At 40.3% G+C, this 144,179-nt stretch overlaps 5 protein-coding genes and 1 long non-coding RNA gene across 10 annotated transcripts; 2 read left to right on the forward strand and 4 right to left on the reverse strand.

Annotated features, from left to right (window-relative positions):
• Nucleotides 1–5,051: 5,051 nt before the first annotated feature.
• On the reverse strand, nucleotides 5,052–15,692 carry PSMA6 (proteasome 20S subunit alpha 6). The gene is made up of 7 exons (XM_040558849.1): nucleotides 15,488–15,692; nucleotides 12,254–12,348; nucleotides 11,123–11,204; nucleotides 10,710–10,865; nucleotides 8,788–8,966; nucleotides 6,851–6,945; nucleotides 5,052–5,258 (listed from the first exon to the last, which is right to left on the reverse strand). Exons 1-7 carry the CDS (start codon nucleotides 15,561–15,563, stop codon nucleotides 5,201–5,203), a joined length of 741 nt encoding a protein of 246 aa, XP_040414783.1. The 5' UTR covers nucleotides 15,564–15,692; the 3' UTR covers nucleotides 5,052–5,200.
• A 4,425-nt stretch (nucleotides 15,693–20,117) lies between these two features.
• Nucleotides 20,118–66,301, reverse strand: LOC121071615 (protein only RNase P catalytic subunit). Of its 2 annotated transcripts, none has more exons than XM_040560015.1 (8): nucleotides 66,174–66,301; nucleotides 64,389–65,771; nucleotides 63,220–63,267; nucleotides 59,639–59,771; nucleotides 46,985–47,092; nucleotides 23,090–23,238; nucleotides 22,022–22,217; nucleotides 20,118–20,543 (listed from the first exon to the last, which is right to left on the reverse strand). In XM_040560015.1, the coding sequence occupies exons 2-8, from the start codon at nucleotides 65,384–65,386 to the stop codon at nucleotides 20,403–20,405; spliced, it is 1,773 nt and encodes a 590-aa protein (XP_040415949.1). In that variant the 5' UTR covers nucleotides 65,387–65,771; nucleotides 66,174–66,301; the 3' UTR covers nucleotides 20,118–20,402. The 2 variants fall into 2 exon arrangements, with proteins under 2 accessions (XP_040415949.1, XP_040415950.1); XM_040560016.1 differs by having other exon boundaries at nucleotides 66,156–66,284.
• An 88-nt stretch (nucleotides 66,302–66,389) lies between these two features.
• Nucleotides 66,390–80,899, forward strand: PPP2R3C (protein phosphatase 2 regulatory subunit B''gamma). Of its 3 annotated transcripts, none has more exons than XM_040560019.1 (13): nucleotides 66,390–66,539; nucleotides 66,809–66,936; nucleotides 68,065–68,169; nucleotides 68,748–68,860; nucleotides 69,706–69,803; nucleotides 72,647–72,717; nucleotides 73,404–73,536; nucleotides 74,653–74,708; nucleotides 74,781–74,856; nucleotides 75,484–75,620; nucleotides 77,195–77,332; nucleotides 79,680–79,739; nucleotides 80,437–80,899. In XM_040560019.1, exons 1-13 carry the CDS (start codon nucleotides 66,491–66,493, stop codon nucleotides 80,623–80,625), a joined length of 1,353 nt encoding a protein of 450 aa, XP_040415953.1. In that variant the 5' UTR covers nucleotides 66,390–66,490; the 3' UTR covers nucleotides 80,626–80,899. The 3 variants fall into 3 exon arrangements, with proteins under 3 accessions (XP_040415953.1, XP_040415952.1, XP_040415951.1); XM_040560018.1 differs by having other exon boundaries at nucleotides 66,401–66,539; nucleotides 66,806–66,936; XM_040560017.1 differs by having other exon boundaries at nucleotides 66,413–66,663.
• A 789-nt stretch (nucleotides 80,900–81,688) lies between these two features.
• FAM177A1 (family with sequence similarity 177 member A1) lies at nucleotides 81,689–98,808 on the reverse strand. The gene is given in 6 exon segments (XM_040560020.1): nucleotides 81,689–83,898; nucleotides 84,757–84,836; nucleotides 84,839–84,853; nucleotides 86,521–86,587; nucleotides 94,385–94,561; nucleotides 98,625–98,808. Coding segments are annotated over 6 exon segments (639 nt in total). The 5' UTR covers nucleotides 98,712–98,808; the 3' UTR covers nucleotides 81,689–83,685.
• Nucleotides 98,809–102,595: 3,787 nt separating this feature from the next.
• Nucleotides 102,596–115,015, reverse strand: SRP54 (signal recognition particle 54). The gene is given in 20 exon segments (XM_040560022.1): nucleotides 102,596–103,053; nucleotides 103,583–103,666; nucleotides 103,669–103,677; nucleotides 104,142–104,312; nucleotides 105,063–105,171; nucleotides 105,411–105,441; nucleotides 105,443–105,482; nucleotides 105,892–105,978; nucleotides 106,084–106,184; nucleotides 107,506–107,654; nucleotides 108,508–108,658; nucleotides 109,355–109,409; nucleotides 109,494–109,563; nucleotides 110,851–110,912; nucleotides 110,915–110,954; nucleotides 111,890–111,939; nucleotides 111,942–111,973; nucleotides 112,598–112,689; nucleotides 114,127–114,240; nucleotides 114,861–115,015. Coding segments are annotated over 19 exon segments (1,503 nt in total). The 5' UTR covers nucleotides 114,205–114,240; nucleotides 114,861–115,015; the 3' UTR covers nucleotides 102,596–102,961.
• A 10,044-nt stretch (nucleotides 115,016–125,059) lies between these two features.
• Nucleotides 125,060–134,058, forward strand: LOC121071468. Of its 2 annotated transcripts, XR_005820620.1 has the most exons (5): nucleotides 125,060–125,199; nucleotides 128,013–128,119; nucleotides 131,713–131,773; nucleotides 132,333–132,443; nucleotides 133,798–134,058. It is a non-coding gene; the product is annotated as an uncharacterized LOC121071468 (long non-coding RNA). The 2 variants fall into 2 exon arrangements; XR_005820621.1 differs by lacking the exon at nucleotides 131,713–131,773.
• The last annotated feature ends 10,121 nt before the right edge of the window (nucleotides 134,059–144,179 follow it).

Consider the following 144,179-nt stretch of genomic DNA (forward strand, 5'->3'; position numbering starts at 1 on the left):
AATTCACTTCACTCTCTTTTCCTCTACTGGTAACTAAATCCCCCTCTTACAGCTGAAGGGCAGAGACATCTTTGCTACTTCTTTCTTGTATAATAGACTGCTTGTACCACTACTTTTATTTTTTTGTTTAAATCTTCGTTTTCTGGACCACCTTACGCTCTTTATCATATCAGCAAACTGGATGCCACGACATTCACAGCATCTGTTTTTTTGTTGTTGTTGTTTTTCTTTTTTTTTTTTTCCTACAGCCAGGCTTATTTTGTAGTCCATCTCTACTCTTGCCTTTGAATTTATGGACCATTGCTCCACATCAAGCAGCTGTCCCCCACTCAACTACCTACACAGGTGCACAGGTCTGTTTCCTGTGCCAGAGAGAGAAAGGTGTAGGTGTCCATGGAAAGTGCTCAAGGAGAAAAAAGTTTAAGAAACTTAAGTATTTCCTGATAAGCGCTACTGTCGCCCAAAGGATACAACTATTATTGTACATACAGAGCTAATTTTATAATTTTTTATACTGTATTTACCTGGTTTGTTACTAGGTAAGAGAGATAGGTAATGGAAACTTCTGGAGATAAGAACAGGGACTATTGTCACAATAGTCTAACGAGTATTTAACAAACATTTTGCGTGGCAGACACCCAGGCAGGGCAGAGCAACCTGGAACCACAGACCGAAAAATCCACCAGAAGAGGTTCAGGCACACTGCCCGCTACCTCGCTGCAAACCTCCCTGGCTGTCACTGAAAATGCTTCTTTTCCTCCTGTACCTTCTGCTGACAGCCTTGAAACTGACCCTCCAGCTTTCTCACAGGCACATCCTGTCACCTTCAGATACCAGAGGCTACGCTGAAGGCAGCAGGCAACTAAGCTACCCTGGTAGCCTATTTTCAAGGTTCACCACATCCTTAGGGTGAGACATGTTTTTCTCTCAGCCAGGCATTTCCAAATACTGCTAGCTGAAACTAGGCTAGCATTAACCGTAACTAAATTCCTTCACAATGCCCAAAAGGTATGCACAGGCACAGGACACAGTTGGAAACGTGAACAACAGAAACGTCGTCTGTTCCACTCGTGCTAAAAAACACTCCAGGGCAGCTGTTCCCTTGGCATCCAACTTGCTGTAGGTTTTCTCAGCACCTCGTTGGAAGCCCTACCTGCCTCGAGGCCCTAAGGCTGCGCTGACCTGAGAGGCCCTCTTCTTGGCTGGCCATGCCAGGCTTCTCTTGGATCCCAGAAAGGAGGCCTCAACAGATCCAGAGAATCGATAGCCCTCCCCTTCCCAAGGAAAATATTTGCTGATGAGGATTTCGACTACCCCCCCTACCAGATGCACCACTAGTTTAACCGGGCCCTGCTCGTGGTTCCTGTCCTGCACTGCCCCCTACGCTGGTATAACTGCTGCGGGCCCAGGATCAAAGCTAAGCTGGGAGCCACACATCTCGGAATGGATTTTTTAATTAATTTATTTTTAAACATAAACCTGCCTCTGAATCACGTTCCCTGGTAGCCCTGGAAGTTGCTGGGCCACGCTACAGGTGTAGGAGCAGAGGAACTGGGGAGAAGGTACTGAACAGCACCATCCCCAGAGAAGCCTCCTTCAGCCTGGTACCTGCCTACTGAGGGGGCAGTCCTGATGCTGCTCGAGGTAAGACTTGTGTCACCTGCTCACAGATGCACGTTCTACTCCAGTGGACCAAGTGCCATTATATAGGTTTATGCCAAAGAGCAGTTGGGGGCACGATGGGCTACAGATTCTCCTGTTCCTTCCCTCTGGTGATGTAGGTTGTCCTTTCCGCGGGGGCTTAAATCAGAGACTGTGATCCCATTTCCCTCTCCCTTCCTTTACTCCAGCTTTCCTGCTACTTTGAAGCATACACTTCATTGTCGACTACTCAATTCTGCCAAATTTGGTTAGCTGGATTTTGACTTAGTGATATTGCTGAGTATTTATTCACCGGGTTAACAGTCATACACTACAGTTCCCATATTTAGCATTGCAGCACAGAATTTTCATAGATTGTGGTGACACAGGAAAGAATAATACTAAAGAAAAAGTTCCTATGCTAAGTATGCTAAGAAGAACTTGAACAGCAGCTGTCAAAAAAGATTTCAGTCATTTAAAAAATGCAAGTATACCTGTACAGATATTGAGCAGGAGAAAATGATTTATTTTTTAAAACGTGATAATCGTAAGAAACAAAATCCAGACACCAGTTTCTTTAGGCAGCGATGCATAAGCATGTGACTATCCTTGTTTTACTTTGGGCATGAGAGACTTAAGCTTACTGTTCCAACTGATCCTGAACTACAGGATGTCTCACATTGTTTCCAAATAGCTTGGGTTACAGCAAAACAAGAGGGCAGAACAACTCGTTACCAGCAAGAACTGGCTGGAACACGCTATGACAATTATGAACTTCCCATATGAAAAAAAAAACACAACCTGATTACAAAACGAAAAACAGCGTGCCTTACCATTATCACCCCCAGTAGTGTAAGGCTTTTCTTAAAAGAAAACAAGAGTATTCTCATGGATACGCTTCAAAACCTTGATCACATGAGCCAACAAGTTTTGAAGAATTCAAAATAGCAGGCTTTGCTTTGTGTCAAGTGAAAAATTGAAGGCTTTTTTTTTTTCTCTTCAGCTCAGCAAGCTATAGATCTAGTTCTTTCATGTTACTTCCAACAACGTACACTGAACCAAATTATTTCTTCTTTGGTACTTTTGGTCAAGTTTAATGAGGAACAGGACAGAAAAGGTAGAAGAGAATACAGTGTATTATTTCACATTGCCAAAATTACTGTTTATGTATCCACATGTATGCACACCACATGAATTCCCAAACTATCTCAAGCCCAGTATCTCTTGCGATATGCTCTGCTGAAGCCAGAATTGTTAGGATCATACCACGCATACCCAAGTTTCTCTCCAAGTGCCAGGCCTGGACCAGCAGGTGACACCAGGTACAGTTCAACACCGCTCATGGCTGATGCACTTTGGCTGCAGATGCTATCTGCTCCAGGGTGTGAGGAATGTGATACACGCGTATCTGTAACACACGGGGTTTTCCCCATTAGGTCAGGTATCTATCTACCTTTTGTGTAGCCTTCTTACCTTAAGCAATAAAAAGCTTTGACTGAAAAAGGAAAATCCCCATCATTATGTAAGTGAGAATTGTGAATTTTCATTACAGGACAAGACACCAGGAAAAACAGTATTTCACTTGCTGTAATTTTAACTTTGCTTATAAAAGAGGATGGAACATTCCCAGTGAATATACTGTAGACAGCCTACTTCATCATCTCTGAAAACAAGGTGTGATGTTCTGCATGCAAAAGCATAAGGTATGAGCAAACACTGCTATCAGAAAAAACATGCAAGTTACACAATCACATATAAGCCCCCAAAAATTTAGAATTAAAGGCATTGTAGGGAGCTTTAATACTCTATGCAAATATGCTCTATCTAGTCATATGGTTCTCTGATTGTCATATTCCTTTTAATCAGCTTTGTTTGTGAAGTCATTAGTGAAGTTTTTATACACAAGCAAAGCCAATTAAGTACACAGTGTGAGTGGAATATATTTTATGGCAAAGTAAATGATGATTTCAGTATACTCAACATTCCAGGTTGTTTTACAAGTGTATTATTAGGAGGAAAGATTCAGGGAAGTTTTGTTCAGGGAAGTTTCTGAAACTCATCCGTCACTCGGAAAGATACAAACCTTTCCAAATGTGCCACTAGCCTATGTTTAGCCAACCATTACACATAATGCACAATTCTCAGATAACCAACACCCTCCTCCCCCCTCCCCCCCAAAAAAAGCAAGGATGGCTTCTGACATGATGGAAGCTGAAATTTAGAGATGCCCTTGGAAATTCTGGAAACATTGAAAAGTCAGCAATTCACACTACTTTGGAGGCATAAGAAAAACATGTGAGTATCAGAATTTCCTCAACTCAGTTATGCAGTTAGCATTATCTTTTATTAAAACCAAACACTGAATTGTATCTCCTTTACTACATTGAACTTGAAAAATTCACATTTAAGGGGCTTAAAGTGTAAAGTAAAGCAAAAAATATTAAGCAATCCCAGTTCCTGATAACTTACTAGGCCTTCCCCAAAGGTCCTGGAAACTGAAGAGAATTTTGGAGTAATGAAAGCCAGCATACAAATAGCACGACAGAAGAATTGAAGAGCTAAGTCATATTAGCTTGGCATTCTTCCAGGAAGACTCTCACATCTACCCAACAGCTAAAAGTATCTGGTAGTCTTCACTTTCTCCTCAGTATCTCCTTCCTTGCAACTTTATCACCTCCCTTTTTGCTGTGGAGACTGAAACCTCTTAAATTCCAGCAAAACAAAAAAGCAGTTTCCTTTACCTTGACTCAAGTTTTTGCAGTCTTATCTTTCCTCCTAACTTGGAACCTTTAAATGCACAAGTGGAATTGCTTCCCAGAGACATTCTTGCTGATGGACTTTGTTGGCTCCATCATTGATTGCTTTTGGCACTGCCCAAGGCCTCAGACCAGGTAGGTGACAACTCCCAACATAGACTGCATATAGAATCTGTTCCCCTAAGTGTTAGCTTCAGAGCTGTTTGATTGCAGCTGACATCTGTTAAGCTTAACATTCCTCCCCATTCCCCAGATAAATCTGTTGAATGCACTGGGAATCACAGCTCAGTTTTTTTTTTTCTTCAGCTTTTGTCCTACTTCCTCATAGAAACCGGAGCAAATCCTGAGGTTTGAAATCAACTTCTTAATTTTCCCACGGGTAAAACAGTACTGTTATAAGCCTTTAAATATTTGGGCAAGAGAATACATGGAAATGTAAGATTTATCTCAAGAGACACACACCACAACCTGATATGAAACTTTACAATAGGAGTCATATAGCTCAGATGAAAAATACAGAACCAAGTATAAAATTGCTCATAAAATACAACTAACAGATATAATAATCACAGAAACATTCAAAGTCATCCAGCATTTTGATGAGAACTTCATTGAACTGAAAGTTAAGAAAAATACTTTAGAAGACAACAAGTATTTCAAAAACCTCTGTTTTATTTGTACAGAGTAAAATACATCATACAGTGAACATTGTTTTAATTCCATAATCTAAATCCGTTAATAAGTGTTTTCTTTTCACCAAATATCCTGGTGAGAAGCACAGACAACAGAACTGGGAAAGCTAATTAGTCTCTCTCTGCCAGAGCTACAAGGTGCACATCAATCTCTGCTTCTGTAAGGATCCTGAAAGAACAAAAAGAAATCCTAAATAGCTTCAATGATTCTTCCCCTTAAACTCCAACCTAGTATCTACACAAATCAGTATTACACATCGCATCTTTCAAACTTTAATGCCCTGCTACCTGGGCCACAAAACAACATTTAAAATATTCTTAGAAAATAAAGGAGGAATCAAAGGCACAGAGAGCAAAGAGGTAGCAAATGGCAGAAAAAGAACAGGTAATTCTTCGTGAGTAATATATTATTAGCAAGCTGGCACCTTGTTTAAAAGAATGGGTATGGTAATTAGTACCACTAATTACTCCAAGGAAGACACAGGCTTCTATAGCCTTCTAGTTCTGCATGTCACCTGTCCTTTTTGAAAAGGACATAAGACAGGTACATGAAGTTTGGCAGAAAGCTAGCACTAGATCCTTGAGCAGCAAAAGAAAAGGGTTAATGTAGCTCTTGTATGCTTCTTCAAAAACGCTGTGCTATTCTGTTGTCCTGAACATCCACTACCAAATGCAAAATCACCCAACATCACCATGTCAACTTAATACACATTAGAAAGCATTCGAAAGTCTGCACTTGTAGGACCCAAAAGTTTGAAGTCTCTCTCCAATCCCCACCTACTAAGTAGTTAGACTAAAGCAGCAGAGGACTTCTTCCTTTGTTTATTTTAATAAAAAAGAAAACCAAAACACAATGAAAAACTAAGGCAGAATTAACTGAACTCCTCTGCAACAAGTCTGACTCAGCCAAATTTTACGTAACATATACCTAGAAGGTCCTGCTGCATTAACTAAAAGACCCCAAAAGTTTTTTTTTCCCATTCTTTCATGTCTAATTCCACAGCTGTACACTGTGTTGTGGGAAGACTGTTCAGCACATTGTATCTGATGTGAGATATAGCCCGCAGCAGGAAGATTTCCAGGTATTGTCTGTGTAATCATGCTGCACGCAGCAGGCTGCACTCAGATTCAGACAATAGTAGAGGCAGAGGGGAGGGGAGGGGAGGAAATGGCAGGTCTCGCTTTCGCAGTAGGCTGGAACACAGTGTACTTGGAAAGTAAAAGTTCAGCGAGTTCTGAATCAGCACAGTGGTTTTAAACCCAGAATCTTTTAATCTTGTCAAATTTAAATAGATTATTTCAAATCATACAAATGCATAACCTATTAACTACATACTAGAGCTCCTAAACACTATGACGAGATGAGCAAGAGTCATTTCTCATTTAGAAAAGGATAAAAAAAATTCAAGGACTTTCAGAATGAACTCTAATATAAAATAGACTTTAATGAGTTAGCTGTCACGACTGCGATTTGAAAGTGAACTCCAGATACTAGTATAAACAAAACTGCTTAATCTTTTAAGCATGAAAGAAACATCTAGAACACACAAACACGTTTTAACCATGTTAAAAAACACACTTTTACAAACACAACACTTTTCTCCACTGGATCCCCTAAGCAGGTAAAAAATTTAAAACCATGTTAAGATTAATTTCAATTTCTGACATTTCTCTTTCTGAATTTATTATTACACAGCAAGTTAAAACTAATCACGCATAACCAGAGAAATACACCACGTTTTATCAACACTGATCACTTACCTGAACTTAGGATTTTCCACTGTGACTACACCAACTTCTATTTCTGAAGGTTTGAAATCAATGGATAGTACAGTAGACAGGCATGTTATTGCCGTCTGAAAGATGACCCAAAAAAATGTCATTAAACAGAAAGCACTTAAGCGTTGTTTAGTAGACCTAGCATTAACAACTATCCTCTCTTCTAGTTTTATTTCCTTCCACCTCAAAACCTTAGCTGTAAAGCTTCAAATAGTTTTCCTTTGTTACAAAATATATTTCCTCTCACCTTCTCTCTCTAGTAAACTCAATCTACAAAAATCAAATTTTCTTAGCAGAAAAAAAAAGACAAAACCAAAACCTTTTATCAGGTGAAGACTAAAACCCCAGGTCCCAAGGACAGAACGTGTTTCCTAAGTGGCAAACAAGACAGACATCATCATTACAATCCAGGATTACTCAAAGCATGTCACTTAGGTAGCTTCCATTTCGGCTTTTCTTCTGCTAACTAAAATTACACTGGCTGTTTTTAGAAACTGCGTTTAATTACAACTTAACTTGCTTTTTTTTTTTGTCTTAATCATCACCTGTTTTAAAAGGTGTTCTTTGCATCCTCACTCATACTTTGTAGTCAAGTCATAATAATGCTGAAGATGTATTCCTAAAATGATGATTGAGCACAAAAACGAGTTCTGTAAAACAGCTATTTAGCCAGATGCTTACCAAATCAATTATTCTGACATCCTGGCATTTAATTCTTATCAGTATTGCTTTAGGAAGCATAGAACACCAGACAAGACTTTCCTAAAGTTTATTTCCAGTATGCTGACAATACACTGATTCTGCAGTAATTGTACGAGACTATGTAGACATCTTATCGGAAGACTGCATGGAAGCCAAGTTGTTAAAAAAAAAAAAAAAAACAAAACAACACCACAACTTATCCATGGAGAATTACCTTTAAAGCATTGCAAGCTTTTTAAGAAAAAGTTGTGTGAACTTTCTGATGATGAAGAACATCTCAACAGTATAATCAAGCAGTATCAGAAAAATACGTTTAATTTGAAGATTATTTAACCAGGGTAAAATAGGGTCTCTGACAGAATTTCAAATACATTCAACTTCAGTCTGCTGCAAGTACGTATCCTCTCAGGATCTTTTATTTAAAAAAAAACATATTAAGAAATCAGTATATTACACCTTTTGGACAGACATTTTAAACTGGTGCGTTTATACTGAAGAACTTTCCATTTAAATGGTCCTTTCACAGTAATGTAGACTTCAGAAGCTGGAGCTCTGAATTTGCATAGCATTCGCATATATGTTAATACAATAGTCTGTTTCATCTTACAGTGGGGTCAGTTGCTTAGGTTATTATACTTCATTTCCACTGATCTTGTGATGCAAGAAACCTAACATTATGGGAGATGAACAAGACCAGGCAGGAGAAACAGGTGCGCCATGGAAGAGGTCTGTTTAGACAGGTCTCTACAGTGTAAGTGAAAGAGTAAGGGTTATTATACGGTTCATTAATCTGTTGTATAAATAGGGTATGTTTTTATAATGGGCCTTGAACAACAGTTTTCACAACAGGCACAGCAATTGTTGTTGTATTTACTGAACTGACAGATAGGTACTAGCCCCCATCTTGTTTGAAATGCTGTTTAACATGACGATTGTTTTAACAGCCACTTAAAAAAAAAATACACTGATATGCCCAGAATCCTACGGATTCCACTGCAGCTAATACAATGCAGAAAAGGCAGACTAGATGACTCTAAACACTTGCCAAATACCTTCAAAAGATTTTCTGGTTGGAATAGCTATAATTGCTCTGGCAGCAATACAGAGCTGTAACAAAACAGGAAACGTGTAACTGCACTCCCCTGTATCACAAACCTGCACGGACGATAATCATTAAAAATACTTCGATAAATCTTTATTACCCTCCACCAGCCTACCTCTACTGTTTGTTCGTATGTCCAATCAAATTTCTTCTTTACTTTCTTTTCAAGAAAACTGGTCGACTCTGTCTGCTTAACTCCTGCAGCCGTGGCCTTGAATCCACAATAGTAACCTGCTGGATCACACTTGTACACCTGAGGGCCATGTTCTTCATCAATACCAATCAAAATCATACCTTGAAGGGAAAATTTGTTAATAACTATTTTTTTCTGATTTTTTCAGTTCCATTGAACTGAAGACCACTAAAGATACTCTTCTCCTAAGAGACGTGTGCATGCTGCAGTTCATTTTTAGAAACCAGTCCAATACCTAGACCTGTGACTCTTTCATCTCTAATTCACCATTTCTTACCAGTGTCTCATACCAGGCACGCAGCTCATTTTAGAGCAGACTAGATTTCTGTCACCCCCAAGAAAGCTGCTTGTTAAACATAGCAATGTTCTGGCCAGACTCGATAGTAAAGAACCACAAAGTCAGGAAATACAAGTTTAATCCTGACACAAGGCTCACCCAGCCACAATTCACATCCTGTGTATTATGTGACAGTGACACTTCGAAAGCATAAACAGACATTCGGTTAAGATGTCTTTTACCAGAAAGCATCTTTACAATATGCTGAAGTGAAATATTAAAATAGCAAATTTGAGTTCTTGACTATAATCTTGACAATCACTGCATTACATCTAGACATAAACTGGTCAAATCCCTGAAGCGCAGCTATATTCAGCTACACTTTTACATTTACAGTTCTATAGTCTCAGTATGCATATTAAAAATAACTGAAAAATAACAATTGCAAAAAAAAAAGCATCTTATTACTTTTAGCTTTATACTTGTGCAACTTTTAAATAGCAGTTATAGCTATCAGCTTCTGAACAGCTACTGCTGCAACAAAAAAAGTTTCATCTTTTTAAAAAACAAAGTTAGGAAAAACACATTTTTCTTCTTGCATTGAAAAAAGTTCACTTTCCAGCAGTATCAGGGCATGGAAAATGCCAAGCAACGAAAGAAATGGTCGTTCCCGAACATTACAAGCATACAAGCCTACAAAAATTGCCCCATCATGGAAACTGTGGTGCAACCCTGAATGTTAATTCTTTTGTAAGAAGTGCTAGTGCCTAGTACGATTACCAGAAGTGATTCATCACTTCTGAAAATATTTTCATTAAAAAAGAAAACCAACGACACAAAAAGAAATCTAGGCAGAACGTCTAACGAACGAGCAATTGAGGAAACATTAAGTCTGTTACCCCAGTTCCCAGGCAGTCTAATGCTACGGTTATACATTACTCATGGCCAAGTATAAGGAAAAAAAAAAGAAGTCAGAACCAAACTCAGAATACAAGGACAACCAAGTATATGCAGAAAAATTTACACACTTTTTTTTTTTTAATTAAGCTGGGTTTGCTATTATATAGCCAGATTGGTGCAGAAATCTTTGCAAGTGAAATATTAAGTGCGTCTCCCCTACATTACACAGGTAATGGTAAAGTTAAAAGCACCAATTTAGCTTACTTTTAGACAATATACAAAACTTAGATTAAAAAAAAAAGTCAAACATCTTCACAATCTGCATTCTTCATGTGTCTGTGATATTTACCCAGACGCAGACACTGGTAAACAGAGCATCTTCCATTCACAGCCATCACCGTGCAAACAGATTAGGCTCATAAAACTAAGGTGAAATAGCAACATGATTTAAAGCAGTTAAATCATTTAATTAAATCCAAATGCTAAGTCAATGGTAAAATCATGGCTCCAGTTCAAGACTTCCAACACTATTCTCTACCTGCCTCTTCACCCCTCTTACTCCTTTGGTTACATTCATATCATTTTGCACAATTTAAAAATGGGTAATTGCTTATACTTGAAGTTGCAAGCTTAGACATGAAACAGAGATTTCATACGCTATACTTACAGCAACCGAGAGGTCTCATTTCAGCATTTTGCGTATAGACCTGAGAAATATCTGCAATCCGCTTACACAGCATGTCCACAGGGATGTCATAGCCATACTTGTACTTCCAGTTAGCAGCCTCATAGCGGGCTCTCTGCACCTGGGATCTGCTGTCAGCTAGAGGGAAAGAGCTAATTATTAATTTCACTGAATGCATACCACATTTAATCCTAGCGTTGGTTGAGAATGCAAATTCCATGTCCAAGTCTAAATTTTAAAAAATAACATCAGATCTAGACAAGTTCTCTAAGACCAGATTGAGTGTAACAAGTTTCCTAGAGCACAGGTTCAGTTTTATGCAATACACAGTTGGCCAACCAAATAAAAAAAAACACAGGCATTTCAGATACTTAAAAAGATACTGAATTAAATACCTGTCATTCCTGTCATCACACAGCCAATATTTTCAGTAATGCTGAATAAATGAGTCACTGTGTTGGAATCCAGTAACTTGTCCTAAAGAGGAAGAAGAAATAATCTGCTATCATAGATATGATACGCTATCATAGACTGGTTTGGGTTGGAAGGCACCTTAAAGACCATCCAGTTCCACCACCCACCTTCCATGGGCAGGGCACCTCCCACCAGGCCAGGCTGCCCAAAGCCCCATCCAGCCTGGCCTCGAACGCCTCCAGGGATGGGGCATCCACAGCTCCTCTGGGCAACCTGCTCCAGTGCCTCACCACCCTCATAGCTAAGAATTTCTTCCTTATATCTAATCTAAATCTAGTCCCTTTTAGTTTAAGGCTGTTACCCTTGTCCTGTTGCTACACACGCCGGTAAAGCGCCTCTCCCCATCTTTTTATAGGCCCCTTTTAAGTATTGGAAGGCTGCAGTAAGGCCTTCGAGTACAATAAAGATAGACTGGTAGCTACAGAAGAGCCCAGAAGAATCAACAGCTAAAACTTGTCTTTTGGGTTCTCCGCTACTTACTGCTGTACACACGCAAAGGAACAAATACGATAATGAGGAAGATAAAAACTGCAGTATCTGGAAAATGCTGACAGCTAAAGCATGACCAACACAAAGGCCTCTTCCCTCTGAAGAAACTTTGAGGGCAAGATATATAAACACTGGAGTTCCTCTTGCATGCTGCCCTTCAAATGCAAGCGTTCCTCCCCTTCGTCAACAGTACATCACCTCTGTGCTGAAACACTCACGTGAAAGCTGCTGTTGTGCTACTGGTATTATGTTTTCTTAGTGGGAATTAAGGAAGAGAAATCAGAAAACTGACTTTGGACAGCCCAACCCTTACGAGCCAGAACACTGTAGATATACCAAAGTACACCAGAGCCTAGCCTGTAGTTTAGCTTTATCCCTTCAACAGCTGCAGAGAAAATCACAGTACGTGGGGATGAAATGTACAACTGAGCACTGAACAGAGCTAAAACTCACAGTAAGCAGAGTGACAAGAAATTCAGTTCAAACATCTATTTGTGTCAATGCTAATACGTGTAACATTAATGTTATATTTAATGTTATATTTATATAAAGAGCAGACTTACAGGTACTTTCTTCTGTGTTACGATTACTGCAGAATCTTTCCCACGGACAGCTACGGATGTAAGTCCGCCCTGGTTTATGGCCTTAAAAGCATATTCTAGAAAAATATGTAAGAGTTATTTAAAAACACTATTAGATATATTAGTACAAGCAACTCTGAGACCCTCCCCCCATAGAAATCTCACCAAGTTCTGGCCTTTTTAATTCTAGGCACTTCTGCACCACTTTGTCTTTAAGCTCTTTAGCACAAAGCACAAGGCTTTCTGATGCAAGTTACGCCGGTCTTTCTTCACAGAACTGCTATTATCGCTTCCTTCAAATATTACTAATAATTGGCCTTTTCGTTCAATTAGAGCACTTAACAGAATTTGTTCTACACTTGGCCAACACAGGCCAACATTAACCTACAGTAACTGTAATCCTTACATAAAATTTTTACCATGGAAGAATCTAGTATTTCAAGTATTATTACCATTGTAAGGTCGTAATTTTCTTTTAGAGACTTTAATGAATACAGGTGAGAATTGAAATAACAGGCAAGGCAGAGAAGCTGAGTTTCCAGCTCATCGTCACATTTTGTGTCTTGATGCTCAAATGCTTCAATGCTTTTATTTGCTTTTTAAAACAAAATCTATCCACGTGCTTACCAAAGCGCATTAATCAGACAACGATGAAGATTTACTAGATATGTTCCAAGAAATAAACTTCCCTTCATTAATGATTTCAAAAGCCTCAAGAGCCTTTAAAAACCTTTATCTGGCAATACGTGATAAACATTCAGAACTTTCTAATATCTGGTCAGGAAAAGCAAGTTTCAGGCACTAGTTAGATGCAGACCAATTTTTTTGTTAGCTACGTGAATGAGGCTGGAACCCAGAACACATTGCTACCGCTATTGTCAAAAAACTACAGTAGGGGCAGGAAATAAAGTTGTTTCAAAAGCTGTGTTCAAATTTGTGGGAGAAACTGCACGACAGGAGAGGAATCACCTGAAAATGAAAAAACGTATCTTGCAAAAAGCCGACGTTTGATACCCTGAGTTGGCATCGTGGAAGGGGTAACTGTCACGTACTGAGAGTGCTGTATTTACTGCTCTCAGACTTCCCAGCATTTACTGGTTACCTAAACATACCGTAAGGAACATTGCCCTTCTCCCTCCACCAGATGCACCATCTTGCTCACCCCTTCCACCTGCCTTCCCAAGGCATACCCGTGCTAGCCTGCAGCGAAGCACGGAGCCCTAGCGCTGCCCGCAGAGCGCCCATGTTTGAAGCCCCAGGCCAGGGGCGTGCGGCGCTTGCTCACTTGTGTGTCTAAATACCTGAAGGGAAGGCGCAAAGAGGACAGAGCCAGGCCCTTTTCAGTGGTGCCCAGTGCCAGGACAAGAGGCAACGGACACAAACTGGAACACCAGAGGTCCCATCTAAACATGAGGCAGCACTTCTGGACGTGGTCCTGGGCACCCCGCCCTAGGTGGCCCTGCCTGAGCTGTCCCCCCCTTGTCTGTTCCTATTGCTACCTGCGACGCTGTGCTCAAAGAGACAAGCCAAAAGGTGAAGTGGCTGTTCCAGTGCAGCAAGTCCAAATAAATATTGCTGCTGGCAATGAAGCCTGTTTTCTGCTATTCGAGTATATCATCAGAAATTCCACCATTTCCTTCACCTCCCAGAAGTCCCCTAGGAAGAAACATCAGTTCTGATAACTGGAACTAACAGATGGCAAGACAACACTGATTCTCTGAAGGCTTTTAATCACAGCAACAAGAAATTCATATGAAGTAACTGCTATTTTTTATTTTGAGAACACTTTGAAGGCACATAAGCTTTTTGTGCTTCAGAAGACAGATGTAAGGCAAAGTGCTGGCACTTCAGGCCAGTATCACTACACTGGAAATCTCTGTTCAGGTAAGAACTTCTGGGGAGGAAAAAACAAAACAAATTTTGAGACAGCCTTAAAGCACGAGATGTGTCCATACTCAATAGCACTTAAATAGTCTGTATCTAGCACACAGACAAGGATGTATAGAATTCATAAAGAAAGAAAGATTCACACATTTGACCGCAAGCAAACGTGTTTTGTGCCCATGCTGTGGCTAGGTGCTAGCCAACAGAGACTCATGTGGCACCATGCCCAAGTTATCAGCCTGGCTGCAGGCAGAGCGAGCTCACGCTTACCTGAAGGCAAGTATGCACACCTAAGTACTTTCCTCCTTACATTCCCCTAACAGATGGGTACTCAAAACACCTTCAGACTGTGTGCAGATGGTCTCAAATAGGCATGTAGAAACTTGCTTCTCAGACATGGGCAAAAGATATGGAAGTGCTGCACTCTTCTCATATATTATCTTAATGGTGAATAACAGTCCATGCATATATCCAGGGGGCAGAAAATGTAGGCTCATTCCCTCGTTGCTACAGGACGCTAGTAGCACTGCAACAGAGAAGGAGCCAGAAAGGCGATGCAGGCCGACCAGCATGTTTTAATGGCAACAGAAGGCCGTACTCCATGCCTCTTCCATCATGCCCCCACTGACACCCTGTGCAAGGAAGCGTTCTTACTACCCGCATGTATAAGGCTTACCAGCATGCTGTATCCAAGCCTTACGGAAACTACGGGTATTAAGAAGGCACCTGTATGTAGGCAGCTAGTGACTTTCTGCTGATGCATTGCCACCCAAACATGGACATGCTTGTAGGCGTGCCTTGCTGTAAGGGCCGTCCAAGACTGCGCTGCCTGCCCAGAAGCCTGCTCCATGCATCCTTCTAGCTGAGCAAAGCTTAAGGGCAGACACAGAAGAAAGCGCTGGCTGCTGCTGACAATCCGTGCAGCCTGGTCCCAGCAGCCTCCTTTCCCGGGGAGCAGATGGCCGTCCCGACACTGCACACAGACGGTGAGGCCCCTGCAGCCGGGGCAGAGCCCCCAAGCCCCGGGGGATGATGGCAGCAGGATGATGCGGCCAAAACGCTTCGTGGGGCCCAACTGCGGGGCTCCCTGGGCCGCGCTGCGGATGAACTCTGCCAGCCTGCCGCGTTGCTACGGAGGGCCCTGCAGAAGCGCACCACGAGGCCCCTCGCACCCCCCGGCGCCCCGCACCACCCCCGGCCGAACCCCTCCGCCCCGCGCCCCCCTCACGGCCACCGCGGCCGCCCCCCCCCCCAAGGCGGTGGCGGCGGGGCCTGCCCCGGCCGGGCCCGTGACGGGGCAGTTCCGGGGACGGGCGGGCCGCGGGCACGCACCGACTTGGTAGAGGCGGCCCTCGGGCGAGAAGATGGTGATGTGCCGGTCGAAGCCGGCGCTGGAGCCGCGGGACATGGCGGCCGGGGGGCGCGGGGGCGCGCAGCGTGCAGGGCCCCGCCGCTACCGGACGGGCGGCCGACGGAGCGCTTCCGGGTTACGCGCTCGGCGCACGCGCGCCCCGCCGCAGCCCCGGCTCCACGCCCCGCCGCGCTCCACGCGTGCCCGCCCGCCGCCGCGCGTGCCCGCGCCGCTCGGCCGCGCGCCTCCGGCGAGCATGCGCAGCGCGGCGGGAGCCTCACGGGGCCGGCCCGGCGGGAAACCCCCGCCTGTGGGTGAGGCGCGCGGGCGCCGCGCCCTCAGCGCTTCGGAGTTCCCCGGCTCTGTGTGGGAAGGGCTGTTTTTATTTTATTATTTTCCCTCAGAGTTCACTAAAAAAGCTGGGAAAGCTCTGTTTTGATGTCCAAGCCTCCATTTGAAAATATAATTGCACGAACTTTCCTGTTGAAATAGCAGCTTGCAGGTGCACGTCGTGTGTGCCACGCACTGAAAGTCTGCTTTAATTATTTCCAGATGGTTTTCCTTGCTTGTTAATACAATGCGAGAATAAAACGCCTCACCACATGTTACAAGAGACAGATTTTGTCCCCCTCATTAGGGAGAGGCCCCGTGGGTGGACACGAGATGTTTAAAGCTCTGATGCAAAAGTCCCCAGCCTGGTGCCCTGTCTCCAGCTGTGGCCAAAAGCAGCCCAAGGAGAAGCTATGAAGGCTGCAGAGAGCCTTTCATGATGCATTCCCTGAATGCTCTCCCGGTCTCCAGCCGTCTGGAGGGACTTCCCAGGGCAGAGATAGCGTCTAGTTATTTAATAACCCCTGCTGGATTTCTCTTTCATGAACTTGCTGGTCTCCTCTTGAACTCATGTGAACCTCTCGCATCCACAACATGCCATGGCAAAGGGTTGCTCAGCATAGTGACGCGCTGTGTGGTTTCATCTGAAACTTCACCTTTTGTATGAACCTTCTATTCGCCAGCACCATTTGATGCCACTTTTGTACTGGGAGAGACAGCAAGCACTCCATCCCCGTGCACTCCCTCCGCAACACTCACGATTCTTACAACCTGCTTCCCTTAAGACCTCTCCTTCCCCATGCTAAGGATGCCTAGCTTCCCATTCCTACCACACATGAAACTATTCCATACTATAACACTAGAATTTAATGTCACGTTCTTTGTTTTTATTCTCAATGAGAAAAAAGGGATGGAGAAATGGAAAGAATTCAGCCCAATTGCCAGAAAAGTAACTAAGTGAGAAAATCCATTACTTTTAAGTGTTTGGAATCAGAGACTCAATATTTGAGTTAGACCCAAGACTAAGATTAAACAGTTACTCAACACCATGGACATGACAGGGTGGAAGTCATACTACTCTCAGGATACAGTTTCTAGAAGCTTTCTCCATCTATATAACAATTGCATCAGCTTCCAAATGATGGTTTTGTTTCAGAAGAGTAATCAAATATTTTTGGTGTAATATTCATCATTTCTTACCCACCATATTAAAGTCTGTGATGCAAGATTCTGAGAAAGACTATTCTCACATCTTTTTAACATAATAAACAGTAAATGGGCAATCCTGGAGATGAAACTTTTCACAAAACAACTACAGCAATGGCTGAATCAGTCCACTCTTCCTCAAGTCTGTCTTCCCAGCATGTCTCCGTCCCCATGGCACGTGGCAGGCCAAGTTAAGTGTTATTCTGTCTGACTCTTCTCACTCAGCGTGCTTGCAAAGGGCACCAGAGCCACTTGCCATGGTTACGGTGGCACTGACTCCTGTGACATTTGGAGGACTTACCTGAACTTGCCTTCCTGGCTTTCAATGTGGACCCATCAATCTGATAAACTAATGCAAGGAAGACATTAAAAATCCTTAGTTTTTCACTGTACAACAGTACTAATAAGTACTAGATGTCAAGTAAATCTGGTAGATGTCAGTAGATTTGCTGGCAGAGTACTTTGGTTTGTCTCTCAGGTTGCCAATAAAACACCTCAGAATTCTTTATATATATCCAGAAACTGGGGGCATGAAATTGAAAATGCCTGTAGTTAGGTCACTTGTCCTCATTCATCCCAGAGAGGAGGCTGTTCATCCCTTATAAGGAGCTACAACAAAGTGCATTAGCAGCAAACATAATTAAAAATGAAATCATAAGAATTCTCACACTAATCCTGCGACAGCTTCCTTTTGCAAATTTCCAGATTGTGTTCCCTCTGGCTGGTTTGTTCAGTATCTGCTCTGAGATAACTTACTGCTTTAATGGTTGCTGGCATCAGTACTGTATTATTGTACTATTTCAGCTCATTCTAATACTCACATATTGGGAAAAAAAATAAATAAAGGTTTGAGGTTTTCAACCAATTTCTAACATTCTCTCAAAATTTTTCATATGCAATAACTAAACCCAATTACTTATTATGGCACTTCATTTACATGGGATAACTGTAAGCCTCCCTGCCTTTTGACACGTTAGGCAGCATACTAAATTACACAACTAGTAGGATACTCTTCTGGTTGACTGGTTTTAAATAACTGGCACATTCCCCAAGGTGAACATGGTCCCAGTCAAAATGATCTGCCCAGCTCTACAACTGCAATGGCACCGTGGGCTTCAGGATAAATTCCCTGCATGGGGGAATTCATTTGTATGGGGAATAACCGCAGTGACACCCCACCTGATAATGTTTCACAGGCTCTCAAAAGCTGTCAAATGATTCAATCAACTCCTACACCAAAACACGTTCTGAAGCATGCAACTCCATGCTCCCTTTCATCCTGCCAGTGATTAACAAACTCTTTCCATCCCCTGCAGTACAAATAAAAAGGAAGAAAAGAGCACTGAAAAAGTAACTGAAAAAGCTTCGTAGCTTGACCATGAATTAAAATTGTTGCAGAACCTCCACATGATAGACAGCAACACGAAAAGCACACATACTAGCATTCAGTATTAACTACTCACACTAAGACTGTGTACTCAAGAAGTGTTATTATTTAGAAAGTATTACACTATCTCTCTAAGAACAGTTTTTGAGATCAACCCTGGGCGATTAAGGACATGTCTGGTTTCAGTCAAAAGGAAGCGCGGGATGCAGTTATTCTGGTTAGATGTTGGTATTATGTGTGTCTGTTAATGACCAGGGTGAGAGAAAATACAAACCCCAGTGAATGTGTCTCACAACATTTATAGCGTTTGCATTCAGCTGACTTAGCTCTGAATTGCTTAGGACTGCAAGACAACTAAAGCTAGCACCAAACTGGGACCGTAACAACACTCACTCAGATCAGCTTCTGCTGTCGTGGAACTACATCAGAGGGTAACCCTCACACAGAGCAATGGTCACTAATGAAGCAGTCCTGTGCAGGAGCAAACACTTGCTTTAACAATGCAGTATTTGCATTTTCAAGGAGATGTGGCAGTTGCTGGACTTGGAGAATTGTAAGGACAATCTTCTGACAAATTAGAAGTAAATCAGTTTGAGGAGCAAGAGAAGACCCAACCTCTCTGCATTCCCGGAGGACTCCAGAAAGCGGATGACCTACCAGAGCTGGCACATTCTGCCAGAACAGGGGGTTGTAATGAATGCTACCAGCAACATGATGAATTTAAAACCAAGGTTCTAGGTTAGCTTAAGAGGTACCCATCTCCTCTACATTTTCTGCACATTACTTGAAGGACATGAGTACGTGCAAAAGAAACCTGCTGCTTTACAAACGGACAGCAGGAGCAGAACAAGTGTCAGGACAGCTCCCTGTTGTGAAAAAAATAGCAGGGAACATGCTTGAATGCTAAGAGTCATGAGGGAGCTTGTCACTAACCATAGCAAAAACTCAGAACTGCAAGTAATGTGCAAAGAGATCTGCATGATTCAGCTCAGTTTCAAGCAGAGGACTTCTTAGTGTGCGAGATAAATGTGACAAAATGTGATCCTTTAGCTGAGATTAATGTGTTTCCATGTTTTGGGGGGAGAGAGGTGTGCATAAAAGTGGTAAATGGAATAAACACATTTACTACAGAAACACAAATAACAACTTAGAACACAATCACTGTAATAGATACTACTTTTCTTGCTTTGGGAGAGGTTTCATTAAAATCTCTGTACAAAATTTAATTGTTGTATTATTGAATGGCTAGTTTTTGCCAATTTTTGTTTAGAAAAAACAAGTATTTCCATAAGCAAATTATTCCAGTGATATAAAATCCTGTCAGAAGCAGCAAATTTAAGACTGAAAGAACCAGACAATATTCCACTGGTTATTTTTTCATTCTTACAGACAAAAACTTAATATATGTTGCTACAACAAATCTTTCACATTCTATATAATCAAATTAATTCTAATTAATGTGAGGAAGTATTAAAGAGCTATGAGTGCCTGATGAATAGTAAACATGCCATTTGGCCCATTTACCTCTATTTATTGGACAGTGTGCAATACTGTTGCATGGTCAGCATGCCAATTTTGAAGGCGCTCTGGAAGTCTTGCTGATTTTTTTAAAGTTCATGAATTTCAGTGTAGATGAAAAGCTTGAGCAAAAACAGGTAAATAAAAAACCAAAAACACACAACCTGAAATTCCAGGAGGGAAAAACAAGTTTTAATTCAAAATCACATTGAGGCTACAGAAATTGCCAGTAAAGATGGAAATCGTGGACCTAATTTATCCCTGCTGGACCCCCACTGACATTAACAGATTTACTTCAAGAATGATTTTGACAAAATGCAGTTAATGAATTTTCTTTAGTTACATGCCTCACACATTAATCCCGTAATTGTACTGCTGGTCTAGGTGTATTCTGTTCTCTTAGTTGGCAGCAGGGATTTAAAAAAAAAAAAAAAAAGAAATTTCAGCTTGTGCAATTACACTCTTCTGTACTTCCGATGAAGGCAGAGCCATTTTCTTGGCACTCGATACGAATATTTTTCCTCATAAGCGTCTTTATAGGGGATATGCCATGTATCCCCTGTAGTCTGTACCACACAGTCATAACTGAAAGCAGGCTGTAGGATAAAAAAGAATAAAAACTTTTTTTTAGACTTTACATGATATGCTACTAAAATACCGCTTATAGCTAGTTATAAGTTCCAACATTTTCCTTACAAATCTCCATGGATTCATCTCTTTAACAACTCTCATTTATTTCCCCACAACAAACAAATTATAAATTTTAGGATTGAAGGAAAAACTAAAACATGTTTTAGTATTTTGTGGTCTAGGGGTCATTATAAATGGTTCAAAAAATCTGTCTTTGATCTCCGCCAGATAATAATGACTTGAACATAATGCACTGAATTTGCAGAAAAGGCAAAGTTTTTCTGTTCAGTTAAATGAAATCATATGGAAATTAGCTTAGGGTGTGGAGTTTACCAGCTTGAACTGATAGAGTACATTAATGACATCCTGTGTTTGTTCTCCCACATTTCTTTGCAGAAATGATTTGCTCTGTGCCGAGGAGGATATAAGAAAAGGGGTTCTCGATAGCACTTTCAAGAGCAGCCAGTCAGACAAATATAAACTATTCTTCTGGTTTACCGTGTTACAGATATACTAACTCAGCACATGTAACCCAAATAGAGAAGATTACTGGTTTGCAATTATGGCTCTCAGAACACATTATAACTGTGTATCTATAGTCTTGGAAGTCTACAACTGCGAACGTGCGATACACAAAACCTGCATGTGAATTAAGATGTGAAAATTGTAGATGTGAAAGATGTGAAATTGTAGCCCTGCTACAACAAAAGAAAGAAACAAAATGCAGCTAAAGCTGTGTTACTCAGGTAACCCTGCATCCAGTTTTTTTGCTTCCACAGAAAGAAATGTATATGGCAGCACTGAATGAAAGGCTGTCAGTCTTACATGCTTATAAGCCTGTATCTCTGCAGTCTGATTGAAGTGATGAACATTAATTTACAGTTTTAACTTGAGCAGCAAGGAAATGAATCTGCGTATGTGCAGTATTCCTTTAAGCCAGCGATAACAACAGAGAGAGATCAGACAGCAAGAAACTGCAGGATATGGAATGGCACGTGATGAATTTTTCCCTAGAAAAATCTTAGAACAGCTGCACTCTTGTTAATATACTTTTCATGTCTCATGAGGACTTTTGTCTCCTAAACAAAAGCAGTACAGCATTCTGCTATATGATGATATTATGCTTGGTATGCTGTGATTTCAGTAGCTAAATATCAACTACAAACATGACTATTCTGGGCTCTCTTTCATGAAACTTTACAGATATGTTAGGATAATATTACAGTGAATACTGAAATGCCTGTATTTTCCAAGGGCTGCTTCTTTAACGTTAACAAGTCTGTGCCATGCCTTATGAATATAGTGAATTTTCAGTAAAAATGGAAGTTTTGAGCCAAATTCACCTCTTATATTCCAACAAAAATCTTTTTGCCTACTGAGTTTGAAATTATATATATTTAACAAACATGCTTTGTGTGCTTTCTGAACGTAGAAGAAAACTTACCAAAAATTTCATAGGATTTCCTCCTACAGAAGGAAAAAGGACTATTTGGTGTCCACGCTGCCACTTACGGAACAGATGACGTGTCAGACTGTCGGAAAGACAGGCTTTGTGATCCCGGAGGAAGTCTCTCGTAACGAACTTGCAGTGTTTGCCGGATTGAAGAGTGGCATATAACAAGAAGGCATCATCTTCAGAACTTCACAAAACAAATGGAAAAGAGAGACATCATTCACAAGGCAGTAATTGTCTGCAGGAAATGAATCAAATGCTGATCTGAGATTTATTCATCAGCATCACTGAAAATTCCCACCGCTACTCAAGGTCCATGATAAAATAAGTAACTTCTGCTTGCCACGAGGCATCAGAAGTCAGAGAATACAATAAAAATTGCATGCTACACAAAACACTCTTCCCTCTCATCACTGTCTGGTAATATAATGATATCATCTTTTGCTATAAAACTTAACAGTACAGTGATATTGTGGAACAGAACTACTAAAACTGGTAAGGGTAGCCCCAAAACTTTGTTGCAATACAAACAATAATCACCCATCAACAGCACAAATCTGTGAGTCTTTGTCACATGGGCGAATGAACTTCCAAAAAGGCCTGATGATTATTTGCAAAAATTTATTCAATATTAGCTGCTATTAAACTGAAATAGTTTTAGGGAAAAACCTCTAAAAATACATTTATAATGGGCAGGAGTTACCCCATGACTTAAGAAGGTTCTGAAGCAGAACTTTGCTTGAAACCAGTTTAGTGATGCTATCAGGTATGCTGTAAGTTCAGGCCACTGTGATCTTTGGCAGTGCTTTGAACAATTATAAATCATAGCAAACCATACTGATGTCAGCACAGTTCTAAGTGATGAAATTTTACATAATGCATCTTTTAATATGTATAGTTTTTTTGAAGCGAGTACAGCAAGGGATATGCTTTTTTTTTTACATATAAAACTGGAGATACTAGTAACAGTACTAAAACCTATAGCTATTAATACTGATTTAAAAGGCACATAAATCAGCTGTTGATCTCTGTTAAGTATAGCCTCTTTCTTCAACTTACATATTTTCAGCAAAGAAGAAGTCTGCCTTATTCTGCATCTCCTTCATAATCTCTCTTTTCCAGTTTGAAGAGTTGACCAGCATGTGTTTGCGGCCCAGCACAAGCAAGCGGGCATTGTTTTTTGCCAGGCAGTTGACAGCCTCAAATAGCTGCAGAAAACAAAAGCAAAACCAACAATTTCCTTAGCTGTAGAACAAGAATGGCAGGAAACACTTTCATATCCGCATGTCAGGTAGAGGGACTTCTCACATACCCTCGTTTCCTACAGTTCTTACCTGCAACACAAGTTAGGTAGATAAGTAACTTGAGTCCATAATAACAAAGGAAAAAAAAAAAAAAGATTGTAGGAAGCTGTTCTCAAAACACAGAAAATGCATTGCTATTTTCAGCCTTTCCAACTCTTGCAGTTTAGCAAGTCTTGCAGTTTGATATGCCTGAATTCAGTAAGAGATTTCAGAAACCCAGAGCTAGCTGAGGGACCTGAATCACTCTGGGATTCAAGTAATATTTTGCCCTGGGAATGATTCAGCAGAGAAGCCTTTGTTGGTATTGGAGAGGAGGACTGAGCCCTAACCATGCAGCCGTTCCAGCCCCACCTGTTGTCGAAATTATAGAACTACATTTGATCTGGGCTGTCCTGTGGGGAAGCAGCAAGCTACAGTAAAAGGAAATTCATGACCTCAGGAATAAGAGCTTGTGAAAGCCACATCCAGGCCAGCCTCCCACTTACGAACCAACATCCTGAGGTGACAAATTCACTGCGATGCTGGCATCTCTTCAGAGGGACTTTTCGCCTGCCTCTGAGCTGTGCCAGTTCAGCAATACATGCTGCTCTGGACGGGCATCGGGGCCACGACTGCTGCCTTGGCTTTCCTTCCCTGCTTCACCCAGAGGTGAAGGCACAGACTCTGATGTTCAGCCTGCAGACCGGTACCGCGGGTTGGTCACAAAGCAATGCCGTTTGAATACTGCCCAGAAAGAGGAAAACTCTTTCTTGAGACTGAAGCATCGTGTTTGAAGGCCAAGGACTGTATGCTCAGCCTCCAGGGAAAGGTGTTTCCTAATGTGCAACTCTGTTTGCTGCCACTATTTGTAGTGTAGTTTGTATTTGTACAATCTCCTGATTTTACTCTAATCCCTCTTCATAGCTTTTCTAGTTACTTCCCTCTTCCCTGTTATCTCTTCTCCCTGCTATACCCCCAACTATCTTTCTCTTTCTCTTGTTCTTTCCTCTCCTTTTACGATCATTACAATTATTTGTTATCATCACCCTTTGTTCCAGGATATAGAAAGATTTTTTTCTTGTAACCCTAGAGTACAACTTTACAATGCATTTGGTTTGACCTACCTGGAAGTAGCAGTGGAAGGGGTGCTCCCACTCATTTCTGTCTCAAGCTGCACATTCCCACCACTTCAGTGGCACGGGATCTAACAATGTCCCAGCTACCTGTGAGCTCACCGATCCAACAAGAGATTTTTTTATTTTTTGCAGGGCTGAGCTTGCAGCCACACAACTGAAAGACCTGATGCAAGGAGAAATGATGGGAAGACATCACTGGAGGTAGTGAGGCCAGCAAGTGTGTGAGTGCCCCTTTTGGCAGAGGACCTGCAGTCAGCTCAAACTAAGTGTGCCATGTATCTGGCAGTCAGATGGACTTTCGTCTCCTACATTTTATTAGGATATGTGGTTCTCTAGTATGAAGGGCTTCTGGGAAAAAAATGAGGTGTGGGTATAAATTAGCTACAGTTTTGCAATGGACAAACTCAAAACAGGCTTAAATCTTAATAAAGTTAACTGGACTCGCCTTAAAAAAATAGAATCTCCTGCCTGTATAACAGCATGTTGTCCCTCCTCTAGTTGCCACAAAGATTAAACTTTACTTACACAAATAAAACATAGAAGATAGAAATTGTTTTTGATTTCACAAGATACAAATAATTTTGTTCTGCACACCCCCTTGCCTGATACAACTTTACGAAGCAGCATTTTATCTCATTTTAGGCTTGGGCACTTAACAAGGGTGGTCTACAGAGAGTCACAGAACTTATGTGGGGGGTTTCCCTGAGTGTGTCTACTCCCACGCCTGGCTGCTTCTCAAGAAAGGAAAACATGAGACACACAATAATAACACTTGCTTTAGTCATAGAGGAAAATCAACATAGTACTGTTAACAAAGAAGCAGAAGTAGTGATATCTCCCTTAAAGAGTATTTTATTAATCTCGTATTTCCAAAAGTTAAAGTTATTGTTTTCTGCCACTACATAATGCATATTTGCTATAGGCAACAGCTGATATGTTGAGCTCTATGAGCAACAGCTCTGTGCTGAGGCACCCTTTGAATGTTCCCACACTAGTTAGGCAGCAAACCTCAGATGTTCAGCTGGATAATCTGTTCAAAAGGCAGTGTGTGGAAAACATTTAAAAATGTGCAGCACACACATTCCCCACGTTATTCATTTTCTCAAGAATGAGGATTACAAAATTAGTGAAAGAATGACCTTTTATAAATATCTATCTATAACAGATATTATAATAGCATATATAATAGTAATACCTATTGTTATTACTATTTACAATTATCTTTTAAATTTGGTCAGCAGAGCACATAAAAAACTCATTTTTCTCTGAAAACTAGAATTGTAAACTGCCATTTTGCAGGGAAGAGAAAATAAGCATGGTTAGGCTGACTCCTTCAATTCACATGGCTAGATGCGGCTGAGCCAGAGAAGCACCAAGAAGCTGTGAACTGCTGCTGTGCTGCACACATCACTGCCACGCCAACAAGGTACTGGAAGTACTGCTGGATTATACAAATAGCTATCACTGCACTGAGTCTTACTTTCTTTTCCTCTGACAGGGCACATCAGGGTCCATGCTTCTTTCTGAACCAGATACATTTTAATCAACTGTTTGTGGAGATCACTAGATCCTTCCCCATGAAATTCATGCTCATTAGAACCTGCAGAATAGGATCTGTTTGCTATTCCTTTCAATTATCAGCTACATTTAAATAATCACTGTGCTGTCCCAGTCTTCATTTAATGAGATCTATCTCAAGCTTCTCCTAAACATCTCACCGACAACGTAAACAATTTTGTGTTCACAGCAGGTTAGTAAACTGGACTCGGATGGACCCAGGGTGCAGCCACAAGGAAGTATGAAACTGCACACAGATCAGTGCAAGAGTGCAGACCACTGCTCACACATGTATGTTATCTCCCAATGTGGATCTTTGAAGCATTTTGCTATTAATTAATTTTTAAAGGAGAAGCATAAAATGGATGCATGTGTACAGTGTGCATGCTCTGATTCTTATTTCTGCACCCTAAGCTGTGGATCAGTGGAAGAACAGCACGCTCGTACAGCACCCTGGCTGAGTGCATACATTTATCTTTCCTTGGGACAGTCCCAGAGATAAAGGCATGCAGCTATTTCCCCACAAGTAAATGAATATTTGTTTTGTATCTGCAGCAATGTGATTTCATGGAATTTCCCCTTCACCACCACACTCCTGCCCTCATAGCGCAATGCACCTTTTTTTTTTTAATTTTCAGTTGTGCTGATACCATCTATTCGTGGGGCCATGCTGCGCTCACACTCAAGGGCAGGAACTTCTGGATCAGAGGAACCAGAGAGCACAGACCCCACAGCAACCTGCTGGGGTTCAGCCACGTTATACGATCCCACATTACAAAAGCCTAAGCTTTGCCAACGTGAAATAGAGCAACTGAAAATGCTGTAGCTGGTAATTTTATATTTTAAAAATCAGCAAGTTATACCTTGAAAGAATCACTTTTCAGGTGAAGATTAACTATTAACAGATTCTCATTGGAAGGGAATGCTTCAATACTAATTCCTGGGAAGAGTTCTGCAGCAACCCACATGCACAATTCTGCACAACTGAACAAGGATAAAACAAGGGAGTTAAGTTGAGGGGGCAGACAGTCCTTGTCACATTGCAAAACATATCCTCATTCTTTCAGCTGTACAACAGCCTTATGAAGTAAATGTATACTTGAATCTCCCTTTTACACTAGTGCATAATGTAATTTAATAATAATAAAAACAAGGAAGATGGGCGAATTACTCCACCTCGTACAAGGAACTATGAGGAGAGCAGGTATGGATTTCCTACAGCCAGTCATTCACTCTGATCGCTAGATCACCCAGCGCCACGCGTCCCTTTTCCAAAGGTTAGCTTTCTGTAACACAACCTTTCTCCTTGGACACTGCCAGTGTTTTCCCATTTGTCGGACGGGAAATCCCTAAATGCTGTGCTCAGAGGCACACCCTTTGGCCCTCAGCAAAAGGTGGTGGCTCACCTGCATACAGCTATAGCAGGAAGAAGTACTCGACCAAAAAGTTTAAATCAGTTTAAATTTGTTGTTAATAAATCATGTTAGACATTTTCTGAACATTTGGTTTTACTAGTTGCCATTTAAAAGCAGAACACACCGACAGTCTGGTATCTGCTAATAACAGCAACTAACTGCTGAGTGTTATTGCTATTTATTTTCACCTGCTGTCAGTGCTGCTTCCCACCCAGTCCTGGAGCTGTGCAAGTGCAGAGGAAACCTAAAACCACCCTGCTGACCACAGGTACAGAGCTGGCCTGAGCACACCATCAAGCAGGGCTGAGCAGGAGAGCTCTCACCAGGGTTATGCAAGGGAACACTTCCCACCATCAATACATTTATTTGACTTCGTTTGATCATTTTTAGTTCCCTTTTTACGTATTGCAGACAAAGAAGCTCAAAAAACCTGTGCACTTAAGTGCCACATGGGAGAGCGAGCCGTGCCGGGACACGGGAGGTATTCCCCCAGCATGAGCAGTTAGGCAGGGAAGGCAGGGTGCTGCCTCCCAGAAATTTAACAACCAAACAAACCTAATCTGTCACTTTTCCAGTGAGCCCAGTCATTTCGCTGAAGCAGATTCAACACCATTATCAAAGCAACAAACATAATGGAAGCTGCTTCTTATATTCCCTACATTATTACTGATGGCATAGGGTAAATTAGTCTCAAAGTCCTCAGTGTAAATTAGTCTCAAAGTCCTCTTCACTCAAATGCAGAGGCTGCATACACGTTTATTGGTTTCCTGCAGATTTCCTTCCCCTGAATAGAATAGAAGGGGGCAGCTACTTAGAAGAGAAAGCGGTAATGGATTAATAAATAACGGCCAGAAGCTCGAGCAGCCTGGTTTACTGTACTGCTCAAGACAGCCAGTAGCTAACTCTTGGGAATTATCCTCTACAATACTGAGGGTTTCTGTAGTGCTGCAGTTACAATGTTGTTGGGAATATTTGTATGCCGCGTTACAGCAGGACTGTGCAGATTGATGCAAGACACATCATCATGCAAAACTCTACCAATGACTCCACTTTACACATCATGACAGCAATCACGCAATGTTTAACATGTTTTTACCTGTCTATGTTGACTCCACGCCTAGAATTGCCACATCCTCTCTTGAGCACACACACACACATATGCCTTAACTTCCACGACTCATTAGAATTTGCAGTTCACTTTTAGGTGCCAGCTTTTGCTCTTGACTTCACAGCGAACTCTAGTAACCAAAGGCAGAGTATGGATTGAACAGGAAAACTAAAGCACGGAAGCAAATATATCCAAGTTGATTTCACATAGATTGAGGACAGTACAGCAGCCTCAGTCTGCCCACAGGAGACAATGCCAGAGGAGAGCCCAAATACAGCTCTGCTGTTTGCAGAGAAATTGGTATTCAGAGGCATCCAAGGGATGCTTCTGCAGCGAAGTGCAACCTGACAGTGTACCAAGACCCTTGGTGTTTCAGCACATGCTGGTGTTCCCGTTGACAGCAAGTGCATCCTGACTCATGTGCCTTCTTGATTCCCAAGTAGCGTGGAGAGTAAAGCAGAGTTATAAGGAGTGACCTTAAACAGGTTCAATTTAGGCACAGAAGCAATAGCATGTTTTATATTTTCCTGTATTCACGGTACCCTGGGTATTATCCCAGTAACAGAGATACCTTTAATTACTACTATACTTGACTTCAACTGAAGGTGGAACCTGCTCAAAATAATCTCTGAAACAGTCCTGAATGCAGAAGTAGTATGTTCGTAATTAAGACTCTGGTATTAAATTCTGCTGTATTATAGACTACAGGTAAATTTTCCAATTCCAAACAATCTTGAAGAGACACCTCTACAAAACAAACTTCTGTAAATTACCTTTACGTTTTGGAAAACTGTTGCAGATTTCTTCTATGCAACGTGAAGTCAGGGATAGGTCCCCATCCTTCCTAGCAGAGATGCAAGTAAAAAAAAAGGTTCTGAAATAGATATTTTCTAATATATAATCTAATTACAGCCATATCTTGCTATTATACCCAAAAGGCATGACAAGTAGTCATTGGATGAATAGCAAACCAGTATTTTCTACAAGAATTAACAGAATCAAGTGGGATGCATGCAGGGACCAAAGACATGCATATATACAAATTATACAAATCACTTTATTTGTGTGTGTGACATGAAGGATAGGGAGCCAGGTGCAGAACCATCAGCTGGAAGAAACACCAGATTTTTGGAGTCTGTTTTTTCAGAACGGATTACTGATTTGAAGATCTCCAGCCCTTCTTCTCAGACCTTACACCTCACAAATCTTTTAGTGTCACCATTCTTGAACACACTTATGTTACTCTTTTTGAATGGTGATATTTTCAAGATCATAGAATCTTAGAATCATCAAGGTTGGAAAAGACCTCCAAGATCACCCAGTCCAACCATCCCCCTACCACCAATGTCACCCACTAAACCATGTCCCTTAAACACCCCCAGGGATGGTGACTCCACCACCTCCCTGGGCAACCCGTTCCAATGCCTGACTGCTCTTTCTGAGAAGAAATGTCTTCTCATTTCCAAGCTAAACCTTCCCTGGCACAACTTGAGGCCATTCCCTCTAGTCTTATCACTGGTTACCTGTGAGAAGAGGCCGACCCCCAGCTCCCCACACCTTCCTTTCAGGTAGTTGTAGAGAGCAATAAGGTCTCCCCAAGCATCCTCTTCTCCAGACTAAACAACCCCAGTTCCCTCATGATCTTCAGATGAGTAAAGGTCAACCATGGATAAATAAAAGAGAAATGGGTAATGATAACGGTTAGCAAAGCATGTTATTAAATGAACAATGCCAAGAACTTTGAAATGATGGCTAAAGAAGTGATGTGAAGCTGGAGAACTGCTGATTTTCACAGTATTAATTTGTAAGAGAAAAACAGCTTCGTTCTTTGACTCTTACAACAATTCAAGAAATATGTGGACACAAACATTCCTTAGTTGCATAACTGAATCTTTGAAAGTTGAGTTTTGAAAGTCACTGCAGTGCCAGTTAAGTTTCTCAATCTACAAAAAAATATGTTATGCAGCAACAGGTTTAGAATTGCATGGAGACAAAGAAACAGTAATTTTTTGTTAACCTTCTACAACAGCATTTTTTTCCCAATCACTTAAAAAATATACCATTGATGTAAACATGCAAACTGACCCATTGATGTTGGCTCAGTAATTATGAAGTAGGCATAAAGATCATGAGAAAGTGTGAGTCTGAAATCCAAAGTAGCATTTTGAAAATGCAACAGCTAAAACTGGGAAATGTTCATATTCGCAAGGAAAATTTAGTAACACATTCATTTTCTGCTTTTGTCACAAGTGTAGCAACGTAAAACTTCTTTAAGACTTCAGGAATTCAGAAACACACAACCCACATCAGCAGTCACAATCAATAATCTGAAATCCCCTCCTAGGCTGTTTGACCTAAGTGATCTCAGATGCTGCACCTCCCTACCACAGCCTGCATCTTGTACCACCCAAAGCATGTTGAAAAAAGGAGAGAGCATGGGTGAGAACTACAAAACTAGGCCATCTCACATGGCTGCTGTTGTTTTGGCTCCATGGTCTCTACTTGGCTGCACGACTCTGAGGGGCAAAAAGATTAGCCACGTGGCTCCCAATACTATCTTCCCGTCTACCTGACTTCCTGACATTGTGTTTGTGGTAAAGAACATGGAGACTTCTGCTGGGAGGGAAGCAGGGGGAAGCAGAATTGCTCTCTCTATAAGCAATCAAATTCAGCTATATACACATCAGAGGTTTATTCTTATGGACAGTTACATTTTTAATATAAAATGTTAATCTGAGACAAAACTGGGCAATAAAAAGATGTAGGTATGATACAAAACATGGCTGATAAGCTTGGTTCATCTATTCTAAATGCAAACTGTTTTAGACTTCGTTTGTTCTCCCTGAAAATTACACCCTGAGGTACTTCCACAGAAAGTAAGATCAAGCACCTGTGTCACTCAAGTCTTTTCAGGAATGAAAGCATGATTTGTTGGAATGCAATTCTTTAAATATTAAGGATAAAAAGTCTCTCTTGCATATGTTAAAGCTTTAAAATATACTCTTACCCAAGAGATTAATTCTCCAGAAATAATGACAAGTTTACAAGATTCTTCCTGTCCTAGATAACTTCTTCCTCAGAGTTAAGTATCAATACCATAAATTAAATAGATATTTTTTTTCCTCAAACTGCAACTGAAAAAAAAGGAAATTCTAATGATAAAAGAATGACAGATTTTAATCACCTTGTTCTCTTCATAAGGTTTATTATGAAATCCAGAAAGTCAATTTTCACAAGTAGATCTGCTAAAACATGGCACAACACCCCTTCCAAATTTCAATAAATTCTGTTTGGCAGACTGTCTCTTAATCCTCTTCTCAAGCCATGTTACTTAGGTTATGGCTCAAGACATAAAAGAAAGAAATACATCTAGGTTACCAGTTGTTGAATGACTGAAACTAGTAATTGATGTTCTGGATCAAAACTTAAGTTCGTGCAAACCCGTAACCTCTCTCTTAAAAAACTAGTACCAAATGATTCCATTACCCTTATTGTAATCCTTTAACCTCACCTGTCTTCTCAAATTTTAATATGCATCTGATTTGTTGCATACTTCCATCTCTCCTCTTACTCATCTCCTTTCTTGCAACAAAGAAAAAATACCAAGATCTTCACAAAACTCATGGGGCATTTTACATGGATTTTTTTTAATACAGACTTCTCCTGAGAACTCACTATTTTGTATCAAAACCTGAGGATTTGCAAAGTATGAAAGATTTATCAGTATCAACCCTTGATACCCAGGAAATGAGCTAGGTGATTCTCTCCATCAGTGATTTTACAACAGTAGGAAAATAAGCATATAAAAGTTCAAAGGACACAAAGTCTTGTCTATGTGTTTCCACATCTCAGTACTATCCTTTGTTCTCATTCTTAAATTCTTCCTGCTTGTGCTGCTGTTTCCTCAACAGTACCTTCTTACTGTTCACTACACATAGTTTTATTGCACTAAGTACTGCATATACATCACCACTATTTTCATGAGCAAGTAAGTTATATAAAAATGAAAAGGTATAAGGTTTTACTTATTTTTGTATAGGCTACAGAAGTGAAACTTCATCTATCAGTGATACAGACTGTAAATGGAAAAATTGTCCCAGCTGAAGTCTCAACTTCAGGGGTCAGCCATCTTTCACTGGAAATCCAGTCTGACATTACACTGGTATTTTTGCATTTCTACTATTTCTATAGCAGTTATATACAACAAACTTATACAGAAAACTATCATTTCTCATTTTAGAAAGAATGTAAAAAGCTAGCTATTAGAAAGGAATATTTGTGAACTATATGCAGCTGTGACAGTCTTTGATCTTGACAGGTTGAGTCAGAAGCTATGTTTAAGCACTGAAAATCCAAAATGTGAGCAGGACCTCTGGGTGTTGGTGGCAATGGTGGTGGGTCGTTATGAAAATGAAAACACAAGATCAACTGATCTTTTCCACAGATAGGAAATAACTTAGTGCAGGACTGAAATCAGCTTTGTAAGATTGAAACTGACAGTTTAAAAGATACCAATGTTGTAGCTCTCACCACTGTCCCATGCAGATGTCTGAACAGCGTCACTGACCTAGTCTGATGCTGTGTTTTCCCCCTCTCCCATCTGTGGTTCAAAAAGTCCCAGACGGTACTTTTATTCTTTCAGGAAAGGTGCTGCACCAGCTGGGGAGATCAATGTTATGGCAGGCACAGGCTTGATGCTGTTTAAGACACAGTAAACCTGTGCTTCTGCAGTGACAACCTACCTTTTGATAAACTAGAGACTTACAGAAAAACTTTAAAATATAGACTATTTCTGTGCTCACAGGTAAACAGGCTTATGGTCCAGGTAGGACGGCACGATAACCAATGAAACTCATCCATAAATCAACTGCTTGCAATCAAAAAAAAAAACAGAATTAGACTACAGTATGAAGCAAATATTAATGACACAATTTTCACACAATTTTTGTTCTGTTTCTTATTCCTGCTATTTTGCAGTTGCCTGCTACAGATTACTGTTTAGAGCTAAAGAGGATACCTCCAAAAACAGTTGCTCCAATAAAAGCCATTTTCCAGTCCTTAACACAAATGAATACATTAACCAACACTACTGGTGATTTCTCTTTGAAGTCTGGTGATTTCTCTTTGAAAGATGAAAAAATTGTTTAATATGTCAAAGAACATATGAAATGTTTTTCTTCAGCAGGACAAAAATGAGCAGAAATAAACTAAAGCACAAAGTTCTAAGGTGAAGGGGCAGCAATAAGGCCCGAGCCAGGCCCACCTACCCTGCACGCATACCTAGGGACAAGGGATTTCAGCAGAGAGGGACTAAGGCAGGAATCTGCTTAATACTGGTATAAGCATAATTGGTATTTACCAGAAAACTTAGGGGGCTTTAATATTTCAGCATTATTCTTCTTGACACAGTTATTAACTCGGATTGTACAACACTGGAGACTCATGCTATTTTACTGCTAGTATCGCTGCTGCCAACATCTGGGCCTGGAGATCCTTGGCAGTGAAGGTCTGAAAGCCCCTCACAATGGCTATGATTCACAAGATCTAATTTACTTTAATGCTTTTAATATAAGTTTATTGGTAACAATCTGCAGTACTCAGTATCTAAACACTGGCCAGGTCAGTGTTTATCTTAAGTATTTTTCTTTAACTCAGGAGATAAGATAGAGTATCTGACAAACAGATAATATTGTCAGCTCTCACAAATTAATTATAGATGATATTTGGCATTTATCTGAAAGCGCCACCTCATGGGAACAAAAGGGTTATATGAAAATCTTTGTCAACTTTGTCATTTTTTGCCCTTGTAGTCAGAGAAATAAGCTTGTGAATATGCTCACCACAAAGGCTCAGATAATAGAAGCCAAATAAGAACATCCCACTCCCTGTTTCATAAAAGGATCTACCTTTTTAAGCGAATTTCATTTTGGGGACTAAGCATTATGGTTTCCAGCTGTCTGTATGTGACTACACCAGCCAGCCATTTGAGGAATTCTGCTGCATCTTTCCCTCCTTCGCCCATTTCCGTGGAAAGAACACACACACCCACAAACACCCCCTACAGCACCCAGGTCCAAACATCTGTGCTCAAGTGTAAGGGACAGCTGTAGTTTCAAAAGTGTTTTGTATACAGACAATAAGCCAAATGTATCAGGTAATTCAATGTTAAAACTGTTTCATATTAGTGGTTATGATGGCTAGGCTGGCAGAGTGATGGGGCTTGTGGAAATGAGAGTGAGTGGGGCAAGAAAAAAAATTTATATTCTTTAGCATTAGTATTTCTGAAAGCCCATTTGGGGATGCCCATTCAGTGGAAAGACAGAACTCTTTACTCTGCAAGACATGAAAATATGAAGTATGACATATGTATCACTGAGAAGTGAAGATGTCAAAACCTCCACGTCTTTTATTTTAAACCACTTCCTTTAACTGTTGAGTCTTAGGGCCAGCATGCATAAATGGATTTAGACAATCAATACAAACTATCACATGTAAACACAAATGGATTTAGATGCCAAAAGCAGTGTAGCAAAATTAACATTAGACAAGCCCAGGATGATGACTCTTAGTAAGGATCAGGGTAAATCAACATCATTAAGACTGTCTGGTTCTGCTCTGTGACTACCCTGTTGCATCTCTCTTACTGCCACTTTATTTATTTATTCAAATATGTACCAACTTAGGACTGCAGTGGAAGAAAATTCCTATCAATTGATCAATCAATCAATCAGGTAGTAGTATAGGTAATACTAGCACTTAATGAATACCCATCTTCCATTTATAGAAACATAAACTGTAATTGAATGTAGAAGCTCAAATTCCAATGAACCACAAATCTAATACGCACCATCATACTACTATTTTTTCTTCCACCACAAAGCGTAAGCAATATCTAGTTTACCCCAACATCACATAATTAGGAATAAACAAGGAGAGAAGGCATTAGCAAAGAGGATTCTTCCACACAAGTACACCACCTAAGTCAGGAATAACTCCACTGAACCAGTGGAACTGAACTGGCTTTTAACTTCTGTTAGAGAGCTTAAGCCACACAATGTGCACAACTTGCTCAAGGAGCCATGTCAACATGAATCCTGGAAAGTTCATGATTCAAAAAGATTAAAAATATCACAAACGGAAGAAATATTATTGCCAACTCACTGTTTCTTTTTATAATGACCATAAAAGTGAGCAGATAAATACACGAATGCAGGAAAATGATAAGGACAGATATAAGCATAACTAGTATTTCCTTATTTATGTTGAAGGTATATTGGTTTCATCACAAACTTGACAGACGCACGGGTCCACTTTTAACAGTCACTACAGGAAAAATTGTTCAAGGATAGGACAACATAGCAGTTGGAAATAATATAAATGATTTGGAAAAATTAAACAGAAGCCAGTAAGTAGCAGTTAATACTGATAAAATTGGTTGGAAAATACAGTATATTATGTTTAATAACTTTGAAAACATCTTTAGCTTCTGACTCACCTGACTCATTATAACTTGAATGCATGTTTCCAGATAGAACTGTGTAAAGAACTGTTCAGTTTATTAAAGAATTATCTAGTGAATAACAGATCAGAAGAAAACAGCAACACAAGTTAGTATCTCTGTGCAGAAAGGAAAAACCAGTAGACTTGTAAATATTAGTATGAAATATGTAAATGATTGGAAATAGAGAATTTCCTAAGAAGAGGTAGGTTTCCTAAAAATATGTGGCAGGTCAGTAAGTACGATGCCAAAGACTAAGTATTTAAAGTGATTTACATTGTAGTTTTGGGGATCATATTTAGGGAAAAATATTTATAGAATAGAAAATACAGATTTTTATTTGATGGATACACATAAAAAGGAGAAGTCTATGAAGCATCTAAATGATGCTTCATAGGGGTATTTCTTCATCGAATGTTTTTCAAAGTCTAATTTTTAAGACCTTGAGGTAGGTGTCTTTCTCGGAGGTCAGCTAGTGAAGAATTCTATTGATGTACAGTGGTTAGTACCACGGGGCCGTAGAACCATGGCTACTAATACGTAAATACACATACACAGTTTAAGCTTCTAGTTCATTCTCTATCATTTAGAAAAATGCACATGGGAAGATCTAAAACGTCGTAAAACCATGTAAACAGCATGAAATATCATGCTAAGAAGCAAATATGGAAAGCGTTTGGAGAGCTTCTGCAAGTACCAAAGAATATTCTGTTGCTTTACACAAAGAAATAGGGATGACCTTATACACAGGACTGACCTCCGCAGCAGTAAGCCATTGACTTGCTAACACTATCACTACATGCCCATGAGGAGACCCAGCAGATAAGAGGCTCATTTTCAGGAGATCCTGCAACTCAGGGACGATTTTGGAGTTTATTTCAGCTTGGGACTTTTCTCCTAGAAGCAGTCTCAAGAAATCGCCATTCTTCAGAGTTCATTCTATATGACAAAAGAAGAACCCATGCAGATTAACACTGCTTGTGTTAGAAATTAGCCTCTGGTAATTTTTTTAATGAAAATTTGAATAGCAGTAGCAAAGGTAGCCATAGCTTTCTTATTATGTTCCTGGTACTGGTATTCTTACCATATCACTACTGCTCCTCACATGACACCTAGCAACAAAATCATTTACAACTCCCAGCATGTGTGATAATACCTTAATTATGTTTTGTATGAATAAATCAGGTCTGATTAGAACCATTAATAGACACACTTGCAAGGCTTCCAGGTATTTCATGTTTTATACTATTCTAGACTACGTTTTGATTGCATTGGTGTTGGGGAATTAGATGGAAGATGCCAAAACACTGTTCCCTTCTCCTGCTATCTATGTTTAACCACATATTTAACCACAGCTGAGGTGTACCACAAATGATCCACAGAAGATTGCAATGGTTTGCTGTAGTGTCACAGACTCCAACTGCCTTTCTGAGGCGCAATTAATTTTGAATTTTATTTAAAATTTTATATTAATCTCTTACAATTAAGTAAGAAAAGATATTAAGAATTTTCATTCTATGAGATACAAGAATTTACTTTAAAAATAGTGAAAAAATCACAAAAAGCTTTGGTTTGTTACACTACCTACAAGAAATCTTCAAGACCTGAATACTTCAAACAGAGTTGCTCACAGTCAAACAAGACAAGCAATTATATAGTGAAGTGCTGCTCTCCCCAGTCCCATTTGAGGAGCTCTCTTTAGCCCAAGAGTAGCCCTTATTTTCATCATATGCACTCAGGTACGGTAAATACCCTATCAAGAAAGGAACAGAGTTAAAAAAAGAAAGATACAAAAATCCATGACACCTAACTTGTAGAACTGTATACAATTTTTTATTCCAGATGATTTATAAAGAGTATGTGCTACCTATTCTAGATGGCCTGAAAAATGACAAGTTAGCTGGGAAGTGCAAATGGGTAATACCCACTATTTCTCAGCACATAAAGTAGAGGCCATCATACAAAATTATCAGACAGAAGTTTTAAAATAAACAGAAGCACAGACTTTATCATATCTTTTGTAATTGTAGAACTCATTGCCACAGGATGCTTTGAAAACCAGAAGTATTTGGGGAAAGTAAATAAGTTTATCACAGAAAATTCTACCAGTGGCAATTAAATCCGTTATTCGGGAGGCAGTTTTTTCAAGCAGTAAAAAAATAAATAGATCTGGGAGACTATAACAACAGGAATCACCCCTCCAAACTTGGTAGAATTTGAAGAGTGAGAGCCTCTTTCCTGTCACCTCTGCATTTGATGCACAAAATCAGTACTAGAAAAAGGTATGTTTTTCACAGTAAATGTTTGATGCAGGAAGTCATCTGTAACGGGAATGGTATTTTGGATAAGGTTTAAGTGTTCTTACAATTTTTCAGTCTGAAATACGAATTCTTGTGAACTGTTTTTAAACAAGCATACTGCCAGTGCAATCATGTCTGCAGTATGGAATCTTATCTGATGAAATTGTTCTTCTAGATTCAAATAGGACTTCGTAAACTATTTTCTTGTACCAGACAACATGAAGCAATCAGTTTACAGAGAGATTTAGATTAAAATCCATAGAGAATTCTACTCAGTTTTTCTAGAATATTAAAAAAAAATAATAATTTACTTTAACTCTGGTTTTAAATTTCACTGCAGTTACAATCATTTTATAACTTCAATTTTATATATATTTAACTAGCTGTATAAACCTCTATCCCTATATACCTCTTTCACTCTAGCTCTACAAGTAGAATTCAACTAGAGAAAAAGCAATAAATGCAGCTTAATGGCTTGCTGAATCATTAATCAGCATGTCAATATACTGAGATCCCTAGAAATAACCCACTGTGCAAGAAAATCTAGGTTTTCATAACTTCATAAATAAATCCAAACAGAATTTAAGCTTCTGCTTCGTTGCACCTTTTCTCCCTGAGATAACACAGCTTCTAAACATGTGTACTTTCCTACTTCTACTAAAAATAGAATATCATCTATAAAAGCCAAGTGTGAATCAAAAATTTTTGCTTTTCAATGTACATAAATCCAGATGTACATAAATGAATCCAATCATTGTTCTAAGGATTTTATCTACGTTACCTTTAAGGTGACATACAAAGAAACAGCATTTCTCAGGCTCAAAGCAAATATTTATTCTGGCATAGAATTGGCCTATAATAAACCAACCATCACGTTTTCTGGCCTGCATCCCCTATGTTAATATCACTATTCAATAGGAGTTTCCACACAAGGATCACTTCCAAAGAAGCAGTTCCGTTCCCTAAAGACCAGGTTTCAGATCTGGAAGCACAGCATACCTCTTATTGCCATATGATAACATTTCCATAATTAGATGAATCAGTTGGGCTGCCCAAAGAAAGTTCACCTTTTGGTTTCTAAGGGAGAAGTGAAAACAGCATGACTGAAACTCACCCAGTTTGGAAGATACCCTCATTTGACTTCGTCACCCAGAGTTTAGAGGGACTTCTCCGCAACACAACAAACAACCTGTTGCTACAACTACAAAGTTCACCTGAACATGAATCATCAGGGCACGTTCATTCTGCTCTGTCGAATTTCAAGCTCATATACCTGGTGATGTACAAGAATTATTATTATGAAAGATATTATGCAGTTCCCCTTATAAAAAAAGGAGTGCTTGGGTGCTCCTGTACTTATCTTAACATTCGATTTGCTCCTATTGCCAAATGCAAAGGCGGAAATGATAAATACCAGACAGGAACCACAACAGGTCACTACGTTAATCACAAGCTTTTTTATTATTATTATATTTTTTTTAAATCAGCCTTATAGCCAGAGGCCAACAATAGTAAGGGGAGGCACCACCAGAAAGTATTGGACTTGGGCAGAAAACGACAGGGAGAGGTTATCAAAATGCCTGATAGTCAGATTTCTTAACCTGCTCAGTTTCTGCTGCTTTATTCTTCTCACCAGGAAATGCAAAATCAGATTGGGTAACTCTAAAATGAAAGTGGAAGCATACATGCCTACTACTTGAAGGAGCATTTCTAGAATCTCTGACACTTGTGTCAAATACGCCTTCAACTATCCTATATGTGTGTGAAGCTGAATACGTTAAATGCTCCTTTATTTCTCTTTTAGCCACAAATGGAAATTATCCGACTGTTCTGAAGAACTTCAAGGAGAAAAGATAGACTCTTGAGGCCTTTCCTCTAAGTTTGAAGCAAACGTCCCTTCACCTCTTTTTCCCCTTCACCTCTCCTGAGGAGCTTAACAGCCTTGCTCTTCTTCTTGATCTAGTGGACAAAAATTTACGAACTGGATCTATCCTATTTAGCATGGCACAAATATGAGGGGGGATAAATTTCAGCTTATCAGTCTCTTACATGTGACTTCAGGGAAGAGATTCACTCAGTCCACCTGCTGAGATATTCGAGGACCCTCAGAAATTAACAGAGGAGAGATGAATGCAATGCTGAGTGTGACAGTCACATACCTCTAACACTAAAAATAAGTGCAGTTGCAAGAGTACCTGTTAGTACTTGAGCTTCTTTCTATACTAAGACAGGGTCTGAATGTCAGGAGAGATATCCTGTGGCTAAACCAAGTGATGATCACATTACACACACTGTAGGTGATTTTCAGTGCATCCATCAAAGATCTTCAGCCTTATGATTCGAGCAATACTCAAAGGAAATGAAAGCACAGTTCTAAAGACTGCAACAGATGTTGCAAAGACAGAAATTTCTCCAACATTGAGTAACAGGGCAATGTTTAGTTATCATGGAAATGTAAACTTGGACTATTAACAGAAGACAGAAAATAGAAAGATGGAAAAGGCTGGGAGCAAATAGACAAACACGTCTGACGGCTTTGCTGAGTGGTAGGACAAGAGTTGGTAGGAGGAAGAATTGATGAACTGTCACAGTATGACAAATAAGACCTCTGTTGGATGTATTGATTCTGAACAGAGAATGACTCATGGATCTACTCAATTTTCGCTTCATTTAAAGACAGTAAAGTACTTGAACAAATCACAGATGCTGCCAAATGAGTCAAAGAAGAAGGAACATTCTTTTCCATGCATGACTTGATTTGGGGCAAATTTATTAATAAATGCTTGTTTTGCAGGACATCTCATACAGTAGATCTCAAGTTTTGTATCAAGTATCAGTGTCTCACTAATTGTGCAGTTGATCTCATATACATGTAGCATGGCTAAGAACAGACTTGAAGACTGGGAAAAATCACCACATGAAAACCTGAGTAATTAGTTTTTTGTCAACTATATATATGTATGTATGTGCAGGTGTTACTTTCTTTCTGGGTTTTTTAGCCTCAAAGTATTTTTTACTAAGTCAAGACATCGGAGCGAAAGTATTCTTTATTGTTTCCCCCAAACACCATAAGCTCCAATACATTTTTTTTTCTTTTTTAATGACAGAGGATTTATTGGTGCAGGAGACCTCAAAAAAAAAACAAAATTATACTTCAAAATTGATTGGGGTTACTAATCCAAGAGAATGATGGGTTATTGTGGCTGGTTTTTCCTTCCCCCTCATCCCCTCCTTTTTCAATTTCTTCATTTGAAGAGCTATTCCCTTTGTCTTGATATTTGGAGAAAGAATCTTGACACTCGGAATAAAGTTCATATCAAAAAATGGTTCCAAGCTAAATTTACAATGAATAATACTTCAAAGTTCTTCAATTCTGTGGTCGCTGTTAGGCTTTCTTTCAAAAATGTAATAAGACCAGTCATCATTTCCTTGTAGGCTACTATCTCACATCATGTTCTTCTCCCCTGGCCTGATGAAAGTCTTCTCACTGTCAGCTTTCCCTTCAAAGCTGCAACTTCTCTCTATCCTCTTCAATACTACTAAAGCAGTCACGGAGTCCAGGAATATCTAGCACAGAACCACTAGAACAGGTGAAATTATAGTATTAGTTTTAAACTCTGAATTTCCTTGATAAAAATTTGAAAAATATTTAATATGAAAAAAAGCAGCAATAACCTGTGTTTGCTATGCTACTTGTGACCACACAGTTCATTCAAACAGCCCTTCGGAGGGTTGTTTACTCAGAGAGCAACCTCCATTCAACAGATTTGCTGTTTTTCACCTGGATGAAAGAGGAAATATCTACCAGGCATGCCCTATACCCTCTGCCTGTCTCTCAGCACCCCAGCTACAGCAACCCCAGCCTGCCCTTTTGTGCAGGAAGGCAGCTCTGGTGGCTCAGCTGGCAGGGGCTGACGGCTGCTGCAGGCAGAAGGAGGTGAGGCAGGGGCGGCTGCCAACTGCTGCCACTGGGCTGGGATGGGAGGGGAACTGCAAGGCTCTGGCTTCGTCAGCTGTTGTACAGGCCCACTACAATTTGCATGGGAATTATATGAACTTGTGTAGTCCAGTTATAGAAATGCTGATTAAGTTTGGAAGTAACCACTTTGAACTCTCCGCCAAGAGCGAAAACTATTTCTTTGTGCAGTATCTGCCTTAACGAATTCAGTCTGGAAGCATTTTACCAATCTTTTAGATGTCTGAGTTTAATACAGAGATGAGGGAGTGAAAAGTTAGGGCTGAGCTGGCCCCAACTGCTGAACTGTTTGAAGAAGGGAATTGTGAGTTTGCTTTGATCTGTCCCAACACACATTTGAGATATATATACTCAGCTATGTCTAAGACCAGCTGGGTACAGCTATGAAAGGAGCCGGCTGCATAGCTCATTTACAATAGAGCAATCTCAATGTATATTTAAAATAGTGAAGTTCTCTCTAAATCATGCTTGCTGACCATGCTCCCCTGCCCATCTCGCTCTCACCCCTGCCCTGGCCCTTATAATCTAGGGGTAGCTGGGAAGAGCTCAGAGTTCCTTGACTCCTCTCCCACATCCCAAGAGGGATGCTTCAGAGCCTAGTTATCCTGCCTGCACTTAGATTCCCCTTGCTTCCAAGGAATACTTCTACTGAAAACAGTGATAAACAGGAAAAAATGCATTTGAGAGTTATGTAACAGTTTGTGTTTAAGAAGACAACTGGACGGCCAGAGTGTGGAAATTCCCTCTCTTGACCTTTACAAGGTGAAAGGCAGGAACACTACAGGGAGTTGGGGCAGCAGGGAACAGGGAGTTCCAAATGTCATTGTGCTAGCTGCAGATTGATGTAATTAGATACACCTGGAGGAAAGGATTAACTCTAAGTCACGACACAGCCAGAATGAACTTTGCTTAGTCAAACTGCAAGGATAGCTCAGTTTATAAACTACCAGCTTTGCAGTACAAACTGTGACTGACTCATCAAGGCAAATACACATCAGGTACAGTCTTAAATAGGAACAGAATGTAATGCCCAAAAAAGACATATGACTACTATTTTACACTTTATGGGAGTCTGTTTCTACTGTTCGGATTATATAGCAAAAATAACTTCCATTCCATGGTATCTTTTAATTAGGAATTAATTATAATGTCTAATTTAAAACGACACACTAAGTTGCAAAGTGTCAAAAAGAGGTACTTGCTAATAACCAGTGCTGCAGCTTTACAGCGACTGCCTTCAAAAGAGATGATCTCACCACTCCCTAGCCCTCAAAAATGCTTGTTCCCATCCTCATGCTACCTCCTCTTTTGTCAGTAATTGATGCAGCCGCTTGGTGATTTGTACCAGGAAGCAGCCCTAGTTTAAAATCAACCTGGCAAAAAAGTGGATTGTAATTACAAAGTGACTGTGTCATATAATAGAGAAATTACCACAGAATATTCCTGTAAATCTGCCAAGTCAATAAGATTCATGATGATCTGCTAAGTAAGTGCTGGCTGTGAAGACTAAAGGTGCCTGGGGCTACTGGAAGTCACATATCTAGTTTTCCAGAATGTCAGAATACTTTGGGGATTACACAAGTAAAAGTCATTCCTTTAACTTCTGCTGTTTTTCCTTTTCTTCTCATCCCATAAGGTACTTGTGCCTTGCCCCTACACCCAGCCACTTTCCAAGATGCCTAGAGAATGCCTAAAGGGAATTAGGAATATTAAGCTGTTTGAAAAAGAAAGTAGTATTTTATCAATGTTTTATTATATTTTTGTTAAATGTAAATAAAAATGAGACTGCATTAAAATTGCCACAAATCTTATGCCATCTCCTATGTTTAACTATGACTTTTATTCTGCTATTTACTCTAAATTGTATAAGAGGTGGTCCAACAAGCTAACAATTTGCAGCTTTTGACACAGGTTCTTGGAAATATACTCTAATATTGTTATTCCTCAAGAGGAGCAGACTAGGTCACTGAAGAATCACAACATGCCACTCTTCTAAATTGGCCAGTCATACTATCCTAGCCAGCCACCCTGACCTCAGCAACCTTCACTGTTAGCTTTCTCTATCCTTCAGACTCTGCCTCCAGCTTCTCTGGCATTTATTTCTCCTCTTCGTCCTCTCAGTTCTGCATTTTGTGCCCCAGACCTGCCACTTCCCATTCAGCTGCCTCTGCTGCAGGGACAGCGGCCTCCGGAGAGGAAGCGCTTTGTGGCAGAATTAGACCTCAAAGCTCAGACTACAGCTTGCAGAGGTCAGCAGTCACAGATGGGGGCTACTCCCCCAGCACCAACACTGATCAGGAAAGCTACACCAGCAGAGATTCCTGTGCCTTCCCTGCCATCATCTGGAGGAAACGTTTGGAGACAGAAGAAAGGGTTGCTCTGTTTTGCATTGCTGTTTCTGTTTCCTTTATTTTGTTTAGCTGCGTTTTGAAAAAAATAAATAAACCAGAATACATGCTTCTTGTCCAAAGCACCTAAAATAAGAATAAAGGCACAATCCTTTCCTGATATGCTACAGCGCAAGAATTCAGGCTCACAAAGAAAGAAAACACTCCTAATTAGCATCCTACATGCTCTCACATTTAAACTGTTCCACAGTTCAAGTGGGTAAGTGCAATGTTCCACATTTAAGTGGATAAAGGTACACTCATCAGTTAATAGAATAATCATGTATAAAGACATCTACCGTTAAAAAAAAAAGTATCTCAATGAATACAGGGGCTCAATAGAAGAAAAAAGTATCTAGTAGTTCATATGTCTAGAAGAGTATTTCTTCAGGATGGTTGGAGCAGTGAAGAAGCTATTTTGTTACTTAGAGCATGAATATACACTTCCTATAAAAAAATACATTCTATCCAGTCAGTAAATATCTACAGATGAAAGGCACAGAAAAACTAATGGGCATTTTCATCCTATCTCTTGTAATGACTTCACACTCTCAAAAACAGGACTGAGCTAACAGGAGCATCAAAAGACTACTTGGCAGAAACTCCAATGATTAACATTTCGGGTGCATGGCAAGATGCAGTAATAATTAACAGCACCATAGCTTGTAGAACAAGTAAATCTGAGAATCTTTCTCAGGAGGTAAGATGGGATGAGCCCAAGTTAGTGTTCTGTCATGCAGGAAGAAAAAGCAGACAATCTGTAAATACCATCTGTAAATACTCATGAAAGATCCAACCTGCATCTATATGGAATCATCTAAATGGAAGCTGATGCTGCCATACTGTCCTTCTGGAGCTGCTCAGCATCAAAGATCCTAAAATCCTTCCAGTAAACACAGCAGAATCTAAAAAGGAATTCAAAGGCAGCTTATGCTGCTCAACATGCTAATATCTCCTAGTAAGATTTCTGACCAGAAATCAGAAGTAATTATCCCGCAAAACCAGGCTTGCTCTTTGCTCCATTGCCTCCAACATTTAGTGAACATTCAAGACCCCGATCAGAGCTCCCACACTGGGACAGGCATGTACTGATGCAGGACATCAACAAAACAACACTTCGTTTCTCTTCTCCCTTTGGCAACATAAATCTGTCTATATAGGTCTTAAAACATTGTGCCACTGCACTGGGATTCTTCTCAGATAATCAACACTTCCTCCATGATCCCATGCAAACAACTTGTGAACTTCCTTTTCTACTTTCATTCTAAGGAAAGTACCCTCTTCGTAAGCCAATATCTCATGAAGCTTCATTGCAGCTCTTAAACATCTTTCAGCAGGTTTATCTCAGCTCCTTAGCTCAGCTGCTTTTATCTCCATATATAAAAGGATATCCTGCCTCTTCAGAATAGTTTTAAAGTAGTTCTAAGAACAAAAATGTATTTCTTGTAATTACTAGAAGTAAATTACTTCCTTTTTTTTTTTTTTTTTTAATCAAACTCATTTATAACTTAGTTTTAATTTCAAGAGCTTGAAAGTTTAAAGACTTGCTTTGGAAGACATGTGAGGAGCTACTTTGTCATTCCTAATTTAAAATAAATATTTCACTGGAACTACAACAACAACAAAACATTAAGCCATTTCTTAGGGAAATGCCAAAAAGGAGTGCCAAGAATTCTCAAAGATTGAGAAAGGTATTCTCAAAGGTATTAGCAAAAAAAAAAAAAAAGATTCTCAAAGGTATTGGCAAAGAAGCTGGATTATTCTTCTAAAAATCACTAAGTGGAAAAAACTGAAGCCAGTCTGAGTTGCCCTTGTAAGAACAGAACTCAAATGCTTAAGACAATAGGAAGTGAAATAAAGTTTAAACTTACAAAGGATGCAGTCTGAACAAGGGGGTTATTTCAAGAGAAAGATTTACCAGCATAACTGCATTAGACTGTATCTTCGGTACAGTAGGTTTATTCTGTTCCCCATTGTTAAGAAAACAGAGAAACACACAACGTATATCCTAGTAAAGTTACTATCAATAACTTATCTCTAACTATGAGCATTGCGTACAAGGGAAATTTATGTATCATTTTATATGACTAATACAGTTAAGTGTGTAAGAACCACCATCTCTCCACTGATTATTTTCATTTGTGAAGTCTAGATAAGACTTTGGACTGACTGTAACATGCTACAAAAATGTTTGACCAATTTCTCAAGAGGGTAAGTAATAATGAGTCACTAATTGTTCCACCATCAGCCTAGGCATACACAAAACTCTTAATTAATATTTAACCAGCACTTACATTTTCACACTGCAACTTTCTGGGTTTTATGTGGGAAACATTGAGTCCATCAATAACAATATCAAACGGAAGTCGATTTTCCACAAATGTTTGAAAGGCTTCAAATTCCTGAAATAAAGAAAGAAAGAAATTGAAAGGGTAGGGGGAAGAATATGTTTAGTTTAACACAAAGTTTTCATTCAGTTTTTATTAAAAACAAACAAAACAAAACACTAAATCTCTCATTTTTTCCTTTGTTGGTTATAATTCACATCTTGTATATTTGCTAAAACAAACATGCACAAAATTGTACCTTCTCTAGCCATAAATGTTACAGTGGATGCTTTCAACATAATTTTAAGTTACATTAGTGCTGAAAACCAAAACTTTGCAGTCATCTTGATTTTAAAAAATTATAAACCAAACCAAACATTTTTGTAAAGATACATGTCTATACTCGTTGTTATGGAACAGCTGAGGAATAAAGCAATACTGCTGGAGTATGACACTATTGCTAATATTTCCAATATGAAAGCATCATGCTTAGTTTCTCTGTAAGAATTCTGAAATCCTTGAATGCCAGTCTTTGGATAAGAGGATCTATGTTTAAATAAGCATTCATTTACAAACACAGCCCTCTGTTTGTGAGAAACGCACAGCCTTAAGCCCAGCAAAACAATGAATTTCTTACTAGGTCAGAAACATAATGCAGTGATTGAGCAAACAAAGAGCATCCATCCATTTTTTTCCTAACAGAAGGAAAACCACAATTGCTTTAGCCCTGAGAGCCCGAAGGAGAACAGAATACAAAGTCTTAATCAAGCCTTCAGGAATTCCTATTTTGATTTTTGAGTAAAGATTTAGTGTTTTCAGCAGATGCTTGCATTAGATTTCTACCTCCTGCTGATATTGTGCCAAGTGGTGTGCAGTGACCTTGTTTCATAACAGACCCTTCTACTAACAGGTACAACTTATTTATCAGGTAGTGGAGGTTTCACAGCCCCAGGCTCTCAGTGACACGACAATCGCAAATTTCATCCCTTGGGCTCAAAATTCCAGAACCACTCTTCTAATCTTACTTTCTCACATTTATCCATATAGCAATATGTAAAACTAAAGAATTACAAGCCCCACGCCCCACACCAAACCAAAAACCTTTATAGCATATACAACTCTTCCTCGGAGAAAGAAATGAAATAATTTATTTGTTCAGAAGATATATTGCTGTCAGGCAGTACCAAATGATCACCGACTTTAACAAATTTAGTTAGGATGCTTATGACAAATTACACTAGAACAAGGGTTACTTGTATGCAGAGTATAAACAAACCAAGCAAGATAAGAGTGCATCATTCAGGTGTTAAAATTTCAGTCATTAGCAGAGGCAGTGGGGACGAGAGAAGCAACTGCAGAAAACAACGAGGATTCCTGGCTGCCAGGCTCATTGGACTCCCCTGTGGTTCATCATCAGGTGAGCCATCGCTGTAACACTGGACGGCTGGCTGAAAGGAGGGGAAGGCAAGAAAGAGGAAAACACATGCATGCAGAATGAAGGTAAAATAGGAAAGTTTTGAGGCAAAAATGAGTAAGAATGGAAAAGACAAAATAAAGTGAAAGATGAAAACACATGGTACACACTCCAACAGAGTGCTATTTTCCCAATGCCAACATTGTTTGGCGCAACACTGACTACAGTCAGGTACACATTTCTAGAAAACATGGCATACGTATAACCTTGTCTTCAAGGGCTCAGTGCAATACAGAACAAACGTTTTGTGAAGAATCCTTAAAGAGGTATTTTATTTCAAGTGCCAGTAGTTACGGAGCAGTTCCTTGAGGGGGTGAGAGCTCCTTGAGTGCTCTGCCGAGGAAACACAGCAGCACCCAAGCAGGGTGGGCAGCAGAGGAGGCGGGCAGGGGGTGCTCCCCTCAGCACTTTGCTCTTTGCTCTGCTCCCTCTCCTCTCCCAGCAGAAGCTGCCAGCAGGGGCCTGCTAAGCGGGACAGGCTCAGTGCCTCTCAGCAGCCAGCTCCTGGCTCTCTCTGGTTTACTTTCGGAGCAGGGGAGAAGCTGCAGCCCTTACAGTGCTCCCTCACCCCCCCACCTTGCCCTGCCATCTCCTTCTGGCCACGTGTCTGGCCCCAGCCCCAGTCGAGGCCTGTCAGCATGTCCCGGTGGGCTCCCAGCTCTGCACGGCTCTTCTGCCTCACTACCAGGAAACGCCACAATACAGCAGGGAGAGAAAGAGAAAACACTCCCAGTACCAGTAAACGATGCGATTCTGGAGGAAGAGAAGGCTTGCTGCCACAGGAGACTGTTTTCCACACGGGGAGATGAGGAGTTAATGGCCATTTGTCTTTTGCACTTACTCTGCTAGGTTTAATTTATGTCATCAAATTCAGAAGACTCCTCAGTGACAAGCCCTAGAGAGATTAAAAATCCCCAAGGATCTCTTCATTTTCTCCTCTCCACCCATGTTTCCCCAGCAACACACAAGATTGCTCCTTTCCTTTTCCAGAAAAACAAAACAAAGCAAGAAAAAAACAACACACCTGAAAGAACCATAGAAGATCCAGGTCTCCTTCCCTGAGAGAGAGCTTTTGAGTTGTCAAATTTACCATCCTCTCCAGACACAGGGAAGGAAAAGGGCAAACCCTGGGAGTAAGCAGCAGGCTATGCCATCCAGGTGCAGTACAAAGAGTTATCCATTCATACACACTGACTTACACTAGAGGAGAGAAAGTATACAGTTTGAAGGATGCTAATCTTTCAAAGATCAGGATTTGTCTGTATTTTATCCAAATCTTACAGCTACAGTAATAAAGAGATGATTCATCTACAGTTCTTTAAAGATACTCCCCTCACTAGCCATCTGGAAAAAGAAATTGAAAATCTTCCTTATAAAGAAGAATTAAGCAGAGCACAGCTGCAGCCAGGATACAACTGATCAGGAGAAGCCAGACCCCAAAATCACCCATGCGGTACAACAGTGATGTGAAGGTTGATTTAGGCAAAAGGAATCCAAACAGGATTCCCCTTCCAAACTGAGGACGCGTTGCCTGATCTAAATACACCAGTGTGTTTGCCAGACAGGGAGATAATGGGTACAGGAAGCCCAAAAGGAACATTTAGATGAAAACTTCCTGCTGAACACAACAGGGAGTACTTCTGATGAACCCTTACAAGATGCCAACAAGTAGCGAGACATCTCTCTTTACACACAGGAGCACTCAAACAAACACAGCAAACACTACAGCAATTTCTAACTTGTTCCAACTGGGTTTGCCTCAAAAAGATGCTGAGGAGAAGTTTCTCTTAATGCAAAGGAGCTACAGAAAAGTGCTGCAACAAACTGTACAGCAATTCTGCTGTGTTTGCTGCCAGGTGTTGCGCAGGAGCCTGTGTGCCTGATGAACGTGCCTCGCTACAGCAGGAACATGGGCAGCCTGCAGAAAGGAGGTTGCTGTGGTACCCTGTTGTACACTGCGTGCAAAACAAAAGGGAATTGGGAAAAAAAAAAAAGCCTGATTTCATTCATTGCCTCGCTGGGAAAATAGGGAAATGCCAGCTACGCAATCATTAGAAGTGATTCACAGCCACTTTTACTAAGAGATCTTATGTTTGCAAATGGACACCACACTGACTAAATCGATTTATTACTAAGAGCCAGCCATAACAAACCCATTATGGAATTTATCCTGACATAAAGAAGTAAAGACATTTAAAATATTTTTTTGTTTAACCACTAGCATGTGGGTAGCTGAAGTCTATTCATATCTCAGCCAAAGCACGAAACGATTGCACATTTTTTTGGTACTCAACACCAGCTGGATGTCTCACGCTGTATTTCACCATCCTTTTTTACTGGTTTGTACTGGTGCTGCCACAGAAAGAGATGTTTCTGCCTTCTTCCTTCTCTTAGCCATTCAATCCTAACCTAACCCCACCTCTACCTATGCAAACACATCTGTTGGCACAACAAGGAAGGCTGGAGCAGATTAAGAACAGATCCAACATGAGCTGAGCCTACGGAACAGACTTCAGCCTGCACCAGTTCCCCTGATCAGGTCAGAGCACAGAAGTCTGTACTGGCACAACGTGCAGAAAGCACACAGTCTAGGAATGAGGCTGGGAGCAGGTGAGACTCCTGGGATCACCGGGTAGTGCTGACTGTGCTAACTCCCAGGATTGTGAAACTACAGAATTTTGTGAGAGTTTTGGTGATCTCTCAACCTGAGGTATTGGAGTGAAAGTTTAAGATCACTGAAAGGTTAGATCATAGCATTTTTTCTGCACAAATCTAAATAGGAAATGTGCTGGAAACTAGAAATAGAAATCATGGTCTTTCTCAAATTCTTCAACAACCCAAAATGTCCCCTAATCTAAATGCCAAAAAACAAAGTACAAAAGGCATACAAAGGAGATACATGAGCAAATCCATAGAGGACTTTAAATACAAGAAAGGCCATTATGCTCATGCAAACACATGGAATTTGGGAAGAAAAAAAAAAAAACAAAAACTACCAAAAGCTATTAAAATCACTGGAGAAGCAGCTGCTCGTCACTCCTTCCAAACAATAGAATCTGTGCTCACTCATCAGAAAGGGTGGAGACACGACAAGTTGATTATGAAGTACAAAGCCATAGTTACCAACATATATATTTTACAGAAGCATTCACCATATTCTAAGATTTGTACAACGGAAAAAGCAGTGCTTCCCCTCTCCACATTGAATGGCAATATACTCAAGTGCAAGGAAAGAGTAAACTCGAATTAACAGAATATGATATTGCACTTAAATATCACACAGCCCTACCCTAAGAATCAAACAGTGTGTTTTTCAACACTGAAAGCAGCTTTTAGGGAACTGAAAACATTCACTTTTTAGCAGCTTCATAAAACGTAAAGCGATGGGGGCTGCTTTGTTTTTGGCAGTGTTTCCTGATATCAGAAGAAAAACACAGGAATGAGCATTAGTGTGTGAGAAATAAAATTCAGCTGTCAAACTGAAATCCAGCCAATTTCTTTTAAGGCGCCTTGTGTTGCAACTACTGGAGCCCTCTTAAGTCTGTTTGTTGCTGTGCCTGAAGGGTTTAAATATTTCCCCCACAGTTTCAAAGCCTGGAAATCCCCTTCAAACCCGTATAAGCAGGAAGGCTTTTCTCAGTATTGTGTATGGTAACACTATGTACTCTGGATTGCATACGATTTGTTTGCCCTCTATTATTATGCCTGCAAAGTTAACAAACAATGCAAGAGTCTCCAATCGCTGCGTCCGTAACCTCCAGAGATACTGTCACAAACAAGAAGGACCTGGGATGGGAGGCAGAGAGCAGGCACGCTGGCAGCCCAGCAGCGCTGTTGCAGGACTTGGTGCTGGCTGATGTGGGTCCGTCACACCAACGGTGCAGAACTCAGGCCTCAGCAACCCAGGCAGTGCACTTCTGAGATGTCCTTCCTGAGCACACTTAACATGGAAGTTTGTGATGCTGCCCTCAGTGGAAAAATGCCCTCATCTTTGCACTGCTGCCTTTGGAGATGAACTTGAATGCCTAATAACACTGTAACTGGCATTAAAGACAGACAGTGGAACAAAAAAGCCATGCAGTGTGAACTGCACCAAAAAAAAAAAAAAAAGGAGCATCCAAGTAGACAAGGCAGACTAGCACTTACTTAGTGCTAGTCCATAATCTCCAAGTGGAAAGATGCCTCATGAAAATCAGAGAGCCAAATATACCTCCCTGCTGCCTTCTCCATTATGCTGGTACAAATGCTTGAAGTGAATCTAAGCAAGGAACAGATTTAGCTGAAAAACCACCCAAGAGAAAATAAAACATGATTTTGTCATCTAGGCTTGTCCATAGGGCTATGCTCACTTTTTTTCTGACACACTTTAAGGGGGCAAAGGGGGCAGGAATGAGCAGCTGGTAGGGTGGTAAGGCTAGTTATGCTTGTTTGAAAATCCCTCTGCCACCAAATGCTTATGCTGACTAATATTTGCAATCTCAATAGAAACAGCAACTGTTCTGGAGAACTGAATGGCACCAAATGTTCTAACCCTATTTTAATATTTCTGGAAACAATCCGGAGAATTATAAACCAGAATCTGTGCATTGTAGCATGATTGGTCAGATTATGGAAAAGTGTATAAAACCACTGAAACACCATGATCTGGAGGAGTTTCATGTGCACATCTTTTGCAAAAGAATATCTCAAAAAATTATTTCCATGTGTCAATGTAGGTAAAAGAGAACCACATGACATTAATTACATTTTCAAAAAAAACTGACATGACTTCATAAAAAGCTACTAAACCACTGAACAAGCCATAGCATTTTCGAAAAGAGAACAAAGGGTCATGCTAAAAAATTAGCATCTTCTTTCAAAGTTCTATACTAATTCCCATATGTACATGAAATATTTTATAGACATTGATGAAAGAGAATGGCACAGAAGAAGCCAGACCAATGATGAATACAAAACCAAATTAAATTTAACATCAAAAAGATGAAACAATGCATACTACGGAAAAAAGTATACTTACATTTTACAGATTTCTGGAGGAACTGTATCTACTTATAGGATCATCATGTGTAATGAAAACATCCACTCGCGTTGCTGCTGTTCTAAAACAAACCTTATCAAATCTTAAGAGATAAGGCATTTGATAGATAACATGAAATTATTATAACTTGTTAAGCCATTCTAGTTACCATAAATTACAATGAAGCCCTGTGTTAGAAATTCCACATAGGTCTCTGCAGCATCAGAAAAATCTGGGTTTGACCACAGCTAGAGACCAGCTCCTTGACTTAAAAGCAAGAATTTTTGGTGATGGACCAAAGGATGAAATGGTAAAGGACCATTTGATTATGCCCAAGTTCAAAGAGGTAACATTTCAAAGAGTGTATAAGAACATGAGCTCATACTAATTTTACTTTAGAAGTATTATCAAAGAACTTAGCAATATTCAAAGGCAGAGAACACTGTCTGAAGGAGTCTTAAGATCCTAATTAGTGGAATGAACGAGCTGCAACTACCAGACTGTGTATCCAAGGGGTTTCCAATAAAATAATCTCCTTGAAAATAAACTACTCAGATTAAGTCAGATTAGTTTAACTCTGAGGTGAAAATTTGCTATTCTGACTTCACATTTATGGCGCCTGTCTGCCTCTGTGATCAGCTAATGAACAGGAAAAAAAAAAGGAATATTTTATCAAGGTATGACATTCTAAAACCTTAGTGAATCTTTTCATTTCTTCTATTTCTCTCTATTTCTTTTTATATGTTCTAGCTAATGCAAGGAAGATACAGATCTAGAAAATCATTGCATCAGCAAAGGAAGTGTATTTTAACCAAGGAAATGGCATTCAAAAAGATTAGAAGATTAGAAACAGATTTTTCTTACTTGATTGCCCTAACTGGAGTATTGAGTATGTTAGGAGAATTTCCAAATACAGAGGTGACAAAGGAGCAGTTTGAAAAGACTGGGTGGGACAACAGAACAGTTTTAGACAATGGATTGGAAGAAAGGAACATTATTTTCTTATGTGGTGGCCTAATTTTGGAGCACAATGAGCTGATGGCATAGTAGACAGTGACCTCAATAAAATCTCAATTCATTCCTTGTTAAATGAATCAAGAAAAGGAAGACTGGACCACCCCAGAAGATCTGACCCAGCCCCAACAAAGGTTCTCTAACACTGAGGTAATCAAGGGAAAGAAATGCATGCTAAATTTATTTCTTGCTACTGAGGAAGCAGCTTAGTCTTTTTATTCTCTGCCAAAATAATCTCCGTGCTTCTGTTTGCTTCCATTATCAGGAGCCTCTGGGGTAAGAGAAGATGCAAGAGAAGCCTTAGAAAAATTCCAGCAGCCTTTGTATCTCACCACCCATTTCCCTGCACAGTCTTCCCTCTTCCCCTCCTCTTCCTTCCTTCCAGAAGTTCTCTCCTCTCTAGTAGATCATATCACAAGAGTGTAACATTCTCTCTGAATTAAATGGAGGCAGTAAGAAAGTATGCAGGATAAGTTAGTGCTCTTAGCCTGTCTGGATGATCCAGTACTGACATTATCCCAACATCCACCATAAACCATTACCCACCTTTATTCTACGCTTACTAAGATTCAGTACAAGCTTCAGTAGCGGATCGAGCTCTGAAGCTAGCCTTCTTTCTAAGCCCCAAACTAACCTAACCAAAACACTGCAACCAAAAGAAACCCACAGCTAATCCTGAGCCCCTCAAATCTCCCCTGTTCCTGTGGCATGTTACAAGACCTAGCAACAAACCTGGCTTGAGGCAATACAAGATTCTGCTGTACTGACTACTAACCTCATCCCAATTGAGTCCAGTGGCCCATATGTAGCAGAGAAAAAATAATAAAAATGTTCAGCCCTGTCTACAAATGTTGTGTCTTATCTTTGTAGGTTTTCCTAGACCTATGACAGGACTCTTCAAGATCCAGGAGTCAACAGGGCTAGTAGTGGTGTATTTAATTCTAATTGCAATGCTAACCCTATTCTTATCTACAGTCCAAGGACCATATTCAACCCATAACTAAAAATTAGCCACAAGGCAGTGATGGACTTGATCATCACTGTGTTATTCCGCAACACCTGTAAAATCATCTGTAGAATAAAAACTGTTCAGCACTGGTTGTCCTATAATGAAATGAGTTATAAGTCAGTTTTTTGATCCCTGTTGTTGCTGACTGTCATAACACATTTGTTCCTACCAATGTCACTTCTATTCTAATGCTGTGACCAAACCAGAGCCGTACTCAGTGAGCACTTCAAGTATTTTAACTCCCAAATATCAGCTCTTGCCTTAGTCTTGTCCATAGCCCAATACCAGCATGCACCCAAAAGGCTACCAGTAAGCTCTTCATCTCCACTGCTATTAGCTCTCATTTGATCCCAATGAACTTCTAAGATTCTACCAATAACTCAAGTTCTCCAGTGCCTGCTGTCCAAAACAGTAACCCCCAAACAACAGACTTCCAGGACTTTTGAGATTCAGCCATACCAAGTTCTTCCATCCTTGCTATCCTGAAACCCCATCCTACCTACAACCCAAAAGAACCACAAGAAGTGTCCCTGTCTAAAAAAGCCCCATCCCAGTACAAAGTGCAGCGTTCACCAACAGGCCACATTTTTGTACTCCTACTGTACATAAAAAACTTAACTGGGACTTTGAACCCTGTGATGCAGTATGGCACACACCTAGGAGGGAAGGGGGACACATGAAGCCACAGGAAAAATTCCACCCGGCCTTCTCCTTCCTTCTTCTCCTCACAAAGTCCTTTTGCTCGCTGGCACTGACAGGAAGAAGGTAACATATGGGAGCAGGGGTAGAGGAGGTAAATGGCCCACACAGCCTGGGTGTAGCACACACTGTGCACTGTGAAGAACTAGATGATCTTGCTAGAAGCTGAGACTGCGTCAGACAGTTTTGGAGTACATACATTTTTTGGAATTAGTAAACTACACCGTTTAGAACAGAACTCACATACAGCACAAAGGGCTTTGAGGCAAATTGTGCAGCTGGGACATGTCCACGTGAAAGGAGAACCAAAGCACTGTAGGAAAGGCATCAATCTAAAAGCTGACAGAGAGCTTTATTTTCCATGCTCCTTGGAAACAGCAAAGCCTCATTCAACTGCAAAAACAACAGCAATATGAATGGGTCACTTCCTCTTCTCCCTCCAGTCTCTTATACTGTAGAAGGATTTGTAAAACCCCTTTACTTTACACAATTAGCCCAGACCTAGTGTGGGGACTTTACATGCCCACAAACCCATCTCTTCCTGCCAGCACACACACACATCTGGCAAGTGCTTCCTTCCTCCTGCACAGCAGCCCTTACCAGGGGCATGAAGTAGCTGTGAAAGGAATGAAATCGCTGCATTCGTGTATTTGAGAGAAACAGCTGAGAGCAGCTGAGCATGAAAGTCTTCACAGCAAAAGACGCTGCTTCCTCCCAGGATACTGATTTTATCATCTCAGGTTCAATAGCAGAGCTCCCAATTAAATGCAGCCAAAGTAAACAGGCATCCAGCTGAAAGCATCGCACAGACACTGGTACAAATGTAACAGTCCTGTTACGATTGTGTTCTTCCTGGATCAGCTGCAAGGTTGCAGCTCGCTACATCTGACCAGCATCTGACATCCTTATTACACAACTTTTGGTAGTTGTGAACAAAAATCTGAATTGATGGCTATTTTTAATGTGTCATAGGTATTTTCTCAGCACAGATGACCATACATAGTCCAGGTAAGCCATCTTTTCAAAATATTTGAAAAGTATCGTACGCTGCCATTCTTATGGATAATCCTAAATTGTTTGATTTTCTTTTAGAAAAGTATCTAAAGCCAAAAATCTCATTTTTTTTTAAACACAGCACAACAGACTATTGTTGGAGGATCCTCAATAAACCCTACCTCTGCTCCTCACTTTCTACTCTGACTGCATGTATGCTTCATTGAGAGTGAATTAAAAAAAAGGCAATGACACTGCTGTAAGACAGCAGACTATTCCTTAGTGAAGAAAAAGGAAAATTCCAAATGCATTACAAATGCAATTTAAAGCATTATTGGAACAAAACTTTTTTAGAGCTCAGAACAACTCAAACTGTTTCCCTGATTAATCATTTTTTTGCAAGAAGCACTGATGCATTGAGGAAAATTAGTTAAATGAAAACAGGGAATAGAAAGTCAAAATACTTGCTATTGCAGCTACTAGAAAAACGTGACTGCCTGGAAAATGCAAAACCCCCTCTCTCATTTATTTGCCTACATCATGACTTCAGCCTCCTCACCTAGCTTCCTCTCTGGAAAATCCTGGCTGCAGGAGAAGTCGCAGAGTCTGGCATAGCAAAACTGGGCAGGATATTTTCTCCATCACGTCTGCTTTCACAGAACAAAGGCAACAAAAAGTCCCAAAGTTATTTCTGGAAACCTCCAACACATCACAATGCTGCTTGGCCTCTGCCACACCTCCACGCTCAGCTCTCAGAGCGGGAGCAGACTCGGAGCCATGCAGCCAGCAGCGAGCACACCGAGCTTACCCCCTCCCAGCCTCCTGCTGCCCACCTGGACCAAGGCTGACACGCAACTGCCCTAGAGAGGCAAATGACAGAAATTCAGCTACCGCACAAATTAGCGAAATCTATGGGCATCAAAACTTAACATGGATTCTTTGTTTCATTAGACTGCATTCACTAGATCGATCAGGTTCGTTTCCACTATTGCTCAACTGGGGCATGAATGACCCATTACAGAATTCCCTAGCTGAGCTTCCCCCCCCCCAGCTGGTGCTGCTAATCTAGCCCTGTACACTTCACACATTTGAAATTTTCAGGACAGCAGTCACCACACAGAATGTGAATGAAGCTTCATGGACTAGACAGTTAACTGTTTCAGACACTGAATTTTTGCTGTTGCTTTCTTTAATAAACCTACCTCAACTATAATTTTCCCAAAGGTGTTTGGAGAATGAGTAAAGTTAGTTCTACAGCATGCAATAAAACACTTCCTTTTGTTTATCTTGTAATATTACAGAACACCAGTACCCACTGAATACTTAAAATTATTGCTATATTTTTAAGGATAATTTCACTCCCCTTCACAGCCAGATCTGCCAAAAGTCCTGAACTGAGGAGAGTATCTGTGTAGAAATTAGATATCTGAACAACAGGCTTCATACACTACAAGCACCCTGACATTAACTGTTTCAGATTTCTTTCACTGTTATATATGTGCAAGGTCTGTGTCTGCAGAAAGCCTTAAAAACAAACCTGGCATCCTCTCCCATATTTTCAGAACTGGTGCAGAACAGAGGTACCAGCTGCTGCAAAATGACATCAATACTTACCGCGGTAAAGCAAAACCACCCCAAGATGTGGTGTGGGCTCCACCTAGTGGAGCTCAGCTTCATTCAGTATCACTATTGCTGGAACTCCACACAAACCGAGTAGGAAGTAGAACTGCAATATATAATAGTCTATGGGAATTACTCCCTCTTGTATGTATACAACATCCTTGGAAGAGCTTGACGCTCCTGATGTATACTGTAATTATAAATATGAAAGTGCATGTTTAAAATCAAGGGGTAATTGGTTGGTCGGTTGTAAAATCTGAGTAAACAAAAAGAAAAGTGGATCTTTATTGTTTCTGGCAAACAGCCACCGAACTGAAAAATCAAGTATTCGGCACATAAACACAAGCTTCATATATGATACTGAACTTATCAAGGACTTCTACTTTTTTTGCAGGCTCAAAATGCTACATCTTACTTTGTTCTAGTTACTAAACTTTATTCCATACTTAAAATGTAACTTTTGAAGGATTAAAAGATTTCCACAGCTTTTCATTTTTTATTTAAAAAAATATTTTTTCCAAGTTTCCTTTATATTTTAATTATTTCAGTATCCATTAATGACTGGTTGAAAATGTAAGAACAAAAACAATACTAAAGAGATCAAGGTTTAGACACGTTTTATCAACAGAACTGAATACATATACATATATAGAGAGGATACTTCAAGTAAGTATCTAATGACTTATTAATGTTTAAAGCAAAGAAAAAATAAGATTTGTAGTGTTTTCAAAGAAATTTAATATTAATTATATATCACCCTCCTAGCCAACGAGCCTGACAGCATGCAAGACCTACCTGTGGACTTGTCTTTCTGAAAGTGTCAGTTCCATGTATCACATCTCTTATTATTCTTTCACTGAGATTATTATACTCCTCTTTGCTGAGCTCACTATCCTCCAACTGATGGCTGCAAACTGGGCACTGTCCACTGTATCAAAAGTGAAACAAGAAGATAAAAATAAAAGACTTTTAAATAAGAAAAACTGCCTTAAATTTTATTAACTTGTCCGAGTATGAGCACATTTGGGGTCGGACCCGATGATCTCTTGAGGTCCCTTCCAACCCCTACAATTCTGTGATTCCTTCCAACAAATCCAACAGAGTAAAATTATGTGAAAATTAGTTGTACTCTTTCTGGGATGCATCCAAAACTCTGAAGTCACTAGAAATATTTTATGGGCTTCCATTGGATCAGGATCAAAGAGTGAACTCTAGAGACATTTGAGGATTTAGGACTAAAATTCTGCAGGAGCGTGTGAAAAAGCTGTGGCCGCTTCTGGATTTTTGTATAATCTTCCAGAACTATGCTGTTAGAAAGAGAATAATCTTTTTAAAAATCTAGCCTTTTTTCAGTTGTTGCATGTCCCACAGCCACAGCCTCTGCCCCAACACACAATCTGAAGAAAATCAAAGTGCCATTGCTTCCAAGTACTATTTGTTCACTCTTTTGACTCTTTCACAGTTGTCCCTCCCTTTAGCCTCTCCAAATTAAGCCTGTACAGCAAGACAATGCACAACTCCATACCCAGGTCAGAAATGTGTGAGTCATACACCATTGCCACGAACCTCTGGGCCTACCACAAAGCCATCAGTAAGGTGTGGGTAGCAGTGGAGGACTGAGACAAAACAACATGCGTCTCAGTGCTTCAGTTGTGAACTGCATGAACTCTTTTTTTTCCCCTAAAAAGCTTGCTTTGAACCTTCACAGATAAGCTTTCTAAAGACAAAAGAATGAGCTAAAAATATACATAGACTTCGTGGTATATATACTTCATGACGTGCATCAGTGAGTGTGGGTTAAAACTGGAAATGTTTCCAAGCTTAACTCTTTAATAGCTATGTGAAAAATGAAAAAAAAAAAAAAAGGGTCAGAAAGGACATTAAAGAGAGCTAAGACACAACTGACTGTGAATTTCTGTAGCGTATGTTAAAAGTTCTTAAGCACTTCTTCAAAGAGTATCAGACATGAGATCCACCTTGCCTCTTCATCACCAGACTGGAGACTCCAGCCACGGTACCAATAAAATAAGCAGAATCCAATGGTTTGTTCAACAGGCAATAAATTAAATAACACTTAGTCTGAATGGGTCTTTGATAATTCCTGGCTGCCAAACAATGAATTTTCCCTGCTCGCTCCCACTTAGGCTGCTCTTATATGCAGGATATGTTGTTGATGCTTCATTTTCTCTTTTCTATCATGCCCTGTTTAGAAGCTTATATTCACACAGCTGGACATACTTTGAAGTGAAGAAATAAACATTCTTCTCTAAATCCAACACAATAACTTATTTTCACAAGCACAATCTCAGAACTGAACCAAAGGCTTTGAGCTTCAAGTGTTAATACGGAACAAGTTGTTCTCCTCTGACTTTCTCCACAAAGATATCCTGGAGATACCAAGGGTAAGCCATTGTAATTTTCTAAACCATGGCAATCAGAAATGTGAAATTCTGCCAAAAACTGATGTCTGGTACACATTAATGCCTAGATCAGTACTTAAAAACAAACCAAGAGTGCATTAATTGCATTGCTGACCTCACTGACCATTTTATGATCGCATGCCGAGAAATTCCCAGACAGAAAGCTTTCACCTCTGTAAGATATGTACCTGTCCTTACAACTCATTGACTGTTAAACCACTTTTTTTGAGGGACAGAGCTAGAGTATCACGGCACCTATGTATAACATGAAATCAGATGTGATAATTGGCTCAAAAAAAAATAATCAAGCTGCAGCTTTCTATAGCTGATCTTGGAAAACCAACACTTTTGTAACTTTGCAGAGGGTTCAAGCTTCTGACTATGACTATCACAGATCAAAGAAACTAGAAGCTCAGAGAAAGAAGAAAATATCCTGGCTATAAGCATGTTAGATATAACTGACAATATTTATAAAAAAAAAACAGGACAACCTATAAACGAGCCTACTGAATTTTCAAGCTCAGCTTAGGAAATAATAGTTCCTTTGGACACCAGTTACACTGAGTGCAGAGACGAGTCTAGTAACAATCACCACATGCATTTCAAGTATACCTTAAAAGGACTTTGTCCTTTATGCTAAGGACAAAAAACAAAACAAAACAAAACAAACTTTATTACAACCTAAGGATTCTTTCTGGCAAAAGCCATTTAATTTAAACACAACAAAACTAACGTATCCTTTTTCTTTTCTTGAAACCATTTTAACTTTATTTGAATACTTATCCAGGCAGGTTACATGAAAGCTGTTTACTTCAAAATAAGAAGTATTCATACAGTTATCACGAAATAACTGCTACATAGCACCTTGCCACCGCTGCATTCACAGATTCGTAACCCATGAGAGCATGCGAGGTGATCTAAGTCCCTTTAAGTCTGTAACAGCTTATACAGTAAGAAAACAAGTTTCTGCAACTTTTGAATTTTAAAACTCCTTAGAGTTTTAAAGAGGCTGAAAAGGTTGTCTAGACTGTGTTGATTTATCATAATACAGTACAGTAACACACATTTGTACATAATAATAACCCATTATGTTACAGTGAACAACCCCTACGCTTAGGGCAGGAGTTTCACCATTCTTTCACGGGCTTCAGAAGCAGCAGTCTCTGTGTGCGCTTTTACTTAGGAGTAGCAGTGCATTATTAGGAACCACCACTTAGTGTACTACTGTGAATCACCAAAATAGCCTAATCTATTGGAAACATTCTTATAATTCATACATTTGCAGTTTCCAAATTGCTACAAAACCACAGAATTAGGTTTCAAATAGAATGGTAACCCTTACAATAGGAATTTACAGACATTAAGAAAACTGTGCTGTAATATAAACATGCATCCAAGTTACCCCTATGGAAAACCAACATAAGAATCATTTATTGCGTCTTCACTCAAATCAGGTGGGAAGGGAGAACCCTTGCATCTGTACAAATTACTGCAAGGTACGAATAGCAACAGAGAGCTTTCAAGGTGACATCAATTTACACCCCAAAGCCACTCTACTAAATATCCTGTTAAACCACAGTGTTGTAAAGCCAACCAAAAAGTTAGTCTTTAATTCCTAAACATTAAACAAATAAGCCATGCTGTAAAATAGCATTTTTTTAAATTATGTTTCTCTGTGTTTTTGTTTGTTTTTGGGTTTTTGGTTTTTTTTTTTGTCTCTGCTATGCTCAGCATAGCTCCTTTTCAACTCTACCTCTTGGGTCTTGTTTCATGCACAAGAATGAGTTGGAAATTGGAGTCTGGGAAGTCATACATACACAATGAAAATTCATATTCTCAAGGATTAAAATATTTTCGTATACAAAGATATAGAAAAAAAAAATTATAGCTATGAGAGAAAAGCTCAAGATTTATCAAAGGACAACAGCTCACTTTTAAATAAAATGTTGCATTTACCTGTTGGTGATGTTGGTCAGGTGTCCTCTCCAGTTCTCTCCCGGTATACTAACATGTACATAGGGAAAGATAAATGACAGTATTAGATCCTTATTTAACAATACCTAAATTACAGATAAAGAACAATTCTATTTTGGTCAACGTTTAGAAATAAAATAGACCAATCAGCCCTGCAAAGAAATTGTACAAAGATTCATATGTAATTTAGCAATGTCTAAAAATATTATGTAATGAATCAGCATTTAACAACATGCAGAGAACACCAAACTCTCCAGTTTACTTTGTCACCAAATATTAAGAACTGTATAAATAACCAGATTGCACATACAATTTCAAGCTGCTGCCTTACACATTCATAAAGCACTTCCGAAATCAAGATGGGAAAGCAGGACTCAAGAATTCTGTGCATGTCATCCTGAGAGATTCAGAAAGATACTCCACGAGTAACATTGCTTATCCCATAATCCTGCATTGAGGCTTTCTCACCACATCATCATCACCCCCACCACTAGTGGTGCCACCACACTCATGTGAAGTCCTTTTTGCCCACAAGATCCAAAACAGAATAATATACATGACAACATGAAATGGCAGACTTCTCTCCCTTTGCCACTGCGTTTATTATCTTAGGCTGCACAATTACACATGCCATGGGCTTTGGGATAGTCATCCCATTTCTCCCCTCCTTTCCTATTGCACACAATGATACACGGAGGTTCTTCAATGTTTTTTGTTGATGATGCTTGTTTGTTTTACAAAGACAATAGGCAACCAAAAATACTGTGATTCTTTGTTGTATACTCAGATCTCTGTATTGGATCTGGCTTTACTCACTAGTAAAAGCCAGTGTTAACCTGCTCTTCAGAAAAACAACAACAAAAACATTTAAAAGAACACCTATTCAGTTACACTCACAGACCTCACTTCTGTGCGTACTCTGTCAGTTTCCTCTGTCAGCAAAAGTTACTTCCCAATCTGCATTGTTTTTGTGAGGCTAAGGGTGCTAGAAGTTGGCAGATTCTATTTCTGTTTGGGAACTGTGTCAAGTGCTTATTCATTTTCAGCCATCAGCATAAACAATATGTTAAGGGATCTTATTAGATTTGATGTGTGGAATAATCAGAATCCCACCTTCGTGAGCTGGAGCTTGCTATTGGAACATTATTTACCTTTCAAACCACAGCTTTATACTCCGCATAAGTGTTTTGTGAGGATATATTTGGTTCTCTCTGAAATATAAGAGGATACCAAACAGCTCTTTTTGTAATTCAGGATCTTTCATACCCCTGCTGTAGTCAAAAAAGGCCTGCAGGACGTCCAGTGTTGGCACCAAATCTTTAGCCAACATTTCACGGTACAGTTCACGTGCGAGGGTCATTTCTTGGTGACGGCAGGCTGCTTTGATACAGGACTCATAGTTCGCTCGTGAAGGAATCATAGCCATTTTTATTTCTTCCAAAACAGTCAATGCCTTTCTCCACTGACCTGAATTACTCAGACCCCTGACAATAAGATTGTAAGCCCCACTTTCTAAAATTTTAAATCTGATTTTCAATATATCATACACGTCACAGATTTCTGAAGTCTTCCCTTGTTGGGCACACAATGCCAGATACTTGACCAACAAGTTATACCCAATGTCACCGTTACTTTTTGCTATGTGAGTCAGCAAGGACTTAGCCACGTCAATGGGGCTGTTGTACCTGATCATACTGTTAAACATCACTTCTTCAAATATTTCTGGTGACGGAAAGCTTTCCCTCAGTCTATTCCATTCCTCAGCCTGTAAAGGTTTTTCTGGAGGCTGTACCTTGGCAAACTTATGCCTTAATGCAATGTGACTTATTCGTTTCTTGGGAGTTCCTGCAGAGGAAGAGAGGCGGAGTTTCTCTTCAGGTATTTGTTTAGTCTCCTCATCCCATCCTTTTTCTTCTTCATAAACAACTTCAGACCTTTTCTTGGTAGGAAAGGCATCAGCTCCTTTGGGATCCACGGGTAAAGCAGTGCTGGAAGATGTCACGAAACTGAAATAGCTAACTTTTTCCCTACTGGGGATGCCAAAAGAGACAGCAAACAGTTGTTGACATCTCGAAACAGGCCAGAACATACGGCATTTCCACAGCAAAGCCTGCAAACCCTGCTGACTAGTTTGAGAAAAGAGTGCCATCACAAGAAGTTATCTCGCTATCAGCTCACGGTGTTGAGAGAAGCTGTAATATGGAAACCAGCTTGCATGGGAAAGTTTATCATAAAGGTCTGAGGGCCGTCACGCTGCATAAGCTTCAGTTTCAGAATGTGTGTTCTGTGAGTCTTTTGCAATTATTATTGAAACAAAAAAAGGTAAAATGTCTTTAAAAAAAAAAGAAAATTACTCAGACTACAAGAACATTCATCCAAACGAGCGCCCTTCTGTCTAGAGATGATGCTTTGCAGGTTCGCGGCGCAGCATTTCTCTGACAGCTGCCGTACAGAGGAGGTACGTTGCATGCAGCTAGGCCAAGGGCGCAGCGTTTCTTCCTCCTGCCTTCATCCAGGCCAGTTCGAGAGGTTCCCTAAAAACAAGCACAGCAGCCCGCACCGTCACGCCCTGCTCCGCACCACCCACACCGCCACCGTCACGGCTCGCTGCACCCGGACACCTCCAGGCCAGGAACCGCCCCGGGGGCCCTCGGGCAGCCCCGGCACGGCCCCCCCGCCCCCCGCCCGGTGCCAAGCCCCGCCTGCTCACCCCCAGCCCCCCCCCCCCCCCACGCCTCGCTGCCACAAACCGGGGGCCCGCAAGCGACGCGGGCTGAACTACAACTCCCAGCGTGCCACGCGGCACGGCGGCGGCGCGCTGCCTGCTGGGAAATGTAGTCTCTCCCCCCCCCCGCTTTCCCCGCCTCACCGCGCCAGAGCGTTGAGGAGCGCGGCCGTTACGCGCGCTCCGCTCTCACCCTGCGGGGCTCGCTCACCTCGCTCGGTGCGCGGCGGCCGTGGGCGCCTCGGTGCCGCGGGGGGCTCGCTGCGGGCCCGCTGCCCGCCCGCGGCGTGGAGCAGAGGCGGCCGCGCGGCGGACAGGGCGCTCACCGCCCCTCTCCCCCGGAAGCGTTACTGGGCGCGCCCGCCGGGCTCACAGCCAATCACATCTCGCGGGGGGTGCATTATAAGCCCGCACGCCGCCAGCGGCCCCTTCCGCCATGTTAGTTGAGGGCGCGGCGCCCGGAGTGCCCGGCGTGCCCGGCGCGTCGGGTGGGTGCAGGGCGCATGCGCGGCGCCGCTGTCCGGGGCCATGGACTGGGCGCGGAGCCTGCGGGGCCGCTTGGCCGCCCGCCGCCTCGGTGAGTGGGCGGGGGGGGGGGGGGGGCGCTGGCTCGTGTTCCTCCTTCTCCTCATCCTCCTCCTCCTTCTGGAAGCCCTCAGCCGGGGCCTGCCTCCCCACTGAGTCTGTTATTGATGTAATAGGTGTGTGCTCCGTTCCTTTCCGCGTAATGACTGCCCCACCGGTCCGTACGGCTGTGTAAGCGGCGGTGTTAGTTCCTCTTCTCGAGTCCTGCGGCGTGCTAGAGCTCTAGAGTCCAACGTGGAAACTGTTTTCTGTGTTAACCAGCCAAAAGGAGCGAGCAGGAGCTGAAAGATGAAGAGATGGAGCTGTTCACAAAGTACTACGTGGAATGGAAGGGCGGGAGGAAAGGTGGCAACCCGTCATACACCAACATCCCGCGCTTCTATTACAGGGTAGGTGGGGCAGCCAAGTAAACAAGAGGCTGTTTCGTCTCATAAAAGGTACTTGTGCTTATTCAAAGGGGCGTTTCAGCCTCAGAAGCTGAAGTATCTTGAGATCTGAAAGATGTGGGTCTCCTATCTCTGTATGCTTACAAATTTCAGCAGTTTCAAATAATTACCAAGCATCTTGTGAAAGGCCATGAAATAGTTTGGTACTCAGGCAGTAGGCTTGGGGGTTTCCTAAAGGTAACAAGTCCTGCTTCTCTTTCAGAGGTACTTCCCTTTTTGGCATACAGGTGTTACAAATAAATACCTTCTTGTTTATATTCAGACACTGTAGGCTGCTACTTTGTGAAAAGGATGGGTCCTTAGTCTTGCAAACTATAGATAAGGCTCTTGCTTACATCTGCCAGAAATGCTTGGTCAGGCGACTTACCTGTGGCATGCATCAGATAGCTTTGGGGGACTATGAGAACAAAAGTTTGACACCTTGATAGTGCTGACATTTATCAGCTTGACGGTTCACTGCTGTCTAGTCTTGTATCGTCCCATATTCCTTAAGATCATGGGTTTCTGCCAACAAAGTTCTCATGTACTTATGTTTCAGTTGATGACTATACATGCAAACATAAGTTCTGATGGTGATAGCATAGTTTTTTGTGTAAACGTTGGTAGAATTTTCATATAAAGCATTCTCCTGTATTTTGCTGACCAAAACACGTCTCATAGACCCGTATGCTTTTGAGAGTCAGGCCTACCATGAAACAGAAAGTGCTGCTCTCTCCTGACTAAAAACACACTAGTAAATGACTCGTGTAGCCCTTCTATCTTGTAACAGTGGGAAAATGCTTCTAAGGTGGGTTACCAGGTATGTGATAGGTCTCCCTGTCTCTCATGTCAACATCCTGCTTTAAATAAGTATTTCAGTAATGAAATAATTTGAGACAGTATGCAAATGTAAAGTACACCTGTAGAAGAAGCAGGTACCACACAGCGTTCTGGTCAGTAGTATGATGTTTTCTGTTGAGTAAACAGCTTTATCTGAGGGTGTGAGTCAGGGTTACCTAAGAATACTTGCTAGCTTTGTAGTTTTTGAATGGTACTACTGTACAGAAAATTAAAACATCACAATGCTTTTAGCTGCCAGCTGAAGATGAAGTCTTGCTTCAGAAATTAAGAGAAGAATCTAGAGCTGTCTTTCTGCAAAGAAAAAGCAGAGAGCTGTTGGATAATGAAGAGCTGCAGGTAAGAAAATATCTTCTGTACATCTTGTAATGACTTTTGACAAACTTCCTTTCTCTGCACAGTTTGAGTATCTGTCGTCAGCACGCAGAATCTTGTGTGGCTGGTAAGGTGCTTTGTATTTGGGCACGTTGCCTTATTGTGAAGTCCTAGATAAAACCAAAGTGCTGAATAGTCTTTGGCTGATAAGGCTAGGTGTAAGACTTCCTCTCGATGTACATGAGGATTAAATCAATGGCTTCTAGTTTTCCAGCACATTCCGTCAATTTCCTAGGGGGCCCAGAAATAGTAAGTATTTGGGTATCCCTGAGAGAAACTCCAGAGACAGCTGAGTGTACTGCAGTGCAAATACAAAGGGATGTGACCCTGGAAATCCTAGTGGTGTGTGTGTAATACCAGTTTAGAGCAGTGGAAGTACTGCTTGCTTGCTTTCCTGTCTGAAGTGATGTGTACTAATTAACTGAGATAGCCTTGCAGTAAAAGCCTTGCATTTTTGCTGCATTTCTTAGATGTTTTGTCTTGTGCACATCGATGTATACAGAGTGATATTTACTTAACCAAATATATAAATGCCTTTCAAGAATCTCTGGTTTCTACTGGACAAACATCAGACATCACCAATGATAGGGGAAGAAGCAATGATCAATTATGAGAACTTCTTGAAAGTTGGTGAAAAAGCTGGACCTAAATGCAAGTAAGGCTTTCTTCTCTTGTATATGCTTACTGTGGCCAAGTTTAAATGGTGCTGTAACTTTTAACTGCTCAAATAAACAGAGACAGTTTAATGGTGACAGAAATCACGTTCATGAAGTTATTGCTGAACATGATGCTTTACATCTTTGCAAAGGTGTATTGCCTGCATCTCTGCAGCCTCTTGATAGAGGTGTTTGCCGAAGAGAATACTATGTTCTTTTGAAGAAATTCTCATCATTGTAAGTATTTTTATGATGTTACTACTTGGAGAGGAAATCATGTCTAGCAATACTGCTTAGCATTCTGTAATATTTTTTGATGGAACCTTTCCTACCAAATATTCTGTGTATGTCATGAAATTAATACTGCTTCTTTATGCTCCTGTGGGAGACTGCTGTCATGCACAGCTATGTTGTGCGTGTAGCTTTGTGATTGAGTTTTAGGCAGAAGCAGGTTAGTTGTCAGTACTGGCAGTTCCTTTTATTACGCATGTGTTATTGCAGTAGGTTGGGAGCTACCAAATATATTGCACTAAAGAGAAATTAGGTTGGAGAAAAACTCTTTAAATGCTCACATTGAAGAGTTTCACATGTATGAGCAGTAGATGCTGCTGCTTTTTGAGTTTACTATTGTTACTTGGGAGGTTCCCAACTAAGTGTGTACTTGCTATGAATACATTCTACACTTGTTGGGTGTAGCAGAGCAAATTAATGTATCTGAAGACACAGAACATGTTCTGTGTTGTTAAAACAGTCTTTAAAGTGTCTGAGTTTTGGGTACGGAATAGCATCTATCAGTACAGTGTAATTAGATGCACAGATGGAGCTTTGTGTTTGTGTTTTACAGGCAGTTCTTCACAGCCAAGATCTTTGCTAAATTACTCCATAACGATCCTTATGGGAGGATATCCATCATGCAGTTTTTCAATTATGTCATGCGAAAAGGTTAGTTGATGTTTCCACTCTTTTGATGAGCAGTTGTTTTGTTTTCAAGGCTATCTTAACCTTTGTTAATTACTTGCTGTTCTCCTCAAAAGCAGTGAGATCTATCCCTTGATTGCTAATGCTGTTGTCGTGGAGGTTTGAGGGGTTTTTGTTACCTTGAGGTGAGAGTTCACTATACCTCTGAAGTCCATCAGCCAGCGAGATCGCTGATCTGTTTATTGTATATGTTATCAATCTAATTTCCTTTATTCAGGCAGTATTGTGAAGAATAATACAATGAACTTCTGTGGCCAGTGTGATCTTAACCTCTGGGATGGGATTGTCCAGCAGATAGCTTTGTTTACCAGCTGTTTTCCCTTCTACAGAGCGTTATCTGTCTTCTGACTGTGCTTGTCCAATATGTAAATGTGTTCTTGTCCATGTCAATATAGCCTTACTATATTGTCAGCTATTTTTGATTATAAGTAGCCTTTGGAGCTGAAAAAATACTAAATCCATATATAAGTATTTAATCTGTATTGGATCTTGTTAACAAGATGAGACTGGGTAGCAGAAAGGAAAGGTTGCTTCATTGCCTTGTCCTGTGTGCTTTCTTGGATCTGGTAGAGCCTTCAGGAGGGGAGAATGGTGTTGCTCTCGAGACCAGCTCAGCTTGTTTAACTTAAATTCTTGAGGTGCAAAGGATGAGAAATGTGTTAAGCAGGAAATCTGGTAAGCAGAAGTGCAAAGTATGCAAGAAGGGAGTGGTGCATCTGTTGACAGCAAATGGCAGACACAAAAGGTACAGGATAGAAAGACTTTCTGTGAAGTCTGTGGAAACTGTGTGCTTTTCAAAAAAGCCTACTGGGAAAGACAGAACAGAGATACACAGCTCTCCATTTCAGTTGTTTCATGGAAGTTTTGCCATAAACACACAAGACTTAATACCTGCCTCCCACTGTGTAAAACAAAACAAAAAAAAGAAACAAAACCACCACCAACAAAACACACACACTTAGACACAGGCAGCTTACTGGCTTTTCAGTGTGTCCCACCTCAGTATGATTGCGTTGTCAGTCCCTGTCCAACACGAGTCCCGTTGCAGTGTTTGCCCCTCTTGGGACGGTTCCACAAAGATCCTTGGTTTTGCTTGCTTTCAGTACAGAACTTCTCCAACAAAATCAGCCCAGTAGCATATCTGTGCAGTAGCTGAGATCATTCCGCTGTCTGTTGGACATTTCTTATGAGCTTTGAAGACCAGACTAGGTTTTGAATTTAAATCTTTTCTTCCTTTCTTTTAGGAGCTTTCAGTTAATACTGTAGACTAGGATTAGTTGTTTCTATCTGTGCTTACTGCTAAGGCTCCTCAGACATGGCAGTGAAAAGATGGGGTGGGGGAAGCAACAGATGAGGGGAGTTACCCCACAGCTGCCTTGGAGCAGTGCAGTCCCACATCCCACCTGGTTTTGACAGAGGCCATGCAGCTGAGCTGTCCGTCTCTAGAGGGGATGCTGCAGCAGGGAAGAGGCCAGAACATCCTAAAAATCAGCTTATACTGCTCTGACTAGGATGCCTCATGGTATTCTCTAAGCAACTGAGCTTTGGGTTTTTTTCTTTTATATGCTTGTAAAGGTTTTAGGAATAGCGGTGGGCATTCGTGTACTTATCCCAAACATGTAGCGTTCTGTTTTTATCCTTCCTGCCTCCACTTGGAGGATTTCCTACTGTCATGGATTACAGCCTCTCTTCCTATTTCATAATGATCTGTGCAACCCTTCTGGGAAGGTCTGAGAGACAAGCAAAGTTAGTAACTGAATAATAGAGAAGCATTTCCCAAAGCACTGTCTAACTCCAGAAACAGTCGTCCTTCAGGAAAAACAGTGGTTGAATTTGTTGGCTTTGCTGCACGAGTCAAGCACGGTAAAAGCATCTTGAATCACTTCAGGGTGTATGATGCACTTACCTGTAAACTTCAGCCAGCCATAAAATGGCCTCACCAGCCGGCCACTGGCATCTTTGAGTGATACTTGGTCCACCTTGACAAGCACTTAACCCTGAAGAGAAGAATGTTGGTATGAAGTACCAACATTCTTCAATAACAACATGCTTCATAAGGGGAGCTTTTAAACTGTTTCTTCATAAAATGAAAGTTAGATTTAGCACAGAGTATGGGAATAAGTTTTCTCTTGTCTGATCTGTACTCCATCTCTGTTACCGTGTTTTAACAATGGCAGGGCAACTGGAAAATGCAGTTCAAGTTGTGACCATAAAGGTTTCCTGACTTAACTCTTGCAGCTCTGGATATCCCTGCCATCAAGCACGTTGTCCTGTAATTTATCTGATTTAATTTATCTGATTAATGCACCTTCTCATTTCAAAAACAGATGCTTGTGCTATTTTAATTCTACTGTTGTATTGTAACTCAGAAGTGAGGTTGCTACAGTTGGGTGTAGCTGCAGTGCCTCACGCTGCCCAAGGGGCTGTAGCAATCTAACAAGCAATTTGTATACCACATTGTACAGCTGTTTTTAATGCTCTACAAGTAGTTCAGTGAGAGAACAAACCCGTCTGATTCAACATACCAGATAAAATGTGGTACCTGCTCAGCCATTACTCACAGCTGGTTATTACAGGGCAGTCTTGGTCACAGCATGCCGCATATCACTAGTGACTCTTATCAGTTTGGAGACTGAACCAGGGTTTCTCAGCAGGGTTGGTACCTACCTGCTTAAATCTCTGAAAAACAGGAAATAGAGGTTGTTAATATCTAACAGTTCTGCCTGAATAACTTCAAATTTTGGTGAGGCCTCAAAAAAAAAAAATCTCTAGGTTTTTACACTACAATTCTGTTTTCTGTTTTGCAGTGTGGCTTCATCAGACAAGAATTGGTCTCAGTTTATATGACGTGGCAGGACAGGGTTACCTCAGAGAATCGGTAAGTACATTCTTGGTTAACTTAATGTCTGTCTTCACTCACGTGATAGAGCATTGAAACAACATAATCTAGATTTGGGGAGGGCACACTTGTTAAGATAAATATTGATCTGTATACTAGAAATTCGGTGGTGAGAGGGCTGCCAGCCTTTTTAACTTACAGGTAATTCTCTGAAAAAGAGACTAGCTCTTTACTAGCTCTGTTAGGATATAGTAGAAATCACAAAACTATGGCTAGAGTGGGCTTCAGTGAAATTAATCTCCTAACAGAAGTTAATATTGTAAAATAAAAAGGTTCTAGTTACTGCCCTCCTTAAAAAGATATATTAAAGAATGTTCAGCAATAGGGTAATCTAGTTGGGAGTTACACATTGGTATTTGAAAAAGGTGCAGTTGGAACGCATTTATATTTACATGTGAAAATCATCTAATTTTTAACCTTCTGCTTTATTTGCAGACCATTTCAGTCATTGCACCACATGTACATGTTACGCGTCTGACCTAGGATTTCTTGAACACTGATACTAGCTCTTTTGCCTGCATTTATGTTCTTTCCTGCATTGTTGCTGGGTTGTATTTTTAATTAAGTGTATGTGACAGGGTGGAGTGTAGCAAACAACTATGCTTTAAACAACAGTAGTGTTTAAAGCTTCTGTATGTGTGCTCTTTTCTTTCTTAATTCTGCAGGATTTAGAAAACTATATTTTGGAACTCATCCCTACTTTGCCACAGCTGGATGGCTTAGAAAAATCTTTTTACTCCTTTTATGTCTGCACAGCAGTTAGAAAGTTCTTCTTCTTTCTGGATCCTCTCAGAACAGGTAGGTCTGTGTTTCTCAAATTCTAAATATGTGGGAATATTTTCACTTCTAAAATGTTTCTACCGAAGCTACTTGTGCCTTCAAAATAATATATAGTTATATTTGTAAGGTCCCATTCAGCAGTACTGTATTTGAATATTAATCTCCCCTGAAGACCATGAGGCTTTCCACGGGTTGGGTAGTCGACTCGCACTGCTAATGAGTTGTACTGAGGTATCCACCAGCTGAGGTAGTACGGAGTTACAGAAATTAACAGATAAGACATTGTTTCATCATAATATGTCATTAGCAGTAGCTAATTTTATAAGTGTTTAAAATATGTAGAAAACAGTAACTTATGAACTGTGGGGCAGAACATCCACAGGACTGAGGAAATGCTCAAGAATGCTTATTGTGATGCACTTCTCTTGTGTTTAAACTTGAGCACACCATATAAGCTCACTAGAAGAGGTTTGCAGTTATGGCTGCTAATTCTCTTGTTACAGCTGTAGCTTACTCAGGCAAGAATTTGATTTTATTCCCCCATCCTTGAATTAAGTCACAAACTGCATTTTCGAGATTTTTGCTGTGCCACTTGAAGATGTCAGAGTTGTGTGGGCAGTACCCTCTAGCAGAGGTAATAACAAGCATGTAGAGAGGGTGTATGTGAAGCTACAACGTCATTCTGCACAGCTGTTTGTGTAGTATCTGCCCACTGGTAAAAGCTTCATCAGCAGAAGTTTTTGTCAGGTCTGTAGTTTCTGAAAATGTAAAAATCACATTGCTTCAGGGACACTTTTTCTAGTAAACATTTTAAGCATATGCTTTCTTTTTATCTTTTTTTATTTTACCCTTTGAGTTGAACATTTATATTTTTATCTAGTTTTCTGGCTTTCAGAGTTGCAACCTAACTCCTCTTCTACCAATATCAGACTAGTTTTGTTCCATCATTTGAAAAGCTACTTTTATTTTATCATTTAAATGACTGCATTATCCTTGATGTAAGAATTTATATTTTTTGTACTTTAAAAAAACAAAAAGGCATTTTTTTGTGCTGAGAACCAGGTAAATGAGAACAGCCAAATGGATGTGTTGGCTAGGTGACTGTTAAAATGCATTTTCTTCTTCTTGCTGCAGGGAAGATAAAGATACAGGATATCTTAGCTTGCAGCTTCCTGGATGACTTACTGGAGGTAAAGATCTATTAATATATACTATTGTATTTAGTTTACTATTTCTGAATTCTAACTTTATATTTCACTTAGTTAAGGGATGAAGAACTCTCTAAAGAAAGTCAGGAAACAAATTGGTTTTCTGCTCCTTCTGCGTTAAGAGTTTATGGTAGGTTCCTTTTATGTATGTGAACACTTCTTTTTCTCCACATTGTATGACTTAGGAAAAATAACACTAGGAATTTGATTGTTATTTTTTTCTCTTTAAATCCTTCTGATAACTTGTCTTTTCAACTCCTTTAGCCATCTTTTCAGTATATCCTCCTGACTTTACAGTTTCTGTTCTCTAATGTTGCTCTTTACCTCAGTTTTATCCTGCCATTTTCTGTTCCCTCTGGCATAAGGTACAAGATTCCTCTGTAACCTTCTCTTTTGACAGTTCTGCTCATACTTTTATCACCTTTAGATCTTTTTTGTTTACAGCAGATCTGTTTAAAATGTTCTTGTCAGTCTTTTACACCTTTATATAAACAGCCTTTACTTTTGAGCTGTTAATTTATAGTGGAACTATTTAGTGCCTTGTTATGGGAGTTCTGATGGCCCAGTCCGTGCCCCCGACATGTTGTGCTCATTTGTGTTGCTCTGTGAATATTATTGTGGATCTAGCGGATTCCCACTTAACTACGTTAATTTTATGATGAAAATTAAATTAGCATTAAACACACTAAATTTTCTTTCTCTATTGAAACAGTTTGGTGATATAGCAATAATATATTTTGTCCTGTCTCCTCCCTAGGGCAGTACTTAAACCTTGATAAAGATCACAATGGCATGCTCAGCAAAGAAGAACTGTCCCGATATGGAACAGGGACTCTGACCAACATATTTTTGGATCGTGTTTTTCAGGAATGCTTAACTTATGATGGAGAAATGGTAATTGAATATTTATACTCTGTTCACAAGATAAAAGCTTTTTCTTATTGATGAGGAAAATGTCTCAAAAGCAGTATCTTAAAAAAAAAAGTTTGGGATGAAGCAACTTTTATTTGTTGTTCACAGAAATGACAGTGCAGCAGATTAGAAAATTAATTTTCTAACATCAGGATGATTGCAGTGTGGTTGGAAAATGAGTTGTTTGCTTTGAAAAGTAGTGGTGTTAGGAAATCCAGATAACCTAGGATAGAACTTCTCTTCCACTTGCAGATTCAGTAATACAAAGTGCATGTTGCAAAAAATGTATACATATAGCCGTGCTTCTCAATTATGTTTCATTATTTAAAGAGAGACACATTTCGTACTATTGCAAGTTGCCTTCATGATGAAGTGTTCAGGTTTGCTAATAGTGTTGGTTCTTGTTGTTGTTGTAGGCTTTATATAGCTGTGAAACATGCGAAGTCTAACTAAATTACAGTTAAAACAAAACCTGAGCCCTAGGTTTATTTTGAAAGCTTAAGTTAATGCATCGCTACTTACAATGTCTGCATTCAGATGACTTAGAATCCATAGAATCACAGAGGTTATGGAGAGAGATCCTCTTAGTTGCCTCCGGTTTGCTGGACTTGCTCCAGTAGGCCCGTATCTCACTTGTACTTGGGAGTCCAGAAGAGGTTAGCCAGCACTCAGGTGTGGGCATATATATATATATAGAGAGAGAGAGAGAGAGAGAGAGTGCTGTTGTCAGCTGCCTTTGCTGCACTGTCTTGTGGTCAGCTTTGTGCCCATGAGGACTCCCAGCTCCTGTGCAAAGCTGCTTTCCTCTAGTTAGCCCACAGGCTGTACTGGGGCATGGGGTTTTCCCTCCCTAGATGCAGGATTTTGCATTCCCTCTGTTGAATTCAATGAGATGATCGTTTCTCCAGTCTGAGGTCCTTCTGATTGGAAGCAGAACCTGCTGGTGTTTAAGGTAGACATGGTTATTGCATTCACAGGACTGTAGGAATTTGGCCCTTGGTTGTCACAACTGTATGTTAATCAGGAAAGCAAGAATCAGTACTAGTGGAAAAAGTAAGAAAAGTGAAGAAATGTACAAATCTTTGCTTGCTAATGCTTTAACCACATGGTTTGCCAGGCTACCTACTCTGGTCTAAGAATTGTGTACTTTTATTGGTCATATAGTTTACTCTTGGATAACAGTGGGATTACTACTACTGGATATTTCTGATTTGTTTATGACAACTTATTACAGCTTTTTTAACTGGTTAGGTATGCTCAGCAGCCTAAAGATGTAATGAACATTGTTTAAAAGTGTGTATGGAGCTTGTTTAATTTGGATTTATGCTTGGAATCCTATTTTGCATCTAAAATGGCAGAATCTCCTATCCACAGCAGTCACTAGAAACTAACTTTTCTGTTCGCATTGCTGGTAGCAGCCATTTTTTATTTCATGTCGTCCTTTTCAGAAAATAGACTGATCCCCTACAATGAAATAGCTGCCAATTATAATGTTCCTGCTTGCAAAATCAATTTAGAAAGAAGACTGTAATAAACATGATTGTGTCTACTTTTAGGACTATAAAACCTACCTGGACTTTGTACTCGCATTAGAAAACAGAAAGGAGCCTGCAGCTCTGCAATATATTTTCAAACTGCTTGATATAGAGAACAAAGGATACCTGAATGTCTTTTCCCTTAATTATTTCTTTAGGGTAAGTCTCTTTATACAGGTAGGCCATTTTCTGCGTTTATGGTGTTATAGCCTGTGTGCTTCTGCATGCAGATCTGCAGGGAATCACTTTGAATTACCAATACCCACTGGGAGGCTAGTAACTGCTTGTAAGAAGATTTAAAATATTTTTTAAAAAATTGCAAAACTTGGAAAGAATTCAAAAGGTATTTCAACATTTTATCTGCAGTTGAAATTAACTGTTTTGATTTCATTTAGGAAAAATATTTTCTATTGGTTTCAAAAAAGGTCCTTAAAATTGCCTAATTATTACCTGTTAAAATCTCTTATGATGGTTCTAGTTGGTTATTGCTCATGCGTTTAATTTCCACTGTAATCCTAAAATACGATACAAGAAATGAAAATACTGAAATGCAGTGGTGGCCTGTACAGCTGTGGGATTTTTTCATCCAGGGTACCCCTCGCAAAAAGCCTTTCACATATTTAATACTCTATTTTTTCTTTTTTCCCCAAATAGGTCTGAAATAATGTTTTTGAGTTGATGTTAGACTTAATCTAAGACTGTAAAGTATCCCTTTTGAATTATGGCTTTGGGGGTGGGGTTCTTTTTCTGGTTTGTGGTGTTCTTTTCTAATTGATACCTTGGGTGTCTTGGGAAGGGGAATGTCAGAGTAAAGTAGTATTTTTGTTGTCCGTAGGTTCCCAGCTTGGGACTACATTTTTGCGGTTGGTTTCGGCTGAGTTGAGAGCATGATGCTTTTTGTTCATGTTCAAGGCCTTCTTTTGGTGATATTTATTCAGACACAGGAACAAATGCTTCAGTTTTCTGTATGTGGGTCATCATATTAAAACTTCAAAAATAAATGTTGTCATACTTCTCCCTGTGCTCAAAGTATGAGGACCAAGGCACATCAGTCAACTCGTTAAGTGTTCAGGCCTACTCAAAGGCATAGTCTTATACCCACCTTCTTTCTTTATGTTCGGATGGAGGCTTATTGCAATAAACTTTGGTAGGGACTATAACCATATCATTTCATAAACAAAAAAAAAAGGACTTCTTATCTTGAAGACCTTTCTTAAAAAGGAAAGGTGTTTTTTTTAAAAAAAACAAAAAACAAACTTTTTTTTAAACCGCATTTTGGAATCAAAGTAATTTAGGGTGGAAAAGAACTTGTGGGATCGCCTGCTGAGGGCAGGGCTGGCTTCATAGTGAGGTTAAGCTGTTCCAGGCCTTGTTCAGGCAAATTTGGGGTATTTCCAAGGACAGAGACACGGTAGCCCGTTTGGGCACTGTGTTCCAGTGCTTGATGACCTTGCTGAGAATATCTTATCCCCCAACCCTTTCCCCTGTCTTGGCCTAATCAGAATGTCCCTTGCTGCAGTTAGTGTCCATTCCTTTTGTCCTTGCACTGTGCATCTCCAAGAGGAGCATGGCTGTCATCTCTCTAACTGCCTGCTAGGTTGCTGAACTAGCATGTAGGTTTGTACCACCAGCTTTGGCTTTCTGTTCTCCAGGCTAATAAATCGTCTTATCAAGCCTCTCTTCCCATCTGTGCTTGCTTTGGCTACCTGAGCATCCCGATGGCCCTCTAGTGGGCTCGCAGTGGTTTGTCAATGTCTGTCACAGACTGGAGAGCCCAAGGCTGCATCTGGACCATAGTGATACAGCTGTCCTAGCAGGGCTGTGCAGCTTGTGCTAGTGAAGCAAATGGTTTTGTTCACAGTTGTCGTTTGCAGGCAGAGGTTTGGTGATGCAGCTCTAAATAGCCTTGCATTAACAGAGCTAATAGTAGCAAATACTGTCTTACTCCAGATCAGAAATGCCTACTTAAAGCATGAAGCAGGAGAATCCTTCCATGCACAGACAAATGCTCGAATAGAAAAATGCACCACCTCCTTCGCATTATTATTTGATCAGTCATAATACAAGTTCCATTTTCAAAGCAATTGCAAGTCAGTAGCCACACTGCTTTGTCTGTCTGCTGATCGGTCTTTCTCCTTTTCTATTTCCCTAGTCTGTATTTCACATTTTCTAGGACAACGGAACCTTCTGGTTTTATTGTATTCCTGTCTTGAGTGGTGAATGGTAATATTCAAGTGTCTGCATGTCCTGTTTGCAGAACGCTCAAATGCTGGTCATAATGATCCTGGGTTCTTGTTACGCTGACAAAGAGCTGTGGACCTAGAGATGTGTATCATTGATTGTCGTAACTCACCGCCGCCTTACTTGTGGAAGAGAATTGACTGCAAGCTGTGCTGTTAATGCTTTGTCACAAGGCAATACAGCTTAAGATGCAGAAGCATTTTAAAAAGTTTCTTACAGCGTCAGTATAACACTGGACTGCTTTTTTCTAACTTCTGTTTTTTAGGCTATTCAGGAACAAATGAAAATCCATGGACAAGAACCGGTTTCTTTTCAGGATGTGAAGGTTAGTTTTCCTGAATAGAGAACTACATAAAATATTTGAATAAAGATTTTATAACTTGCTTAATATTGTAGTTTCTAGGTTGATGCATATTTACTTGCAGAGTAGTACAGGTGAATCTGACTTGTTATAGGTTTGAAAATGTCTTTCTGTTCAGCGGTTGCTTTGTAAGAAAAATCTGGTATTCAGCTGTTCTAGTAGTTTCCATATTTAATAGATGCATTGGCTGTTAATATGTACTGCTCTGCCTTAAAGATATTTCCTATATCCATTTCATAATTCAGGATCATCCCTCTGTGGGGGGTGTGGAGTTGACTAAAACCAACTATCAATAAAATTTGCCTCACTGCTGCCTACTAACATCTAGCAATTTTAGCACTAAAAGTACAAAAGCTTCTATAAAACTTAACTTACACAAATGAACTGAGTTTCATGTTGCTACTTTGAGCCCAAAGCCTCCCCAGAAAAGCAAGTTCTTATTTGAGCTCTGTGAGCTGAGCACACTGGTCCTATCTGTAGCTGCTATTATGTTTTGTATCTTAAAATGGTTAGAGACTCGAAGTCTTGTTTTGTAAACTGGTGAGGATGTCACTAGTTATCCAAAGATCATTCTGTATATGGTATAAAGTCACTATTATTCTACTCATTAATGTGTGGGGGCTTTTTTCCCCCAATTTTGGCTTTTTTTTTTCTTTCACAGGATGAAATCTTTGATATGGTAAAGCCTAAGGATCCTTACAAAATCTCCCTTCAGGATTTAATCAATAGCAGTCAAGGAGACACTGTTACCAGCATTCTAATTGATCTGAATGGGTTCTGGACATACGAGAATAGAGAGGTTCTTGTGGCAAGTGATAATGACAGCACTGCTGACGTTGATGATACGTGACTTTGAACAGGAGTAGACTGTATCCATTGAGATATCTCTAACTGAAGCATTCATTAACTGTTGGAAGCTGGAAACATTCATTACTTGAATCGATGTCTCTTCCATTTTACTCCTTCCCACCTTATTCCCCCTCAAGCATATGATATAAAATGTGGTACAGAGGAATTGCAGAACTAATTCCTGAAAACAAACCAGCAAGTCTTGTTTAAGAGGTAGCTATGGTCTGGTGTGTGTGCGGTGTGGTTTTTTAAATAAATATTTGTGGACTTTTTCCTTAAACACAAAGCCTTTTTATTATTTGAACATTCTAATATGGAATGTGAATTTATCCTGAAAGCGAGAACGAGTTTCTTGGGTATCCTCAGCGCCACCCTGTATCCACACAGCCATCCGGGGCCTCCCACAGCATTCCTTGTGGCTTCGTGTAATGACAGCACTGTTACGCATCCTGCTGTAAAGGCAAAGGTCTTCAGCAAGACCTAAACAGCTTAGGCATTTTTCTTGATTTGTATGTCTAGCTTTGTCTGGCAGAAAGGGTAACTATTCAATCAGTTCAACATTTATTCGCTTGCTTGCTTCTGAAGAGTTTCCTGGACAGAAATGGAACCACCCTAGCTGTAGGTCTGGTTAAAACTAATCCAAATACCTGTATAAAGGCTTTCACTAACTTAAATTACATAAAATAGTTGCATAGGAGGTTAACTTAACTACAGCTGTAGCTCAGCTATGTAATTAAAGAGTAAGTGTTTTACTGATTTAATGAATTTATGTCAATGTTCCAACTTTCAGATAAAATTAGGCTGCAGGCCAGAAATAGTTGTAGTCCTACACTATTTATTAGGTTGGGTAGTGCTGAACACGTCAAGTACATTAACAAGTACTGCATAAGGTTGTAAGGAAGGGGTGGTGGGGGTGGTGTATCTTGAATTTCAGTGCCTGGATATTCCACTAGGATGTGCGTGACTCAAGAAGAATGCAAAGTGAACAAGCATGTATTCCTGTGTGTAGGCATAAGGTTTTAAAGACCCTGCAGTTTCAAAGGAAAACCCATAGCCAATTTTCAGTTCAAAAATCATATTAAATATAAAATAACCAATTAATGCATTTACAGAAAAATTAAACCATTATGAAAGTAATCACTTTCATACAGTTTGCAAAAAAACTGACGGGAAGGATTAAGTTAAGGCACAGTGAGTAATACAGCATTTTTATACAAAGAAGTTTAGCCCCAAGGCAGTGAGAGCATTTCTGATGCAACAGATAGTTGGGAAAAAAGAAAATACAACTGACATTTTCTCTGCAGAAAAGCAAAGCATCCTTCAGCTCTACAGTTCCTACTCTTGAGCTAGGAGCTGCTTTTATCTTTGCTATGGTACAAGAACTCCCAACACGATGAACCATACTCTCCCTTGCAGCTGTTCAGGGCTATGGAATGATTTTACACAGCTGTCAGCACCCTCTGCATTACAATTCAAAAAGGCAAAGAACAGAGCATCAAAACAGATCAAATAGAGCAGACGACTGGATCTTCCTCAGAAGGTTTGCTGTACTGCTGGAATGCTAGGGGCAGATGAGAAGATAAAGCGTTTGAGTTGTATGGGACGCTATTTCAGGCTGAGAGCTGTTTGAAATACATAACTGAGTTCTGCAAACTAATAGCTGAGCTTCCTGGCCTGTGGTGTTCCAGCAGTCTCCTCAGTTAGCTGGTAGTGGGACCAAGGCCATGCAAGTGTGATGGTGCCCAATATAAACTTTCTCTGAAGCCTCTTCAGGTTTATTTTTAGAAGTCTCAAGGACAAAAACAACAATCCCTACAGTAACTAGTACAGGTCTTCCGCTCATTTATCTACAAACTTTCTGCATAGACAGCGACTGGGACATGGTTGGTTGTCTGCCTGCCAGACTGATACCTGATTGTCCCAAAGCAAACCATTCACCTTCTAAAAGGTAGAAGTAGGATCACAGTCACTGCACTGAAATTCTTTTAATTGAATGGTATTTGGGGCTGGTTAAAAACTGGAGCTACCTGCAAAAACGAGTATTGTTTCACTATCGAAACAAATGCTTTTCATGTTAAAAAAAAGAAGTCATAAGCCTGGTTTTCTAATCTCCAGTTACATATGTATTCTGCACTAGAGGGGAAAAGATACCTGCAGTGGCCCATTCCTTCTTCATAATTAAACATTAACCTTAAAAAGGCTATTTGTTTAATCAAGTACACTCACTCAGGTAACCTATGTTAAAAATAAAGTTTTTGTAGTTAGAGACTAGTACCATACACGATATCCAGTCATTGATTATAATTTAGCAAGACTTCAGTTTACAAGGCCAATTCCGAGCAGGTAAAGAATCTATATTAATTCTTGGATTTGGAGTGACAGCATCTTACACTGATGCTTATTCTGTACTTTGCTACAGCACTATACAGCACAGCTGAGCACTTTTAGCCCCCAAGAGTGCTTGTACTAGTTCATAAATACTTAAGGGTGTTTACAGCCTCCTTTAGAGTTAAAAAAAGAAAAGGAAAGTGTTCCATTAGGCCCTTAAATCTAATTAACGTTAAATCTAACCTCTCTTGTGTTAGTAACAGAAAAAGATACATGCACACAATAGTGACAATAAATAGGGGAATTCAGAAGTGATTATAATGACTTGTGAGTTACAGGACATTGATTCCTATCAATCTATTCATAGAGAGCCAAGTCGCAAACGTGCAGATCAGAAATAGGTGTTCACAAGGAGGAATAGCACTGCATCTGCAATCCACTGTGCCAGACAGCAATTTAAAGGAAAGATATTTTTACTTGCTTTACACAGAAATTCAATTTTAGACCAAATGTTTGTAGTGCAATTTTCATTTTAACTGAAGTGCCAATTTGGCAGAATGCCTCAGCCTTTATTAGGCAGACAGACTGAAGAGACATCACCTAGCTCTCTCCTGATCAATAAGAATGCTGTAAGTTGTATTACACTGAATAAGTATAATCCTATTTTTCCTCCTTATAGCCAGATCGTGACACCTGACACTTCCTATTTCCTACATTATACAGAGCTTTATACTTAGGTAGGGACAGGAACTACATCTTGTTTATTTTCCACAACAGAGTGGCAATCTCCCTCATTTTCAAAGTTTAAATTCACAAATGAAGTACATGTTGTTGATTCAGGCTGGTCTGTCTGGACAGGAGCTTCAGCTTGTGCCTTGTTCTGCTGCTCCTGATGCTGTCTTTCTGCTTCTTCTGATAACTTGTTTTCTTGTTCCTCCTCTTCCTCCTGAAAATAGGTAACCAGATTCGTAAGTTACTGTTTACTTGAAATAAACACCACTTACCTTCCGTAACAACATACCAGTTCTATTGCAAGAAAAGAAAGAATATTTACTCTGCTACAAAACAGTCACTAGTTTATCATAAGATTGGGTGTTTTGTTGTTTTTTTCTCCTCCATAATGGGAATTCTGGAAATAGCCCAAAGTGAAGGATTAAAGTGTGTGACATACAGAAAAAATGACATATATCTAGGTAAGCAGTTTTTAGTCAAAAGTAGCAGTGATAGGTCCACCTTCTATAAAGCACTTTAAACCCTTAATAATTAAAAGCTATTAAAAAAGAAGTATCAAAACTTTAAACGTTTCACATTTCTTCCAAATGAAATTTATTAATTTTTGTATTTTTTTTTACTTTTGCATAAAATACTGGCTATCATTTTAAGTTATGGTTCAGAACAAATGGTAATATAATGTTCAATTTACCCTTGGCACTTTCTATCACACGAAATGGGACAAGTTTCAGAGTTTCAAAGTACACTCACTTTAAGTGAGTAATGTGAGGCAGCTGCCTCTTTAGGAACTGCTCCTTCCAGCTTCCTCACAGCCTTGACTTTAAAACGCATTGTAGAAGAGAAGCAAGTAGAGCAGTGCTCAGGACCCAACAGATAAGCTGGTGAGAAAATGCTAATGGATAAACAAGCATAAATCAAGCATCAAATGAAAACTGAAGGCGAACTAAAAGAGAGGTTCTAAAATTTAACTTCATTTTAGTAAGTATTGCACGAATACAAATTTTATTTTTAAAAATGCCAGGGAAGATAAGTAGGGAGAAAAAAATGTAATAATCCTATTTCACACACATACCTCTTTCTTCATTCTGTAATACTCATCAATAGCATATTGGTATTTTGGTGTGCTTATCCCCAAAACAGATGCAATCTTTCCCCAAGGAAGTCACACACTGAAAATAAAGAGAGGTTTACAAATGATTAGTATCTAGAAGAAAGTTCTTGCACACAGTCCTGCTTTAAAAATTGTCATCTTTCCTGAATGGTTTTTCATAGTTCACTCAAAAGACAAAAGTAAAATCTGCTATGCTAATCTACTTATATATAGTTATTATTAGCTAAATATATTAATAATTGTTCCTTAAGACAGAGAATGAACAAAAAAGGAACATGGAAATCAACAAAAAAAAAAACTTGATAATGGTAGTGTTTGCATTCTACCAGTTCTAGCTTTGTATCCAGGTTTGTTTTGCTAGGGCATCAGTTAAAGTACAAGCTTTTAATTGAACTTTAACTAAAAATTAAGGCTAGATAAAAATACACAGCTACCAACTGTACTGGCAATTCAGTCTAATGATACCAAGCGACTAAAGTTATTTATTGACAGATGTATACTTTAAGCCAGTATCAGTTTTAACAATGATCTGTGTTGCATACTGATGGATTAATTAAATTTTTAGGTGTCAGCTGTCTCATTTTTCAAGCTAGAGGCTACATGCAGTTCTCCTTTGCTAAAACAGGTAGTGCAGTCAGAAGGATGGAATAGGTGGGCTTAGGTCAGTCAGTCTCTCTACCATGATGACAGCTAAAGCACCGATCCTTGAATAAAAGCAAGCAAGAAATCAAATATATTGCACTTCAAATTAAAAATTTGCCCTGAGGATGTGAATGAGTTAGTCATCTTCAGAGAAAACAGAAGTCAGAAACTGATTGGCTCCGCGAGTATTCAGTCATTTTACAGGCAACCTTACAGACAGAGCTCTTGCAAAAGACCAGTTCAAATGACAAAGTTCAATGACACTGAAGTGAGATGGAAATATGTAGCAATCTTCAAATTCTTAAAAACTTCTGAAAAAAAGGAAAGCAATATCTACCATTGTGTATGAGGAAAAGATATGCAATGAATAGGATTACACTGTACATTAAGGTGCTTCTACAAACAATAAAAATCAATAGGATAGACTGTCAATAGTTTAAATTGAGGCTGTACAATCACGGAAATCCCACAAATAGTTGTCAATATACAATACACATCTTTACAATTTGGGAGGAACACAGATTATGACAAGCACTCTAAGCAAAATTTTATGAGGTCCCCAGGTCAATGAAAATTCTGTGTAGTGAGTTTAAGACTCTTGACAATAGCCCTATTTTTGTTTATTTTGCAACTTCAGCAGCCTGTTGTAAAGCACAAGACTAGGTGTGCTTTTGAGATACGTTCCAGTTTAAGTCTTCATAAAAAATCAATTTAGTTAGGTCAAACAGCATTCTTTTCAGATAAAATCACTCAAAATGGTTATATAAGAGAAGCTGAAATAAATCCCTTGCCAACATCACCATCACTCCATATGGACAAAAAGAGAAAAATTGAAGTGTTCATCAAAAGGATTTTTCTGTTCATTCTTCATTCAACAGTTGTTGATTGAAAATAAATTAATAAATAAAATTAGTGCTAAAGACAAGAGATTATGTCTGCACAGAAAAAAATAAATAAAATAAAACCACAATCTTATTCATTCTTTTGAAAAATTGACTGGTAGATCACAAAGATGATTTACAGCCCATCAAAGTGACTCAATATCCCTTCACGGCTTTACGTGAGAATTAAATAAAGCAATACCTGATAAGGTTGATGTGGCAACTCTTAGCATATGAAACCACAAGTAGGGTCCCCATGTGAGCGTTGTCTGTAACAACAAAACTAGTATCAGTACGTATAGCTGTAAGTTCATGGTACATAATAACACACGTGAAAGCTCAGACAGAGAAGAAAGATCTGTGACACTGCCTGTTTGCCAGCTACCACGGTATTTTTGCTTTGTAGTAAGTCTAGGCAAGACATACATGAAGCAAAGTATCACCATAAGATAGAAAGATGACCACTGTTATATCTGGGAACATTCATTTCACTGTTTTTTGTTTCCTACCCCCAGACTTGGGAAACAGCAAGCATCCAGCTCAATCCCAAGATAATTCTTATAACTATAAAGGCCTTTTCATAACCTTCTGAATTCTGTCAGACCAAACAGAGAAGTGGGTTAACCAAGTATTTCCTGGTTATAATAACGAGAGAACTATGAGAGACAGTTTAAAAAATAAACAAGCAAAACAACACTTCAAAATGGTCGTAATGAAGAAGCTGCTTCCATGTATTTAAATACAGATATGAATTATCATTTGGAACTGTACCTGACGAACAAAACTAGGAACAGTGAGGGAGGGAGTCACCGGTGGCCCTGTGAGGGAGCAGCGGACAGGGCTGATTAGTAAAGGGCCTAGGATGATGTGAAGGGAAGGAAACACCAAATCAACAAACCAGGGCTTCAGCTGTCACCTCAAGCATTTGCATGTAGGCAAGGAAGTGCTTTCAAGGCACCATTCTGGAGGGAAAAAAAAAAGAAAGAAAGAAAAAAAAAAGGAAAAAGGAAACACTCCTCCTGTGAAATCAACACGCTGGGGTGCCTGTCTGAAGTGCCTGGGCACGAAGGCACACAGCATGGGGAGTAACCACAAGGAGCTGGAGATCTGCCTGCAACTGCAGGGCTAGGGCCTTGCTGGGATCACGGAGACACGGTGGGATGGTCTCGTGACAGGAGCGCTGCAATAGATGGAGACAGGCTCATCAAGAAGGACACGCTGGGAAGCAGATGATGGGGAGCTGCCATTTGTGTGAGCAGCTGCAGTGCACGGAGCTCTGCCGGGGGATGGATAAGGAGCCAGCTGAGAGCTTATGGGTAAGGATTAAAGAACTAATTATGGGTGCCGTCCTCATGTATCTGCTATAGGGCACCTGACCAGGAAGAACACGTGGATGAGGCCTTCTACAGACAGCTAGAAGCAGCCTCACATTTGCAGGCCCTGCACCTCATGGGGACTTCAACCCCCCGACACCTGCTGGAGGAGCACCATAGCAGGTACCTTGAGAGAACTGATGACAACTTCCTGACACAAGTGACAGAGGAGCCAACAAGGAAAGGTGCTCTACTGGACCTCATACACACAAAGGAGGAAGAACTCATTGGGGTTGTGAAGGCTCTAGGCAGTGTCAGCTGCAGTGACTGTGAGGTGGTGGAGTTCAGGATCCTGAGAGGAGGGAGCAGAGCAAACACCAAATCACAACTCTGGGCTTCAGGAGAGCAGACTTTGACCTCTTCAGGGATCTGCTTGGAAAAGTTCCCTGGGCAAAGGCCCTAGAGGGAAGAGGGGCCCAGGAACGCTGGATGATATTCAGAGATCATCTCCTCCAAGCTCATGAGCAATCCATCCCAAAAAGTAGGAAGTCAGGCAAATATGCCAGCAGGCCTGTGTGGATGAATGAGGAGCTCCTGTCCAAACTCAGTCATAGAAAGGGACTATACAGAGGTGGAAGCAGGGACAGATAATGTCGGAAGAATATAAAGCAGCCTGAGCACGAGGGGACATGATTAGGAAAGCCAAAGTGCATCTGGACTTAAAGGGCAAGAAGAAGGGCTTCTGTAAGTTCCTCAGTAGCAAAAGGAAGTTGTGGGGCCACTGCTGAATGGGACAAGGGCTCTGGTGACACAGGACACGGAAAAGGTTGCGGTAGTGAAAGCCATCTTCACCTCAGTGTTTACTAGTAAGACTGGTCTTCAGAAATCTAGAGGACTGAGGGAAGGTGTAGCATAAGGAAAAGCATGGACGAGGATCAGCTTACAGAATACTCAAGCTAACTGGACATATGTGAATTCAGGAGCCCTGATGGGATGCACCACTGCTAAGATGATAAAGGGACTGGAGCATCTCTCACGTGAGGGAAGGATAAGAGAGCTGGGGCTGTTTAGCCTTGAGAAGAGAAAGCTCAGGGGAAATCTCATCAATGTGTACAATCTGTCAAGCCAGAAACTCAAGCTGGGCAGGCAGAAAAAAGACAGATGCTATATATTTTTGGCAGTGGGTATGGAAAATATCCTGCCAAGGTAAAAGTGTAAGCAAAACCAGCTGCTATCCTGCTTACACAAAAGCACCTCCAGCTTGTTGATTACGTACTCAGTTGGCAGACGGGCTAACGACAATCATTTCTCAGTTTGTTCAGTTGAAGAAGTCAAGAAAAGTGCTGGAAAAGCTTGTTGCCACAGGTGCAAATAATGGCATTGACAAGCCTCTGTACAATCCTTCGTAACAAGGTGACAAGGTTAAAAAGCATTCACACAGTGCAAAGGACAAACAAAGGCCTGCTGTGCAGCAGTAAGCAAGAAGCTACAAGAGTCCCCTTAACATTTAAGGATAAAAAGAGAAGCTGAGCTCCAACGTGACAGAAGTAAATCAGACACAGAATATTCTAACGTACTATTGTAGTACCACAAACATAAAATTTGAGACTCTGCAGGCACAGAGATGCTTTCTATTTCCTCTATTTTCCCACTATAATTAAAGAACAGCTTGGTATGTTAGAAGTACTTCTAAGTTCAACTTTGTAGAAACCTCTGCTTTCTGACAACGTGTCTCTAGCCCAACCAGACACTTCTTCACTCATGTCTTTCTGTGATTCTGTGATGTCCAGTGTTGCTTTGCTGGTCCCGGTAATTTAAAAAAGGAGCATTCTTTCAAGCATCTCAAAAGGCAATATAAAACCAAGAGAAGCTACTTTATGAAAATTAAGCAGTAAAAATTAAATGTTTTGTAGAGTAAACCACTAAGAACAAGCAGGAACATGGGAACACATCTGGGAGAAACAACCCTCCTCTTTTTTTTTTTTTCCCTCAAGGTAAGTTTGGGTAGCACCTCAGAGACCTAAGCAAGAATGGCAAATATGAGGCGAGAAGAGATACTGGAGAGAACAAGAACCTTGTGGAATGTTATGGGTGATATGAAGTGAAGTGTTATGCAAAAGGTCAGTACAAACTAATCCTCTGTGATGTAGCTTTAATGCATTGAATGACACTGGAAAATGGCACCAAAGTCAGGTCTTATTAATGGTTGGTAAGAACCACATGCCCTGATGCTGTGCATCAATCTCCTTCAGCCAGAGGAATGGCTTCAATCAAAACAAAGACACAGTAGTACTGTACTTCTTGAATGGAATATAGGACACCAGTGTATTAGGAGGCAATAGTATTTCTCCTAGCATCATTCTACTCTTAAGTATATGTTTCTGCAATGCTTAACTATACTGTTCTGCTATCATGAGTTCATTTTGCTGTTTAAAATAGAAAACATAATACTTGCTACACTCAGCTTTTAAAGTACAAAACATCTTAATGTACAGTTCTAATCTGACACTCAGCCATAATATGATCTGTCCAAATCTACCTCCAGAAGGTGTTGGTGTACTGCAATTTAAGTAGGACTAACATAATGAATTCAACAACCAAGAGGGCTATGATTCAGTAACAACATGATACTGTTTCCTAGTATGGGGCTGCTGAAGGGAAAAGATGCACTCAGAAGCTCAGCAGAGTGTGTACCATATAAACAATCCACATCTATATTTATTTTTGCCAGATTTCAGTCCCTAGTAACATTTGAACTTTCCAAATAATTTATTTTTTTGTTTTGTTTTTGTTTGTTTGTTTGTTGGCAGAGAAAATGGCAAAAGGAGGTAAAGAATCATTTCCCATTTTAAGAAAAAATAAGTTATGTTTTTGAGAGTTGAATACCACCAAATAGATATTTTTTTTCATTGTTTCCTGTGTCAAGACTCATTTTAAATGAGTTAAATTAATGACTGGTCATTGCTATAATAGGTCCTTCAGTGTATACACACCAGGTAGAACTGTGGCAACTAACAGAAGCCAGTGAAAACAAGATTCAGGAACACATACTCCCTCCTTCATCAAAAAAGCTTCTATGATATTATGAACAGCTATTATTAAGTCATTAACTATTTTTCTACCTCGTTACAGAATTTTTAAAATGAAATTAGAGTTTGAGAGTCCTCAACAGCATAAAAACAATGCTTTTTTGCTGCCTGAAGTTAAGCTCCTTTTAACTACAGGATATCACGATAATTTTCCTGTAAGAACGTGTTTCAGTCTTTCCAAGCACTGAAGGTTAACAAAATTACATCTGTTTTGGAGCTCTGTCACAGAAATGTTCTCAGGATGAATTCTAAGATTAAAATCAACAGTTATATGTTGCTTATAGATGCTCTGCAAAGGCTTAGACTCCACATTCTGCTTACTCATGCAACCAAGACTCCATAGCAAGCGGCACTCCAGGGATAAACAGAAAGATTACCTTCTAGAACAGGTTAGAGAAATTTAATTTCTTCTTCTAATTAAAACAAAACAAAAAAGAACTTATAAAGCAAGGTTTTGGTGGACAGAAGCAAAAGATTTTAAAGTGTAAGCATCTCAATTTTTTGATAGAAGATTCAGTTAAAGCATTTACAATCATCAAAGGGGCAAAGGAGAACACTAATAACACAGAATGCTATTATCTAAAAACAAAAACAACCACAGAAAAATTTAGTAAGCATGCCCTGTGTTCTGGATTCAACTCACTCTTAAAAAAACAAAACAAAACACCACAACAAAAGGACACTCCAGTCCAAAAATGTAAATAACCTGAACACTGACCTACGGAAGTGCTGGAATCGTTGTTTCAAAGCAAAGCCTAAGACTCAGTACTTTATGAGAATTTGTTTAGTTACGAGTGACACCAGTCCATCACAGTGAGTTCTTTAGTTGTCATATTACCAGAATATACACATGCTACTTTGCTTAGCAAGAAAGTCATTGTCATCATCTGCTTAGCTCTAAAGCGTAATTAAACCAAGGTAGTTACTGCAGAAGTTTCTTTACAATATGTCAAAACATTTGTTTCTCTTAAACTCAATTGAGAACCTGCTTGTATGCCAATACCAGCTGAGCTTCGAATTTTCATGATGTAAAGTTTCTATTCAAAATATTAATGTGCTTTTTCTAAAAATAAATTGGACCAGAAACAGCTATTATTTGCAACGTACTTTTTTGTATCCCAACTGAGATAACAAGTTTTAGACATGCTGGTCCCAGCAAACTGACTATTTAATTGCTTTTATAGAAATCCTACAATAAAAACATTTTTAAGGCAGCTGTTGGCTAAAACATCAAAGCTCAGCTTGGACTAACATTTCTTCAATTCACTGGCTCAGTTGGGATACACGAAGCATACAGCAGATAAGCTAAACTTCACTTAATGGCAACCCTTGGTCTAATCAAGTTTATTCTGTCAAGGTAAAAAGCAATGCACAATAAGGCATGCTGTGCTCCACAATAAAATGTTCAGCCTTGGAAGGTCCTTTTAGTAAAAAATGTAATAAAAACTAAATATTTCATAAACTATGTAAGTGGAATAAAGCAATCTTAACTATGCCATACAATATACTTTCAGGTATTCAGAATAAAATCCATATTAGGAAAGCAGGAGAATGATCGCACAGAATTCCTGGCTCTTGTGAATATTTGCAGGTTTTTTAGTTAAGTGTCCATTTGTACAGCAGTGTGTACTCCTCTGGCCTCACAACACATACAGTCCCCTGAGGCTTCCATCATGGTGAAACTGTTCTACTGAGGGGAAATGACAGAGAAATTATACTGATCTGGTCCTCTGCTAACTATAGTTGGAACAAAACAAATCTCTTTGTACACATCCATGGATATCTGACACAACCTGCACAGTGGGGAACAGTTCTGACTCCAAAGATACCTGTATGTTGAGCAAGTTTCATAGTTCTTGCACTTCTTTGAACAGAACCTCAAAGACAAAAGGAAAACAAACAAAAAACTCACCCAGCAAGACAGCTTAACATCTATTCATTGTTGATAAGTTTAGTACATTTATTTTCAATAATGATACTTTAAATCATGTATAAAGCTCATATGCATTTCTATACTGATACACCTGCTCTCAGGCTAACATTACTTTTCCTTGTACACAAGAACAGCCTAATAAGAAAGAGATGGCAGTGCCACCAGGCCATCAAGATTAAATGCAACAACTTTACTCAGGAGCCCCAGTCCCAGCTTTCTACAGTCTCATTGCAGCTCAGTCCTCAAACTACTACTTTTTCTTCAAGGTAAATGAATTTTACAGAGGGGGAAAAAAATTGATTGACAGTCCTTCCCAAAGCAAGCTCCTCGTGGCCACACCACTTTCTCAGAACATAACAGGCAGGAAGTCAAACTCCACTGCAATCCCCCCAAGAAATCCCAGCTCTCCTGGAAGGATGCACACATAAATACAGTAAATAGTGAGCTTCATACACGACATTTCTTAAGCACCGATTCCCAGACTCTGGTGCATGAGTCATTGCGACAACAATGCTTACGTGAGGTAGGAAGCAGCACCAGTTTCTGTGCATGCCAAGGCTCTTATCAAAGTGTGGGAACAAGCAACTCTAAACAGGCATTTGCCTCCAATGTGCAATCGGGCAGGACTGGCTGCTGCACAAAGCAGTAACTCCCAACCACTTCACTGTACTCAGCACATAGGGAAGGATCCAGCCAATTTCAGGGGTTCCACCTCTAACTTCAGTACAGGCAAACAAGGCAAGGGAGGGCCAGAAAGGGAGTCCTGAAGGCAGGCAGGGAACAGGACCGCAGACCCAGTTTATGGAGGACAGAATTGTAGGAGGGTAGAGAAAAGAGGTAGTTGGAACACCAGTTTGTAGGGCTGTCATAAAAGAAACATGAGACTGGGGGTGTGGAAAGATGAAGAGATGGATGTGTATCTTCTCTGAGACTGACTGCCAAAAGGCACGGAGCTGCTTCCTCCAGTGCGCTGCTGCTGGGGTTGCAAATCTCTGGGCTACGAAACACATCGTCAGACACTCCAACAGAATAAAACAGGTGATATACTTCATTTTACCTCTAAGTGTAGATACCAAATCATTGACAAAAAGGGAAATGTTTTTGTTTTTAGTAGCCATAAAATGCACTATTAGAGACAGCTTTAATTGTCCTAACTTCACTGAGATTCGGACCAACACACGGAGATGTCATTCAGCTTGAACAAATCTTAACAGTTTAAAACACAGAAGGACTTCATATACGTGGACTAGGCAGATCCCTTAAAACCTGTTTTTGATGTATCATGAAGTTTTCCTATACTTCTGCAAATCATCCGTTTCTTTCCTTTGTACACTCCTTTAATTGCTGGTATGCTAACACTAAATTACAAGCTCAACTCTCCACTGCCAACGAAGATAAGAAAAAATGCCCTCCCAACTGATTTTTTCAAATGACAGTGTGAATAAAAGAGACACCGAGCAAATATTATCAAAGGGGGAAATTCTGGAGAGGACAGATTAGAACTGTGAAGAAATTAAACCCATTCTAATTAGCAGGGCTATTTCAGTGAGGGAGAGCTGCGGGACAAAACTTCTCAGAATACTTCTCTGAGATTTCTCAGTGCCTAGAGGCAATCGAATTTACTGAATCTTTAATGCACCAAATCACATTTGTGACATAAAAATTAAAGGATAAAATGCAGGTAATTATACAATAAACCAGAAGCAGCAATTTATCAACCAAAGTACCTACAGGATCTACGGGAGGCAACAGGTCTTTCTTCTCTTGTTCATCTTCCTCTTCATCTGTGCTGTATTCTTCCATTGTTTCTCCACTTGCAAAATGAATAACCCTTCTGGGAACTTTCTTCTTCTTCCCTATGACACCCAGCTCCACATTCTCAAAGCCTCTATCTCCATTTGCAAGTTGCTATAATGAAGAAAAAAATCATTATCTCAAGTACACTTCCTTGCAATAAGCTGCAAAACTGTAAGAGTTCCCCCTTAAAAAACTTCATGAGGTATTTAAAGAATTTTAGGTTGTTTACCATATTCAATGGATATATCTAAGAGCTTGGCAGATAGGACTGAAACATTATTCTTTGCAGATACATAAAAAATTATCTATTCACTAGAAACAACAAAAAGATAAGTGCCTTCATTGCAGCACAGACAGGTGGTTTTAAAAAATGGCTATTCTGACAGAACGCTGTTATGTAAGAGTTCCTTAGCAGAACACTTTAAATAACTTGATGAGCTCATAAGTGTTAATATTTAAGCGTCCTGTTGGTTTCTGAATTAGTATCTACTGAAGTGAATTGAGTAACTCAGAGGCTATAGCCACCTCTTTGCAAGTTTAGCCAGAAACCTCTAACTCTAAAGAAAACCGAGTGAAGGATAACTAAGCCGCCAGGCTCAAGCTTTAGAAAGATGCCTCAAGGAATCTGCCTCTCTGGGCTTTCATCAGCAACCATCATCAGTACAAGGGACCATGCGAAAAGAAGAACACTTAATTTGGCGTGTAAGGGCAAAAAGAAAAGCACAATGTCTAGTTTTGTTCCTCGAGCTGCTGAATACTACAATGCCATCTTCGAGCCACAAGCATTAGAAAAAATATACTCCTAGTTCAAAGGCCAATCAATAATTCTTTAGGCTAATAACTCCCACAGACAGAGAATTTTAGTAAGGTTTTGTATTGTATCTATCAAAATAGAGTCTATATCTTGGTAGAGCTTTTACATACTACTGCAACAAATGCAAAAACTGTTTTGAAAACATGTCTGTCACACAGAGAAGGACACAGAAGACAGGAAATGTTAGCCACACATTTTTAATGTACCGTGAAGGTTTTTAAAAATGCATGAATTCATGTAATTTAAAAGCACGGCATAAGAAACTTGTGGAAGGAAATGTGTGTAGGCACACACAGAATTAAGGCTGCATAAAACGGACACGTTCCAATTTTTGACTTCTTGTCTATGCAACCCTAGCAGTCTTCACAGATCACAAATCAAAATTACTACTAAAATACGTATTTTTATCACACAGTTGTAAGATAACCCTTAATCATTATGGGCACAGTATCGCCCTTCCTGACACTTGTGCTGCATTACATAAATTAGCCTTGCAACACAGAAAGGCTCAGTTAGCTAGGATAATCAGGGGACACGGTATAGCGGGGCAGGCGAAGGGAGAGGAGAGCAGAACTGCTGCCTTCATTTCAGGCAATAGATTTTTCTCATGCCCACAGAGCAGAGGGAGGGAATATAAAGATCATGTGCCAAGCCCGACGATGTGGAGAGGGAGTACACACATTCATCATCCTTCCTAGCCCTCGTACAGCCGCTTCAGAAAACTGCAAGTCATTTCAGCTTCCTGGAGTGTTTCTTAGCTACCGTGGCACATTGTGTGTGTTTTCCTAGAGGAGCAGAGCAGAATAAAGTGACAAGTTTTCCAAAGTATAATCCAGCTGAAACGGCCTCATGTTTTCATGCAGGAACACAAAACTGACTGTGCTGGGCCTAGTGCATTCTCTCTGCTGAGTTTCAGTCTTGGAAACACAGCAGTGGCAGAACAACAAAGCTACAAAAATATGAATGCTGAAAAAAGCAAAACAGCCTAAGTACAGGGAGCATCCCTTGCTGCCACTGGAAAAGCAGAGACCACTTACTGCAAGTCAGCTGTGTCTTTTTTGGAGCATAAAGCACCACAGAATCAGTCTCTTATGAAAATTTCACACTCTTTTATTGGCATAGTATGGTGATTTCATTGTTCATGTTTAGTCACAGTACTGAGGAGCACTATTTCTTGTGACACAGCATCACAAGTATTATTGTAATTAATAATCACAAGCAGCATAAACCCTCGCCTACAAGCTCCTCTAAAGGCACAGTCTTCTGCTGATTTTGATTCATTTAACTCAAATACTTCAAACATGTTTTAACTTAGAAAAATACTGTAGTTAATATTTAAAGTTTAAAAAGCGGGCTTTAATTCCCTGGTTGTGGAAACTGTACACTTTTCAACCCATCCCACACGCCACTTACACTACCTACAGTGAGAAGCTCAGCACAGCTGGCACCAGTACAAAGTTTCAGACAAATGCAGCAGTTCAAGACAATAAGGATTCATCAAGGAATGATGAATCCAGTTTCCCTTGGTAATCTGGTTCAGAGTCCTAAATTATTAAATAAAATAAAACACGTCAGCTCTTGCTTTGGTTATTACACGTCCAACAAACCCGGATGCTTGTTCTACTCATCACAGCAGCATTTGTTCTTTTTAATTTTTATACACACAGCACCAATAAAAGCCAACTCTCCAGCTGCAAGCAGAAAGTCCAGCATCAGTAAATTTTATTCATCTTTCCAACACAGTCTACCCAAAAACGTGGCAATGCAGATCTATTCCCTAAGTATCATCCAGGTTCACTTTACAGCCAAACAGTACATTATTTTCTGCTTGAGGCTTTCTTTTTGAGTGCGATCTTTCTTTTCCAGTACACGAGGTCATTACATAGACTGTCCTTCAACTACACAGCTCTGCTCAGGTTGCCATCTCATTTTTTTCCACAAGCCTATCCCCCTCCAACACATTATATAGGTCTTGAAAGGCTCAGCAGCTGACATAACCTCACACTATACAAGTATTTACTGTGGCTTCTATGCTGTCAGCTTTGTGTCAACACAAGGGCCAGTTACCTTTGTGCTTTCTGCCACACTAGCTAACGCTGTGAAGATACTCCGTGAATGCTTTAAAGCTACTTCCCTTTCCTTTCAAATGCCCTCTTGGAATTTTTCTTCGTTTTATGGCTTCCCCATAAACCTCGCCTGTCAGAAAGTCACATCCAGAGCTGCTGTTCCTCATTAACCATCTTTTCATCTCCTCGCCTACCTCACCCTTTGGCCAGAAACACAACGAGAGCAGGGAACATTGTGGCCCTGTTGGTACAATATCCAGCACAATGGAATTTAAGTCCACAATCAAAATGCCAAAACAAATAAGCTACAATTAAGGATGAGGTGTGCCAGGACACCTGCAGCTAGTGGGGCTCGATACAACTAACACAAGGCAATGCAATAACCTCAAGTCTTGTCGAAGAAAAGCAACCAGCAATAAGGAGAAGAAACTACTCACTTTGTCACCTTCTCATCTGTCAGAAGCTGGTGCCGTATACAAGAGCTTTTGTTCCAAAATGCCAAAGCCTGTGACATCCGCTCTCCTTCAGAAAAACGAGTAATTCGGTTTGCACAGATCTACCGATCTGACAGCGCCAGTTACTCGAAGGCTGCTAATACCTATTGAGAAATATTTCTATCCCTGCTATCTTGCCTGCCTTACCGGTTTCGTTTTGTATTACTTTTTTTTTTGGGGGGGGGGGGCTAGGTATTTTTTTGGTTGGTGTTTTTTGTTTTGGACTGTTTTTTGGCGTACTGCTTGACTTTCTGACACTGTGTTTTAAATGAAATTAAAAAGCAAGGGTATTTTGGAAGCAGATGACAAAATAGGAGAGTCGGAAGAGAACTATAAGAAACCCCGGGCGCCGCAAGCACCAGCACAAGGAGCTCGGGCGCAGCACACGCAGGCATTGGGGATAAAGCCCGCAGCAGGGGACGCACGGAGCCGGCCAGGGCGAAGTGTCTCGGAGCCTGCCAGGCCCTCTCCGGCACGCCTGCCAACTTGACCGCGCCGCCCGGGAGCGGAGACCCGTCTTAATGCAATATTTATCAGGCCCGTTTGTAAGAGGCGTTGTTTGACAGGTGAAACACAAGACACCGAGCCGCGTGCCCGCCCTGCAGGCTGTAAGCACAGCTCACTGGAAGGACACGCTTCCTTCCTCCTTTTCCTCCTCCTCCTCCTCCTCCCCCCGCACCCCGGATCCCCGTCTCCTGCCCACCCAGCCCCGGCCCTGCCCGCCGGGCTCGGGGCACGCAACGCCCCGCAAATGGCCGCCCTCCCCGCCGAGCTCCGGCCTCCCCGGCCCCGCTCCTTACCGGCTCGGGCTCCATGGCGCAGGCGGCAGCCGCGGGGCCGGCGGCGGGGGCGCAGTACAGGGTGATGGCGGACAGCCCCTGCTCCATCTCCCTCCCGCCCGCCGAGGCGCCGGGGGAGGGCGGCAGCGGGCCCGCCGCGGCCCAGGGAGGCGAGCAGCCGGGCGGCACCGCCCGCCACACCGCCCGCCGGGGCGGGGCAGGGACCGAGGGCAGGCCGCCGGGGCCTGCCGGGCCGCCCTGCTCCGCGATGCCCCTCGGGGGTCCGAGGGGAGCCCCATGGCCCCGCCGAGAGGGGAAGGGAGCCCGCTGTAACGCGCCTCTCATCGTCCCGGAGAAAGAAATGCAGAGCGAGGGTGTCCCGGCCCCTGGGGTTTGAGTCAGTGAAAATAACACGTATTCCCAGCAGGCAGGGAGAAGTGTTTCGAGTCAGGTAACTGGTTTGCTCTGAGCCGGGAGCTGACCGTCCTCAGCCTCCCAGCGCTGTGCTGAGCGCCCACTGGCAGCCGCCTGCCCGGCCCTCATGCCTGGCCAGAGCTGACCGAGGCAAAAGGCACAGACACTGCCAACAAGCAGAGAAGCCAGCTGGAGGAGGAGGTATTTGAAGCATCCTTTTTGCAGAACCGAGGAGTGAATCATGTTTTAAAGGCAGGAGTCAGTGGCTGTAACACACAATTATTTACGTGATGGTAAGAGCCATCCTTCAACCCTGTCACTCAGTATGGCTTCCAAAGAATTACGGGCTCTGGCACAGATAGGCTCTTACACCATTTTTTAGTCATATCAAAACATTATCCAGCTTGTGAGGCAAATGAAGGTCCCACAGAGCACAAATGTAGCAGATTTACAATTATACTCGCACAAGGCAGAAAAGTTCCCCTTACGGAAGTGACTTACAAATGGGATGTGTGATCAAAATGTTTGATGAAAAACACCTGAATGAATAGAGTACTATTTCGTACAATACAGGACCAAGCATCTACTTTGTATATAGAAATAATGAGGTATTACTTAAAATTGCAAAGAAACAAATTAGCATAAGAGCAAGTAAATACCTCTTAACTGATTGAAATATGTTAGCAGCTCTTAGAATGGCATTAAATCAACCAACTTGCTATCCTTTGCCTCTATGGTTATAATAGCAGCTGTGCAGTAATACTTTCACCTCCCAGAACAATTTGCATTTGCAAATTAGACTTTAATAGTTGTCAATAGTAGAAGTCCTAATGAAAGGTAAAGACTAGTATCAGTAAATAACAGAGTTCTGACAAAACCGTACCTGTGCCTTTTCATGGCTATTTTTGTGTGCTAATAGAGTTAATTGTCCAGATATTATCACACAGCTATATATTGACCATCAAAACTGTTTCCTCTCTTAATAGGTTGCTCAGGCAGAGACGCTTAAGAATTGCTGCTATGAACTACATGCATCCTTTTCAATAGCTGTGATGAAAGGTCACTGATGTTTGAACTACCTGGGTAGTTCTTTCTCTTCCTTGTCTGGAGTGAAGGAGTGAAAAATTCCATCAGACCTGTTGTTCTAGCCCAGTCAGTAGGACTTTCCATCAAGAGGCAGCAAACCAAGAAAGCATGTGCCAACAATACATGAATGATTGTTACACAGCTGGTAAAGGTCTTCCACTTTTACAGAACAGCAAAAATCATCCGGACTTATAAAGTTTTATATCCATCATCTTTCAAAAACAATAAACACACATCAGGTACCTATTTCTACATCAGGTTGCACTAATGAACACATACATATCAGAATTTATTAACATAGTGTAACCTTAATGTATTGTAACCTTAAATACTGTAAGAGGGCGACTGCAGGATATCACTGATTTTAAAACAAGGATGTACTTCTAGAACAGAAGCTCGAGGAGACAAGCTTATTTTGTACGCTGCTCTTTTGTCCTTTGGCTCCTCCTCGTGGCCTTCCCCAGGCACTACAGTTACCTGATTTCCTAAACCCTTCATCATCTCCTCTCAAATTCTCAACCTAGATTTAGCCATGTGCCCAGACAACAAAACAGCAAACTAGTCCAAGCAGCACCAACCGGTTTCGTGAAGACAGACACAGAAAGACAAACCTCAGTCTTCTATTTATTCCCAATGAAACTTGCTTCAACTTTTCAGGCTTCAAGTATACCAGACAGAACTTTTCTATGATGGGCAAGCACAAGAAATCTAAATAATGCAAGAAGATAGTCCAGGGAGTTGTTACTTTCTAGCCTTGTTTTACATAACCTCTCTTGGCTTGATGTAATTAAGTCTTCAGTTTAGAGCCCCAGATTGAAAGAATGTACCAAACATGATAGCTTCTATTCTCTAGCAACAGCTCAGATTTTCTTCTACACATTGTACTCTGGAGGGTCTACAAAGTTATTTCCCCACACTCCTTGAAAATGTTGTTCTCCTATAAAGCTCTAAGAGGGTTTTATAGACCCTTCTGTACATTTGAACTTTCCACTTAAGCACCTCTACCATGAGCCTATACCCACTTTTTTTTTCTTTAATCTTCTTTAAAGACACCAATTCAAATCTGTAGGCAATTGTCCTTAATTGTTCTCTTCCTGTACGGCAGCAGTAGTAGTAGTTTGGATATTCTAAAGACTAAATTAAACACGTGCAATGGATTGAAAATAGGACATGTTAATTGTTGATAACTTGACAGTCCAACTAAGCCTGTACAGGAACAGTGCTTCACTGTTCCTCCTCAATATGCCTATTCTTCTCACATTTGATTTCCATCAACAGCATTCAACTTAACTTCACTATCCCCTACCGTGTTGCAAACCAAGATTTATATTCTGCTTTCTAATGCAGCTGCATGGTTTTGTATATTGTATTCACTTCAATTGCTCAAGAACTGAAAATACTTTAAAAGTAGTTTTCATAAAGATGTGCCACGTGTATAGCTGAGGACAGCTCCTGCACAAGCTCATGATATGCAAGTATTCATTCTTTTGTTTGATTTTCACTGAAAATAATAGAATCCAACTTACCCAATCATTTTACAGATTAACTATATGCATAAAATGCAATATTGTAGTGAAAAGCATACCTACATACCTAAAGATTTTTCAGTATCCTCTCTATTTAGAATACGTGTACCATTACTAGTGCAGAAAATAGACATTATAAACTAAGTTACAGCATGCCTTATGTTTTATGTAGGTAATTATGCTCTTGTGCTAATAAGTTGTTCACTATCAGCTGTTAGCAGTCACCTTTTCAAACAAATGGCTGCCACTAACACATGGACGTACTTTGATTACCATATCTAATTTTTATGTCATCTAGGCAACAGAAATGGGTGTCTATTTACAATCCAAGCACTCAGCATACTTAAATCCATAATATACTCCCTTTCCTTAAAATAACAGTGAAAGATCTCACTGTATTTGCTAAACTGTGTATCAGATTTTAAGGTTTATCTGGCTTACACTTCTCAAGTGTACCTGTAGATTCCACCCATTTCAGACCTACACTGTGGACTGAGGTAGTACAAGAGATGACATAGGAAATTAAGATCAGGTAATAGTTGAGTTGGGGCAATATGGTCTGTCAGATACAACTATCTATGGCTATTTGAATTTCAATACCAGCACAGTTTTATTTACTATATATTACAAACTATTTTGATAACAGAAGAGCTGCTTAATTGGCAGTCCAGTATGCAGATTTTCAAGCTGTCACATATACTGAAGATTTCTACATACATGTTTTCATTTCTTTCATTGTTTATGTAAAGGAAAAGACTGATAAGACTTCTGGAGAACAATTTTTGTACAGAACTGACACCTTCAAAAATCTGAGCAGCAGCACCTCTACATTTTAGATGTTGCATTACAGTTATGTTACTGCTATAACTGTTTGGCATAGATAATTAGAAATTATTCAAATTAAGGAAATCTCATTACATACTGATAAAGGATCATTATGAAGAATTGGAAGAAATAGTCCATTCCTGTGTTGATAATCGCTTAATTTTATTTTACAGTATATTTGTGACATTTTATGTTACTATAACCAAAGATCAGGGTTGTTTACAAATATAATGGCTGCCATTTAATGTAAACAATTAAAAAGTGTCTCTACATATTAAAATTTTACATCATGATTTTATTAAATTGAACTACTCTTTGTGCCATCAGGTATTAGTGGAGAGGAACTACTTTAAGCAAAAATAGTTTTCAGAAGTTAGATGTAGAAACTGAGAAGCCTGAATAAGATTTTAAAAGACCACTCCCCCATCACTGTAAAAAGGAAGAAAGTAATCCTTTCACTGAAGTCGCAACTAATAGTCAACCAAGTCCATTTTTATTAAGGCTTCTTTACATATTATTGAATCCCATCATGCCTTTCATATTCCCAGCAGCACCTTGTTGAAATTGTCTCATCATTGACTGCAATCCTGCCATGCCACCTGAAGAAAATAAGTGAGAAGATGCATGCGTTAATTAGTTTTGAAGGACAGCTATCTTGCTTCTAAAGTACGTTTGGTGTAAGGAGGCCATCTCTGTAATATACAAACAACGCCCAATACTCAGCCAAGCTTAAATGGCTATCAAAATATGGACAACTAAGGAAGTAATTACATAAAGCTTAAAGTAGGTTTTAAGATGACCTTTGCATCAAGATCTAGACAAAGGAAAAAAAATTGAAGAAATCATCATTATCAGTTAAAAAGATTCCAGTATGGGAATCTTTAGTAAAGCTGTTCTTGTCAAAATTACTTATTTAAGGCAAAGCTTGGAAGGGGATGGAAGTTCAGGAATAGATTTGCTTCACAACAGACATGCTTGAAGTCACTGTACTATTTCCTCAGATGCTACTCCAATTGCTCATTTTGAGAGCTGAATCTAAATGAGCCCCCTTCCTAAATTCTATAATATTTCAAATAGATTACTGTAACAGGTAATCACCTAGTGAAGCTGTAAAACGCCGATACATACCCATATGATGAAGGACTCTTGGATCCATCATCTTTGCCATCTGTTGGTTCAGCTTGGCCAGCTGAGATGGGTTTACATTCTTGACATATCACCGCCTTCAAGAAAATGGAAGAAAAAGTGGATTAAAATACAAGGCTAAAAAAAACCGAATTTTACGTAATTTTTATATTCAAATCCATTCAAGTCAATGATCAAAAATTACTACATCAACTCCTTTGAGTAATTAAGGATCAACAGTCCCCTGTCCCGCCCACATAACAGACTACAGTGTCAGTATTGTGGTAGTGATGAACTCTACCTTGATAAAGCCAAAAATACATCAGTTTTCACCCCTAATTTACACATTAACATCACAAAGAACAGTATGGCTCTCACCAGTTAAATCAAAGAGCTTGCAAACATCATGAAAGTGAGTGAACTACAACTCAGTCCTCCTCTCCCACCACACCTCTCTCACCTTTCCCTTCTCCCAGCACCTAATCTACATTATGAGCTTCCTCTGTGTTCACATATCAAGTGACCTTCGCACTGAGTTAATAAGTGTTTTACTTTCTTTTACCTTTGAAGAGCCCTTTGATACCTCCCATCTTTTTCACCATCTGTGCAAATTTAGTGTATTGGGTCAAAAGCTCCTGGACATCTCTGGTAGAAACACCTGAACCTCTTGCTACTCTTTGGATTCTTCCTGGCTGCTTACTGAATACTTTGGCACCATCTGTACTGTCAAGTTCTGCAATTACAGCAGAGGAAGGAAAAAAACACTGTTAAAAGTAATGAAAACAAGTGCGTACTCTGGATTAAAACTAAATTCTCAGCACAAAAAATAGTTATAGAAGTGTCAACGCAGAATTGTACAGAAATAATTGAGACAGAATATTCAAAGGAATAGCACTGGCCTTTCCAGTGTCAATCACAGTGATAGAAAAAGTTGTCAGAATAAATTATGCTCTCAGCATACCTGCTGTAAGCCAGGCTAATAGGTTTAGCTCAAGGGTGAGAGCACACCTCTCCTGTAAGAGTTCTGGGTGGTTTAGAAACAGCACACCCTGAATTCCAGAGACTAGGCTATATCACTAAGTAAAATTGAGGGTGGAAGAAAGGTATGAAGAAAGATGATAATGACAGATTAAACACAAATCCAACTTTTTCATTTGCACATGTAACATTAATAAATTTTAGAAGCACAACTACACTACAAAAACAAAAACACATCAATTATCAATGGAATGCTTTGAAATTCCATCTGGTCTACACAAGAGAGCAGCAACAAGTTGTCAGTATATCTCTAAGTATTGGGACTTATTCAGAAAGTTTAAAGGCACGGGGATAAGTAACTGTAAGACTGATAAATGCTCTCTTCCCTCTTCTGTCATTTTAATTTTAGATGCTACCTTAGGTCCAACTTGTTTCCAAAAGAGATCTCTGTAAATAGGCTTGTTCAACAACTGAGAAGTGAAATACTGGCTGAAGTTTGTTTTACCTTGGTCATTCATACTGTCCATTATAGTCATCAATTTCTTTAGCCTTGCCATTGATTCTTGTTCATTGCCTTTACTCATGAAGTCAGTTCCAAAACCAGGGATCATACCCTAGTTTTAAAATGCAAAACAAAAGCTGTGTCAGAACAAGCAAATCTAACTTTAATTAAGCAGCCAGAAATACAGATAGCAAGTTTGAGTTCAGCAGGTATGTATCACAGTGGACCTTTTTGAAAAATATAAAGCACAGACTCTAGCACCAGTTTCACTGAAGAGTTTAAGTTCACAGCAGAAATTTGTCAGATATAAATGAAAATCTGATGAAGAAAACTGATTTTGGGATAACTAACCAAGATCTGACTGAATGGTCCCATTTCATGATGTTTGGAATTGTTCATACATATCTCTTAATGTAAACTGACCTGAAATACAACAAAAAGAGAAGATTAGCAAAGGTCACGCTAACATTTAGGTGTTACTTTCTCAACTATTTACCCTGTGAAAATAAAGAGCAACACTATAACTGCATAAAAACAGATAAGTAAACATCGTCTCTACTGTTAATACAGCTAGGCACACAAGATGGCACACACTCAAAGAGTTTTAAGCTGCTTAATCTGCAGTTCCAGCACTACCTGTCACTTGATGAAAAACATGACTATTACTTGCCTGACGCATTTATTAGAGTAAGAACAACCATTCTGCAATGTGCCACTTGAAACAATTACTTGTCTCTACACAGAACACAAGTTACGCAGTGGTCTGCATCTTGGAGAGAACCTGCCATGATTAGTTCATGGTAATACATCTGCTATTCAGGGAACAACTTACCATGTTTGAGCTTTTCTATGAGTGCTTCGTTATCATCCAGCTTTAACTCATTTACTTTATCTATCAATCCTTCAATATCACCCATACCTGGAAAACAAAACCAGCTCTGAAGTTAGCATTAAAAAATTACACTTTAACTTTCTATTATCAGGTTCAAAGTGTCTTATAAGTACAGTTGCATGTCATACATACCAAGAAGTTTGCTGATGAAAGGCTGCGTTTTGAACGGTTCAAAGTCGTCTATATGTTCACCAGTTCCAATAAAAATAATAGGACTCTTTGTAGCAGCAACTCTGCAGTAAAATATATATATATATGGAATGGTTATGGAATATGGAATATTATGTCTCAGACATCATCAGCACAACACAACGAACACATCAACTCAATCTCCTAAGTATCTTTTTTACTCCCAAAAATTATTAATGCAGAAACATCCAACATCGATTTAGGAGGGGTAGCTGGGAATAGCTGACAATATTTCTTTAATTAGTACTTTGTAAAATACAAACTCTGTTTCTTCGACACTCTGCTTTGACAAATCACCAATAGATACGTAAGTTGCATTTTCTTTGCCAATTTTCAGAAACTGGAGAGGATAGAAAGAAAATAAATTATGCCCATTCTACCCTAATGTTGGGAGGTCAGATGACACAGGTGTTGATTAATTTTTCTTCAGGGTCCCTCCTACAGACAATCTCATTTTCAACACAGAAAAAAAGCTTAGACATGAGAAAAATCAAAGCCTTTTCAGGAATCAGTCACTGACACTAGCTTTAATTGAACTCTGCTTCCAGTCTACAGAAAGTACAGAATGGCACAGCAGACAATGTATACGAGTACATGACAGCTGGAACCGCTTTTGGTATTTTTCATTTTACTCTTAAATTTAGCGTTCCATACTGTGCTATAAATAACAGCAAAATACATATGGCAGTTTAGGAATTCTAACACTTAAGATCCAAGTCGGACACACCTCAGCTCAATACAAAGCTGTATCATTCAAAAACAGTTGGAGATTAATCTAACTTAGAAGATAATACGGCATGTTCTAGTCAACAAGGATGTCAAGATACAGCACAGCACATAAGCCAAGAAGATGGAGTTCAGAAAGCATAACTGCAGACTTCATCTTTTTGACCAAGTTGCTGGACACTGAAAATTCAGAAACTTGATTTGCATCACAGCTTTAAGGCCTTAGATAGGACTAGCTAATTTTTTTTTTTCCCTTTCGAAAAATTATGGGCATTAAATGAGAAGGAAAAATTTTCAGGTAAGCCTTATCTATTAAGCCTCAAATTTGTATTTTGAATCTGATACGCAAGCTGCAACAATTGTTTTTTGCCTGTTCTCAGAAGACAGAATTCTGACGTGTGACAATACACACTACTGCACTGGAAGTACATCATAATACCCAATTCTGATTCCCACTGAATGTCAAAAGGTCCACTGAAATTAGGATAAAAATTTAACTGTTACTACTGAAATTTCTAGATTCCTTGTAATGTGACAGTGACACTTTCACAAGACAGGCTTCTGTGAGACACTAACACATTTCATGGTTGTACACCCACAGCCATACCTTGGACACACCTGTTATATCACAATACTTACGCACTAAGAGCGCCGCCTCCTTTCGCATGTCCATCAAGCTTAGTAACAATAACAGAAGCTACATCTACTTTGTCTTTGAAAGCTTTAGCTTGAGCTTCACAAGCTTGGCCAATGGAAGCATCCATCACATAAACAATGTTATCCGGTTGCTAGGAGGAAAAGAAGAGAAATTTGTTTCCTGCTTTCTTGGACTGCGTTGCTGCATTATGTTCAGTAGCAGAACTCACTGTAACACTGTTCTATGAACAGTATGGTCTAAGGACCATTTGAAACCCTTCTGCTGTGCTACTATTTGTGAAAAACTTATCTACAACACAGAATATTAAACTTTAATAGCTTTACAGCTTTTATTTATGTTTGAATGATTTTAGCTAGTACCCTGAGCCAGTAAGCTAAATAGCATCTACAAGCAATGAACATCTTCCATTTGGTTTTACATTAAGAGCTTTATGATGTCCATTTCTCTGAAAACAGGTTACCGTTAACAGGAGTTGCGTGGGAACTGTCACATTGTTATGCGAGATCACAGAATCAAAAAACTAGCCAAACTTTTTAAAACTCACATGAGAAACACCAGCTTCATTTACATACCCAAGCTGATGAACGTTCTCCAATCATCTTTTTTGTTTCAGGGCAAACATTCATAACAACCACAGAAATGTAGTACACAGCTACAGAAAAGAACCAGTGTGGTCTGATTTTATCTAGTTTCTAATGCAAAGACCCCAAAAGGGAAAGTTAAAGCAGTAAAACTGCAATCTAGTTATACACAAGCACCCTTGAATTACAGATCCAAGAATTAAAACCGACACAAAGCTGATCAAGCAATGATCATCCAGTCTAGTTTATTCATATCAGTTTGTAATGTCTAACACATTCTAGGTGTTAGACGTGCTGACCCGTTCCAGAAGACAGAAAACCACACAGAACATTGGGAGATGAGCAATGATTTGTACTCAAATTATTCTAACAAATGTTAATGTGTTTCTTGAAACTACTCACAATGGCATTAGCAACTTGTAACATCTCTTCAAACAAGGAGTCTTCCTGTTTGTGACGTCCACTGGTATCAACGATGATTATTTCAAAGTTTTCATTCTTAAATTTCTCAACACCTTCTGAGGCAATAATTACAGGATCCATTTCTGTGTAACTGATCACAAAGATAAACATCAACATGTATGCAATTCCTTATCCTTAAACTAATTAAGGATTTTATTACTTGACTGTGAACTTATTAAATCTACCTAGATTTCAAGATGGACTTCCTTTATATCAAGCCAAAACTGATTCAGATTATGCTTCCCTAAGCCATTTACCCTTGAAGTCCGGTGAACTGAAGCACAAAGGACTGTCTCACCTGCTGAAGATCATGCTAGATTCTTCCAGCCTTTCTCGGAAGGAAGTTGTAACTAGGCACCTAGACAGTGCACCTCCAACAAAGCTGGAGCTCATACAAAAGTTTAATAAAAACTATATTAGTTCTACTGCTGCCACTACCTGACAAAAATTAAGGGCCAAAAAATCACATCTTTTGATCTGTAAAGATGCTAAGTGGATTATTTCCTGAAAACCTCAATCTGTCTGGTAAAGCCCTGTAAACTTGCAAGCTGAGAGAACATTTAGGGGATTATCTCCAGATGCCTGATCTCTTTTAACACTCACTCTACCTGCTACTACTGACAGACAGAATACTGAGCTAGACAGGTATTTCATCTCATGAGAGCAAATATTTTAATAGCCTATTAGTTAGGCAACACTGAATGGGACTTTGTGGGAGATGTTCAATAAGGAACAATATCTCGTTATAATTGAGCTGTTCTTCAAACAGATTCTGAAAGATACTTACCTCCCATAAAAGGGAATTCTTGCTTTTGTGGCGTTCTGCTTTAACTGGTCAAAGCGCCTGTAAGACAGGTATGGTCAGGGGGCTATTTAAAAAAAACAAAACTAAGAGAAAGAACCATATCGTTAGAAGCTGTTTATATTACCTGCTCTATACGTGTCTGCACATATTAAACACGTCTTCCAACCTTTCCTCTGGTAGAAGTATGCTAACTGTTAAAAGAAATTCAAACAAGTAGTTACACCAAAATCCCACTAGAAAGCATGGCACTATGTGTAACAGCTGACTCGTACATACTGAGGACACAAAATCAAGCCAGCTTCCTATAACCGAGACCACCTAGTAGCACTGTGCAAGTATCAACTTGTTAGCACATTAGAAAAGTATGTTATATAAATGATTAACATGGTTAGATGAAAATGTTGCTCAACTCTGCTTCTGATTTCAGTTTCCTGAGCTAGGAATGGCTACAAATAGCCTCTGTTCCTGTTTTGTTAACTCCTAGATTCTGCAGATGGATTAGCTTTCAGAAACTACCCAAAGCTGTACTGCAACGTGAGCATTTCTTTGTTTCTTCCCTTCCAGAGGAACAAGATATTTCATTGCAAGGATGTGTTTTAAAGCAATGGATGGAAGCCTACTGCCTTGTAATGCTTGTAAGCTTTGCTAGTACAACTACATTCACAGAACATTTGATTCACCCAAAGACAGACTTCCAAAATACGTTTGTCTGTCTATATAAGCACTAGGAAAGTCTTATGAAATCAAAGCAGTGATATATTCTGAATATAGTCTGAATATATTCAGAATATATCACTATATATTATAATATCAGAATTCTATATATTCAATTCAGAATATATCAGAATTCAAATATAGTCTGAATCTCCCAGAGAGCAGATGACCAAAAAAAGAAAAGAAAATACACAACATACATCAGTAGTCTTCTTCCACAGTATGATTTTTTCCTTCTCCAAAACCATTGTAAATATGGTTAAGTTACAACTGCTCTGAATTGTGCCTTTTTTTTTTCCTTGAGGATATAAATCTAAATTTCCTCAATAACTCAGGGCTGGAACAGATTTCCACCACCCATTCATGCTCAGCTGAGACACCTAATACAGAGGCCCAATTTCTACTTGTTCCCTAAGTAGGTAATAGAATGAGAAGGTTCTACTCAGAGTACATCTTAAATCCAGGAAGTACAGAATGGAAGAATCTGTGATCCACATACAAAATTCCTTCATACGAGTTTAGTTTTGAAAAAAATCTTGACGGAAGTCCTGAACCATAAATAGTCTCAAAAGAATTATTACTGAACATTCATCTCATCACAGAATCCCCCTCAACAGAAGTATTTCTACAAGTAATCAGTCAGTACTTTCCTAGCGGATATAAAGCAGCATGGGTCACAAGCCAAGTCTACGTAACATGTCCAACCACACCCTCCTTCCCAAGCAAAGCAAAACACACAACACAAACAGGTTCGTGCAAGTTACCTTTGACACAGGTTGTTGTTTTACGCTTCCTTGCAAGCCAACAAACATGATAATGTTCTGTTTCCTTTGGTAGGTGTCCATGCTTTGACTCCAGGATCTACCAGCTATAGACAAAGTATACTGCGTGTTGCAGATCTGAATTTCAGAAGCACAGAACAGTCAGTGTCACATTCCATGGAGAAAGACAATTTTTTTTGTGTATATCTGGGTCTTAATTTGGCTTAGTACTGCTTACTGGTTTACAAGAACAGCCACAGCCCACGCAAGAAATCTGTAGTATATGGTGTTAACCTAACCATTCTGTAACAGTAACAGTGCTTCTTTCTAAGGCCAAGCACTAAAGTCAGGGTGGCCTGCATATATGGCACAAATACTACAATCAGCACAGCAGAAACATGACCTCCACCCCACCACCACTGCACTAGATGGACCTCTTATGATGAGAGCCCTACACTACAGAAGACTTTTCTGGGTTAGTGCCTCACTTCTCAGTGAGTAGAAGGTGCATACATTCCAGGGAGATATCCATGGGTGAGCACCGACTACAGAACAAAATGCTACACCGTTAACTGGCAAGAGGACAGAATACTGGTATCCGGGCAATGACTTGACCAAGCAGGCAGGTTAGAATTGCGGTAGAGAAACTGCCTGGTTGTTACTTATACTTTTTAAAGTAGCTTTAACAATCTTCATTAAGGTAGAGCAAAGGCTTGTTTCTGGGACAATCCGAATACAGTAGTCCACAAGTTTGTAGGCCATTACCCTTACTTCATCTTCACATTTCAATTGAAGAGTAAGCATAGCTGAACTTGAAGGTACATTGAGGTTAGTCTGACAGAGATGCCCTGAAAGTACAGTTCTGATCAGAAAAATACTGTTTGCATAGTAAATAGCATTAGAGCAGAAAACATGACAACCCAGATAGGCAGAACCTCTGTTGGAACCACATGGTAACCTTAAAGCTTAGCTTGCTACTGTAGCGCTCGCACAACAGGCTGTACAAGAAAACCAATGTAATTAAGGAATTTTGAAGTCCTACTTTAACAAGTTCCTTAAAGACAGCGTGCTGAATCATTTTCCTTTTGTTAGGCCAGATGCCATCTCTTCAAGATCAATTGCGGACCTGAGTTGAAGAAAACAGTTTTAGTAAAACCAAAGCCATGAAATACGTAGTATAACTTAAAGCATCCTAATATAACTTAAAGCAACCTAATAATAGTGAAGTCTCTGCGACTGCAGTGGCACTCTGATATTTGCTTTGAGTTTTCGGTTAGTGCACATTCAAGAAGTGACATACATTAGAGCATTGCTTCTGTATGCAGGATGAAACATGTTTCTGGAATATTTGTCTTTCAGACTTGCATATACTTGAGTACACATCTGAAAATAGCCAAGGTACACAGTCCTGGTCACATGCACGGATCTTTATATCCGGCACAAACAAATGAAGATGAGGTGTCTAGGCAGCAACAAAGAGCTTGTTTACTCGTCCACTGAACTGACATCAGTTTTCAAAACAAGTGTACAACAGCAAAGACTGGCTAAACTTGAGGAAGATTTCTTTGATGGAGCTGGCAAGACATTTATTTTAAACTAAATATTTCTGTAAAGTGAAAATAGGGGTTTACAGGTGAACTGGGTATGTCTAAGAAAACCATAAGCAAGTTGGTAGTTGCTCTCTTCTGTAACCTCAAGTTACAACTTTTACAACATTAAAAGTTAAATTTGTTTTGATTATTTGACTTACTTGACATTTTCTCTTAGTTGCTTCACAAGTTTAATATTAACATCAGCTTCCAGTAGTGCTGTACATACTTCTTTTAACATAGCATTTAAAACCTTTGGAGTATAAAAGAGAAATGCTTTTACAATCCACAGCATTGACTAGCCCAGTATTAGTTTCAAATAAGAATGTGAAAGTGTATTTATGATCTAGTAAAGGTTTTTATGAATTAAATGCATGTGGTACCATTATTATATCAAGTGCCACATAAGGTCTGCACATTTGTTCGTTTGCAAACCAAATTTAAATCTGAAAGAGAATGGAGGCTCCTAAACTTGTAATATTCAAACTACAAAGTAATGCAGAATGCTTCCTGTTGCATTAAGGAGGATGGCAGCTTGTATGGTAGCAATACTTCCTAAGCTTCCCTACAGCTACTCCTCAAAAACAACTGCAACAGAAAGCCACAAAAGAATTTAACGCAATCTTGACAAACAGAAGTATTCCCCCAATACAAGGTGGTCACACTATCACGTTTTCAGCAGAAACTGGTATGTTGCTCTGTGGCATGGCTTTGAGGCAAACAGGTGCCTCTGAAACCCAGATTAGCTGTTTTAAGACTTGTCACTTTGAAAAATCTGTAACAGAAAGATTTTTTTTTTTTTTGAAAGTAAAACCTGAGTAGGTGGCCTCATTTGCACAGCTTGAGCTCTTGCAGCGGAAAAATCTGCATTGCTGAATAAATGAATTGGGCTATATTTGACTCAGTTAAAGGTCTGTTGTCTCCTAGCTTAAGACTTATTAAAACTTTTCCCCTGTGCACAAGTTCTAGAGCTATGCCAACTCTACAACCCTTGATAAGCTTTCTTTGTAGTTTAAGCCACGAACCATATCTTCCCACCTGAAAAGTTTCTAGCAATTTATTTACTCAATGGCAGTTCTAAACCATCACATCTGTTAGTTTTCATCTTGCTTTTCAGTCTTTGCAACAGAACACACTTATTTATCATTTCATGTTTGATTTTTTTTTTAAATACAAACTCTACCAAGTCAAGCAGCTTCCAGAACCACACACACGCTGGCTAGAATAGAAAGGCAGTAACCACAACAATCCTCACATTTCGGAGAGCAGAATTTACATTGAAAGCTATTTCTCCTTCCACGCTCCAACTTCTAACAACCTAATACACATCCACAGTATAGCTGAACACAAAAGTTGGAACACTGTACAGTCTCACCCCGCACATCCCAACCAAACGTAGGTGCAAATTGCCTCTTTCAGCGTTCTCCTCCTCAGGACACCACTGTCCAGGAGTACAGCCACCAGGCTCCGTGACCCTGGGACCATGGGACCCACAATCTCTGAGGCCTAAATGTAGCTCTGCCTTTTCGCCGTACTATCAGGGGTTATAAACCTCTAGCTAGAAATGTTACTTGAAAGAAAAAAAGAGCCCAGGGATTACATTGACCCACTTCAAGCCTCTCATCAGCCTTATCTATTAGAACTTTGCCTTCTAGACGTTACAGAGGCATCACATAGGTGTATTACAAACCTCTTCATTGATGATCGTAGCATTGCTCAGTGAGCGCAATGCCGAGGTTATTTTTCTTCCGAGATCTGCTAGAACCATTTTGGCGGCTTCAGGTAGAACTTCAAAGAGAAGAATCTGGAGAGGGAAAAAAAAAACAAAAAAACCACACACAATTAAAAAATAATGTAAAAAACGAATTGAAGCTATGCCTTCACAAATGAATTATTCCAGTAAATACTGGGTTAAGAAGTCAGCTTCGCACTCCAAAAAGCAGGCAAGTTTCACTTTGCCAAGTTATTTTTAGCAAATACTGGCCTGAAGTTAATTTCAGGCTATCCTGACGGCCTACTTAAAAGCAGAAGCACCCTCCTGCAATTAGGAGGCATTTCGCTCTCCGGTGTGCCTGCGCGCCAGATTCACCAGGAAAAGCACCGCTCAGGCGGCCTTCCAGACACCTTCCCGTTCCACAGCCGCCCAGGCCCAGGCCCAGGCCCGCCGGCGGGCCGGCAGCAGGCCCAGCGCCCCTGACCCGCCGGGCTGAAGGGCGGCCTCCCTCCCGGCGCCGCCCCTTTCCGTAAGCAGCTGGCGGCGCTCAGGCTTCACCCGGCAGCCGGCCCCAGCCCCGGCGCAGCTAACCAACCGCTCGCTGCGAGGCACGCCCGTCCCCGCAGCCCCCCGGACCCCTTCCAGCGGCCCCGCCACAGGAGCGGGGCACGCAGCGAGGCCGGCCCGGGGCGGCGTCCGCGGGCACTCACCGGGCCGGGCCGGGCCGGGCCGGGCCTGGCGGCGCTGCGCAGGCTCCGCGCTCCGGCAGCGGCGGACGCTCCCCGCCGACCGGCGAAACGTCACCACTCGCCCTCACCCCCGGCGCGCTTCCGCCGCCGGGGCACCCGCCAGCCGCCGCGTTAAGGTCGTGCCGCACAACGGCGCGCCCGCGCCCCCGAGAAATCCCGCGGGACTGCGCCGCTCCACCTTAAGAGCAGAGGGACACGCAGCGCGGCCGGCAGGGGAGGGGCCGGGGAAGGGCGGCCCCGGACGCGCGCAGCGGGGCTTCATGGCCGGCCTCTGCGCATGCGCGGCAGCGGGGTGGGCGTGGGGGGTGCGCGAGGCGCAGCGCCCCCCGGCGGCGGCGCTGTGGTACTGCGGCTGGCGAGGCTGAGGGTGGGGGGGTTAGGTGGTGGTGGCTGTAGTGAGTGTGTGTGAGCGTATACGTGTGCGTTAATTGTGCGTGTGTGTGTGTGCGCGCATGTATATGTGCACATATGTGTGCCGGGGGTGTGTGTGTGTCCCCGCACCTGTCTGCCTGTGGTACTGGTGCGTCCCCTCGTCTGCAGACCTGGGTGCAGCGCTTGCTTACTGTAAATAAACGTGTAAATACACATAAATACAGTGGTTTTCTGCCACCCTGCGCGTTCCGATTTAAAAGTGTGGCTGAATTTCACATGCAGTCACATTGCTTCATGAACTGCACGTGCGAGCCCATTTCAGTGAGGAAACGTGCACGTGCTGTTATACCCGCTCTGAGGCCGTCACCCTGCTTCACCTCTGCCAGGAGCAGTCCTTAGCCAGCAGTACAGTTTATGTACACAGTACAAATGACGTATTTTTGTCAGTTAATAACTTTTTGATTTTTGTTTTTATGCTGACTTCCAAAAATCCTCACAGACGGGTAGTTTCTGTGAAGGACATATATGATATACTCCTACTTTTCCTCAGATTATGATCTTTCAAATGCTTTTATTTATTTATTTATTTTAATGATCTAGGTCTGTGCCTAGTCTTTCAATGAAAGGAGATTTATATTTTTGCTTCACATCTACTCTTTGTGATGAAGATACAAACGAAGGTGTAGGTCGGGTTCTGAATTTTGAACTGTGTCATACTCGATACATCTGAGTAATCTTCATCCTTCAGTTTTTGTATGTGCTGATTTCTGTTGCCTCACTATGTACATCATCTTGAAACTAACATAATGTATTTTCTGGTCGCCATTCAATGGCTTTTTAGCTCCAATGCTGCAGATCAGAGCACAGCGTAGACAGGATGTGTATGATCTGATAATATTAATAATAACTGTAATTTATGTTACCTTTCTCTTTTTCAGAAAACAAAATCATTCATATTTAACGTACTGTCTGAATGCCATTAATTTATTTTCTGAGAAATGAAATTACACTTTGGGCATCTGCGTTTTCAGCATTTCCTTACAGCTTGTGATTGTATTTTGCCAAGATTGAAACTATAGGCAACCTATGTGTGTCATTTGGGACATGTTGGACTTAGACTAATTTTATTTCCCAGATTGCCAGGTTTGTGGAGAAATTTAGAGCCTATAAAATTTGGTCTCATGCTACTGCCTGTAGAAACTACCAGTTTCTGCATCTATTGATTATGGTGTTTAAGCAAAATGATTAACATTTGCGCAAGGTAGCGCTGTAGTCATTAGAACTGGTCGGACAGAGGACTGTGAGGCACTGAGGTTTCTGAGTTATGGCACTAAGTTACCATATCCCTGTACCACACGGAAATAAAAGCCCAGTCTTTGGCAACAGAGGTGGAGGAAAGAAACAAGTCTATAAGGAAAAAAAAAAAGGGGGTGGGGGATAGAGGAATAGCATTCTGAATGAAGAGAACAGTGAAAGTAAACAAGAATGGGATTTATGGAAACAAAAATGGCACCCTCACAAAGTTGTTTTTCTGTGGTGTGTGGGTTTTTCCCCCCCTCCTAGTGCCATCCTATTCCCGTCTCTGTCAAGATGTTGTTGAGCTTATAGTCTTACTTCCAGCTGAGGAAGACTGGGCAAGATTCCAGTGTTAGTTATAGGCAGGATTTTTCCCTCTCAAACAGTGTACATGCAGCGTTACAGTAAAGCCGTAAAAGTGGTTGCCCTTTAGGATTTGTGTTGTCACAAAATCAGCCGTATTTTTTCATTTTAACTTAACTGATGTTTTCTGATTGATTCACGTGCTACGTGCATGGATTGAAATCAAAACTTTTCCATGGAAGAGCCAAATTACTTTTTAATAAAAGAAGTTGTCCACGGTAAAGACACATATGTACATGGGGCTAAGAGAACATTGTACAGGCTCTCACTCTAATGCTTTCTGACTAATCTTTCTCAGTAATTATGGGAATGTAAGCGTGTGTAAGATCCTATTCATTTTCCCAGCAGAGAACAAAATAACTAGTCATACTTTTTTTGTTGGTCTCGCAAATTTTAGAAATTCCAAATCTTTACGTATGATGGAAGAAGACGTTACTGTTCGAAGGCAGCTGCTTAGCAACGCTGCTTCGCTGTTTCGCAATCAGCCAGCTCTTCCCACACACTGCAGTGAAATGTACGTCATTTCACGGTGACTTGCATTCCAGTTTTTCTTTTGAGTTACTCTTAGATCTCAAAGAAAATGAAACAATAAGAGTTGGAAAGAATAACAGGAACCTTTGGTCTCTTAACTGAACTTTTTTTTTTTATAATAGGATGATTAATGCTTTAATATCCTTCTGCAATAACCATGTTCCAGAAGTTCTGGCTAAGAAAACTTGGGTGAAGCCCAAGAGCTAATTCAAACCACTTGGGGAAACCCCCCTGAAGATCCCACTTGGTTGGGTCCCAGCATTTGATGTATAGCTTCCATATAAATGTGTGCATGCACATTTTTCCTAACGCTCTTCCACTGCCCAAACTCTTAAGAGTTTTCAATAGCAGAAGAGGTTGCATTTGGGTAAGAATGGGTGCTGGAGAAGACGGGCGATGCGAGCAGAGTTGGTCAGGCTCTGATCAGGCTCCCGTATCTCTACATTAACGGAAGTACGGGAATCAGAGGAAGTAGCTCCAGGAATACTAATTTCAAGATTGAAGTGACCAAACCACTCTGCCTACTGGCAACTACTGAGCATCCTTGCTGTACTTGGAGCCTTAATGCAGATTACAAAAGCCTGTCTCTTGATTCGTGTCAGTGAGTGCAGATAAGGTGATAAAAAGACCCTTTATGATTTTTCATGTACTGTCATGGGATCTAAGACAAATTTTTTAAAAGTATTTTTTCAGCAGGGCTAGTACAAACTAATACTAGCTTCTTTTTTTTTTTTTTCCTCCTCAGTTGTATAACAGTAAAATAAAACAATCTTATAAGCTTTTCCATTTTATACATTTCATTAGAAACATTTAAATTTGAAGCTAAGATTTCAAAGTGATTTTCTAGGTTGAAACGCCAATTGCTCATAGAGTGATGTGTTATTCAAAACAGTCATTGAATAATAAACCCTCACAAATCCTCTAAGTTAAAGATAAGCAACATATAATTAAGTATTTTTTTTCTCTTGTGGATTCACTTGTAAACCAGCTTGTTAAGAGACTGATGTAGAATTTAGTCCTGTGACTCGGAAGTTGAGGTCAGTCAGTGCCGTAAGCTCAGGCTTTTAGCAGGCGGTGAAGGAGGGGTGTCTGACAAAATTAACTTCACCAGACCATGGTAGACATGCTCCTTTAGTACAGTGGTCTGCATATGGAGAAGAAACTTCTCATCACGCTCTCAGGAACAGACCGAGTTTGTCCAGCTTACATTATGTACTTTATGACTTGGGCTTTGCTGTGTTCCCAGACAGGCCAGGTAAAACTAGCAGATGGTGGTTTTCACAAGACAAGAATAGGACATAGTATAAAATAAGAAAATAACCTGAATTTCTTACAGGGAACGGTCTTTAATGTTTCTTTTCAGTACTGTTGTCGCTGCAGGTGGAATGAGGCTCTTTAGAAGGATAAAAGCATGGGTTTCTGCAATGTAACAAGTATAGGCATAGGCGTTTTTTGTGTGTGAAAAAGCAATTTAGTACAAGGCTTATTACCCAAATGGGTAGAATCTATCCAAGTAGAATATCATTGCAAAAGAGATCAAAATAGTGTTGCAAAGCCACATTAACAGGAATGTAGTTTATTAAAATGATGCCATACCAAAAATCTTTTTCACTACTCTGTTGCTTGGTAAACCTGTCATGTGATGAATCACCAGTTTTAGGAAGTGGCGTTAATTTTCTTTGTTACTCTCAGTTGAGACAACTGATACTGCTGCGGGAAAGAAATCTCAAGAATACCAAGTACTTCTAAGTTGTTAGTCACTGAAACTTAATAATGGTGGTGAAAACCAATGATTGTAAAATAGGCGTGTGAGTTAACTAGCTTAAAATTTAACTTTGAAGTTTCTTTCAATTTATGAATGAAGGGAACTAATAAAATAGTCTCTGGTTATATTTATGTTGGAAAAAAAAAAAAAAAAAAGTTGTTTTCTTTCTACCAATGGCTAGTTATGCTTAGGGGTAGAAAAGGTATTTGGAGTTCCTGAAGAACCTGGTATACTGAGGTCACAGATTGGTTCTGAAATTGTTGGTCAAAATTGGAGCTAGTAATGTTTTAGGGATGTGGGACTTCTTCTTTGACCTGCTTGTCCAGTATCCTTAAAGCACACTGAATGGTTAAATTAACTCTGTATCAAGTAACATAGGTGTTAGTGTTTGCTTTTTGCTCCTGTGAGCCTGAATATACATCTCGAAAACCATACGGTGCTGGCTGATACTGCAAAATCCTCACCTTTCCACATGACATGTTATCTTCTGTTGTCATTCGGAAATCGTAGATTCTGCCACGCATTTCACAGTGCCAGGATGTTTAGATGTTGGATAGCAGTTCTTTCTATCCCGTGTCAGGCTTTGTGATGTTTTCCTAGCTTGTGTTATATTTGCTGTAGAAAGACTGAGCAGCACCAGGGTGTTAATTAGGTTTTTGCAATGTGTTGATCAAATGTTAGAAATGCACGTTGAGTAGATCCAGTGGAACCGGTTTTTGAAGTAAAATACAAACACTAATGCTCTCAGACTTCCTCCATAAACAAATGATTGTGATTCATCTCGCAGCATTTCATGAACTGTGCAGTTCTTTCCTGGTTAGTTGTCTGCTCTCTGAATGCAGGGTTTGTCTTGCACACTCTGCATTTCAGATATATATAACAGGCACTAAAACGATAGCAAAAAATAGTTTTCTATTTTTGTTTCTTCTTTGAAGATCCTTGTAAGGTGATACTGAGATTCTCAGGAGCGAACAATTTGTTAAACACCAGGGTGGAGTTGGTAAAACTGCAGCAGTCTGAGGCAGAAATACAGATTTTCATATTTGGCACCTGCGTTCTGTACTTGATGGCAATCTATAAATATTTACATACTGCAAAAGTAAATGAGTTATTGCGGGAGCTGCTGCTGTTTCTTGCTTTGACAGGAACGAGGTGACTCTCGGGGTGTGAGTTTAGTCAGGGGCTAACCACGCAAGTGCAGAGCGCTCCTCGTGCGGCTTCTGCCGCAGCTGCCATTTTGTCATCTTGGGAGGAGCGTGCTCAGACCTCCTCTTTTTTTTTGTTGCTGAATGCCTGTGCTTGCAAAACTACTTGATAGTTGGAAAGGAGCGCTTCTTTGGCCATTCGTTTTTCGGAAGTTTTTCATTTGAGCTGCTTAGGTGTTTTAAGGAGATTTGGGTTAGGACCCATTTCATACAGAGCATCCACGGGAGCTTTTGTACGGCATCATTTGTTTCCTACGAGGAGCTCAGAGGGCCCCGTACGAGACGTTCAGTGTTGTGACAAGCATTGTACGGACGGGAGTCACGGCAGGGGAGGGATATTCCAGGATCTGAGGAAGGTGGGGGTGCTGCCTGTCTTCCACCGTGGTGGAGCTGCGATATTGCACACAGCCTGCAGGGCTGCTCACCGCTGCCCCTGGCCAGAAAAGGTGGCTGGAGCCCCGAGGGAGCAGGTCCTACCCACCAAGCGAGCTGCAGTTCTGCCTTTGCAGTGGGATGTGGCGGGCCCGGTGGTCTACAAACACTTCCTGAGTTTCGTTAAACTCTCTGTATGAATTTGATACTCTTAACAGGCAGTATAACAGCTGTATGAGCTCTCTTGCATAGTAATAGTATTGTTTTAAGGCATGTGCCAGATGTAGGGGCTCATTGCCCACAGCCACCAGCCTGTACAGCTGCTAATATCAGCTTTCTATCCTCTTGTTCTGTCTATGTCATGATTTTTCCTCTTCTTTCTTCCTCAGATGTTTTCCACCTCCGCAGACTCTGGTTCCTTTGCACTCTAAAGGTCTGTCCCAGTGCTGCTGATGGTCCCATTCCCACATTAATTATTGAGGTTTCCCCAGGCCTGATATTGTCAGACTTAGGCAGCAGTTTGTCCTCCTTCCCATAACCTCTGGGTTTACTTCTGTGCTACATCACATCCACAGAAGCCTTCCCTGAGCTGATCAGAAAAGTCACTGTCTTCACTGCTTCTGGGCTGTTCCTAAGGAATCTGCAGGTTGTGGGGTGGACTGTGAGGGTAATGGGGATGGGTGCTTAGCAGAGGTTTTGAGTTAGCATACTGACAAGCTGGAGCTGCTGCTTTGCACCTGTTGTGCTGTTCATGCTGCTGCGTTTGCAGCTGCCTCCTCTATCCCGCCCTGTTCCTCGATGCAAAGTTTGCATCTTTTGGGGAGCTGGGGTCCTGGAGAACCTATCTATGAACTGTTTCAAACAGCAAATTGTCATCCAGTCGTATAACAGCTAATAGGGGGTGTACCGTGCCCATCAGGGCTTTGGGGTGTTACCGCTGGACGTTTTAAACTGATAAACTAAACACGTTTTAAGGGAATACAGCTCATTTACAATTTCTGGTGCTTACTACAGGGGATTTAGGGTTCTCTCTTTTGTCAGTCTGGGATTGTGTTGAAATCACCATTTACGCTTGTAGCCTGTAAGAAAAGTGTTTTGCACTGATGAATGATGGTTTCTTCAATCACATTGTTCTGACTGAAGTGCTTAAGCAAACAGCATTTCAGAAGCATTTCATAGTTAAAAGTGTAGCTGGTCTCTGATTCCTACTGCCTTAAATTTTCTCCCTGTTTCTAGCATTGCTTGTGCTTCACAACAAAGATTGAGTATACTAGCATAGGCAGAACTGTGGCATGTTTGATAGATTTATTTTGAACCTGCTTGCTATCAAGCATGCTCATCCTAATGCTCCCGCCCGGGACAGCAACACTGACAAACACACACTTTTTTATTAACTCTTATAAAAGCTGTCAGATCTCCTTTTGGTGAGCAATACATGTGTATGTAAAAACCACACTCTCTGCCCAACATAGTGGCATTCTGAATGGAGCCAGAAGCAAACCAGGAGGGGTGGGGAACAGAGGACAAACATGTTAAAGACTCAAGATGGGGCGAATGTGATTTTCAGGATTAGTTTTGTGGTCGCTTTTTGTTTCATGTTTTTTGTTTCTTTTACACGTATGTAGTTGTGACCTGAGATGTACCTTTGTTCAGAACCAACTCGGTGCCCTCAGAGCGATGAGATGTCCAGGCAAAAGGAATTTCATCTAGTTCATCTAGTCCTTCTTTTAAGGGAAATTTAGCTGGAGAGGAATAGAGCACAGGCGTACAGACGATCTCAAGCCGAATGTCAGTTAGGAACATCATGCTCTGGGAAGAGGGCTAGCGTGAAACTGGAGTATGTAAGCAGGATGTTGTCTGCAAGGTGTGAAAAGTCTGGTTGACGCAAATAAACCTTCAGCTGGAGTAATGGGCCTAGTTCTGAATACCGCAGGATGGGAGAGTGCAGAGGATCTGGGAAGTGATGAGAATGATCAGACTCCTAGGAAGAATGCAAGAAAGAGCTGAATAAGTGGATCTTGTTTCTTTTAGAAAAGGGAAGGCTTAAAGGGACATGATGAGACTTCAAAGAAATAAAAAAACTTTTATATACAGGAGAGGAACAAATTTCTCTACTTCCAGTTGCGAGCAGGACAGAGAGTACTAGGTTTAAATTGTCACAGAGAAATTTAGATCAGTTACTAAGAAAAGTATTTCTTTCTAATGGTAGGTGTAGTCAAGCACTGAAACAGATTGATAAAGGAGGTTGTAGAGTTTCCAGCATTAACAATCTCTTTTTTTAAAATAATAGTCTGGAAGAAGTAGTGGCACTCAGAATTGATTCTGCCTTGGAAAAAGCAGCGTTGGTAACTCCCCAAGGTTCCTTCCAGGTCTATTTTCTAGATGTCTAAATCAAAAAATCAAAATAAAAAAAAAAAAGTTGAAGTAATGCGGGGATATCATGGAAAATATAGAAATAATTTAGTATGGCTTTGCAAAAATTTACTGCTTTACATCCATTCTTATTTTCTTTCACATTTGAAATATTTTGATATTCAGTCACATAAAATGTATTGTAAGTTGAACTGTTGAACTATGCATTATCCCTGATTTTTTTTGTAACCACTTTATTAGAAAGATGGTATGTATAAAAAGAAAGTTTTATTTATAAAAACAAACAAAAACACAAAAAAACATGCACATTCAGGCAACTGTAAGTTTTGTAATTTCTCCAATAGTTCAAAAACATCTTTGATGTTTTTATATCTTAAGCTGAAACAGTATCACTTTGGTGGCAGCCCAGACCATCATATGTGAGTTATAAGTTTATAAATATGAAAATAATTTGAGTTTTCAAAAAAGTGCTACATTTATTTTAAGTGGTAAAGTTATTACAATCTAAATCTGTCATTGGCTGGGAAAACCAACAAAGGCTGAAAAATGCATTTCAAATAAAAACCCTATCCATCTGGTATTGTTTATGTCTTGCAACTATATTGTACTGGTCATCACTTAGTCCACGTGATCTACATATGATTGTTCAGAGTTTTGTGTTTGTTTTGATTTATTGGTGACTTTGATGATCTTGTGGTAATGAATAATGAAGTTGTGCTCAAAAATATCACTGAAGATTTGCAGAATTTACCTCATTTACCCACTGAGGCAATGTTTAATTTGGAACATCTAGCTATGCAGGAAGTAAGTTAATTGTTACGGTCTCCTTTTGCTGAACCACATCTTTTTTGGGGGGGCTGTGCTGATTTCAGTTTTACCAGTAGCTCATGGTAGAGACTGAGCGCTGGACTGAGGTATGGGAAATCTCAATTTGGTTCTTGGGTCTGTTGCTGCATGACTGTGTGACCCCAGGAAAGCTGCTTCATACTGCTTCGTAAGTTATTTGGCACAGCTTTCATTCCGTGTGGTGTGGTACCTGTCATGGTGATTCCTTAATGCTAGCTCCATAATAGACTCTAACAGCCCCCTGAAAGAACACAGAATTACAGGACCAGTGCTTTGCTGTTGCTATAATGTGGGCAGCCCAGAAATGATTTTCAGTTCTTTTCAGATTCTGATGGCTCAGAAAGAGGTGGGCTGTGAGTCCTGTGGGAGGGGAGAGCACCTCTTCTACTTGAGCTGGCAGTATAGCTGGGAAGTTAACACATTTCCCCAAAAAAGTGGTGTGTGGCTCTTAAGAGGAAAAAGTGGATTGGCCACATGCAGCAAGCCTAGGAGAGGGAGGAAGGAGGAGTAGGAGGATAAAGAATTATACCTCTTGAAAGGATGAGAAGGCGAGCATCCCAACTGGTGTCCTTTTGACTGAAAATTATACTTGTGTTAATCAGGGGTATTTCTAGATGGAGGCATAAAGCATGAAGATGAAATACTCAGACAGTTGAAGTTAAGAAGCAAAATCGCCCTTTCTTAATATACGTTCTCCTCATTAAAATGGAAGAGAAAAAGTTTCCATTACCCTGTACCTTCCCTGTAGCCAAACAATTCTAAGGAGACAAAAATCACACTAGCTCTCCTACTCAGCTATCAAAACCTGCAGCTTTCTTTCCTTTGTCATCTTCCACCTACTGGTTATTTCAGTGGAATCTGATGATCCAGGTCACATGCGGGATTTCTGTGGTTTAATTTTGTCTTGTAACTTCTGAATAGGGAAGCACTTGGGTCTCAGGGATTTGGGGAAAGGTAGAATGGTGGGGTGATTGCTGTGTAACACCGTGAAAGACTTTGGTTTAGATGTCTTTTTTAGATTTTGTTCTTTTTCTCAGATACATCAGCATCCACTGCCCGTGGTTCATGTTGATGCATTCCTTTATGATGATGATTTTCGTTGATTCATTGTGTGAGGAGGAGAGAATGAATAGAAATTACTGCGCAGAGTGTGGCTCATACAAGACTGCATCTTTAGGTAAGTGCTCTTTTGGGAACATGAGAAACAAATTCTGTTCAGCTAAACTGGTTTGCGCAATGACTCAGCTGGACAGCACAGCATCCAGCTGATGGAGGACTTCATGCACACTGGTGCAATACACAGCCAGAATTATTGCCATTAACCAATGGAAGGAGATTCCTGCACAAGTAAGTCGAAGTAATTTGCAGTGTATGAATGACCCTAGTTGCCCACAAAAACGGGGCAGGGAAGAGGTACAGCTATGTACAACTGAAAAGGAAGATGCAAGAAGAAAACTGTTCCTACTGTGCAGTAACCTCAGTCTCCTCTTGCAGGTTGAAAGGCAGTAGAAAGCACCATCTGTCTTAAAGCTCATGTGTGGTGTGGTACAGATCACTGCTGTCACCAGCACAGCACAGGCATTGAAGAAGGAATAGTTTATAAGGAGAACATTCTGTTCCTTAAAGCCTTGGAGTTAAATTTTAAGCTATTAATATGTCTGCCCATAAAAAGGTTTGTATGAATTGTGTTGAGCTTTAGGTACCATGTTTTCTTTTTTACTTAAATGACTCCAAGTTAGTGTCTTTGATTTTCTTTAAAGTGTATCACTGTGCAGAAAAAGGGAATTTAATTTCATGAAGGATTTCAAAATTCTCCATGTAAGGGAATGAGTCCCTAGGTTCAGGACAGTCTCCTTGGCAGGCTACATCAGATCTGCAACCCTGGTTTTCCAGGGTCCCCACACTAGTTCAGGCAGGAAAGCAGACAGGTTTTCAGTGATGGCAACTCTTCAGATTAATGTTTAATTGGTTAATAACAAACTAGTTAGCACTGCCCATCCAACACCTTTGTTCTCTTCTTATTTCCCAGAGTTTATTTCGCATTCCTTTTCTCTCATGAAACTGAAGTTTCTTTATCAACATGTAGTGCCTGACCTGACAGGAAAGGTAGTGGTTGACATTGGCTCCAGGCTTGGTGCAGAGCTATTTGTGGTAACTTCCAGCACAGGAATTTGTATTTTATTACTGTGACAATCATTTTCCCTCTTCTCTGACTGCCTACTCTCGCTACTCGATCTTGGACAGGTCATTCCTAATGGCATCTCTGGTTTGACTGTCTGAATAGAGTATGGTGCTGCCTAGTAGTGATTTTAGTTCTTGCTCTTTCCTCACAAAAGGGAATACAAATGATCTTGCTTACGGAGAGGAGAAGTCTGTTGTCCAACACGGCAGCATATTGCTCTCACACATGTTGCTCTTTTGCTAATTCCTGCTCTGTCTCTCCTTCATAAGTAAGTTTGTCCCGTGTGTCTTGACCATGTCTATATATAGATTAGTTATGTCAAATTCCTTTATGAAGCTGACAAACTGTTAAATTACACAAAGGAAGACTTTGATATGAATTTGTCTCCAAAAACATATTGTCCTGCTCTGCGTTTTAAAATGCACATAAAATACTTCATCGAGAAACTTGAGTGCAATTTTGATTGCTTTTGGCATGGCTGGTGCAACATATGGCCAACAGCAATGCAAAACACACATTACAACTTTGTTACAAAAGTCAATGGCTGTTTAGGGCTCAGTCTTGGAAACACTGGAGCATGTAACTTTACTCATCTGAATAATCTAATTTTGGGACTACTCAGATGAGGAAAGTTACTCCAATTTGTAAATATTTGCAGCATTGGGTCCTTAAATGGTAACACTTTTGTTAGCTATTGAATTTGTTTTGAAGCTCTTAAATGCTTGTATTGTTAGAGTAGAAGATAGTCTCAAGATAAAGCAGGAAAAACGTTTTGTAAAGATTCTACTTTTTGTCATGTTCTTGGCTTGTGTTGGAGAAATGGTGACTTTACCTTCACAGGCTGCGTTTCTGCTGAACTGAGTGGGTTCAGAAAATGTTAATTAGATTGCAGTCCATAGGTAGCTCAAACAGTCTGTATCTTTAGCTTTGTTTGTCTGCCTCTCCCATTGTTAGCAATAATGCTAATGTGTAATAATGGTGTTCAGTGGAGACAATGGCAGATAAAAGTTAAAGCAATATCTCTAGTAGGGCCCTATATGTTCAAGCATTTGGTGGTTGTTTGGTTGTTGCTGTTGTTTGATTGTTTGTTTTTTGTGGGAAGGTTGCTTGTTTCTTAAAAAAACAAACAAACAAACAAAAAAAACCATCTCCAACAGCTTTCCAAAATCTCAGTCCAAAACTGATCCACTGAAGTATTTTGGGCTTATTATTGAGGGATAATATCTCTTTTTTTTTTCATATGCAACGCTATGAAGCACCTGAAAATGGTAGTAATACAGTTCTTAGAGGTGCTGACAAAGACTGTCCAAAAATATCCCATTATATTATGGGTACATTGTCCTCCATTTTCACTCACATTGACTGTGTGTATGTCTTAGGGTTTTTTGTTTGTTTGCTTGTTTTGTTTTGTTTTCCCTTGCTACTTTTTTCTTCAATTTTCACTAGAAACAAAAATGTACAGTCTTTTCCTTTCACACTACTTTTATAATTTGTTTTCTACTGCTTTTTTCCTTCCAAGGCCTTTTTCCATCTGTTTTGCAATTGAAGTAAAGTTGGAGCTTTACTTTTCTTTTTATTTTGACCTGTTATGTTGGATTTCTTTAAAAATTCCCAAGATATAAGGGGAAATTGACAAAATAGGGGCTTAGCTTTGAAAAATACATCGCATCCATATTAAGACATATCTCAGCATCCTTTTCTAAAATACTTTCTTAATCTTAACCTTTGTTTTATATTTTCCATTTTGACTGAAATATTTAAAGTTGTTCTAAAGGCATCAGTTACTAAATTTCCATTTCCTAACACAGGGTTATCTTTATAGCTCAGCATCCCAACTCTATGGAGTAGAAATGAAGACTTTTGCCAGTTGCAAGAAATGACAGTTATAAAATACCAGCTCATTGACAGAATAAAGGTAACTAAATAATATGGTTCAGTGCATTTTTAACCACTGTGCAGGAGGTATCCTGTTTATGAGAGAGACTGGTAAATCAGCATTCTGAGAAGTTGTTTCTGCCTCTGCTTGTTTTGGTCTTAAACAAAGGCTTTGTATTGGAAAATAAATTCTCAAAGCAGTAAGGAGAAAGGAAATTACCAAAATATGATAATGTGTATCAAATTGCTTAGCCTTTTTCTGGAATCTACTTACCTGCTGGCTCATGCAAAACAGATACATCTTAGCTGTTTCTCCAGTGAACTAATGACAGGATTGCCACTAACTTCCTTGGAACTGAGCATGTAAAGAGTTTCTGTCTTGAGTAACAAAACTAAATATCTCTGTGTTTCATTAACACTAGCAGAAAAATGTTTGTAGGATTTGCAAATTTGCATCTAAGAACACATAAAGGACTTTTGGCTATTGGTATTTGTTTTCTTGGAATGCCAGTGCATGTGTACCTTCCACAAACAATATGGGTTTCAAATAATAGGATATCATATGGGAACTGTTTCCATACTCCTGTTGTGGAAATAACTACTACCACTTTAATGAGAAAAATGTTTTGTATTTGGGCATACCAGTTGTTTTGTTACCGGCAAAAACTGATGAAAAGGGTATGCTGAGTGAAATATTGGTTTTAATCCTGTGCCATATGCATATGTTCTTGAGTGGAGTCACACAAACTGCTGGGTGCAGTAATGAATTTGAAATTAAAGTAACCAATTTTAAACTGTAAAGAAATAATAAACATACATAAATATAACACAAGGTACGCAGTATCATCGGGTTACCCAGTTCAATCCCAGGCTGCCAGTTTATCCATAACCTTAAATTTTTGCATATTCTTTGTGTTTGTTTGTGTAGCACCATATTGTGATGAGACTGAAGGTGCAGTTAAGAACTTTGTCAAGTTACTGCAGTGGAACTGGAGATGTATATACATGCTTTTCAGCCTTGTATATTCTTTATTATATGACTTTGTTTTTCCTTCACAGCTTGTAATTCTGCTGAAGTATTCATTTCAGAGCATAAAGATAAGAAGATATTACATTTTCAAAGCAATGCCTGAGGACTTTGCTGCTTGCATCTCATTAGATGCTAATTTAGTCATGTGACTTCTGTTATCACACTGCTTTTAATATCTCATTAGATTCTTTTTTACCCCCAAAATGAATCCTCTCTAGAGATACCTACTAGCTTAAAAAATAGTCAGAATCCAGATGCTGATAATAATTTATGACACAAATATGGAAAAAACTTTGAAAAGTCCTTTTGTTAAGTAACCATTGAATTTTTGTTAGAATATGTTCCCAAAGGACAGCAAGGTGTAATCTTAGTCAAGATTTGGTTTGTTAAAGTACATCGAAAGTTGCTCAGCATCTTTTGCCGTTGTAGCAAATATTTAGATGCTGGGCAGAAAATAAAAGAGTTCAACAGATTTAAAATCATTTGCTGCCCGCTCTGTTGTGCCAGCACATAGCCAAGCAGATCAGGGAATTGGTCCAGCTGAAAGGGAACCCTGCAAAAAAACAGTGTTTCAGCTGGAGTTGTATCTGGGTCTGGCTCGTGGTGCAGCCACTCATGTGGTCCAACATTCCTTCGTAGGAACAAGGATGTGTTTAGGGAGAAGGGGCTGCTGAAATCAGTTTAATCAGCACAGTCACCTACTCTGTAAATGCAGTCTTATTTTAATTCAAAGTTTAAGTGTTTTTGAAGTAAAGGAGGTAACAACACATGTTCAAAATTTCCTAGCAGTTTGTTTTTCTGAATTGAGGCTTAAAATACGAGGACTACCGTTAGTAGGGCATTAAGAAATTTCAGTACTAATATAACTTCTTGTGCTGTGTATATATATAACCTTTTCCTCCTCCAGGTTGTTATTTTAAAGATCTGTTTGTGAATAGTCTGTCAGTCACTTGTGTTTGGATTAAATGGCTGCTGCTCAGGTGTTTTGTACATAAATTTAGTTTTGTTGTTTCCTCCCCTTGAAAATAAAAGAGTAAAGTAAAATGTCTCCTTAGCCTTGAAAATTGTGATCTGAACCCTGCTTACAGCCTAGGTGCACTAAAAATCATGGAGTAATGCAGGTTCTGATAAGTGAGCTCCGACAGGTCTTGCTGAAGCATGTTTTCTCCCTTGCTGTCTGTCCTGCCCCACTGCAGGAATCAGTTGCCCATGTAGCAGGGCAGTAGTCAAGCCTTTATCTATAATACCTCTACCACCTCAGTTCATAGTCTGTCATTTTTATCTGCAGTTAGCAGTGGCTTATGCAGAGGACATGAGTTCACAGCTAGAACCTACCCTCTTTAGGACTGCTGGTGGTGACATCAACCGGAGTGATCCGTCTTGTTTCTCTGCTGCCTAGATGTTCCAGCTTCTTTTTAGAATCACGGAATCATTAAGGTTGGAAAAGACCTCCAAGATCATCTGGTCCTCCTGCAGTTTATAGTGCACTGTTTTAAGATAAATGATGACAATTTTTAATTGTATTAAAAAACTCTAAGTATAGTGAACTAGTGGATAAGGAATTCAGATGTCCACACACTAGAGGTGAAAGTAGCCATTTGACCAGTCATTCTGACTACTAAACTGTCCATATTTCTCAAGGAACTACAACCTTCAAACACTAGCCTGCCAGTTCTGGATAAGGTACAGTAATGCATTTGGTTCCCTTCTGCTCACTACAGGCAGTTGTGACCAACTTGGCATGGTGATGCGTTTAAGGAAAGAGAGCTTTTTTTTTTTTTTTTTTTTTTCTGAGTTGGAGCACTCTTACAGGACCCATGGAACATGGAATATAGCTCGCAGAGATTAAATGCTGTCATGCTTATTTTTTTTTCTGAACAGTAGAACCTTGTTTCTGCTATTACTGATATTAAAATATTTGGCTATAATTGCAATTGCTATAATGCACTCTGATAGCATCAGCTGGGATCATAAACTGTGACAATTAGTCATCACTTCGCCCTCTGGAACCCCTACCAGTTGCAGGGGTGGTAGCATCTGTTTCTTTGGTCAATCAGAATAGCATGCTTTGCATGTGCTTTATGAAGAGTGATGTATATTTTACTCTCCCAACAAGTACTTGTACATTGTTAAGTGGGCAAAACGTTTTTCAACAGGCAAATGTTTTATCTTCTGTACAAGCACTCAGCTTTCCTGTCAGAATCAAAGATTCCCTTTTACATCTTCCCAACACTGGAAGGAATTCTCAAAATGTGAAACATTAAATCCATCATGTTAGTATATTCTCTGCACAGCCTAGTAATAGGTCACACAGGAAAGACTGGAATTTGTATTTTCTCTACACTGTCAACATACATAGATGCACTTTCAAAAAATTTTGTGGAATGCAAGCAATATACAGATTAGCATTCTTTCCTTTAGCCCCTCAAAAAAAGATGTTCCGATTTATGTTTCTCCTCAGATTTAGGATGTGATGTATTTCTCCATGTTTAAGAGGAAATCAAACACATCTTGTCAGAGTGTTAATGAGCATTCATATTCTCCTGTCGCTATAATCTCACCTGTTTGAAAATGAAATGATGTGCTAATATCCTTTTTGGTAGGTGAAAGTAAATGAAATCAAGCCAGCTCCTATGCTGTCTGGGGACGCAGTCATTTGGGAAGGTAAAGTACTTGCTGTCCTCCAGTGCCAGTCAGCATTTTGCCTTTCCAGCATTCCCAGTCCCAATATTGGTAATGAGAATTTAGTTGTCAAACCTACATCTGTAGCGTCTTTTCTAGCTACGATCCTTTAGTAAGCCACTGAGCCTGTGAGGAGCCTGTTAGTATCCTCAAAAAACCTTTAGCTAGCTTAACTCCTTCGCTATAATCAATAACTATTTGTGGTGTTACATAGATAAATTAAAAGTATCAGCCGTCACACACATCATCTCCTCTTTTATGGCACGTGCTGTACTAGGGCAAAAGTTGGATACAGCTTATTTCATTTAATGTAATGAATCAAGTATTTTAATTAGAGGAAAGAAGTCTATTTTTTTTTAAGTTTATTCTGGTTATTTACTTCAGTTTTTATCTACTGTTAACTCAGTGAAATACCCCTTTTTGTGACAAGTCCAAAATGGTGGTAGCAGGTGCTGTATTATGTTGACAGGCTTCATGTCTACTCAAAGGCTTTATTTGTCTCTTAAATTAATTTATGCCTTGTGAAATTTTTCTCCTTCAGGTGGTTCATGCAGACATCTGTACTCAGGCTTCACTTCTTCAGTAGGCTGATGTTTGTTGTTGTAATGAATAATGTCTTTGAATATTTTCTCGACAGACTGGAACAGGCCAGGTAAGCTATGTGTCCAAACAAGTAATCTATTTCTTTGGCAATGTGTGTGTAACCTTGTGAATTATGGAAAACCTTAAGGTTGTGCTTTTTGAAGTCACATACATAAATTACATAAGGAAATTGTTTCAAACTGCCTTTACTCAACTGGTTTTTTTTAAGTGCTAAGGTGCTAGGGCAGTTGTTTGTTATTAAACCCACTAAACACTGCTCCTTTGTTTACCCAAATCTTGCCCTGGATCCTTGCACTGATCTGTTAAAATAGTACCTTGCTGTTAAAGGGTCTGAAATTACTCTATCAGCATAAAGCTTAATCTTCAGAAAGAAGACAGATCACTCTGCCTTGTGGATGTCAGAGCATTAATATGGATGCACTGCAAAACATAATGATATTTCTATTGTATCTTCATAAGGATGTGGCAGCAAACAAATGCGTGGTTAAGGTTCTTTCTCTTTCAGGTACTAGACGCTCACAGATGAGCTTTTGTTAATCTAGCAGTGTCCATTTAAAACATTAATAACTTTACCTGACAAAGTTACTCTTCTTTTAGTATGGGCAGTAAAAAGGAAAGCATGTCTGTGTCTCTGCCAGCCCAGCCAACAGTGTGACATTGCTAGCAGTTTAAGGCTTGTTCTACTGCCCTTGACACCAAGCAGTAACGTCAGCCAGAGAGACAGAATGGATAGGTGAAGGGTAGTGGGTGTTTCAGATTGCCAGCAGATTTGTTTCCAGGCACATGACCAAGAATTCATCTGATTCTTCAAGAACTCAGGTGTAGTGGCTTAATGTTGCACTGGTACCATGAAGAAAAATGACATTTGAAGAATGCTGGAAATTAAATTCTTTTTAGTCTAAACTGCAGTGCTGTGAGAAATGATCTGACTTGCAAAATCAGGAAAAAAAGGAATGCTGGGGGCTATATTTAGATACTGCTATTGCTAATGTCTTAAGAGACTTTTGTCATGACTGCAAAGTATGTAAAGAGCTGCTTAATAAAACAGTGTGCGAGGGGACTGGATTTTCTTCAAAAGTTTAAAGGGACCAAGTGTTGATGTTTAATTGTAGTCCAAAGTGAGGGTACACAAGTACAAAATGACATGCATGTATGTATCAGAGTGAAAAAGTTACAAAAACTAACATTATAAGACCATATATTCCCTCTGTATTTAATACAAAGCTTGATTTTATTCCTGCAAAGTTATTTGCTGAGATGTGAACAGTGGCCAAAGGCATGTACAGCAAGTCTTTAAGCTTAGACTACTTCCGATGCTTGAACTGTAGAAGTGTTAGATTTGTTGTATATCAAATGTGTTTCTTTTCCTCAAAACTGATGACCTACTTTTAAATGTGTTTCAGAGCTTGGGAGTTTATTGCTTGTAATGTAAAGAAAAGAGGGTCCTTATTAGTGACAGTTCCAAACCTTAAAGATTTGCTCTCAAAGCTTCGGGTAAGTTCCCTCAGTCAGTTTTATCCAACACATTTTGTCACTTTCTATGGAAAAGCAGTTCTGTGCTGGAGGTTAGCTGCTTGCCAGCATTGCCATCAGAAAGGGTATGTAATTTAGGGCATAGATTTAAAACCTGTAGGATTCTTGATTTTATTTCCAGGTTGACCACCAATGATCTTCTGTACTTTGATTGTTCCTACCCATTAAATGGAAAACCCAGTTTATATCAATGGGCTCCGTGAACCATTGCATTATTAACAAGACTTTAATTGTGAGGTTATAAAAAAACAACGACAACAAAACATTATTGAAGCCATATTATGTGAGTAAGTTTTGTGATGATTGTATTCATTATTTCTAGGTATAGGAGTAGACCCTCAGAAGTACAGATGTATTTATAAACTTCTAGTTAGAAGCAAAAAATTGTTTTCTCTATTTACCTCTGCATTTGCACATTGCCTTAAAACACGACAAACTGTTTTGCTAAGCCAGTGGGAGAAAATAATATATTAAAGAAGGGATTCCTGAGGATATCCCGTCTTCTGACCTGCTGTCAGCATTGAAAATTATACACAATATTGCCGGTATGAGCTGTTGGGAGAACAGATTAGGGAGAGATGTAGTCTCCCAACTAGCCAAGTGATTATGATTGGATCAGAAACATTACTTTATATTGCAGTTGGAAACAAACAGAATGACAACACAGCTTTAAATGATGCTGAACTTCCTGTGCTATCGCTGCTGTTCTCTGAGTAGTAACCATTTCCGAGGGACCAACCTCTGCCCTGTGTCCATTCTGCCATAGGTTATCGGTAGATTGCAGTTGTTATGTGTATGATGCCTATACAAATTATGCGGGCTGGCTTTACTTAGGAAACAAAACACTGATAATACATGACAAGGTTACTTATAAAGTGGCTTGCTGGCCACAATAGTCTGCTTTATAGACATGCAATCACTTGTTGCCTGTGTGCTGATGGATGAAATAGATCCTCAGCCCTAGGAGCAGCAGGGGTGTCATTTGACCTTTTGTTGGAGCAGACAGTAGTTACACAACAGATGAGAAGCCCTTTGTACTCTTACTACAATATTCCCTGGGTGTAAAACAAGAAAGTACCTGTGATTGTTCCATGGTACAGTTAGCTACTCCCTCACTACTTATGTCAAAATGATCCCTGAAATCAGGATGCCTGAGGCTTATACAAATGCATATAGAGAAGCAGTTATAGCATACTGGCAAAATACCTACATTACCAAGTGAGATGATTTTAAAAAGTTATCTGTATTCTCTCCTATTCAAGTTAAATATTATTTCCAGAAATGAGTTTATCAGTGCTGCCTAATTTGGAATGACTAATCTCTCTTATTATGTCTTGCTTTCTTAATGTTGTATCGGTCTTGAAAATCCTGTTATGCTTCTCAGAACTGTGTTAATTTAAGGATCTGTTTTCATTGTTTCAGACGGATATACAATTTAGCCAATGGGTAGTAGAGGTGCAGCTAAACTATGATGTAAATGTGGAAAAGGATATTGACAAAGAAGCACTTGAACAAATATATCTATACAGTATTCTCTAGTACCTGGAAAAACTTACTAATAACCTTGTAATGTCATATATTTTGAGTCTAAAATGAATCCTGATTGATGTGTGTGAACAAATCAGGTCAAAATTGTTATTGTTATTAATTTGAGTGGTATCTGTGGTTTGTAATTGAGAGTCTTCTGAAACAGGATTTCTTGTGGAGGCATTGTGCCTCAGAAGAATATATTGGCTTTTAACTAGGAGATACAGTTTATTTTTGGTAGAAATATTAGAAAGTGACTATAGACTGATGCCAAAAGAATTTTTGTTCACTAGCATTGTGTACTGCTAATGTTTGTTGAATATATCAAATCTAAGAATAGCAAATCATTATTAATATGATTGATAGCATTGCATTCAACATAGTTACTTAAAAGCTGCAGTACGTTAAGTTTTTCTGTTTTGTTTCAGCATAGGCCATTTCCCCATATTATCTGTAGTGTTCCTTCTATGGAATTTGTAGGTTTTCTTTCCCTGGTCTGCCTGCTAACCCAAGCATTTACTGGCATTAGTTAAGAGAAGCAAGTCTATCTGTTTAGTTAGTCATCCTTAAGGTGGCTATTAATGTAAAACACTGAAAGACACCTAGGAGGCATTGAGAATTAATACCACAAGTCCAGGACTGCAGAGCTCTGTTCCATGTCCTGCAGTTCTTCTGGGGATTATAGGAAGTATAATAAGCTTCAGCTTATTTTCAGTTTAAGAAGCTGAAAATTCTGAACAGGTGTCACGGCTTAGCGGAGGCTTGGTGGTGGCATAAAACATTGGAAATTCGTAACAGAGCCTCCTCAGAGAGAAAAGATCCACATACGCCCACCACATTTATATTTAGATTTTACGTTATAAGGATGTGAAGCTTTTAGTCAGCTGAAGAATGTTTCAGTTTTTAGCAAACATTGGCAATCAAGTGCAGAAATATTAACTTCAGGAGTTTTTGGACTAAGTGCATTGTGAATTCAGAAGTATTGTTAGCATCTAAAAGTTTGCTACACAGCTTATGTCTAGTGCAAATGGGAAAACTTTAAATTGGATTTCAGTCTTCAAATGATTTACAGGTCAGGAAACTTTATAATATATCCTGTAAGCAAAACAGAACAGTGGCCATTAGGCACACAGTAACACAGTAAGTAAATGATACCAGATAACGAACAGTAAGTATTAAGAAATCATATTTTTAGTGGTTTATTTGACATGGAGGAGGATATTTTAACTTGAGCGATACTGAATCACTGCCCCAAAACGCCATTGCATCTATTCTTCATGCATTTAAGAGTGAAGAGGCTTTGCTTAAAATGTTTATTTTATTAAAGTACAGAAACTAAACTGATGATTACTTAATTGCCAACTTATTTGCCACAAATGCCCCTAGAAAGAGAACCTAGAAGAGACTAAGCAGCAGGGTGGAGGTAATGCAAGGCTAATAAATCTAGCAAGCAAGGAGAGAATAACAAATGGGAAAAGAAATGCGTGTGCAATTCAGAATGAGGAAATGAGCACTATAGTAATCAGTACACTACAGTGGAAGCTGTGACTGAATCTAGAGTGTATAAATAGGCTACTATAAAAGGAAAACTGGCTGGGACTTTAAAACCTACTGTATAACCCTACTACCACGTGAGGAGAAAACACCATATTGGAAAGTTTCTTACTTTTTTCAGAGGTCCTGCAAGATATGTCCCCTATCAATTGGACTTTTGGTTCACAATCCTGGCTATAATCTGTGCCCTGCACCTTGTTTTGGTAATACGGGAACTATAGCTTTCATTGCAGTTGTTTCCCCTCTTCATGCTGAGTCTTCAAATACTTTTTTGGGTGTTGATCTCAGATTAAAAAAATTTCAATAGACTCGAGCAGATCACCAGCATATTTAATGACATCTGTATCCTCTGACTCTGGAAATAGCATGCACGCATCTGGAGCTCAGATGCAACAGAGGGTGCAATGGGGAAGCTCCCCATGTCTTTTTTAGACATCAGGAGAAAGTCAGAGGTGAGTTGAAGTTGTTGAAATGTCTGTCTTCCTCTGCTGCCCTTAACAGGTCCTTGATTTAAAATCACACATCCACGTGTTTGCAGAGAAAGGGTAGTGGTAATTCGGTTTGGTTTGGTTCCCTGTCCCTTCAGACATTTCTTCTTAACTTGGCTTCATAGGGCCAAAGCTCATAGGGCTGTTCTTAAGGGTGTTATGCTAGACGAGCATGACAAGCATGACAAGCTAGAAACAACTAGTGTGTGAAAGAAGGTGTTAATTGAATTTGTCCCTTTTCCAACTTATCTGTCTCCTTTTGGTCCTGTTATAGATTCCCTTACACCCGAGAAGCAAAAGTAAGATGTGAGGAGGTTTGCAAAACCCTGTGTGATAAGTGGGAAAATCTGTCTTCCCTGTGTACACCTGGGCAACCTGGGTCATCAGGGGAAATTTTCCTAAGAATGCCTGCATTGCCTTGGCTCTGCTTTTGCTTGTTTGGCTCTAGGAAGCTGCCAGGGGTACATCCAGCGTGCCGAGTCCCTGTTCTGGGTTCTGCTATTGTTATACTGCATGCTGCTTGAGAGACAATTGAACTTTTCTCTGCCTCAGTGTCTACAGTGAAAATGGGAATAACAAATCCAAAATCAAAGCAAGGTTGTGAATTAACTGAGTATCAACTGCTTTGAGATTGTCATATAAAATGTGCTACACAGCCAGGGTGTTCTTTGTAAACCGACCTGATTTAGAAGAGCTGGAAAGCAAAGCAAAACATCAAGTACTTCTCTCAGATAACTTTCTGACCCTTTTCTTTACAAGACAACATTGAAAAGGAAGCCCAGATTAACCACACCACAGTGCTGAAAATACATCAATAGTTCTTTCCTAGTGCCCTCATCCTTTGCGCTCTTCTTGCTGTTAGCTGGCTGCTGGCATCAGGAAGAGGGGAAGTGAGAGAAACAAACCCCCACTGGTATCCAGATTTTTGGGTTTGTGCACAGGGCAGTTGGGTGACAGCTACCACAGATGGCACTGTGGCTGTTGCAAGCTGCTGGCCCAGAAATTGCTTGCTGCTGTGAACAGCTCTTAGGCTACGTGGCGGTGTGCTACATCTTCCTGCAAAAGACAGTGTTGTGTATGACCTGATGGAGCAGCTACCCCAGCTGTGACGCCAAAACCCTGTGGGTCATGAGCAACTCATAAATCATGGAAATTCATGTTTGTAGGGCTGAATTAGGACAAACTAATCAGAGGGAGCTGTGCATCTGCAGTGCTTCTTGTAATCACCAGGAGTTTCTGGCACACACTGAGAGCAGCTCCACTCTTCCACAGCAGCATAACTCTCCATGTAGTGCTCTGGCTTCTGCAGGACAAGCTATCTGAAGTTTAAATCCATTGAGAACTACTTCAGTAAACCAAAGAAGGTGTTTGGGACCCAGTGTAACAGGGCAAAAACTGTCAAGGTGTAAGAATGGTAAAACAACTTTGCAGACAGAAAACATTGCAAAATTTTTGCTTGACATGATGTCTTTTTAAAGAAAAACATCAAAAGTCTGCTGTGGACAGCCTAGCTGTCAAAGGTGAGCTGTTTTCCATGTATGCTTTTTACCAGTGTGTGGTATTGGAAGGGGTATTGGATGGGATAACTTGACAGTGGGACAAGCATGAAAAATGTCCAGCTCCTAAATTCCTCTGCATCTGTGTTCTCTCCTTTTCTCTTTCTTCAGTTTCTTCTGTCTCTTGTCTCTTTCCAGCTGTCTTCTCCCCCAGGCTGCCGGAGGAGAGCAGCCGGAGGCAAGCAGCCGGAGGCAAGCAGAAGTGCCACCCGAGTGTGGCATTGCCTGCCTCTTGTCTCTGTCACTGGAAGACAGTAACAGCACTCTTAGCCAGTCACTTTAGCGGAGCAGCTTCTCCAGGCCAATGCGGCCTGGAATAATGATGGAAGCTTTTCTAAGGACTGCTTCGCACTCTTCAGGAATTCCCATCAGGGCCTCCAAAGAAATGGTCAGACCCAGCCCCATCCGGCTTCGGAGGTACCATGGCAGACCCAGGCTCTGGCTCCCCGCCTCGGAAATGTGGGAGCTCAGCACAGACAATGCTGTGGCTCGTTGCCAGCATTTTAACAAATGGTCTCTCAAAATTCACCCTTGGGCTGTGACAAACCCTCTGCAGTAGAGGGGCATGTATTTGTAGAAATAAGTGGAGAAGGAGGGCAATGCTGTTTGGCCAACTAATGCACGTTAAATTTCTGCAAATGTCGGTACATCCACTCGTTTGAGAACAGATTCATGTGGCACAGTGTTTTGGGGAAGAGAGAGAGATGGAACATCATGCTTAAATATATATATATTAAATTCCTGCAACTCAGTGCAGCTTACAGTATTTAAAAATATATATATAAAAAAATAAATAAATGTTTGTGTGACCCTAGAGATGAGTCTGTTCTGACAGGAATGAAGAAGCAGTTTGCTGAAGGCTTGGAGTTCATCATCTCAGGAGTCCCTTGGGGCTTGTAATGTAGGAATCCCCTACATTAGTATATGTTGGAGTCATTCCCCACTTACCTCAGGATTGCCAACAAATAGTTCTTAAACACCCAAGCCCAGAAGTTGCCTACTTGCTGTAAGTCTTTTCTAGCATTTTGCATTCCCCCCACTCTCCTCTGCGTGACCTGCACAACATCCCAGCCTCTCCTGCAGCTGTGGTAGTTCTTTACCCACAGGCCGTATCTCATGAATTGTTTTCATTCGTTCCTCTTGGGAGGTCCCTCTCCCTCCACCTTCTGTGACAGAAAGAACAGGAAAACATTTTTCATTTGCCATCACGGGATGCAGCAGAGTCCTCCTGGGCTCTACCTCATCTGCCCTCTTTTTGTGTGAAAATGGTTGTGAGGGCTCTGCTTCTCCACTACCTGCCCCAAACCCCACTGAGGGCCCCGGGGACACGTGGGAGAGAGGGAAGGCTCTGCTTCTGTCCTCCAGTGTTTCTGCTTCGCTTTGCTTCCCCAGGTTTGCTGGAGCATGGAAAGCAGCTAACCAAAACTGTCAGCCTGGGCTAGAAATAGCAAGAAGGGGGAAAGTCAGCAGGAGATATCGTGCCAAAATCTGAGGCAAAATGTTCTACCAGAGTTTATAGCAGCCCCAGATCAGGCTCTGATTGTTTGCAGCATTGTGTGCATGTGTATTGTGTATGTGTGTGTGTGAACTTACATATATATATATATATATATACAAACAAAACGAGACTCTGCTTATCCTCAAGAGTCTACTATGTACATGGACAAAGGTAGAAGAAAGGAAATATTATTTCCTATCTTACAGATGGGGCATTGAATTATGTGTTGTTATTGTGATCGTGTACATGAGGTAATTGCATGCACATGGTCTGTAGTATTGGTGAATGCACTTTTGTGGTCAATGCGTTAATTGACTTATAATTGTAAGCATGAAAATATGCACATTGCCGTTAAAAGAAATAGTCTCTATTTTAAAATGACATTAAAAAGACAAATAGTCCCCAATGGAGGGAGGAGGGGAGAGGAACATCACTGACAGCTTCCTGGCAAAGCATTTAAAACAGTAGAAAACAGATAACAAGCTGATACACAGATAAACCTAGCAAGGATATTGGTATAATGAAAAGAAGAATTTGGGTGGAGCTGCCTGCTTCACTTTCAGCTGCTCGAATAAAGAAGTAAAGAAAAAAATAACATTTTTAGTAGTTAGTTAAATGGAAAGCTATAAAAACAGGAGGCTGAGCAGCTTAGAAATCAAATGAAACGAAGGGTGCTTGCCCACTAACAAGTCCTAGGTGTTGGGGAGCACTATTCTATACAAGAGATAGTGGGTGCCTGTGTATTTTCTTTCAGTCCTGCTTAAGGTGTGCAAGCAGAAGATGTGCATGAACTGGTAAATTCTCTTGGTAATTCTGAAAGCATTTTGAGTGGTCAGTACATCCCAGTTACGAACTGTGACAAGTAGGGAATATGATTACTTGAACTTAGCAGCACACTCTGCTATGTATGCATAGTCAGGGTATCTGTATCAGAAGTCTGTGCTGGCAATAGTAACCTCACAGGAGCGTCTTGGACCTCCTCACTGATCCTTTCACACTTGGGCATTGTAGAAAAGCTGGACCAATGACTGGTAGCTCGTTGTCGGCTCTTTTCCTGCCGGGGCAGTCACCCAGAAGGTCGTCAGCAAAAATCCAAAGCAGCACCAGGCAATGACTGGGTCATAGGAAGAATTCAGGGATTTTATAATCACAGATATGGCACATGTAAGTACAACATATGGTGTTGCAATACTGCGAGTCTGTAATTCTGAGGCACTTACTGGAATTACCAAGGAGCTCCACCGCCTAGTTAAAATCTGCCTTTTGTAGACTGACTCCCTCTATTTCAGTGTCATAAAGGTGTCAGCCAAAATTTCTGAAGCTGCACTAAGATTTGCTATAGGAGAAAAGACTCCAAACTATGTACAGCTTTTGGCCCTCTCTCAGGAAGGGGCTGATTGTGGAGTAGAGTGCATGTTGTTGGGCTTTTTTTAATTTTTTAATGACTCATGTGTTGGACTTTATTCCTGTTTGTCTTTCAATGCCAAACAAAAATTGCTATTTAGGTCAAACTGCTGTTTTGGTACTAATGGAAGCAGACATCAGTTTTGTCTATGTATTTCACAGCTATGCATTTTTCAGAGTGAAATTCCCTCTTTAGGCTGCTACTGACATTCAGTCGTGCAGGTGTTACGCTGACTTTCAGTGCTACCTCTGCCGTGTTACTCGTGGGTGCACGGCCGTGGTTTTCAGCCGGAGAGCTGCCTTTCAGATGTAGTTCCTTTTTTGTTCATGCAACCTTGGGGGATGGTCATCTCCTCTTCCCAGTTCCTACTTCCAGGCCGCCTCCTGCTGCCACTGCACTGTCCTGGCTCCTTGCTGTTACTTTCTCAGCTCTTCTACCCCATGGCACAATCCTGCATCCTCCTGGCCCATGCCCAGCTGTGGCTGGCCCTGCTGTGTGGGGCTGTTTCCCAGCCTCAGCTCCCCTGGCTCCTGCTTTCTGCTACCTGCTGAGCACCAGCAGAGATTTTTAGCTCACGTTGTCCTCCGTGGCTCACCTTTGATGCTGGTGAGCCTCTGAGCACACTGCCTGCCTCCTTGGAACCAGAGCCTCGGAGGCCTGCGCAGGAGCTGGAGGCCTGCGTGCCCCATTGCCAGAGGAAGGCTGGCACCGGCACAGAGGTTGCTCCAGGCCACCTATCCCTTCTTGGTGGGTAACCACGTGAGCTGAAGCATCTCTGTGCATCATGAAGCTTGTTCAATTTGTGTTTCCTTTCAAAGACCCACCATGAACCATCAGAAGGTGCTGAGCAAGGAAACTGTTAGATAAAAGTAGAGGGGAGTGAGCTGGTTCAATGCCTGCTGGTGTAACTCCATGCCTGTAAGAAGACTCCAGTGAATTTCCTTCAGTTCTTATCAGCTGAATATGTGGCTCCCCACCCCCAGCTCAGGGCACTGAGATGTCTAAAGATGGATCTTTAAGCCTACTTATGCACAGATATTCAGATCCTGAGCTACAGCCAAAGGTGTGGGCTGAGGGAGAAAAAAAAAAAAGTCTTTAAACTACCTTTGAAGTTCTCCCATACCTGTATTATTTTGTTTGCTCTGGTGAAAAAAATACTTTAACTTGCAGAATAGCTAAATATGAACTAGTTAGCAATTATTCCAGGGTCTCTGCTACCCACTAAAGCCAAAGAAAGCCCAAAACACCTTTTATGGCTATTTTCTTCCTTCCCATCCTCCTCAGGCTTTCCTGTAGGTGAGAGGAACCTTAGTTCTGAGAGGGCTTTGCACTCAGCAACAGCACAATTGAGGGTAGCATGAGAATTTGTATTTACTCAAATAGATGACAGGACAATTTCTGTGAAATTTTCCAGTCCCTTTCAGATTGATCCTCTTTCACAGTACATATATGACACAATCCAACACTGTGTTCCTTTGTCTTGAGCCACTGTGGTCTGCCTTTCTTGTTCTTCGTCTTTTGTCTTTGTGTTTGTCTTTATTTTGTTTTGTTTTCTGGTCAACTATTTTGCTCAAATTGAGTATTCAGAACAGTTGATGCCACCCTGAAAGCTCACTGGTAATAGAAGGATGTTCTTACATGTTTTCTTATTTTTTCCTCTTACCACTCATCGGTTCGAGTTGATATTCATGCTCTGAATTAACAGAAGTTAGTTGCAGCACCCATATTTCATCATAACTGTACATATGGCTCAGCTCTCACAAACAACAGGGATGAGTTTTTATTTAGTAACTAAAAGGGGGTATTTCACTGAGACTCATAAGCAGACCATTTGACTCAGAGCTACCAGCCTTTCAGTGGTATGGATTGGTTTTGGTTTATGGTCCTGTAACTACAGTCCTATGGTGTCTAGACTTGGGCTTATTCCTTTGTCCTTTCTGTATGTGGCTGCAAGGGCATGAAGGGAGTGGAAAGGACACAGAGCTGGTCACAAACTAGTTATGTCCCTGTGCATGCCTTAGTGGTACGGAAGGATGCGGGCACAGAGCAGAGCAGGCAAGCATCCTGGATGTGTGGATGACATCCGTGCTCTCAACCTCAACTAACCCCAGCCCACAAGGCTCACCTCACTGCTGTGATCACAGCTCAGGAGAAACGACGTGTGAACTTCTCAGCATCACCAGAGCAGCCAACGCTGGTGTTTGACTGGTGGGGAAAGTAGCCA

This window comes from Cygnus olor, chromosome 5 (assembly GCF_009769625.2).
Source record: "Cygnus olor isolate bCygOlo1 chromosome 5, bCygOlo1.pri.v2, whole genome shotgun sequence".
In the NCBI taxonomy this organism is placed as follows: Eukaryota; Metazoa; Chordata; class Aves; order Anseriformes; family Anatidae; genus Cygnus; species Cygnus olor.

Coding starts and splice junctions, on each gene's coding strand:
- PSMA6 (XM_040558849.1), bottom strand. CDS start 15,563: ATGTCCCGCGGCTCCAGCGCCGGCTTCGACCGGCACATCACCATCTTC. Junction 12,349..15,487: donor GGGCCGCCTCTACCAAGTCG/GTGCGTGCCCGC, acceptor ATATTTTTCTAG/AATATGCTTTTAAGGCCATA. Junction 11,205..12,253: donor TAACACAGAAGAAAGTACCT/GTAAGTCTGCTC, acceptor CTTCCTCTTTAG/GACAAGTTACTGGATTCCAA.
- LOC121071615 (XM_040560015.1), bottom strand. CDS start 65,386: ATGGCACTCTTTTCTCAAACTAGTCAGCAGGGTTTGCAGGCTTTGCTG. Junction 59,772..63,219: donor CTGACCAACATCACCAACAG/GTAAATGCAACA, acceptor CTTTTGATACAG/TGGACAGTGCCCAGTTTGCA. Junction 47,093..59,638: donor TCAGAAAGACAAGTCCACAG/GTAGGTCTTGCA, acceptor TCTTTATTTCAG/GAATTTGAAGCCTTTCAAAC.
- PPP2R3C (XM_040560018.1), top strand. CDS start 66,491: ATGGACTGGGCGCGGAGCCTGCGGGGCCGCTTGGCCGCCCGCCGCCTC. Junction 73,537..74,652: donor TCTGGATCCTCTCAGAACAG/GTAGGTCTGTGT, acceptor TTCTTGCTGCAG/GGAAGATAAAGATACAGGAT. Junction 74,857..75,483: donor TTCTGCGTTAAGAGTTTATG/GTAGGTTCCTTT, acceptor TCTCCTCCCTAG/GGCAGTACTTAAACCTTGAT.